General features: G+C 40.5%; 7 protein-coding genes across 10 annotated transcripts; 4 read left to right on the top strand and 3 right to left on the bottom strand.

The window, feature by feature from the left end:
* Positions 1–9: 9 nt before the first annotated feature.
* LOC139777078 (uncharacterized) lies at positions 10–7,592 on the bottom strand. 2 transcript variants are annotated; one of them, XR_011719256.1, is made up of 2 exons: positions 830–7,592; positions 10–737 (listed from the first exon to the last, which is right to left on the bottom strand). XR_011719256.1 is itself a non-coding variant. In XM_071714273.1 (2 exons), exon 2 carries the CDS (start codon positions 4,694–4,696, stop codon positions 1,439–1,441), a length of 3,258 nt encoding a protein of 1,085 aa, XP_071570374.1. In that variant the 5' UTR covers positions 4,697–6,924; positions 7,017–7,592; the 3' UTR covers positions 10–1,438. The 2 variants fall into 2 exon arrangements, 1 of the variants encoding a protein (XP_071570374.1); XM_071714273.1 differs by having other exon boundaries at positions 10–6,924; positions 7,017–7,592.
* A 15,597-nt stretch (positions 7,593–23,189) lies between these two features.
* LOC139777068 (uncharacterized) lies at positions 23,190–41,590 on the top strand. Its single transcript, XM_071714263.1, has 2 exons — positions 23,190–23,289; positions 36,061–41,590. Exon 2 carries the CDS (start codon positions 36,181–36,183, stop codon positions 38,614–38,616), a length of 2,436 nt encoding a protein of 811 aa, XP_071570364.1. The 5' UTR covers positions 23,190–23,289; positions 36,061–36,180; the 3' UTR covers positions 38,617–41,590.
* Positions 41,576–43,465, bottom strand: Mrm2 (Mitochondrial rRNA methyltransferase 2). The gene has a single exon (XM_071714269.1). It carries the CDS (start codon positions 42,420–42,422, stop codon positions 41,682–41,684), a length of 741 nt encoding a protein of 246 aa, XP_071570370.1. The 5' UTR covers positions 42,423–43,465; the 3' UTR covers positions 41,576–41,681.
* Positions 43,466–43,660: 195 nt separating this feature from the next.
* On the top strand, positions 43,661–46,786 carry LOC139777071 (WD repeat domain phosphoinositide-interacting protein 3). The gene is made up of 6 exons (XM_071714268.1): positions 43,661–43,861; positions 44,513–44,689; positions 44,764–45,021; positions 45,108–45,309; positions 45,381–45,604; positions 45,696–46,786. The coding sequence occupies exons 1-6, from the start codon at positions 43,795–43,797 to the stop codon at positions 45,800–45,802; spliced, it is 1,035 nt and encodes a 344-aa protein (XP_071570369.1). The 5' UTR covers positions 43,661–43,794; the 3' UTR covers positions 45,803–46,786.
* Positions 46,615–107,328, bottom strand: LOC139777074 (uncharacterized). Of its 2 annotated transcripts, none has more exons than XM_071714272.1 (6): positions 107,310–107,328; positions 48,665–48,797; positions 48,412–48,586; positions 48,212–48,297; positions 48,005–48,140; positions 46,615–47,743 (listed from the first exon to the last, which is right to left on the bottom strand). In XM_071714272.1, the coding sequence occupies exons 2-6, from the start codon at positions 48,743–48,745 to the stop codon at positions 47,547–47,549; spliced, it is 675 nt and encodes a 224-aa protein (XP_071570373.1). In that variant the 5' UTR covers positions 48,746–48,797; positions 107,310–107,328; the 3' UTR covers positions 46,615–47,546. The 2 variants fall into 2 exon arrangements, with proteins under 2 accessions (XP_071570373.1, XP_071570372.1); XM_071714271.1 differs by lacking the exon at positions 107,310–107,328 and adding an exon at positions 49,114–49,417.
* LOC139777073 (UPF0193 protein EVG1) lies at positions 49,758–51,936 on the top strand. The gene is made up of 5 exons (XM_071714270.1): positions 49,758–50,577; positions 50,703–50,833; positions 50,904–51,000; positions 51,091–51,234; positions 51,430–51,936. The coding sequence occupies exons 1-5, from the start codon at positions 50,481–50,483 to the stop codon at positions 51,654–51,656; spliced, it is 696 nt and encodes a 231-aa protein (XP_071570371.1). The 5' UTR covers positions 49,758–50,480; the 3' UTR covers positions 51,657–51,936.
* Positions 52,521–66,500, top strand: LOC139777069 (sorting nexin-8). Of its 2 annotated transcripts, none has more exons than XM_071714265.1 (9): positions 52,521–52,886; positions 54,245–54,372; positions 60,633–60,765; positions 62,972–63,162; positions 63,330–63,447; positions 63,628–64,087; positions 64,359–64,551; positions 64,841–65,029; positions 65,324–66,500. In XM_071714265.1, exons 1-9 carry the CDS (start codon positions 52,862–52,864, stop codon positions 65,405–65,407), a joined length of 1,521 nt encoding a protein of 506 aa, XP_071570366.1. In that variant the 5' UTR covers positions 52,521–52,861; the 3' UTR covers positions 65,408–66,500. The 2 variants fall into 2 exon arrangements, with proteins under 2 accessions (XP_071570366.1, XP_071570365.1); XM_071714264.1 differs by having other exon boundaries at positions 52,525–52,886; positions 64,335–64,551.
* Positions 107,329–142,261: the final 34,933 nt, after the last annotated feature.

The raw sequence follows: 142,261 nt of genomic DNA, 5'->3' as shown, positions 1-142,261 counted from the left end.
TTTCAGAAGACAAAATCATATGTACATACACACAATAAATCAGTGACGCAATAGATACATTAAAAGAACATAAATATTAGTTGGTGAATAATCCCTTTCTTTATCTGATTTCAATGTGGTAGTATTACTTAAGAACACTTCAGGGTTCTGTTCGTTTTCATCTTTTAACGTTAAGTCATTATAAGAAGACTTATCCAAGCATGTAAACCTTTAAATGTACCATGAAATGGTTACTATAAATATTCATAGAAAAGTATATCATGAAAAGGATCATTCATCTGAAATTATCACCCACAGAATACATACTAAATATCAGACAGTAAATTAAATCAAAGGTAAAGTATGAAATATTCAGTTTCCAGCGTTGGAAATTATGACTCAATAATTCTAAGCTAGAGATGGTAAACAAGATCACCACCGTAACGATTGTTATCTTTACAACGTAATAGATAGTCGTGACAAATCCTTAATATGTTTAAGAATAACTTAACGTATATGAACATAGAATACAGAGTTTCTTTTACATTTATGTGCACTTTTCACAAGAATCGTGTTTCTCGAACTATCAAAATGAATCGTAATGAAATTGACAAACTTGTTTGATTGCAATCAATTAAATGAAAAGGTATTTTGTACTGAGCTCAGCTTTTCGTAATAAAACCAGCAAGGTTTGTTATCATAAGAAGGACTTTCTTTCCGAAAGTTGACCTTCCTTGAGGTAACCAATTTAGTGGCCTCTGTAAAGAGAGATTGAATACAAGCCGACTGTAACGAACGTTACCTAAGGCTCTGTTCAACTAGCAAAACATCGATAGATTTCTTGGTTTACCTCACAAACAGCAGAATCGTCGCTTCTGGATAGGCACATCCTTGAAAGGATGGCGTGACTGGCTTGCGCCGTAATTGAATCCCTCTTATTAATGTTGATAATAATTAGCTACGAGGGAATGCTCGAAACAGTAACGGCAGTAGTCGTCCTTCCTTCTTTAGAAATATACTGGAATACTGGCCCTCCTTCCTTCGTGTAATTAACTGAGCGGCCAGCTCTCGTGCTTCGTGGAACTTCTCGTTCGGATGCAGGATAAATCAATGTCCCTTTCGATGAAGTGATTAACAAATCTCTTGGATGATGCAACATCCTTTTTACGGACTGATCGTATACACGTGCGACTCGATCCACGTTTCGGTAACGAATGGCCGTTCGCGCTGCGACGAGATCGAGCATGTTAGGCCCGCGCATGCGCCTACAGCCTCACTTTGTCCGGGCTCGCATCGCAACCGAGTCACGGTCGGCTCACGTGACCGACGTCCCCCGAACAATGCCGACTGCGCCGCGCGCTTCTATATATATGAATATACTTATGTGCTAGGACATATATATACAATCTCTCTCTCTAACATTTTCCGCCCGCCTTCGTTAACCTGATTAACGAATAATTCAGAATGATTCCGTTTGAACCGGAAGAGGACAGATTTTAGTAATTGGTCTTTGATAAGTCGATGCTTGAGTACGAACTGTGACTACACGAACGTGACCATCTTTACCTGGATGCGTTTTAGTGATACGACCCAATGGCCACTTTGAGGGTGGGTATCGTTCATCTACTAAAAGAACTACAGTACCTTCAGTTATCGAAGGATTGACTTTATTCCACTTGTAAATAGATAATTGTCTTTGTAAGTATTCTTTGGACCAAAGTGACCAAAAACTTTCTAGCTTTTGCTGTAAAAGTTGCCATCTGCTTAGACGCGAAGCTTGTATTATCGATAAAGATGGTTCAGGAATGGTACAGAGCGAGTGTCCTATAAGAAAATGTCCTGGTGTTAAGACTGACAGGTCATCAGGATCATCAGTTAATCGACACAATGGACGCGAGTTTAGAATAGCTTCGATCTGAGCAAGGAGAGTAGACATCTCTTCATAGGTTAACAATGAATCTCCTATGGTTCTCTTTAAATGGTGTTTTACTGATCGAACTCCTGCTTCCCATTTGCCACCGAAGTGCGGAGCGGAAGGAGGGTTAAATTTCCATTGCGTACCGTCATTTATTAAACAATCGGAAATTTGTTTCCATTCAGTAGACGCAGCAGAAAAAAGGCTTCTAAGTTCTTTATCCGCCCCTTGGAAATTAGTTCCACAATCGCTTGTCAATGTAGCACATATACCTCTTCTGGCTGTAAACCTTCTAAACGCGGCAATAAAGGCATCAGAAGTGTAAGCTGTCACAAACTCTAAGTGAATGGCTGAAGTAGGAAAACAAACAAACAGACAAATGTAACCCTTATAGGTTTTAGCGTTTCGTCCGTTCCAAGTTTTGACTGTGAAAGGACCAGCATAGTCCACCCCTGTGTGAAGAAAAGGGCGAGATGGAGTTATTCTCTCACTAGGTAACTGACCCATAAGTTGTTGAGCACGCTGTTGCCTATATCTAGCGCACTTTACGCATTTCAAAATAAATGATTTTACAGCCTGTCGACCTCCTACTATCCAATAGTTCTGACGTATAAACGACAACGTAATCTGTGTACCTCCGTGTAACGTGCGAGAGTGTGCGTCAGCTATCACTAAAGTGGTAAAAGCAGAAGTCTTAGGCAAAATAAGAGGATGTTTAGAGTTATCCGGCAATTGAGAGTGTTGTAGTCTACCACCTACTCGTAAAAGCCCATCTGAGTCAAGGTAAGGAGTAAGGATGGCTAATGAATTTGATTTAGGAAGTGATTGTCCCTTTTGTAGAACTTTAATTTCTGATGAGAATGACGCATTCTGAATTGACTTGACCCAAAACCGACGCTCGGCTTCTATTTCACTGACAGTAAGAAAAGTGGTTAACTCTAATTTCTTGATACCCTTTAACTTAAAAATAAATTTACGACATAGCGCGGTGATTCTAAGTAATTTTGTGAGATTTGAAAATTTAAAAAGAAGATCCCATAACTGGGGAACCTCGGATTTAAGAACGGTGGATACAAGACGAATTCTCTCCTCCATATTCTCATCGGGTGATATTGTGTGTGACTCTTCTGGCCACATGACTGGATTCAAAGACAGCCACTGAGGGCCTTGCCACCATTCCTTCGATTCTGATAACTGCAAAGGAGTTAAGCCTCTAGTAGCTAAGTCGGCAGGGTTCTCATTACCTGGAACAAACCTCCATATTGCCTGAGGTAAAGCCTGTTGTATGAAACTAACCCTGTTCTGGACGAAGTCCTTCCACTTAGAAGGATGACCTTCTATCCATTTTTTTGCAACTTCCGAATCTATTCCGAGAAAGATGAATACCTGTTTCAGATTCATAACTTTAAGTAAATGACAAACAAGTTTTACCAACAAGACTGCAGCGTTTAACTCAAGACGGGGAATAGTGAGCTTTTTCATAGGAGCTACCTTTGTTTTGGAAGCAATGAAACTAATCCTAATCTCACCATTAATGAATACAGAACGCAAGAATACAACAGCAGCCATGGCTTTCTGAGACGCATCACTGAAACCGTAGATCTCGAGCTGAGCGTCTGATTTTAACCCTATCCAGCGGGGAATTTCAAATTTGGGCATATCCTTTAATTGATTTGTAAAGGTAATCCATTTTTTAGCTAAGTTATCGGGTAGATCTTCATCCCAATCCAACTTAGATAACCATAACTCTTGGATAAATATTTTGCCAGCTACGGTAATTGGTGACAAGAACCCGAGAGGATCGAAAAACCTAGCTACAGCAGAAAGAACAGTACGTTTTGTTATCGATCCTACAATCGAAGGTTCTAATGAGACGTGAAAAGTATCGGTATTGATGTCCCAAGTCAATCCGAGAACGTTAACTAACTTGTCCTGATCGTTTTGAAGAAAAGTGATCTTCCTATCCGGCGGGATATCTTCAAGAATAGCCGGATTATTGCTAACCCATTTTTTCAAAATAAATCCGCCCGCCATTAGGAGCGCGTCTAACTGTGCAACTCTCTGTTTAGCTTTTATTATTGAATTAGCTCCTCCATGGAATTCATCGACATATCTACCTTTTTCCATGATAGATTTAGCAAGAGGGAAACGCTGTCCTTCATCTAACACCAACTGAACAAGAGCTCGAAGAGCTAAGAAAGGAGCACATGCTAATCCATACGTAACCGTGATAAGGACAAAGATAATTATTTTACCTAATTCGTCTAACCAAAATATGCGTTGGTAATCCCAATCTGCTGAATTTACTTTAATCTGACGGAACATTTTCTCAATGTCCGCAGTGAAAGCGTAAAGGTAGAATCTAAACCACAAAAGAACGTCAAAAAGATCGGTTTGAAGCTTAGCACCCGTGTGCAGTAAGTCATTCAGCGATATCCCGTTAGAAGTGGGACACGACCCATTGAAAACTACTCGTAATTTAGTTGTCAAGCTTTGTTCCCTTAATACGCCATGATGTGTAAGGTAATATGCAGAAGACGGCTCAGGCGTTGAGTCTGAAATTCTCTCCATATGATTGAGTTGCTTATATTCGTGCATGAATTTCCTATAAAGAGCCGCGTGATTGGAGTCCTTTTCAAATTTACTAGCTAGACTACGCATCATCCTTTCGGCTTTAATTTTCGAATTGCCAAGTTCTTCGGGTGAACCTTTAAAAGGCAGTCTTACCACGTATCTACCCGTTTCATCCCTCAAATGAGTGGAAAGAAAATGATCTTCACAAGCCTGTTCTAGATCTTTCATAAGATTGAAGAGAGAAAAGACGTGTCATTAAAAATTCGTCAAACTCGTCCCACGTGGGAGGGATCTTCGACGAACCCAGTTTATAATCCCAAGCTTTGACCGTGTCAGGGTCTAATTTCTCGACCGTCAAAAATATGAGAAAGTCCTCACACCCACCCATTGGGCGCTGTAACGTTTCTAATGTTCGGTGGATTTGAATGACAGTAGTGTGTATTAGTTCTAATTCGCTGGCTACTTCTTTCGTCATTGGCTTTAAACGAATGAGAGATCGTAAGGCAGTGTTAAGTTGAAGTCTAGGATTATCATAACGCGTCAACAAAGCTTCCCACGTTTTTGTAAAATTCTCCTCTGTAAGAGACGTATTTTTAATATAATGAGCAGCAGAATCAATCAGACTAGTTTTCAAATATTGTAGCTTTTCGACGGATGATAAATTTTTCTGTTTTAATACAAGTGACGCGAACAAATCCTTATAGTTAAGCCATTCGGAAGGCGTCCCGTCGAATTTGGGAATTTCGATTCGAGGGAGACGCGCATATGGATTATGAACACTATCATTCATGTGAGTCTCACTTTCAACCGAATGAGCCGAAGGAAGCACCACGTTAGTCACGGGATTTTCATCAATCATCGACCGAATTGATGAAGGTTCTAGCGACCTCTGTGTTTCCGAATAAATACCGGCTTTTACTTTTTCAACCGACGCTAAATAACATGTTCTTGTTTCAGGGAATATTTCGTCAGTAAAGTAGGAATGCGACTGAATTAATATCTTGTCTTCACGTGCAAGTTTAGTGATAGCGAGTATAATAACATCGTGATTCTGTTGAAACCTATCCCATTTCCCTTTGAGATATAAAAGATTAGCGTCTACACTTCTTCTCGCCATTCCTGACCTTTCCATTCTGACAAAATTATCGCAGGCGTTAGCCATGAAATTACTCAATGCGAGTTGTTGATGTATATGATCGATTATCGAATTCATTATGAATGAAGGAATAAATACTATAAACGTATTAAACCGAACGAGATAATAAATCCAATATTAATTCGAAAAAATATAATATCTGAATATCGTTCTGTTTCTACAGTAATAGAAAAGATTTCCTTGTTATTTTCAAGTTCGCAACGACTCAAGCGGAATGTCCTTCACGTGCTTCTATTTGTACATGAACGTTAATGTGTCGCTCCCCTTCTAGGGTATTGTAGAATGACAACAGGATTCAACCTTTGAAATTGTCTCTAACCACGATCTTTATTCGAATCTGTATACTAAACTTGAAAAGTTGAAAAGATTACAAATCCAAAGCGACTGATCCGGAATGACTGATCCGGCTCGAAGGACCAAAATGTTAGAAATATGTTGGATTGTGTAACTTCAGTTAAACAAAAGAATTATTGATCTTAAGGAGGGAACGGCACATTAATTTTAGATCTATTTTGTTCGAGAGAGGTTGCATATATTTTCTCTTATAAGCTAGATAATATTTGTTTCAGTAGATAAAAACATATGTACATATACACAATAAATCAGTGACGCAATAGATACATGAAAAGAATATAAATATTAGTTGGTGAATAATCCCTTTCTTTATCTGATTTCAATGTGGTAGTATTTCTTAAGAACACTTCAGGGTTCTGTTCGTTTTCATCTTTTAACGTTAAGTCATTATAAGAAGACTTATCCAAGCATGTAAACCTTTAAATGTACCATGAAATGGTTACTATAAATATTCATAGAAAAGTATATCATGAAAAGGATCATTCATCTGAAATTATCACCCACAGAATACATACTAAATATCAGACAGTAAATTAAATCAAAGGTAAAGTATGAAATATTCAGTTTCCAGCGTTGGAAATTATGACTCAATAATTCTAAGCTAGAGATGGTAAACAAGATCACCACCGTAACGATTGTTATCTTTACAACGTAATAGATAGTCGTGACAAATCCTTAATATGTTTAAGAATAACTTAACGTATATGAACATAGAATACAGAGTTTCTTTTACATCTATGTGCTCTTTTCACAAGAATCGTGTTTCTCGAACTATCAAAATGAATCGTAATGAAATTGACAAACTTGTTTGATTGCAATCAATTAAATGAAAAGGTATTTTGTACTGAGCTCAGCTTTTCGTAATAAAACCAGAAAGGTTTGTTATCATAAGAAGGACTTTCTTTCCGAAAGTTGACCTTCCTTGAGGTAACCAATTTAGTGGCCTCTGTAAAGAGAGATTGAATACAAGCCGACTGTAACGAACGTTACCTAAGGCTCTGTTCAACTAGCAAAACATCGATAGATTTCTTGGTTTACCTCACAAACAGCAGAATCGTCGCTTCTGGATAGGCACATCCTTGAAAGGATGGCGTGACTGGCTTGCGCCGTAATTGAATCCCTCTTATTAATGTTGATAATAATTAGCTACGAGGGAATGCTCGAAACAGTAACGGCAGTAGTCGTCCTTCCTTCTTTAGAAATATACTGGAATACTGGCCCTCCTTCCTTCGTGTAATTAACTGAGCGGCCAGCTCTCGTGCTTCGTGGAACTTCTCGTTCGGATGCGGGATGAATCAATGTCCCTTTCGATGAAGTGATTAACAAATCTCTTGGATGATGCAACATCCTTTTTACGTACTGATCGTATACACGTGCGACTCGATCCACGTTTCGGTAACGAATGGCCGTTCGCGCTGCGACGAGATCGAGCATGTTAGGCCCGCGCATGCGCCTACAGCCTCACTTTGTCCGGGCTCGCATCGCAACCGAGTCACGGTCGGCTCACGTGACCGACGTCCCCCGAACAATGCCGACTGCGCCGCGCGCTTCTATATATATGAATATACTTATGTGCTAGGACATATATATACAATCTCTCTCTCTAACAAATGAGATAAAAGAGCACGTTGGTCCTTAAAATTCCTAAAATTTTAAGGACCAACGCGCTCAGGAATAAATCTTACAATTAGCATCCAAACTTTACTTCGTATTTTTATTCCTTTAGTCTGCTTTGTAACAATTATGACACAATTATGTTTGTCTTCGTTTGTTTTGAGATTCACTATATCAAGATCGGCGCGATTATGCATATTAATAAATAATATTTAGCGTCCATCTTTTCCAACGAGTTGGTCAAATTTCCAGTGAGACGCTGCGACGAAACCCTTCTTTTCGACACCGATCTGAGCCATCTGAGGGGAGTCTGGGCAAAGTTTACGGTCGACCAGGCACCGAAGTAATTCGCCGGCGCGTTTACACGGACGATTTGGTCCTCCCGCTCGTGCGAAGTCACCCGTCACACGTTTTCATTCCATATTCGACGCGAGGCGAAATCAATTAGACGTGCTTAATTATAGGGGCGTGCGCGCGGTGCACGCGCACCATCTGGCGCGGTGATTAACGGGAGAACATTTTCTGTCGTTTACACGCGGTTTCCCGCGTGTAACGGTTCCCACGGGTACGGCCAGGAGAGTTCCCGCGAAACGGATGACGTTGTCGCTCATTCGCCCGGTAGAGGCGGCCCGTCTTCCTTTTGTCTTCGTGCCTCGACTCGAGCGGGCCGGCAGGAAGCGACCGAGTAACTTCCTTCGCGAAGTGATGATGCAGACGGTAGAAAATGCGTCTATTCAGGACTGAATCTGCAATGCCCGCATTGGACTAAAGAGTGCCTACTGTTAGTAAGATTACTCGGGAAGTCCGTTAAACTGGCCACTGTTGAAGCGGCAGTTCAGAGAGCCAGCTGTAACGCTGACTGCACAGATCCTCCCTCTTTAGAAAATGAGATTAGAGCTACGGAGCTCGAGTTTCGTCGAGCTTAGCACGAGATTGTGGAAAAGCGCGCGATCATCGGCAACGAACGCCAACCACGCACGCGTTGTCGCGATGGTGCGTAAGTGGGCCAGGCGGCGTGTGTGAGTCAGTATCGAACCCACATTGAAGGTGATCGTCGCCAGAGGGATGGGGCTTTCTCAGGGCCAGCGACCGCCGCGGCGCCGTTGGCGGACGAATCTCGGCACCGTATCGGTATCGAGATCGACGCGGTCGATCGCGTTACAGCGACGGATTGTAACGGATCGTCCGCAACCGCGGCCCGCGATGACCATTCTAATCGGATCGATTCTACATGCTTCAGACGGAGCGCGCGAGGCTTCGATTCAGCTTTATTCGGGTATTTATGCGAAGACCAAGTCTCGAACGGTAGCTAAATGTGCCTCATCTTCTCTCCTCCTCCTTATTATCACGTTAACACGTCCTCGAATTTGCATGTAACTCGCGAATGGTCTGTACGGTTCTATCAACGTGGTTACAATTGGATAAGAATATTTTCTTCAGGACGTGACGACGCGACGAAAGAAAGGACGAAAGCAAGAAATGGGCATTCTGTTCACGCAAAGGCGATACATAAGGTACCTATGTATTTATGCAATCGATATAGCGCGCAGGGAACGACACGGGATGAATCGATAAGACACGCCGAAGTAAAAGCGAGTCGAGTTTCAGGCATCGACGCGGTGGTTTTCGACGGCACGTAGTTCAAGCACCGATATATACGGCTCCGCGTCGAAACCGGCATAAATGTCGGCGCTCGGGGACTTATCGCTTTTTTTTCCTCGGTGTGAACGATACTTAAATCATTTTGAGACGATGCTCTCTGTGCAAGGCGGTCTGGTAGCCTTAGGCTGTCGGTCACTGACACTGTTTCACAACCCGCGCGACGGGCTTCGACGGCCCGGCTCGTGTCCTCACGTGATCGAACCCGCGCGGCAGAACCGAAAAGTGTTCGTAAATCCGAGCGGATGCTTATCTCGATTCCACGTGGGATCATCGCCCTTGAATTTTTCTCGAGCCACCCTAGGATATGATTCACCAAATCAGAAGTGAATCCCGACCGATCGCGACAAGAGTCCGTCATTAAAATTTCCTACATCAAATGTCCTATATAAATTTATCAAAATAAACTCTAACAATAAGATTCATAATTCTTCTCAATTTCTTGAATTTTATATTGAATGTGTTTTTAAATTACGTTTCTTGAAATGTGAGTAGAGGCCATCGTTTTCTCGTGCAGCGAGAATTTCAGGGAAATACGCGGTTAGAAGAGAAAGATTCTCTCACGAGGCGAGAAGCCAACGAGGCTACCTTCAGATGAAAGAGCACGAAATTTTTTCGCGACCTTGGGGAGCTTCGGCATAAATCGCGTCGGTGGAGCGTCGAGGAAGAGCGACGCCTCGCCACGCTCGACGAGCCTCCCCAAAGGGCATTCTAAAATCGGTCTTAAGGTCGTCCAGGAAACCGCAATACCATTTCTTTTTCCCCTCGGTCCTTCTCTCTCGCGAGATCGTTCTACCGTTGCCACGGGTTGCTCACAAATCCCGACGATATCTATCGCGCGTAATAAAAGGACCAGATTACGTCGAAAAATGAAATGTTCTCGGTAGAATGAGATTCGAGATTTTATGTAGATTCCAAGACGCGATTTAATCATACAGTTGATGGCGCGATTAGATTGACTTTGCCGGACGACAAATCACTTAAAATATTTCGGAGCAACGACCGTAGTGGTATGACCGGTATGGACCATACTCAATTTGCACTTCGAAGAAGAACGCAAATCGTCCTAAACCTTCGTATTAGGTCAAAGGCCATTGCGCGAGTTGCAACAGAAGAACTGAGCTTCTCGCGCAAGACTATAGGGTTAACAATCGGGTCAATTCGTCATCTAAACCAGTTAGTCGGAATACCAGATACGATCGGCAAGACCGACAGCTCGTCTAATTGAATTATCTCTGATCGATCCTGCGCATGAGACCCGCTTTTCACAGAACGCATTTAGAAATGGATGATGGCGTTAAATTTTATAATATAAATGCGAATTTAGAAATAAATTGAAAATGTTTTAACGTTAATTTTGGGTATAAATAAATAAATTTGGGTATAAATAAATAAATAAATAAATAAATTGGGTATAAATAAATAAATAATAAATTCGACTTATTAAAGAATTCTAATTTACATTATCCGCAGATTGTTATTAGAATTATATAAAAAAATAAAGAGAAGGAGAGAAAATCGATAAAATGCAATCTTTCCTTTTATATACACGTGATGGGAGGCATTCACGCTTTCATCCTTGCGCTCTTACATAGCTGTTACGTCGTTTTTTTATTACTTCGTAATTTCAGAATGTCGAGGTCAGAGAACGCGCAAAGTGCGTACGATAATGCGTATAATATCGCACTTCCTCGCGACTACGTGTGTCGCGGTTATGTCGTGTTATGTTTCAAATTCCTGCGTCGGCGGACTGTTATAATTGCGGTATGTAATATCGCGATTTGCGTAACGGTCCGTCTTTCTCTTTCCCCCCTCTCTTTCTTTCTCTCATCTCGTTTTCCCCTCGCGCCTGCAAGAATTTGCACAAACAATGACGCCGGCTACGCGCTTTCCGGGATGACGAGCGGTGATAAATCGCGATCGAGAGAGATCAAACCGTGGCTGTAATTATTTAAAACAACCACGGTGGAATGCTTGCACTTACTTATAGACGCGATTCACGCGGTTTACTTAAACTTCCGTTCACGACTACGATGCTTTCATTGGAAGTCTTAAATATAGTCATCGTGAATGAGTATTATGCCGCAAAGCGGATTATAGTTAGAGACTCGCCTTCTCTCTCTCCTTCGAAGAAAGTACAGTGATCGTAAAAGTAATTGCAGCTTTCTGAGAAAGGGATAAAATGAATTTTTAATTTAAAATGCGATTCACATTTCGATCCGCCATTGTTATACGCATGCCGAAGCATATTGCACGTCTATTCGAGCTGCACAAGAAATTTCATCGAAACTTCTGCTGTCATCGCCTCGATTTATGTTCGCGTCTATCGCGCTTTTAACGGAAAAAAGCATCTTGCCATCAGCTTGACGGCTCGTCAAAATTTTTATCTCTCCTAGGTTATAGGGTAATCCTCGGCCATACAGGCTGAGTTCACTTTGCGAACACTTCAAAACCATCCGAACGACTCTTCTTGAAAGCTCCAAGAATATAACCGCCAAGGGCTTTTACTCATGTATGAAAGCTTAAGTGTGTTACGTTCCGATCATAATTTTATGTTTATTGAATTTGCTCTTGGGGTACAGTAATATTATATAATTATTATTCCATAGCGAAATGGAGAGTAATATTTAATTATAATATCAATGTTACAGTATTTTTCATCATAGAGAATATATTTATAATATTTAGGCACACAAGAACCTTGTCACTTGCTCCAAAATTTCTAAACATCACGGACACACTTGCTATACATAATTTAAAAATGTTTTCTATCTATCGACGAGCACAAATATCCGTCGTTTAAAAGAGCGAATATTTTCGTGACAACCTGTAGGTCTTGCCGAAAACTCGCACGCTCGCATCTTTGCTTTTATCCGAAAGAGAGAACGAGGCAAAACGTAGAAACCGAAGCTTCTTTTAACACGCCGGTATCTTGGAGCTCGTCCAAAAACTTTCCAGACAGTTGGGCGCATAACTCGACATCGCGCTGAGAAGGTTATCGAAGAAGAAGCTCATCCCCGCGGATCTGAGAATAATATTTACGATAGCCGAGAGATGATGGTTAAGGTTGATTGAAATCGTGTGTCAGCATTGAGATAAACGGAAACAACGGAACCTGGGAATGCGAACCGTATGCGAACACTTGTCTGTCCCTTACCTCCGCATGAATTATGTGAAATCTTTTATTTGCCAACAAAAAAAAATTTCGACGCTAGGCAGCCACGATGTTTAATTCAACATGAGATGAGTGTAATTCGATGTCATCTAAATGAACTGTAGATTCGAGACGAAATTGGGGTCGACATTGAGTGTAACAGAACGCGTGTTACTTTGCAGCCTCGTCCTTGGCGCTCCTGATTATGTTAGCACTTCTCGTTATCAAACGTTGCGCAAAAGTTTTTGATTTATAACGGATCCACAGTGGTGCTTAGGAAGCAGATGTTCGACGAACGCAATAAATCTGGAAGCGAACGATTACGAGCGAGCTTACGGCCACATGATGGAGATTGAATTGGGATAAATTGCGATGAGAAAACATACGCTTCATGTACGTTAAATAAATAATCTAAAATCTAATCATGGAATGCAAATACAAAAACAATAATTGTAATTAATCCTCCTTCAAAATGCAATTAATTGATTTCACGCAAGTGATCCAAAGTTCGATTGTAACGTTAAATTTAATTAATCTCACTCTCTCGCTTAATACATATAGATATAAATATCTTTTGAGGATTTCGAATCTGAAACGAGATATCACACAGAAATTTTTTTCCGCAATTAGTTATGTATAATAAAAAAAAACATGTATCCATGTATGTAAAGATCGATGTGTAAAAGCCTTTTTTCTTTCGCTAAGAATATCAGAAAAATATCATTCCTCTTAAAAATATTATAAGAGCTCAAGCGTTCTTCAAGCAATAAATCCAGCCAAAACACATATTGCGCCAATCGTGAATAACGTTTATGAACAAATATATCATACCTGATAAATGTATCGTGCACACAGTTTGACATAAATAAACGATCGTGCTAGACTATATTCAGTCTTGATCCTCGCCTGGAAGCTTTTACTCGATTAGGCGATATATCAGCTACTTGACTCAACCCGTGAATTTCAGTATGCTCGTACATCTTTCTTTTTTTTTTACAAACATCTTTTTAACATTGAGATGTATATTCTGCCTCGCTTATTTTTCATGCTTTTGCATTATGGTGTGGGAGACTTTCTTATAACAAAATATATATATTTTAACAAATAATAACAAATATTTTTTTAATTTATAAATGTATAAATTTTGGTACAATAACATCTTATATCGGGATATTTAATACGTTCAGTACATCCGTTCTGCGCTTCTATTTTTTCCGCACTAGTCGGATGCAGGTCTCAATTCGCCACTAAAACCGCCGGTACACTTATTTACCAAGGTGTAGCCACCGAGTATCGGATATTCACGCCGCATAAGTCGCATTCGAAAAACCGCGCAACGTTCGAAGCCAGCGTCGGAATTGCATCGATCACGTGGCGCATCGCGGCTTCCCGTTTTTTTTTCCGCGCACCTCGCTGACCCTCTTTACCTGACCATGGCACTCCCTGAATTCCTGCGATAATTCCTCCTCGGCGCAGCACGAAAGTAAATACCGATCGCACTTCTCGCTTCTCACTCCGGCTGTCTCGCCGTGAATTTTCTTCGTTCTCGCCGCTGCTGGAAAAAACGCCGGGACCAGCCTTTCTGGACGGCCTTAACGAGACCGAGTAAAAAACGATTATTGAAAGCCGAGGGGTGTCCGGCGGCGCGCCGATCTCAAGGTGGACTCGAAATTAAACCGTCTACGATGGTACGATGCTGCGTTTGATACGCGAACCGGACCTACGTGACGGAGAAACAAATATCGCGGACACCAGAAAGACCGATGTCGTTCTCTACTTTGAAAGTAAAGGAAAAAGAAATTACATAAGAGTTCTTGCCATTCTTGCGATAAAAAATTATAGTCCGTCATGTTATTTTAATTCTACGTGTTTTGGCTATTAAACGCAAGATTTATAGACGGCACGCTGGATTTTATAGCGTTACGTTAAATTAGGGATAACACTTTCGCTCATGCAATTCGAGATAAATTCATCGCAAAAAGGAACGATTCGAGGATTCGCGTGGCCATCTCGGCAAGCAAAACGATCTTCGGTCCAATTAGAGAGAGATTGCTCTTCGTTTTATGGCCGATCACACACATCGAGAGAAAATCTTTGGTCACCATTATAGTTCCACGAAGTACGTTTGTTCTCACGGCCATTATTTTCTTTTCTGATCGAGCTGACGAAGGAACAAAGTTTCCTTTTGCCTTCTACGTGACTTTGAACGTGTTTCCCGAAGTGAAAGAGCACTAGAACTCTCCTCGAGCAGGTTACCTATTGTTGGAAGAATGGACACGTCCATTTGAAGGTCCAAAATTACGCAAAGCTCAAAAATAACTTTTATCCTGAGACTTTTTATGCGAAAAGGAAAGCTGATGAATGCTTTAGAGACTGTGACGCATATGAACGTCTGGCATATTTTCGACTTGTTTTTTTTTCTTATAATCTATAGTAATTTTTCGTTCGATGCTGATATATCAAAGGAGGACGGCCGGATCCGAGATCCGAGGTCTTTTTCTCTGACGTACTTGGCACGTATCTCGCGTCGCAGTCTCGTTCAGAAAATTCAGCTACTCTTCGATGAGCGAGATAAAGTGCAGGAGACTCGAGAATCGCGTTCCTGCGTGGTCAGCTTCCCCATCTGTAATCTCGTTCGCGCCATCGTGCGATTTGGCACGTTTTTCCAGTATTGTGGAGCACCCTGATTATATTTTGGCGCCAGCCATAGCTGTTAACTATATTTTAACCTTAAGTCGTACTTCTTGGTTTCGCCGATTAAGCTAAATAAAAATTTTTTAAACTTTCGGGAGGTATATTGTATCTAATATTGTCCCCGATGAATTAAGACTTTATTTTTATTGCTTGATTTAGAAACGTAAAAAAGAACATAGATAATAATTGATGCTTCTAAAAAAAACGATACATGATTTCGCCATAAAAAAGAAACGAGTATTATATTTTGTAAAAAAGAGAATTAAAAATTCGAAATCTCGCGTTTATTACGATCTGTTTATATTTCCTTTATTAATCTGTTTTATATTTTCTAATCGCATTTTCTCAGATATAATTTTCATTTATTATTCGAGTAGATATTTAAATAGGAATGATATAAATAGCAGAAAAGAAACATGATTAAGATAACTTATAATTGGCACGTTCGTGTCAAAAATTTGACCCCCGAGTAAAAAGTCTTTGCGATTACATCGTAACCACAAAGTCCGTCGGCTCGTGTGCGATTTGTATCTCTTCCTCAACCGGAAGTGGGTCGTATCACCGACACGATTATATTGACGCCTTTGCGACACGCTCATTGTGCTTTATTACAAACAGACGGGTGAAAAGCAGTTATCTACTTAGATTTTATAGCTCAGATTAGAGCAATAGATCACACTACTCGATGCAGAAGATATTCCAATATTCAAATGTGGAAACTATCCGGCCCGTATTGATGTACCAGTCATATATTTATGAATTAAAGTAAGTTTAAAAATGCATTCTAAATTTATTTTGAAAATAATTTACATTCGAATCCGTCATAAAATATGCTGGTAGACTGTTCTCTCTTCTCTTCCCGACGAATTTCCGGCTTTACGAAAGTCCGCTAGTGCTTCTAAAATGCAAATGGAAAAATAGTACCAGCGCGAAGGAAGATGGTCATTCCCACGTTCCATCCTAAATCTCCGGCGAGCTCCTGCCATCCAACCCCTTCCTTTCCGCCCTTCCCGCCGTTTCCGCTCGTCCGTTGAGCCTCGCCTCGCAAATCGTCACCGTCGATTTCCATAATTTCCGCGTGAATGCACGCGCGTGTCCATTAACGCTCCGGCCACGTCCGGCTTTTGAAAAAGCCGAAGAAACGACGTTTCACAACGCGCACCACTTTTGCCGTTCTCCACGCGAGTGCGAGCGCGAGTTCACTGTATCATGGTGAATTATGAACGCCGATATTACGACCCTGAATCCCACGGTGGTCCGAACGGTGTTACTTTACGGCGAATAAATGCCGTAATTAACACAATGTGTCGTATAGCTAATGAGGTGAGATTTGCCGCGAATTTTACAATTTTTCCAAAGCAATACGTGTTCTTGCGAAGGGGTGGATAATACAAGCAGCGATGCATAAAATGATCAAGACCTTTCAATGCCGTTACAGAATATCAAGACACATTACACCGCACCATCGTTTTTCTTTATTATTAATTTCTCTTTCACGTAAAATTGTTGAAATGAATAGATAATATGATAATGTGACGATTAATAATATGACATTTTACAATACGTAATATAACATTGTATATTACAATAAAACATACTTTTACCTTCTATTATTAAAATAATATTAATATTTTAACTATTGAATATATTTATGATTAAAAGTCAATCTTTTGTATTAGAAGTGACAGGAATTGAGGGTGAAAAAATTAGAGGTGGTTTATCGCTTCTTAAATCGTCATCCACAAGGCATCTAAACTAAGCCTGCACTTCAATTACCATCCTATCATCGGTATAAAATAAATAAAATTCTTCTTCTCAAAGAATCAACGCTCAATGAGAGTGCAAGCGCATTCAGGCCGCATTCCTCATCCTACCGCCGTATGCATCGTCATGCGCTGCGCACCTATAGTGACTTCCTATTTATCGTGATCTCCGTTTTCCTTGTCACATGACGACGATTTCGAAGTGCTTCGCTAACTTGAACTCGTGTAATACGAGACAACCTAAATTAGACGAGCCGCCTTGATGTTTAGAGCATATTAGAGCAATTATCAGAATTACTTATTAGAGCGAGAGGAACGGCGGGTGAGACTTTGTGGCGCTCATCAGCTCGCTAATTAAGCGATACCGCAACTGTTATCGTAGCCTGAGAGAGATCTATGCTGTGTGTTCGTATTGTTCATCTTTTTATCGCGCATATTTATTAAATTGGACCGAATCGCCCACCACCCAAATGCAAATTAAATAAAAACACATTAAATGTATAAAAGATATTAATATCATAGAAAATCGAATAAATAAGAAGAGAATATAAAATTGTTAAATGAGATCAAAAACGCTAAAAATTATTTTACGCGTTTCTCAAACACGATCGATTTGATTGTGAAAAACAATTCGAAATTCGCTTCACAGTTACATAAGATTTGTATGTTTTGAATGTAATCAGATATTGACTAATTTAATATATGAACGTAAATAACTACAATAATATTAACTAGGCATTATCAGTCAATTTTGGATTATCATGAAATTATATTACATAACTAGATTGCCTCAGGACACATCTAACGCGATAGCAAAAACTGGCATTCTTTCGAGCGCGTTGTGGTAGGTTCGGCACGCGACCAGATTCGCGACGAATGTCACGATGGTGGCTCGCGCCATGCCTCGGCCAAATGTTCACGCGAATGCCAGAAATGCCTCAAAAATACCCGAGCGAGCAGTCTGTATCTCGCGTCTCTGTCGGACGCGCGACAGCTTTCCTCTGCGCAAGCAGATGCGCTTCAAGAACGGAGGCTCTTCTGGGACAAACTTCTATTCCGTAATCGCACCTGCTTTCTAAAATCATCCGAGAAAAGCCGAGGTGACACACGTAATTTCTGATGTTGAAAATAATCCATTTTTATTGAAATTATAGACTTCCCGAAATTGTCATCCAGAGGACAAAATCTCGAAAAAAATTCTGTGCTCACCGTTAATCACGCAAGTCGCCAAATAATTCGCAAGTTATAAATTCGAAATGATTGTAGTATAATAGATGAAATTTTATAATAGATAAGTAAATAAATATAATAAATAAATAAGTATAATGAATATATAAATGTGGATATGTTTATTCAAGATAAGATAATGAAAAAATCGGAGAAAATAAAATTGTTATATAAAATAAAGTACGAAGATATATTCATTTGATCCAATTAGAATTGGCCAAAATCAACTTCGTAATCAAATTGTGCGAATCGCTTCTGAGGTGAAAGATCGTTTTTACTTTCGCCAAAGGCGGGCAGAGTCTTCGTTACGTATTCGACGTTACGAATCAAGCCAATCTTTCCCTTGACACTATTACCACTAATTGTTTCGCACTCGCGTCTCGCACTCGCGGACGCGAAACTGCATGCGATCGTAGGATCGTAGGATGGAGAAGTATCTTGTATTATTACTTCATCGGCATGGAGTAATCTCTGTCTGTCTCTCGGACATTCGATAGCGGCGAGAATTTCAGGAATTCGAGCGGAAAACTATTCGAAAACCGCGAGGTGATACCGATCGCGCGCGGACCGCGCGTGCGGGGCGCACACTTATTATCGCCTCCAATTTGATCGGTCGGCTACGCCGAGCTCGCCGGTGTAATTATCGCGCATGGATTGTTACCTCTCCGTCTGTCGCCCCGGAGGAAACGAAAGCGCTCTTGGCAGGAGAGCCGAGCGTGGCGCGAGCGCGAGCTCGGCCGTCGAATTGCGAGAGACTTTGCGAGTGTCGAAGTCTATCAGAGCGTGTCTGAGGGAGTTGCATTGATTTTTCATCGATTCCAGTTTCCAGCGACGGCTGGCATTAGCAGCAGCCAGCGGCCGCCGCGCGCCGCACAGCCGTCCTGACAGTCTCGATTAACTTTTATACGGCTCTTATGCAGGCCGTTCGGTAATAAGCGCGTTTGGCGAGCAGTATGTTCCTTATCGTATCAGCAATGTGTTCCCTATCGTAAACTTAAAGAATCTTTCTGCCTATTAGAACCGCTACTGGTTCCGGTATTAGGTATCTTCGTAGCTGTGCCGATTAGGGACATTAAAGCGAAAGACCACTTGATTCGTTGAGAATCAAGGTTGTTATTATCTATTACCTATTTTTTTATCCATATATTTAATTCGCTCGAGTCCTTCGAACCATTTATATCTGGACATTCTTGTTAAGGAGAAGTTATCTTGAGTTTATCTCGCCCATGGTACTCATATTTCACGGCAAATGTAACAGTAGGAGGTCTCTTAACTGCTTACATTAAGCATATCAACCTGCTCCGTTCCTACCCAAGCTGAGTCAATAAATCAAAAAGTCCACATTGTTCTTGTTACTTGCATTCTTTAGCATAATTATTCATTTCGAACCTATGATCTTGCAAGAATGTGCTCCAGATATCGAAACTCTCTTGTCATTGTAGCATTTACACGCTTAAGCAGAGTTTCTTTCCCCCCCCCCCCTCCCCTCTGCCCCATCAGATCGTATCTATTTTGTAAATGGCAGAATACGATGATGTTGAAAAAGATGGAAGACTTTTTAACGCTGACTCGCGCGCGCTCGCAGCTCGCGTGAATGCAGAGATAAAAATAGAAATAATACGCGTTGCAACCGGCATATAATTAGGGCGATATCGCGGCACTAGCCGGTTTATATTATACATTGGACATTTCACGTTATGGGATTGTGATTGTCCGCCGTTTTTCTTATTTTCAGTAATGAGCAACGACCGGCCGCGGCGCGGTAATACTCGACACGCGATTGGCCGCGCGCGCGCGAGGCGAAATATCGGAAGTGGACGATTTGCCGAACCAGTTTCCTGTGGATTTTAATGATTTTATACCGCGCTCTTTTAAGCTGATCGTTCTGCCACCGGGATCACGCGCGAACGCGGACGATAAACGCGATTTTACTGTCGCCGCTTCTCGTTTAAAATTTTCGTTCTCCCGCCTCGCGTCGCTTTTATTATCTCACGCGCCGGTCTTTAGCGCCGACCGGGCCGTAATAAATCCGAGGATCCCTCCCGACGTTGCCGCCTCGTATTGTCGCTCGTTCCCTCCAGTCGCTCGTTCTTCTTCCCGATCGAGACCGAATCGCATCGCGGATTGCCGTAATTTATCGCGAATAACGTATCCGAGACCGGGGAGATCGTTCCGCGCTCCTCCGCTCGCTCCGTCCGCTACAGGCGCCGCGACTCGCGGAAATATAACTCGCGATAAAGTCGGGCGATCGCGCGAACAGATAATATACGACTTTATTTTACGACGTGCTCAGCACCGCGCCGATTAATTAGTTTACACGAAACACTGCTGATGCTATCAAAGCGAGACAGTTGGCCTCAAGGTCCTCCCGCGTGCCGTGCTGCGTCTGCCGCCGACGATCCCTCGACAACGACGACGATGATGAAGTTACCGTCAAATAACATCGCGATCCGCGCGCGTTAACTCGCCGCGCCGCCCCGACTTCGTCGTTTTCTTTTTTTCTTTCTTTTTCATCTAAAGCTGGCGCTAGACTATGCACGATTCGTGGTTCGTGATACACTTTGGAGCGTGTTCGCGAACGTGTTGCACTATATTTTTCTAATTGGTCGACCGTGATAATTTATTAATCTTTCCCGGTTATGAAACGATTGTAATTTCGCGTGTTCCTAGAATAATGTCTCGCGACGCGACGTTACGCGGTACAGGCAGTATGAATTTAACGAATTAATTGTTAACCTCTTCATCGAAACTCGAGATGATTCATCTGACTTCATTAGAGACTCATATTATCATTGCTTTGCGATTTTTGAAATTTCAGCAATAAATATCTTGCGAGAAAGTTTTGTTGAAGTTTATTTGAAATTTTAATTAAATAAGGTTTTATCACATATTGTAACATATAAAGATCAATTAAAATCCTCGATTCCTTAATCGTTCGTAATTGAACGATTAATTCTAGCGACATCAAAATAAAGATTATAACGGAAAGATAGTCAAAAAGTGCATTCTATAAATATCCTGAATACTCCAAGTGCATTCTTTTAAACACACACACGTATATGGTTGAGAAAGAGAGATTAAGAAATATATTTTTTCACATGTTGGTGACGGAGAATCCGGCGGAGTAGAATACATTATTTCCCATAAAATGGGAACGTGCCTGCCTCGAAGGGGAGATCCTTCCCTTCGCTAAAGAATTCTAACATTACGAGGGTTAGGTAAAATTCCTAAGTCGCGTGTATGCAAAAAGATGTGCGACGCTCGTAATCGCTCGATGCCGACACCGATGCCGACATGAGACTCGATTTATCTGAGAAGGCAGGTTCACAGCTCAACGGGCAAGAATGTTTTGTCGAGCCTGAAGAAAGCGCCGATATTCGTCTCGTTTCTCACATTCTGCGGACCGTATTCTGAAACCCGAACTCGCGCTCCGAAGATTGTCGTTCGCACATTCATTTACGAACAAATGTGGATTTATCCATGTTGAAACGATTCTTGAATGCTTATTTTAACATTAAAATTATTATTTTAACAATTATATTAATGAATAATCAAGCACCAACTCGTGATTAACAATATATTAATCACAAGTTAGCGCTTAATTATTGGTCTTTGTCGAGCGATATTCTTATTTCATAATAGCCTCGTAATGGCACGGTGGTGTCGGTTTTCTGCGGAATCGCGCCGATACATGTACAAGGAGTCCTATACAAATGCAATTCGCTGCTCCAGGTCGACGTAGTAACGGAGTCTCATTTCTACTTTCAATTTGCCTTGAACTTCTTTGTCTTCATTGCTCGCCGCGGCCCGTTGAGCCCGATCACTTGTTCCAGAGCTTGCATAATCTGAATACCTGCCGCGAGATCTTTGCCATTCGCGGAATAATCGAGATATCGTTAAACCGCAAAGTGAAAAGTTTATCTGCTTCCCATAGACGGTAGAAAATGTTACTAAAAATCGCGGTACTCCTAACGGTATCATATGGAAAACACGTCTTCGGTGTTTATTTCAATTCCCGAAGAATCTCGCACAGAATCTCTCTAAATTCATTACTAATAATATATGTAGGAGAAACATTAAGTTAATGAATAATTAAGTTATCATTTTACTTTGCACCCACTATTTAACAACAGCTACATGAAGTGAAAGAGAAATTTTCGAGAATCTTTCTTTAGCAGTGAATGATGGGCTCGACGGATTAATAATTTTCACGGGACGAAAGTCATTTCGGTGCGTGTAAGCGGGTTTTTACAAGCCGCCGCGTCTCGATACCTCCTATCCTTTCGTTCGAACAAGCGGGCGTCGAGATAAAGCCGGGCGAGATGAGGACCCTGTCAGAAAGGCAGAAAAAAAAGCTGTGCCGCGGTCATGCCGAGAAAAAGACATTTGATTCTAAATATAGCCAGTTGTCGAACGGATTTAGAAATCCGGTTCGAGTCACGTTTTTAAGCAGCAAGCGTGATGGGATACAAAGGAATATAGACGCCGGGTTTCTCCCCCGGATTCCAAAACACACGTCATTTTCTACGCTTCGCCGTTCAACAAAACTGTTTTTACCCCCCGAACCGTAGTAAAAACGTTAACTTCAGTGAGAAATTAGCGCGGCTCTTGCAACAAAACGGCGGGAATGGCGGGATCCGTTATGGCAGGTTCATACAAAAATAAGGCGGCAAGTCAACAAAAAAGAATAAAGGGTAAAATAAGCATGTGTCGAGCTTCTTGTACCTGTCCTGAACATTGTCTTTTTATACAAATAAAATTATAGCGTTTTGCATCGAATAAGAAGACAAGTCGAATAGACAATTCGATAGAACAATGTAAAATTGCTTAAATTATCATCTCAATATATTCTTAATCGATTCTTTCGGTGATTTTTCAGCACATGTGTAAATCTCGATAATCTGTCGATTGCACCCGTGCAATTAATCTCTTTAGCGCCATCGACGCGACGCGCGTAATAAGAGTTGCCCTAAATACAATTTTATACTTCTTTCGTGCGCCGGAATCACGCCCGCTTCTCACCTTCTTCCACGAACGTTCCTTTCGTGCCGCGATGACTGACTTCCTGGAAGAAATGCAAACGTTGTGCTCGATTTTCCAGGAGTCAATCAAGCAACCGGTATCGCAGACCAGATGAGAGCACGAATGGATCCGGCCGATCGCCCAAAAAATGAGATACTAGCTCGAAAAGTATAACGAGGTATGGAATCGCTATTATATATCTGACATCGTTATACCATATTGCATTTTTTTGTCATCCCGTAACGGACATTGTTTTCTATGCAACGTCCCAGATATACGACGGAGAACGACGAACAAATAGAAATGACGAATAAAGATTGTAATTGACTGGCTGGCTTTTTCCGCCTATCAATATGATATATAAATTAAGACACTTATTGAGTTGCTTGTGAATTAGCACAGCTCATCAGGGATACTTATCAAGATTATGTTTTTACTAGACGCGTTTGTTAGCGTTTCTCCTACTTTTTATTTCCGATAGAAAACAAACGCGGTTTCTCGGTTAGGAAGAGCAGCGAGTGGTGCGGCGTGTAGAGGCAAGGTGTAAGCTTCTTATCTGCGGCTCGTATTGTTTCCTGTCAGTGAGAACCGTCTTCGTAATGCATTCTCCAAGCTGGAATAACGCTAGACTTTGCAGGATGCGCCGGCGCGGCGGCACGTCGTAAAACCAGCGTCGGCTGGGTACTTGGCGCAGAAATAGTACGACAGCAATAATACAAAGTTGTTGATTAACGGCGAATCCTCGATCCTTGGTATTATTACACTCGAAGCATTTAAGGAATATTAATATGTCACCTGCCGCGACGCGCTGGAAAAATCATTCACTCTCTCGTGTCGTTGCCAAGAGTAGAGACGAAATATAGATGTCCTGAAAATGTCATTGGGAAGATATCGATGCCTTTTTAAATGTGAGAGGTAATTGCTGACTCGCGCGTAGCGGAGATGATTGCAAAACGCGCATGATCGGCGATTTGCGCGGAGACCTCGGTTTTTCAAGAACGTTCAACCATCTGAAGAAGACACGTACGCTCGCAACCTTGAAGATGATGTATCTTCGCATGATGATGTAGTTTCTTATAATTCTCACTTGGAAATCTTCTGTTAAGAAAATGCTAAGGACTGTCGTTTTGAGAATGAATGAATCTGTCCTTCCAATTCTCAAGTATTACCTATAACAATCGAGATTTGCACGACTTCTCAAAGTTTTAATTGTTCGCTTCCAGTTATATCTTCGGGGAAGCGACTGGCATTTAAAGTTTTCAATAGGAACTAATATTCTTCTAGAAACTTGTAATATTCGCGTGCTGTAAGTCAGCTTTGTTACCTGCCCTAGGTTCGTGATAATGCGACGTGCGCTCAGCATAATTTCGAAAGACCCGATAGCGAGAGCGAAAGAGCTCGGGGGCTCGGTGGCTGGTGCTGAAGGCGAATTCGATCCGATCTCTACGAACCGACGAGAGATACGGCGACGTCGAGCCGTCGCGATAAATTTCGGCACGCTTTTTCTCTTCGCTTCATGTACTTCCAACACGAGCGATCGCGCGTCATATAAATATATTTTTACAGCATATCGGCGATGGCAAGGGACGCCGGACGCCCCGCGACGACGGCGACGCTCGGATTTAACATCTCCGCCGTCTGCAGAATTTAGCACCGAGAACAAATGTTGTCTCGAATTATTTATTGTGTGCGTTTTCGAGGAAAATCTAGTATCTTATTTTATGTTTTCTTTAGAAAGTGAATATACCGCCTAAGATTACACGATCATACCATATGAATTATTTGCTTACTCGATCGCTTTTAAGAATGAGACAAATAACAAAATATATATTAACTTTACTTTAATTATAATATTTATTACTGATAAATGAGAACTGAATAAGTTTTTATTACACTGCACTGCCGGATTTTGTTGTAAAAGAAGTCTTTGCAGTACGGAGTTGGTCGAAAGTTTTCCAGACAATTTTCCTCGAGTACTTCTAACTGGACTGGCGTTTATACTTTAAGCCGCGAGAGCCACGGAGAAAGAAGCCACATGATCCAGCAGTCCAGACTCATAAGTTAGCCTCGGGAGCAGGTGTCTACGATTAACGTTATCGGAGACAGCGTCGATTTCTGTGCGTAGTAGCGAGCTTGGCGGCATGCCAGAGCCTCAATTCTTATACGACTCGGACGAACTTTCGGCCGTGCCGATTATTACCGGTGCGTTTTCCAACCTCCTTGGACGGCAGCCAGACATGTTGCAAACGTGTACTGGAATTCCCGTTGCGGACCTTCGAGTCGCGCACGCGATATGTCACGGACTCCGCGACTCGTAGCTTCTACGCGGGCGGACTCCGACACGTTCCTCCGAACACGATTTCCGCGGCGAGCATGATAACGCAGGAAATATACAGGGTGTTTCGCTGCATTGACATAAAACGGTTATAATCGTTCCGCACCCCAAGTTCTAGGGTTTTATCGGTGATAAAATACTCGTAAATTTGTAAAAACTTAATAAGCGGAGTTTGAAATATTTAACATTTCGAGGGACATTTTTCTATCTTTTACAATGTAATTAATTTCTTTTACTGAGATATATTATCTCTTGCTTCTAATATCGACACCGGGAATCCCCTTTGAGGACGCACGAAACGACGCACGAGCGAGTTCGCAAGCATATGATTCCATCTCGGCGCGTCGGCGTCGGCGGGATGGTGCAGCGACGGCGGTGAGAAAAATAAGACGGTGAAGAAGAAGAAGACGAAGAAGAAGGGAGCAGAAGCCGCCGTCGCCACCGCCGCCGCCACCGCCGCCGCCACCGCCGCCGCCTCCGGGAGAGGAGGCCTCGAGGTCGCGGCTGCGTAGTTCCCTACGGCTGCGGCTCCCACGAGCTCAGCCACCGCGAGTGTATATATCGCCGCTTTCCAGATCAGATTCATTGACCCCGCTGAATCTCTCGGAGCGGAGACTCGGCCGCACGATGCTTTTTCCTCCGTGACACAAACGCAACCGGCCCGCGGCAGCGGCAAAGCGAGAGATCGGAACGAAAAATATATGTATATATGTATGGCTTGACTCGCGAACGAACGATACGTAACACGTACACAAGCCCAACGCTGCGTGTGCATTAACGCACTGAGTAAATCTAGCGCATACAAGATTAAATGAGTGCGCTGAAGAAAACGCGCGCGGGAATGAAAGGAGGCGATCCCCCGCAACGATGTGATACATTTCTGAGAAACGAGACGCCGAGTATAAAAGGAAGAATGAGAAGAGAACGGAAAGAATGGGAGATAATATGATGCTTTGTAGAAAAACTCAGTATTTTCCGCGCTGCGTTTGAATCTTAAATTTGAAAGTTTCCTGGAGATATTCGCGATTGTATGTGTATGTGAAATATTTTATGAAACGTCTCTTCGAGGTAGATATTTCTTCTCCCGAACACGATAGCGGCTTCAACTAATTAATAATGATTTTGGGTAATAAATACAAAAATTATTATCTCATGTTTATACGCTACACACGTGCGCGAGACGCCGAGACGATGCTCCCGGGGATTTTCGTCGTGATAGCCTAAATGAAGGTCAACGAGCAGAAATATATTATGACAGATAATAAATGATGCGATAAACAGGAAGAGCGCTCTATATTCCAGGCGCGAAGCCAACTTCGATCTTCGGATTCGAGGTGAACGCACCACCAGAAGACACAAGACGGTAACTGAAAGAAAAAAATTATTGTCTTATAATTCTGACGACGATCCATAAACAAAAGTGGCGTGCACATTGGACGTCTCGTATTACAAGTAGGTATATCAACGAGCGATTTGGTCACTTTTCGATGAACTGCCTCTGACCTTGCGACGAAATAATACCGAGCACAAGACATGCGCGAGAAAGATACTTTCATGAAATTATTGGAAGAGATATTACGTCCAGGTTGTGTGCCACATATAACTTTTTTTCTCTCAAAATCATTATATGTCCTACTTAAGTAGCATTCATTACTTCCATTAGTAATTTGAGCTGTAAAATTTCTTATTTATCCTTCGCAGCAGTATTCTTCTTTTTATGTATGAGTGTCCTCAAAATTACCCATTAAGCATAGCTACTGATTCCTTGATGCTACTTGCCATTATCCTGCAGCAGAGCACATAATTTAAATGCTCTCAATTCTAATCATCTTTGTTCATCATCAATGTTGAGATTCGCGTGATTATTGACTATCCCTATTAAATCAATGATCACTCATTGTCCCAGGACGGTTACACGAAGTCGAATATCGGGCCAAAAGTATGTCACATCTGCTCGTCGCTTCGAAGAAAATCCCGCTCGCGTCTTATTAAAAGCCTAACAGCGAAGAATCGCGGCGGGCGAGGCCGTCCTGTAACCGGCGAATTACGGTATCGCCTTCGCTTTAAGCAGCGTCGAGCTTAATTCCTCGTTTAATCGCGCGCCAATTACATTAGCTGGCCGCGCCTGCCAGGATACGATCCTCTCACTACTGACAAGCCGGTCAGCCTTCGCGGTGATATGACGAAATTTCGGATTCGTAGCAAAAAGTCGAATCGCTCGGCGAATTTTACATATATCAAGTTCCAAGAGATATTTTTTTCACAGTTGAATAAATACATAGTCCAATCTTTTCTTTTTGGCTTATTTGTTTCGACAGGTTGAGCCAGTCAACTTAGTTACTCCAGCTCTCTTGAGGCGTGATGTACTGACAACCAACAACCCGCCTCAGATAAAGGTCGGAAAGTTTTACACGTGTCAAGTGCAAAAGAGATGCTTTTGCATAACATTGAATAAATATGAATCTAAATATGAGTCTCTCTCTATTTTATTATCGGCGAGGTCTGACGGTCTACCCGTTTACCCCACTCTCGATGTCGTATATAAAAGACTTTAATAAAAACCTTTTAAATAAAATCACATATAATAAAACGGAAAAGGTTATTTATTTATAAATACACCTTTGGTCATTATTATTTATTTATTAATATGTAAGACTAAAATAACTGACTAATAGACATTGCTCTAACATTGAAGCCAACATTTATAGTATTTGTAGTTTGAGATAACGCGTGATCTAAGGCACCGATTACTCCGGCGTGGATATCCCGTATATAAGTCCGTCGTGAAAATTCAGTCGCGCGAGAAAAAGCGAAAGCTACTCGATTGAACAACACTCGTGCAACAAGTACGCAAGAAATGGTAGTTGTTCGGTCGGCGGAGTGCATCGGGTACGAGATGTATCGGAGCTAGGATACAGCTATGTAGCAGGACCGAAGCCAAGAGATACGCTCTGAAATACATATGTATGTACGGCCACGGTCAAACTGCACTCAGATAAACTCAGCCGGGACGCATCGGGCTCCGGGATACGTACGAGACCAGACAAAGTGCATGCCGTCGGAGATGTAGGGGAATCTTAGCGGAGATACACCTGCTGTGCGACTCTCGTACCCGAGAGTCTCGGCTACGGGGTGTCTCGGAAACGCTCGTGTCGCACTTTTAGAGTTCTATCGCGCGATTTATGACCTCGATACATGCTTCCCTCGACGAAATTTTAATCAGAGGACACTACATTCCCTGTCTGAAACTTGCCTGAGAGGTGGGAACGTAAACGCGAATGTGTGAATGTGAGTTTCTATTTGAAACTTTCAGTTGAACTTTTAGATTTTCGAAAATGTAAAGTTATGAATTTATATTCAGTTTGTAAACTATTACTGTAACTAAAGATTGCTTTGCTTGACTAAAGACTATTTTTGACAAGAAGTTCCAGTCCCTCTGTTTTTAAACGTATGTATATATACACAATATACCTGCGATATGCAACGAACCGATGAATGCAGACTGAATAGAATGCATAATATTAGATAAAGCGCGTCTGGAGCATCACTTAACTTTATCGCGAAAAGAGGATGAAATGTGAGACATACTTGCAAGTAGATCACGCATTCGTTGCTGATATTTGATACCAAGTCTTTAATAGTTGACTTATTCTTAATGCTCTCTGTCACCGAACGTGGTCGAGAACTGCTACGAGAGAAATCAAGAGAGACGCGGATTTACTAATCACCCGAGAAACGCCGAGATTACAATCCCGAGGAATGCGCTTAGAGCTGTCGTTTCGAAAAACCGCTACTCTCACATTCTAGCTACACCGTATTATATTCACGCGTGTACAGATTTGTGGTTTCTGCTAGTACCATTTATCTACCGCGAAGTCGAGCTTGATTTTAGTAATTTAATCGAGTACTCTTTTCATCTCGGCTTTTCATCTCGCAATCGAAATCGCATTGAGTTATAATAAAATACGATGGCTCCATTTAAAGTTTTATGAAAACGGATATCTACCTCTAAGAGAAAAAGAATTATTCGAGTTGTACGAGCGCGGCTATCGTACGCTGAAGTATTCAGCTACTGAAATGCGGCGTCTTGATTGTACCTCGAAATAATCTGAGCGTGAGGATTCATTGCTTCGCGTTATTGAATTCGTTCTGCCGGCGTTGCGTTATTTAGGGAGAGGTCAACTCGTAGTGAATCATCGTAGATTCGAGCATGGACGTCGTTCGCGAGAGGAACGACGAAAGCTGAAGAAGACGCGGTCACCATTGGTCATCTCGAGGCCATTTAAACCGACTGAGAATAGTAACTCGGGATAAACCCCTGCACTCTCCGGCTATATAATTTTCTACACGGTGTATCAGATTGATTATTCCTTTCAGCTACATATTTCTTAACATATTTGTGATCACGCGATTCAACTGTAACAAAAATATTAAATAGGCATTTTAGACTTGGCAACTTCTCGTTATATTAGTTACACACAGTACATTGAGTTAAAAATCAATGCTCGGGTTCTGCAAAAAATTCACAACAACTATCGAGATATGATAAATAATATGCGTAGTATTCTTCGAAGTGTGTACAATGCGGCGCAATCGCTATCCGCTTTGAGTAACCCGAATGCGAGGCGTGCAATTGATGCATTTGAAACATCACTCTGCAATTGTGCGCAGCCTCCAAGAGCAATTGCGTCACGACATAATGAACCATATTAAGAAAATACAGACACTTTATATATCTCTCCTTCTCGACGAAACATATACAAATAACACGAATCAAGTCGAGTAAACATGATCTGAGATTGGCTTAGGATTATTGTTTTTCACTGTATCTCTCTGTCATTACGCCATTTCGATAAGATTTATGAGTTAAAGAAATATAGTTTTAATTTGCCACAAATTTTAACGGATCTTCTTTATTTAATGATTAAATTGACATAATTGTATCGACTGTGTATCAATTGTGTTATATTACTTTTTAGATTAATTTGTAACATTCTTAAAAAGAAGAGAATCACTTTTACTTCAAGAATTTATTTATTGGCTACTCGATTATCTTTTATATCTCGGTAAATTATTCTGTCTTTTTAAAGATTGCCTAGGAAAAAAAATCCGAGTGTAATCGGACCGAGAGAAGTTCGGCACGAGTGATAATTAACGCATCTGGAGCGCCGGAGTGTAAATGTTAGTGTTATGGATTATGAGAGCAGACGCAAGACAAATATACGATGTTTTCTGTGTCGGTGGCGGCGGGAAGATTAAAGCTGATGGATCTTTATAGCCGGTTTGTCACAAGATACTAAAGTATGTCTTTAACCCTTCGCGCGGTTCTGTGTCAAGATAGATATTGCTTACAAACGTTTATCTTTATATCTTTTCGCATATAATACATATGTTATACATCTATTTTTCAATCTATTTTTTGTTTCACGTAGATTTTTATGAACGTTCCCGTAAAGCAATTGGTTATTATAATTCGTAGACTACTCTTCAGGTTTTCCGTATTAAAACACTAGAGGAAAATTGTAGTACTGAGCAACACCAATGACGTTCAAATAATTGCAGAATGCTTGATATCGACCTATTTCTCAACGTTATCTCGGATCGCGAAGGGTTAATCATTCTTTACTGCCAGCTGTGGCCAGATTCGCTAAAGCAACAGACGTTTTCGCGGATCGGAGAAATTTAATGGTCGTATTGACGCGGATAATTGTAGTGGATATGGTGCGAATTGTGCGATAATGCATGTTAGGAGAAATCTTTAATGCACCGCTTTTATTAGCCCTTTTTCACACGTAATGTATTTCAGATTTTGTTGCGTGCTAATTTCTTATTAATTATTCTTATTAATTATTAAACTTTAAAATACTTTTTACTTAATTGTATTTATGGAATATTTATATAATATTTTTTTAAATTAAAAAATGTAATATATAGTATCTCTTTCTTGTGCATAAAATATTTTTTCTTTCCTAAATGAAGAAAAGAATGCAGAATTTTTTGCTTTTAACTAGATCGCCATATTTGCTGAAAAAATTTATAAAAACCTAAAGAAAGTCTAAAGAAAAACTTAAAGAAAAATCTTAAAAAAAATTTTTAATGCCAGCATAATGAAGAGGGTTCGAAAACGCTTTTATATGAAAAGCGTAAATAATAAGAAATACCGCAGTTAGATGGCTCATAATTAATCTTCTTCAATTCAATCAGTATTTGATTGAATATCTATCTGGCTGCAATTAAGGCTTAAAAGATTTAAACAACGGAATTCATAAACGCTGAATAATTGAATCAATTTTCTACCGGTCAATAATCTTGTTGGCCAATCAACGTCACGTTGAAATTGACTATAGTGCCCACGTCGTTATCGTTTAATTATAATCTCCTAAACGTTGAAGCGTAATTAACGGATTCTCCGAGCATTCCTCCCTCTCCCTCGTTTTCTATCTCTCTTTGTTCTCCCTTTTCGTCGAAAGTACAACCCTATCGGAGAAAGCTTCCGATACAGAAACGCTTAGCGGTTGGTACATGAGCAATAAAAGTTGTTGGTCATTGACAAACGGATAACGAATTGCTTGCGTGCTCGCGTAGGAAATACTCTCGTCATCAGCTATCAGTGAAACGACCTAAGTACTCGTCGGAATGCATGAACAATCATCGCCGAACCATTCTTTGCTCGTGCCCCCGGTCTATAAAATATAAAAACTTTCTCCCGAGCCGGTATTTTTATTGCGCTACGCATTCGAATTCGAATGGCAGAACGGTTCACGAAAACACATCCAGGAAATTATCTCGAAAAACACGTGTAATATAACGAGTGATAAATTATATACTGCCATACAAACATACATATAGTATATGCAAAATAATCGACACGTCTAAAACGCATAAGATAAAAAGAATTAACTGTCAATAAATATAACCAGACCTATAATCATACTTTGCATGCATTATAAAATCAGATAGTGCTCTGTAAATAAATTTATTTTTAAGAGAAACTCTTGATTGGTCATAAATATCGCTCCGTTATTTCTTTACGCTTTTGATCTGACATTCCGTAAACATTTCCACTCGCATGCCGGAAGCTATTAATTAATATGCGCGCAAATTAAACGCCATAAAATTCTCATTAATTCCTCACTCGAGCTGTGCTCGATAACACGAATAATATCGAAGAGGCAGGGAGCGAAAATGTGACGGAATAGAGCTTTGGCGCATGGACGGCGAACAGTCGGAGCTGAATCTCGAAAAAGTCTCATCGACATCCGATCTCTTCTCTCGCGGCAGGCTTGAGTTCGACGTTATTAGGCTTAACGTTCTTTATATATAGAAGCACGTATTTTCGCGAGATAACGCACTCGGGATCCTTCGTGCCGTTACGACGGACGGTCGCTTAATAAAGTGTCGCTTCGCGTCCGTTAATTCTCTTTTGGTGACCTCGAGCAATATCGTGTCCGGTAAACAAGAACTTTGGACATACTATATTTTATTTCGCCCTATCCCGAATCACTGAATTTACAGCTGGATTACCGCGCTTGCGTTCGTACGCGCCACGCGGCATTAAACGTGATATACCTACTCGCTTCCATATTTTTTATTTTCCTCTTCGGCTACGCGCGTTGCACGTTTTGTTTAGCAAACGAACGCACACGCAACCTCGTCGGACGAAGCCGAAGATTCGGTCTTTTTATTCAAGTTTGCTTCGATCTTCCGCGAGATCGCCTGGAAATTATATTGCGTGAGTACGTTCATTATTCTTCCTTCCAATAATTGTCTGATATTATGACAAAATAATTTTTCTAAACAACGTTTCACTTATCTGTTTACTTAATTCGTTCTCACTCTGACATTCCGTTTTAATTTTCGCCAAAGAGCCAAAGAGTTCGCTAAAGAGATAATTCGGCAAGATTTTTCTGCTCGTATTAACATGTTCGTGCATGAGCGTCCACAGCGTGTCGCCTTTTATTAGCAAAATACGCTGGACCGATTTAGCGATTGTAGCTGAAATAGGCTATAGAGGATAAGTACTCTAGTTTAGTGATCTTACCGCGATCGGCTGCAATCGAGCGCCCTTACAGCTCGCTTAACAGAAACACTTCCACTTGCTTACGTTACGCGTCGCGGGATAGGATCGTTCCGAAAGAAGGTGCCGATATCTCGCAACGGCTATCTCGGGAGGCACGTACGTACGAGAGTACTTAATTCGTTCTCGCATAAATCATACCACCGGCGGTCTTTTTCCCCGTTATATCGACATGGTCCCGACGCGCGATAACGATTATCGGTGTTTCACGTTCAAAATATTCCGCGTCTCCATTCCGAACGTATATCGGCATCGGCGATACCGAGCGTTAATCCAACTCTCTGGGCTGTCAATATCGTGCCGCGCGCGGAAAATCGCGTTTTCCGTCGTCGTCGGTGAAATTATTGCGCGAGAGGCGGCGAGGTAACATCGTAAACGGGTAAAGCCAGACGATGGGCGCTTCCTACCGCTGTCTGCTGACATTTACCTCGATGTTAACGCATCGACTTTCGTTGATTGGAAAGGCTGATAAATATGGTCGCGCGAAAGACATTCAATCTTCCTACGGTCGTTACGCGCGTTTATATTTTATGGCGTCAATTTCAGTGCCCGGTGGGACGCGTTGAACTTTTTGGAATGCTAACGGGCACGCTCGCAGGAAACTGTATTTTACATCTTGCATCGGGACATGTTCATAAATTGAGTCGTTTAAGCCCTACCTTCGCCGCGTGATGTGGACACGTCGCGGTCGTGTCAATTTGTATATCTGCCTTTTCTCTAAATTTCTTCAGCGTTTCCCCGCGCTGGGATTCGCAACACTCTCGGGATAAGCTGCCCGAGTAATGCATTCGTTTCTCTCTCACCGGAAACGAATAATTTACGACGCTTGCGTTTCTTACGGTAAAAATTGATCTAGATTGCACGCACCGTCACATTTATTTTGTTAAGAACTATACCAGGCGGAAGAGAAGTTCCAAAGAACGCGCGCCTCTAACTACTACATATATTTCGCACAAATTTGTTCTGTTGTCCGATCTCGAGATAGTCAACGATAAGAATTACCCCCCGGTATGAATAACTAACAATAAGATATACGACATTTCGCGGCTTCTCATTCGCAACGCTATAAAGTATCCGCGTCGCTCCTGTTATTGCTACTGAAAATAGAAGGCGAGAAGAAGACCCCTGGAATAAGACCGGCGCGTATTCCCGCGAGGCGACGACACGTAAACGATCGGGAAGTCGATTCTCGTATTTGTACGTCTTATTCACGAAGCAGACATAATCCCGGCGTGCCTGCCTAACGGTAAAAACAGATCGGCGTGCATTCACTTTTCCTCGCTGTGTGTACGCACACTCGCAGGCGCATTATCCAGCCGGCATATGAGGCACGCACTTTGCAGCGCACGCCTTTTAAGGATATATGCGAACGGTAACGTGTCAGTGCCTAGTAACAAGCCGAAACACATTGTACTTCTCGAAACCTCCGAGAAATACAAACGGCGGTATCACGCGATGCAATTGCGTACGTTTAATTATCCTTTTATCCTTTTACGTACGCTTTATACGCGGAAGTCTCGGTTAAAAGCGAGATATAAAAGTAATTGAAGAGCGGAAATGGGGGACGTCAGATGAGCGCTGCGTTCTGATTTTTTTTCTCTACCGACGCATAGATTGTGCAATAAAACGTATGACAAGTTATAGTCTACAATTATCGCTTTACAATATAATATACTTATATTAAATATTTAAATAAAATTTAATTTAATTTGAATATTAAAATATCTTTAAAATTTTCTTTTATATGTTCTCTGAATTATGGTATAATTCTGCTATATGATTCGCGGCCAAGATTCGCTGTCGGTTTACACATGTTCCCGCAGACCATCATATTCGCCTGATGGACATATTTCAGCTGTATAGCTCTTCCTTTCTCGCTTATCGTTACTATCACAGTAAACTCGACGATTAATTGGACGTTCGTTCGGCGGTCGAGTAAGTTGATAAAATCGGCAATCGATTTGTGGCACGTATGTTATTGTGGCATAGTATGTCACTAAACGCGAGGAGATAGGAGTGTATCCCGTGATTTTTCCATTACGAGCATGCTCCAAGAGGATCGGAAACAACTTTCACTCGACAATAATAGTCGACTTATTCTTTTCCGCGTGTCACGCTGCGCCCTGGTCTATGGTTACCAGTCGTTTCGAAGTTCTCTTTCTAATTATTCAAATCATATGACTCGTAGAGACAGATGGAAGCATTTCTAGCGGCACTTTAGAGAGACGATCGAAGCAGATGCGCAACATTCTGAGAAATTCCTGTGGAAACTCGCGCGGTCCTAAATTGCCCCGGGGGAACGATGCGTTCGGTATATGCGCGTCGTCGGCTAAGTGGCGTCTATTAAGATTAGAAACTGGGTTAACATTGCTCCTTGGGATGAGCCGCTACTTAAGTGAAAGCCCTGGCGGCTGAAGTTAATTCATCGCCGCGTTGCGCAAACGTATTGCTAATTTCTCCGCTCGACCACTTAAACGCTCACCACACGTGTAAGCGCATAGAAAACATATTAATTTCATCTTCCTATCTGTTGGCAGACTGATCCGATGGTTCCAAGAACGAGGGACAGGTGACAAGCAAAATCCAGACGAGCGTTCCGAGATATATTTCCCGAATTCCGCGAAGAGGCTTCGATTAGAAGCAACGAGGACGAAACGATGCTGAGCCTACGGCGAAGGCATTCTCGGTGGAGAATGTTCCCCGTCTTACTGTTTCTCGGAATGATCTGCAGTGGCGAACTGGCGCCTATCCGTGTACCTGAAGAAACATCGTCAGCGACGTCGTCGACACCCAAAAAGAAGGACATTGGCTCTCTGATCGACCACTGGGAAGGGTGGTCGATCCTGATGGACGCACAGAATCTCCAACCCAGCATGGACCACCCTGCCCCTTTTTTACGAAGGATAACGCCGAAGAGCGTGTTCATCGCGCCGGTGTTACCCGCCTGCGCGGAGGGTTATCACGCGGACGAGATGGGCAGGTGCGTGAAGAGACAGATAAGCATTAACGCGACCGCGCACAAGAACTTTCTTCTAGAGCGACTTAAACTTATGTTCGGTAATGCGCAAGCCTCCAAGAATAACCAGAAAAAATCAACCGGTCCCCTGCAGCTTAATATCCCTCTGGTGCCCGACATTAATCGTCCATTGACGAACATCCGATTGGACGAAATATTCTCGACAAACGAGCCGGTCGCGGTACCAACTCGCAATGAAACTCACTTTACGGGAAGCGAAGAGAAGACAAAGCCGCACGAGACGACTCTGTACGAAGTGAAGAACGACACGACCCTGGACGAGGAGGAGTCGGCGTTTTTTCTTGAGAATTCCAGTGTTCACGATGTTGAAAAGATTGATCGTAAATCTCCAACGACAGTTTCAATCGCGGAATTGATCGAGGAGATAAACGATACCAATTCCTCGGAAGTAGTGGACTACAAGATCTCAATAAACCTGAAACCACTATTAAACTCTTCAAGCGTGAACAGGGTCAACGCGAGTGACGGTACGGAAGAAAGCATCCCGATGGCGGAGAAGCGGGAGAACTCCACTGAAACGCCGCCCGCACTAGTGCTGCTGATCTCGCCTACAAAATTGACAAACGTAGTGGACGATCTGTCGTTAACGCAAAACGATACCGCCGAACAAATCACGCAAATGTATGACGTCACCTCGAACACTACCACGAAGGACAGCATCATCGTCGAGGCACCGGACTCCACCGCGCTTCCACCTGCGAAACAACTGACGTCGAATCCGCTGGATGAGCAACGAGATAACGAGACATACGCGGAAGACGAATTAACACCGGAGACTTCCAAGCCGAACGAGTCGCAGGAAACGGATTTCATCTATGATCAGGAAGAGGACGACGGGGATTATCAATACAGCACGGACGTGCCGGACGATGAAGACTCGACTGAAGGTGAGGAGATCTTGAAGCATGGAGAGGCCGGCATGACGATTCCCACGCGAGACATCGAGCAATTAGATCGCGATCGCCATCAACGGCAGCGAAATCGAACCGCAGATCTACAGAAGAAGATGCTCGATATAGGCGATCGAGTCATGATCCGCTTTAACGATTCCGCACCTACGGAGGACAAGGACGAGGCGGGGAGCAATGTCTCCAGCGAAGTCAGCATCGACGGTGACTTCATTCTGGAGACAACGATCCTGGACGTGAACACCGAGAGACTGCAAGTCACCACTCAGTCGCCGCCGGACGTGACGGAAAAAGTCGTCAAGGATAGCGAGAACGGTTCCAAAGAATCGTTCGGCAAGAATCCCGATATCGTGCCGGAAGTCGTATTCTCTCAAGACGCTCACGGCGCGGCGTCCACCAATTCGAACGGACGCGAGCGAACCGAGCAGCTCTCTACGAGGATCGAGAATGAGAGGAACGAGGAACTGGAAGCTGCGCCTTCCTCGTCCGAGTCGCTGTTGTACGACTCACCGGAGGAAGACCCGATAACCGAGATCCACACGATCAACGAGAAACGATCGGACGCCAAAGAGAGCGTGCTGCAGGAAAGTTCGAAGGACTCCCAGTCAAACGTCCCGGTGAGCAGTTCTAAACAGACTACGATGAATCTCGACTCCACCGAGGATTTCGTGAGATTTCCCGATTACATAAGGCAGCCGCAACAAAGTAATTACGTGAGGTTCCCGTCTAACGAAGCCAACAGCATACACAGTCTGAGTTATAAGCAGAACTCGCGCTATCCCGCGGACGACGTCGTCCCTTACGGCGGCACCAGCACCAAGAGCAGCGTACCCACGCGTCAGAAACCAATTTACTATCTGACGGCGTCAAGTTGGAAGCTGGACCGATCGCAACCCGATCACATCCAAACGACGGCCAGCGAGAGGCAGAATCGGAGATCGGATTTGATGCGTTTCTGGAGTAAGATGCCGCTGATCAGGGATCCGGACATGTATCCCTATCAGGACGAGGCGACCGACGACGACCAGAAACAATTCCACGACCGATTTTTCCGGGGGCGATCGTCGCGGAGGTTGAGCCCCTTCACGGAGACGTCGCCGGGGAGCAGGGTGCCAACGCAGAAGCGAAGAACGCCAATCGGCATGTAATTGTCTTCACGTCGCTTTCCTTTGAAAGAAAGCTTTAATGAACTGTGTTTAAAACTGTGTCAAATGACTTGAGAAGAATTCCGAAATTACGTGTGAGATAGTTCGCGGATTGTTCGCCGCGTTTAGATCGCTATCGTACGAAGATTTCGAAGAAACAAGATCGATGAGGAGAATAGTTGACGGAAGATATTCCGCGACAATCTGTTGGAGAAGTTCGAGAGTCGGCGGTACTACGTGTATCGCGTCTAGTATTTTTTTTTGCTCAGCGAATATGTTGCAAATATGTTGGAAACTTCGACGATCTCAGGAGGGGTGATCCGGAATCTAAGTATCTTCCCTGGTATTGCCTTCCCGATTCTCGTGTGAGAAGAAAACTGGACTCGCTAAGAGCGGAAGGAAATTTAAGAAGCGTACTTAGACATGTATTACATTTGCGTCATATCGTGTTGGCGATTTTAAACTCGTATCTGGGAAGACCTTTTCGGTGAAAATCTCACGAAGAATGCGTATTAATATCTATGCCGCGCAATTAATAATGATAAGGATTGGACAAAGAAAATAGCAAGTAGCTGACGTAAAAGATTCGTGCAATCGACAACGAATTTTAATGAGACGTGCAGCTTTCTACGGAAAGTTCGAACTGCATCGTGCATTTCAAAATAAAGGCATCGAGTTGCTAAGCGTCGGATGTTTTTTGCGAACTCGTTACATCTAAGCGATAACGAATATTGAATTGCATGAAAAATATACGTCGCTCTTTCGAACGGTAAAGTCGATCGAGAGGATCGATTTGTTCGAACTAATATTAATTAGGCTAACATTTACGAAACAAGCAAGCGAAAGCTGAGATTTTCTACGGTACCAGAATACGCTAAAATAAAGTAGAAGAAACACTGCCCGAAATAACTTTTAAAATTTTTTTATGAGTAATTTTTTTACATTTTTTCGACTGTAGAAATTAATAATGATCCACACTTTCGTCACATATTTGATTTCACGTACGATATCCGGATCTCTATATTTTTAACTATCAATGTTTATTATTGTAATAATATAATAATTATTTTGTAATAAAATTTTATTTATAATGACTCTATTTTATTTTTCGTAATTCTATTATTTTAATATGAAAGATATATTTAATGGAAACATAAGTCCTGGTCTACAATAAGTGCTTTAAGCCCTAAGCCGTAAGAAATTGATAAATCACAGTAGAATGTGAGGAGAATACTCGACTGTGATTGGTCAATTTCTTACGGCTTAGAGCTTAAATGCCCTTAAAGCAAGGTTGTAGACCAGCACTAACGAAACAATCGTATTGAATACTAAATATGCGACGAAAATGCGGGAAAATGCGAATAAATCCTTAATATAAAATATATCGCTGATTAGGCTATCGCATGGTGAAATAGTCATTAATTCAGCCAAGTTTCGTGCGAAATATCGTTGATGAATCTTTATTCTCTGTGCAGCAGAGAGATAGTTATTAGACTCGTCAGTGTTAACACTAATTTCGAGATAAGGGTACATGAGCGGCGTTTACGAGCTCGCGAGCGATACGTCGAGCTCATTTACTAACGGAAGTGTTATTGAAGCACAGACTGATCTTTATAGTTATTATAGAGTAGTCGATTTTTGGTCGTACGAAATTTTGAGAATCGTGTTGCTCAGTAAAAAATATATCGTGCAGCATCAATTTCGTGCTCGTCGTTGTAATATCTGTAGAGAAAGACCAGCGAATCACTTCGAATTACACGACCTTTTGCAGATTCTTAAATCACTCGATTTTATAAACGACAAGCGTGCGCGAACGTGTTAGATCTTTTTACAAATCAATCACGAATTACATCTATATTAGCAAACCTACAGCGTAGAATAAGTGTTTTTGGTGTGACCTAATCGATCGTTGTTTCACGTCGATAGCTTCAAAGGTGATTTCGCTCGAGACAGGCAAAATTAGTGGTCGAAAAGTTTCGATGAAACTTCTTTGCCGTATTCGGCCTTGCCTTTCATCCACAAGGCAAGATAATTGCATTTTGACGGCAACATTATCGTCACCGATACCGCTATAATAAACGCTCCGGTTATAACGTGACACGCAGTAAGCAAGAATACTTAAAACTCTCTATTATTTGAATAATATTAATAATAAATCGACGTAGAATACTTTCAATGATTTTTATTGATGCGTAAATCGTAAAAGTCTTCTCTTAAAAGTAAATTAATTTTCATTAAACCTAGACGTATATTGGGCAATTAATTTAGAATAATATGCTATTACTTGTCATTATATGACACTCCCGGAATTTGTCACAGCTTTCTTTCCCTTAAAATCGAAAAGCTTAAAAAATATGGGAAATGTTTACATCAAATATAATACTAATTAAGCATTCTATTCAAATAATATTTACTAAATCCTGTTAACACTCGTATATTAAAATTGTCTAACGGTTTGCTTCTTTCATTTTAATCTGTTGCACACGGTGTTGCTAAAACCGCGGCTTTTATTATAACGGACGCTACCGGGACTCCATCCCAAGCATCGAGACATTTCGAATCAGCTTTTGTTATTCCTGCTAACGAACGCGATAACGAAGCCGAAAGATTTTTACGATACTTGACATTGTGCGGCCAGTAAGTCTACTGATCTACGTGCGTCTCAATGTGGTGTGTAATGTCTCTCGTACTATTTGAATGTCGATTCGTGTACATATTAATTTTTATCATTGAGAAATGTATATACGCATAGAGGCATAATGTAGGCATAATATAAATGAATAAGTGTTAACAGCAGAGCACAGTCCCCGATTGCGTATTAATCGTGTATTAAATCTTATTGTATTATTTATAGCGAAATATATCGATGTATATTGCATTTGTCGTGTTGTGCAAGGCCGCCTGTTAGATAAACGGAGTGAAAGGAGTTGTGGAAAAAAAAATGAATCGCATACGACGCCCGTATGATACCAAATTATCGTGCTCTTTTATTTGTACAACCTGTCCACCCATCCTCCACGCATATCCTACAATTGAAATATCGTACCTACAAAAACTAATCAACTGTATCAGCTCGTCTTGAGACCCTTAAACCCTCTAGCCAGGAAGAATTTCTCGGACGACTCGTCTCTCGTCGCGTCAGGCCTGATCACTTTCACGCTACTGTAAAACTTGGACAGATTCTCTTCAAACTGCTGCGCCTTACCACCGTCCCAGACTTTCACCACGAGCGTACCCTGCGCCTTACTGAACTGCACCGCGAATCTCAGGACGGCGTACGCGAGTAACATTATATTGTCGTGATCCATCTCCCTGACGCCGGACGCGTTCGGTGCCATGTCGGACAGGACAACGTCGGCCTTGTCCCCGCGCAGCATTTCGCTCAGAGCCTCTTGCGTCTTGGCGCTCGTGAAATCCATGTTCCCCAGAATGGTCGCGCCTTCCACGGGATAGAACGGCAGCCTGTCGACGGCGTACACCCTGCCGACGGGGTCCTCTCTCTTGCTGTGCGCGTTGGTCAGATTGGTGGCGACCTGCGTCCAGCTGCCGGGCGCCGCCCCGCAATCTATGACCGTCAGACCCGGGCTGAGGATCTTGAATCTCTCGTTGATCTCGAGGAGCTTGAACGCGCTCCTGCACCTGTAGCTCTCCTGCTTCGCCATCTCCACGTACGGATCGCGCAGCTGCCTCACCAGCCACTGCTGCGAGCTGTGCTTCTTGCCCTTCAGATTCCGCGGGCTCTCCCTGAGCAATGCGCAACCGGTGTGCACGCACCTCGTCCGCGAGACGCTCCTGTAGAGAGAATTCATCTCGGGACATGTACAATACAAAATGTGATCTAACCTGACCGAGCGTAGTTCAGGGTAAACGCTCGATGTCGAGAGACTTTTTGCAAATATCCAATGTCTATCCGTCACCAGATTGAGCGTCGTACATTGCCAGCGAATCGTTAGTGCGTACAAATCACGAGCTAACTAATCTCCAAGTAATTAATTGGAGGATAAACGTGTATGGAAAACAAACTGGACTCTGGGCGCGGCCATGTTGCCTACCATTGCCTACCGCGACGTTGGTTGTTGGTTATCAGCTGATCAACATCTGGTCAGTCGTTACTTCAGAAACTTGACGTATCGGCATCAAATGTATTGATCATCAAGAAGGATCAGTTCGGGTCTTTTTAATGAAATACGCAGATATTCAGATGCGTTACAAAAGATGTTATAAAAGAAAGTATCTCACTTCAAAAATGAAAATTCAAGTCTGCTCCTAGAATTGCTCGATACTGCACTTTCTGCACTCAAAACGAAAGAGATGCATATACAGACGTTGACGAGAAAAGGGAAAAAAATAAAAGGTGTAAAACAATCCTATAATAAACCTCGAATGAGAAACCACCGACGAGATATTATTAAAGAATATCAATATTATTGACTGTCGACATTTTTCGATCGCCGACATGAATACCTGAACAACTAACTTATTATTAAATTTGTGATTTATGTGACGAGATTTAATTAAGTTCCTCTCTTCATTATCGACCACATCATATTTCAGCGATTAAATCGATAAGTCAGCGACCGCGAGGAGGCACGAGGACGAGGCACCAAATTAAAGAGTCTGTTGTCTGTTTTCTATTGTTGAACTAGTTCAGAGTTTATCTCTTTTACTCCAGGTTGAAAAGAAAAAGATAAACCCTGAACTAGTGCAGCCAGTTCAGCAATAGAAAACAGACCCTCATTGCACGTGTTGGTGAAACGTCAGAATAACAATAAATCATAAAATATTACGTAACGAGTTAATCATCCAAATTTTGACACATGAAGTCTCATGAACTTCTAATCTAACAATAAGATCGTCAGCCTTTAATAACACTCATGCCTCGATGCCTCGAATAACGAGTGCACAGTGCATATATACTTAATATACAACACACATATATCAGAGAAAATACTCAGGGCACACATACCATTAACCATATACGCGACGCACACATGCGCGTGCAGCGTGCACGTTCGCGGCACGCTCGTAGCGGCAGGGAAGAGGGAAGAGTGTCGCGGACCGGCGGCGAGCGGCGAGCGGCGAGCGGCGAGCGGCGATCGGCGATGTGACCGAGGAGCCGCGGCGCGAGCGCGAGACGGACGTCTGGGGACCCGGATGTTTTCGTCGACGTAGTGATCCACGATGAACCTCACCGCGGGCAACGCGCACGGCAACGGCCTGCTCTACGCCGGCTTCAATCAGGACCAAGGTACGTGCGTTTTGCCTGACAGCCGCGCTGATAACGGAACATCGCGCCGCGCGTATCTGTCAAGAGGTCCGTCTCGCTTCCGCGTTCTAACCTAGCCGAGCCGTCCGCGGCTCGTTCGCGGCAGACGGTACCGCGACGACGACGATGACGCGATCCGCGTCGCGGCGAGAGCAATTCAGCCTCGGCGTTCCTAACCTCGCCGTGGCCGTTAATCCGGAACGCCGGAGGACCCGAGGACCCTCGCGATCTCGCCGATCGATCGACCGAGAGCCTCTTCGCCGAGGAACGTCGGCGACCCGCCGCGCGATTCGCGGCAGATTCGTAGATCCGCTCTCTCTCTCTCTCTCTCTCGGATCAATGAGAGATTCTCTCTCGATTTAGAAAGCTGCGGCAAAAGAACGACACGATTCGGTACATTCGTTTGCATCTCCTTTTCCTTCCATCTCATCTCGAAGCGATACCGATGTACGGTTGAAGCAAGTCGGCGCGATATCGCGTTTCTGTGTGAGTTTATCTGGTCCAGTCATCTTCTGCGCTCGTGTCGGCGCGTGCATGTATCGTAAATATACGCGATAGTCGATTAATATTGCTAAGGAAAGGGATGTACGTGTAGCAGATAAAGCTGTATCACCGCCGTTCACGCATTTGCAGGATGCTTCGCCTGTGGCATGGAGAACGGGTTCCGTGTGTACAACTGTGATCCGCTGAAGGAGAAAGAGAGGCACGACTTCAGCGACGGGGGTCTCGGATATGTGGAGATGCTTTTCAGATGTAATTATCTGGCGCTGGTTGGCGGTGGAGCCAAGCCGATGTACCCGACAAACAAAGGTTCCTTTTACTTTTCTATATATACGGTACAAATATTGCTACAAATTGAGGCCACTTATACTTTGTGATTGCAGTCATGATATGGGACGATATAAAGAAATTGCCAGCAATTACCCTAGAATTCAATGCACCCGTGAAGGGGGTCAAGTTGCGGAGAGACAGGATAGTGGTAGTGCTGGAGGGTGTTATTAAGGTTTATACGTTTACACAAAATCCCCAACAGTTGCACGTATTTGAGACTAATCCTAATCCGCGAGGGTTGTGCGTTCTGTGCCCGAACAGCAACAACTCCTTACTCGCCTTTCCCGGACGAAAGAACGGTCACGTTCAAGGTAAGATCTGTCAAAAAAAACGGGATCGATGCGTCTTGCACGTCAAATATATATTGATTACGTAACACCGACGACTTGTATTTCAGTTATAGATCTGGCTAATACAGAGAAGCAACCCTTAAATATAGAAGCACACGAAACGCCTTTATCTTGCATAGCTTTAAATCTGCAGGGCACCAGATTGGCCACTGCCTCGGAGAAAGGTACTTTGATAAGAGTGTTTGATACGCAAAACGGTAACATGATTAACGAATTAAGAAGAGGAGCGAATCACGCAAATATCTATTGGTAAGCGCTATAAAAAGAAATGTGACGAAACGTGGTGCACGAAATGTTGACTGATGTATGTTTTATTTCAGCATAAACTTCAATCACGATTCTACGTGGCTGTGCGTTGCCAGCGATCACGGTACCGTACACGTATTCGCCGTCGAAGATCAAAAATTAAATCGCCAATCTAGTTTAGCGTCCGCCACTTTCCTGCCAAAGTACTTCAGTTCGAATTGGAGTTTCTGCAAATTTCAAGTGCCGGGCGGTCCCCAGTGCATGTGCGCGTTTGGTCAAGATAACAATAGCATCATAGGTAAGCGATACCATGTGAATTAAAGAAATGTCAAACAAAAACCGTTTTACATGCTCCGTTCAATCTTTCACGTTTACGATCCTTTATGCAGTGATATGCGCAGACGGTAGTTATTACAAGTTCGTATTCAACAACAAGGGTGAGTGCACGAGAGACTTTTACGCGCAGTTTCTCGAGTTGACCGATGACAAAGCGTGATCGGAGGATACATAACCGGCGGTGGACTCCTAACCGCGAGAGATGACCTTCGTGTTCCTTCATTGTTTTCACTCATTTCGGCCGAGTAAAAGAACGAGCGGGTACGGCTCGCAGGTACATCGCATTCATGGATTACAACACTCGAGCTATTTGTATAGGGGAAATAACGTTTGTACGATAGAGGACCAAATGAAGAGTTCTATTAATTGTTGGTGATATCGTTGGTGTGTTGTGCGCGGATTTTTTTCCGAAAAAAGAAAAGAAAAGAAATATTGACAAATAGAAGAGAAAGGGAAAAATACCTTAACAGAGATTGTGTCATAAACTTGTTACACGAGCCTATTCGCTGACGCCTATTGATAGAAGAGCAAATTTTTAAATATAACAAAAAAAACAGAAGGAATATTTCCCCAGGTGATAACGGGGGACATCGCAAGTTACTTGTTGGCGTGATACTCACGTTTTCTTACATTTTAGATAAGAACGCTGCTGCAGCTAACTAAAGCGAATGTTGGCCATAAATTATCCTTGTGGCAAAAAGCAAATAATCGTTTTCCGTAGCTTCGCGGTAAGCGCTTTGCAATGCAATCGTGTATCCCTATCGATCATGTATTTTGTAGCTCCGCAAATCTTTTCGTTATATATAAATACATTACTATAAAATTGATATATACATCCCTACTCTTCGACGATTTTAAATAGATTGTTGTTATAATCGCATCCGTTTTTGGCGATTTGTTGAACACGTCTTTGTTTCATATGTCGAATCATATCATATATATATATATATATATACACGTCATATACATATATATCGTACTGAAGTATTGTAATTTTTATTTTTACGTTTTTCCATACATCTAATATACATATACACAAGAGATTCTACACTTTATATCACACGGTTATTACCGCAGATAACGAGGTTGTAATTTCACAAACAAGTTGAGTTTAAGTACGAAATAAAAACTGATTATGCCACGATTCGGAGTCCTGCCCCGCTATTTCTCTCTAATAAATTAGTCTACAATTCATATATAGCGTTTTCGATGTTGTCAATCTACCGAGCGTAAATTATTCGAGATCTCACTCGCTTACGCTAAAAAATTAAATTCAGTCTTGCGCGTGAAAGGAAGTGCGCACTCGCAGAGAGAGAGAGAGAGAGAGAGAGAGAGAGAGATTACTTTTGGAATCGTGATATTTTCACCCGTCAGAATTCCGACGAATGGAAATCCGAAACGCATGTGTGTCGCATGTGAGCGTACGGTGGATATACAGTTTTTTGATTGAATGACCTAAACACTAGTATCTGTGCGTTACATTAAAAAGAGCCATCTCAACGCACGAACGTAAAAGAACATGCATGAACTTTAACAAGACAGAACAAGGAGAAACATTTAAATATGAGAAGCGCGTTTCTTGCAAGTTCTCTTGAACTTTACACAGTAAAATCTTATAAACAAAAAGATCCCATCCTATGTGCGATACACTTTTTATTACGAAAAACTTCCGTCAGTTTGCAATCATTTTTCCGAGATAATGCACTTTTATTTCACGATTTTGCAACCATCTCTAATTGCCATCCCAATTTTCGGACTTGTCCGAAAGCACATGTATTTTTGTCAAAATGCATCTACGCCACGGAGAGCTCGTCACGATCGAATCTTGCGATTTTTGCGATATTACGAGGATTTTCTCCATCCTCATCGACGAATCAATTCTCCATTGTTATCTCATAATATCTTTAAAGTTCGTAAGGTTTGTTCACCGGCATCTGAATCGCCGCCTTTGGTACCTCCAGCGATACGGGCACTGCGTACTTTTTTTTCATACTATGTACCTCGTGCATAAGTCCTTTCTTCGTCTCGAGGCTCTTATAAGTACTGTACACCACGAACCAGACGTAAAAGCTCATGATTATCAGGAAGAAGGCGATTAGGCCTGAAAATATTACATCACTTCTCAGTAAAAATCACGATAAATATTTCATGTGATAAAATAAAGTTAATATAAAATTCTTCAGTAAGTAAAATGATATATCGATCGCTCTAAATTTCTCGTTTCACGGTTATGATGTTCTCTAAATTGTGAAAGAATAAGGGCCCAGTTGAATTTTCTTTGAGACATATAATAGATAGAAAATTTAACTGAAGAAATTCGTAGCATTACGGGCGTTTTATATACTTGAAAATTTCAACATACGTTCGCAAATACCAGCTCTTCCGCCTAGAGTAGCGAGGAAAGGGCAATCCTCCTCTACCAGGAATAGTGAGATTGCTAAGGCTGATATAATAGTGATCTTGACCATCATCCAAGGCGCCATAAAATGACGATTATTCTGAAAATCAAGTACATCGTAAATAAAAAAGACCTCGACCTCTGACTATTCTCTCAAGCGATTTCGATTACCGTTAGAGCTCCATAGAGAAGTAACATAGTAGAGATGAAGTGGATAACCGTGATGACGAGGCCGCAGTACATCGCATATACCATTTCTACAAATATAAAATCATCTTTTTATAAATTATACGTGACAAGAGGGATAACGATGGTTTCTTTTTTTTTCGTGCATGATTTTTGTGCCTCGCGTGAATGTAAGTGTTAATAACCGGTTGCGTTGTGATGCGCCAGGTCCATTTTTTTTGTGTTGAGATGATTCGACGATATCTCCTCCAAGGCCTCCCTCTCGAGGGCGTCTTCGGTGTCTCTCACCACCATTTCTTGAATCCCCATTGCGTGCGCCAGAGCCAGGATGAAGAATATCATACTGAATCCGGACGAAAACTGCGACATTTATTAAAATTATATACTCAATGAAGGAGATTAATTGCTCGAGATAAATCTCATAGAGGTTGTTGTTACCAATTGGAATATGGCAATTAGTATTGTGCCCTGCCTCAGGTTGAAAATAGTGCAAAAGTTCTTCAACAGCCCGATCTTCATCTTGGCTTTTGAGAGTTAACGTAGATTACACACTAGCTCTTCAAACACACCCCTGAAAGTTCATTAATTATTTTCTATGTAATTCATAAATATCTACGCGCATTATTATATTTTAGTTTATTAAATCACTCAAATCTTCTAAGAAATATATTTCGCTATTATAATAAAGTAGGTTTACGAACTTTACGCGCAGCGAGTTTGTATTGTACTAACAAACGCGGAGATTATTTTTTAATAAATAAATTACAGCGAGTAACAATAACATATCAGATCACATTCCCATGCTTATCTCGATAATTTTACTGATTATCAGTCCATCATGAGCCTGTTACCCCTTGGCAGCCTCCGTGCAACGCGTCGAGACGTACCTTAAAGCAATCGAAGTCGCAGCAGTGACGAAAGTAGGTGAAACGCACGTCGCCGTTTACCTTCGCGGCAGGTGTGCTCCGAAACACGACCGTAGGTGTGCTCGACGAACCACCACCGTCTGCTCGCGATGGGAATCAATAACTTTCGCAGACACACCGTGACAGGGGGAAGGGCGATCCGTGGCGCCGGCAGCTTCGTATCGCGGGGTATCGGCGACGAATTCTCGCTCGCGACACTCGTCAGATCGCGGACGAGCGACAAATAATGTAACGGGAAAAAATAGCGCGTCTCGGGGTCGATCTCGCCGGGGTGCTTGCGACGCGCAGAACGCGAGAGTGGCTTCGTGGTTCGAGGGGGGTTGAAAACGACTGCTCGACGGGCGCGCACGCGCTGTAACACACGCTATCATGCATCCCTTCGGGTGCGTCTGCTCCGGATTGACTATTGTTTATTTATACGCGTCGGTCTCAATTAATCGCATGATTTATCGAATAAATTTTTTTTAAATCAAATCTGCTGCAGATTTAATTAAGTCTGATTAGCACGAAGCTTCGATGATAGGGAATGTTTTATTTTTCATTTCTATTCTTTGTGATGGATAATTAATTGAATGTGAGCGCGTCTAATTTAAGGATTAATCATTGTAAAAAGAGTAATTCGAAAAACATTATTTGAGTGTAATTTGAATGTAATTGATTATATTTTCTGAAATAGAGTTGGAAAAACAGATAGTGTAACTTGAATTACGATGAAATAAATGTTAATCAGGATTTTTATCTGATATTTAATATTCTAGACATTTTTAAATCCTAGAAATTTTTAAATTAAAAAAGACACTAATATATCAAAGAAATTCAACATGCAAGAGAATTCTAGATTTCGAAATATAAATTCCCTAAAATATCCAGATCCAGATATCAAATTTTTAAATCTGGAATCTCAAAATACAAAGATTTATCTTAAAAATCTAAATGTTTAAAAGTGTGGCGATTAACTGCGTTATTCCAATTCTTTTTGAATTTCAAGATTTGTACGAACTCGAGTGAAATTTTGATTGCGGACGAGTGGATTTGCGAACCGCTGCAGAAATTATTAGATCCACTCGTGAGTAATAGCTCGCGCTTTCGAATTCTAATCTGGAAAGTTAGTTCGATCGGGTTGAGTCATCTTTCCAAGTAGTCATAGAAACGCGACGTGCGCCCCGAAATGGTAGATTACGCGGTCGAGGGGGATGAATGCGTGATTGTCGCTTTGACGAGCCGCAAGGGCCGCAAACGCCGCAACTGCCACAAGCTCGTGACAGTTTATTTCGTAATAGCGTGCGATTGCACACGTCGCTCTCGGGAATTCGCGAATTTTGAAACCGATGGAGCGAAAGTATCAGAGGGTGGGTTTGGGGGTGGGCGCGTTTCACAATCCCCCAAGAGCGAAATACAGCGAGGAAACGAAAAATCTTATTAAGCGTAAGTAAACAATAATAACCAATATTCGACGCGTGTTAAATATATTGAGCTTTACGCAAAGAATCCTGTTTTTTTACACGATTTTTAACGCGTCTCTAACTAATCTAATAAATATTAAATATTAGTGTTAATGGAGGAATCCAAGCTAACAATGTTGCAAAGGAAAACGATCCAGGAAGCGGTAGACAAGGGTGAGTCTTTACCACCTTCCATCGACAGAACGAAAAAAGCGAAAGATAAAGCCGAAGATTATCAAGTAAATATCGCAATAAAAAAAATCTCTAGAAAATGATTTCAAGATAATATTCTGTAGCGTTTTTCGCTAGGTTAAATTCCCTAGTGCTTGGAGGAGGCGTTCACAGGATACGATTATAAGCAGCGGTGCTTACGAGAGAGAACAATACAGGAGGACAGCGCCCTTACGTAATAATTAGAAATAATATTACTTTATTCAAGATAGTAGCCGAAAATTATAAAACGCGCATTGAACGATATGAATTTTACGCCAATTAGCCAACAAGGAGAAACAAAAACGTCACTTGGCGTGTATGATGGCTTATGGGAAGGACATGCCGGAGACTCCCCATGGTCCCAAAATCCTTCACAGGGCTAAACGAGAGCCGGAAATACCTGAGAACGCGGATTTTCTGAATGACTGTAAGTTACCACAGTCTGTCGCGTACCTATGTGGTATTATACGAAATTTTAAAGAGTCTTTTCTTCTCCAAGTTATTTACGACAATCGTACAAACAGTAGAGCACACTCAAATTTAATAAAATAGATTTTTGTAATGCGCGTGGAAACCGATGGTGATGTCGTAACGACAAATCACGTCGTTCTGCTTCTCATAGTGGCTCAAGGGATCCGCGAGAGAATGGATTTCTTGCGCGATATGGAGAACCTCGGAATGGGGAAGAAGTATCGGCCCATAATGCAGCAGGAGATAGCGCAGAAAATACGGCTGATCGAGTCGCTGGACAGTCAAACGTCCAACGAGCTGCGAAAAGAGATTTGTGAACTCAAACATGAAAAACCGTCGCCGAAACTGTTTCCGCTGACTGAACCAGGGGAAAATTGATTGATGTAATCTACACGTAATGCGCAAATTACATGGGCTAGATCGGATTGTGTGTCAAATATAGTCGACCATATTTTTTATCATGTTTCAATCGTCTGATAAGCCACAAGTGAATTTTACAGATAAGAACGTAATAATGTCAAGTATTATGATTCAACTGTCTAAAATCGTAAATAGATAAATTATTTGTAAGATTAGATTTATAAATTTTATTCTGCAAAATTATTTTCATATTTGATGTGGACCTTTTAAAAAAATAGATGTCAATTTCGTCAAAATATTTATCTTTCTCTTCTCTTTTCTTATTTTTTATCATATTTTTACATGTATTGTTATCATTGTATACTCTTGTTTGACCCACACACATTAATTTTATTCATGGTACCAATAGTTTCCATGCTCTTATCTTCTTTCGGAATAAAATTCGATCAATTATTAATTTTATTCATGTGCTATTGATAATTAATTTTTAGACTCTTAGAGAATCCTCCCCAAAATTCTGGAATGGAAATAATCTTTTATATCTCGACAGATTTATTAATTTTATTCATACCAATAATTTTTATACTTTTAAAGAATTTTTCGACTTAAGAAAATAAAAATAAACGCATCTGTTGAATTACTGTCATCATCGTCGTAAAAAATTGCCGCTTCCTGATTAAAAGAGCAAAAGAAAAATAAGGAAGATTTGCAAATTGAACGTATGCTGATGTACGCATTTCTTTCGCGACTCCGATGCATAAACATCGCAGCGTGCTCCAGCGAGAGTCCAGCTCGGTAATCACCACTTCACGCGGACTCCGCGGCGAGACGCCGCGATCGCCCGAGCACGAGAGCACGAGGACGAGGATCGGCGTTCCGCGGCGCGGCGTCCCGTGTCCCGTCCCGTCGTCAGTCTTCCGCCGCGCGGCGACAGCGTGTGTTGTCTGGGTATTTTACGCGCGCCGTCACCGTTGTCGTTGACGTGTCGCAACGTCGTACGTTCGCGAGTGCCGCGAGTGCGCGAAAGATCGTTCGCGCTCGTGCGACCGGAACGGGAACTCCAATTTCAACGCTCGCGCCGCGGTGCCGTCAACCGTCGATCGACTCACCGACGACGGCTGACTATCTTTTTTTCTCTCTCTCTCTCTCTCTCTCTCTCTCTCCTTCTCTCTTTCTCTCTGCATCGCCGATCCGCCGCACGAATGATCCACGGATGATCCAACATGGCGTCGACCGATCTGTCGTTCGGTAAATGATGAGCCTCTTCGAGAACTCCGTAACAGTCTCCGTGACAAGGTCTCCCGCGAGGTCAACCGGTTCTCTCGTCGGCCGATCCGTCGTCGGCCGTCGCGTCGTCGCGCTGCCTCGCGAAAACGCGGTCGCTCCCTTCTCTCTCTGTCCTTCCCCCCCGGATGTCCCGATCTCCTTATCAATGCGAGCGCAATGAGAATACGGGACGTCGGGCGGACGTCTCTCGTTTGCCTTCCGCTCGCCCGCGAACGAGCCCCGCGACCCGCGACCCGCGACCCGCGACCGGGAGATGCAGCTTCCTCTCTTTTTCCTTCGCCCGCTTTTTTTTTTCGCTCGTAGGCTCGCGTGTCCGGGACGATAATCAGCTGATCGCGTATGCGTGGCCGGCGGCCACGACGACGATAACGGTAACGACCGTCGCGATGTTTGGTACCGTCTGATTTCCGTGCCGTTAATAAACTTCACGCGGGCAAGATTCGCCGAGTTTGGATTTCGCGTGCACGCGTTTCCCCCGCGCGAACGCGAATCGATTAAATCGGAATATTATCGAAACGCGCTCAGGCGTTAAAAGGAAACTAAGGTACGATTTTAGCGTGCCTGTGTTAACGCGGAGCTAATGACGCATATAAGATGTTTCATAATCGCTCTGGAGATGACTTCACCTTGGGTCTTTATTGGATGCTCTTCGTTTTTGCATGACATGAAACTTGGTTGGAAAACATAGCAAATTTATTGAATAGCATTTCACTATACTTGACGTTGGATTTATCAAAATCGTTGCCCTCAAAATTCTAACAATTCTATATATTATAATTATATATCGAATTATACGAAGATCGATTCGACGATGAATCGGCCTGCAAAGTTTCGCGCGAGTCTTGCAAAAGATTTCGCGCGGTTGCGCAGGTTTTAACGTAATCCGAGCGCGAATTTGGCGCGATAGAGAACGACGTTGGGACACCCTGAGGAAAATCCAGCGCGGTAGATTTCCGTAAGGAGCGATTTCTCGTAAGAAACTCGGAGAAAGTCACTCGGGTTCCCTTTAACAAAAGCACGCTCGTTCGCGGGACGGCCGACCGGGCCGACCCGATACGAACGCATGCACGTACTCCGGCATTTCGTCACGCGCGACCGACGAGAGCGGTCGCGGATAGAGCGCGAGCGTACGCCGCGCGCTAGGAACGCCGCTCTCGAAGGCCTCGTTATAGCCGTCGAGCGAGCCGAGCCGAGCGAGCGAACGACGCCGACGGTAGGATTCCGTCCGGGGAGACCTGTCTGTCTCTTTTTCTCTTTATCTCTCTCTTTCGTTTCTCTCTGTTTTTTTCTCTCACGTTTCTCTCCCGCACGAATCCCAGGCTCTATACCGGCGTTCTACAGAGAAGTCTACGAGAAGGTCTGCTCGCCCACCAGCGGAAACGTGAAGCTCGAGGTGTTCAGGTCCCTGCTCGTCAAGTCGCAGCTAAGCGGTTCCATCGTCAATCAGGTACGGCCCTTCCGCGTCTCGTTTCCGAATAATTTATCTATTTATCCTACTTCATTTTGTTAAGGGTTATTTTTAATTGGTCGGATAATGAAAATTCTTTCGCGCTTCCGATTGTTGTCAGTTTGAAATATTGGAACATAACACTAATACAATCTGGATGATGATGCAAAGAATGATCGTCGATTACATTTAGTGTAATTTATAAATCATGAATATATAATTCTCTTAGACGCAAAGTAAACTCCACTTCTCACAAACTTCTTAATCTTACACACGAAGCACGCGATTAGTTTGTAATTTCACCAATTACTCCGCTTTTTATTTTATGGAGTTAATCAATTTGGCTTCCGAGAAGCTCGTACAAGGCTTGGTTCTTTACCAATCACGAGATGAAGATGTCATTTATTTCCTTATCTCGCGAATCCATCGAGAAGTAAATGGCGAAGAGAGAGCTGAATAAGGGAGGAAGGAGGCGTTCCGTTGGACTGTTACAAAGAAATGCCTTTACACTGTGGAGTAAATCCGATAGCGAGTTTAAAACGCGGCGGGCGTACTCTCACGGGTTTCAGTTTCTAATGTGTCGCACGACCTTTCCCAAGAGGAATTTACTTGTGTTATGTTTGTATTTCTATTGCGACCGCAAAACATTTGTACATACCGAGATTTATATTTTGCATATACCGAGAGATGATACTCTGTGAAGCCTTCATATCTGTACTTTGATGCCCTATGTTGATTTTGATTGTCATATCAAATAAACGAAAAGTCTTAATTAATTCAAGAGGATATTACTTAAATCTCTTAACACGTTTTCAACTGCAGGCCTAATATAATTAATAGGGTTTCTGCTGCTACTATCGATTGGAGCTATCACTATTGGAGTCTATTAATTGGCAATAAATATTTTCGTTATTCTTATCATTCTACTATTTATCAGAATATATGTATATTTCCTCATTTCCTGATTTTGTTCGAAAAACATTCGCAATAATACGTCGGTCAGCAAATACGAGTTTATTGTATGCGAACAATAAATAAAATATCAGCTGTCGAAAATCAGCCTTTGATTAACAATTGCCATATTAAATAAACAAACAGTCTTAATTTGAGATGGATATTATTTTAATTCCTTAACACACCAGAACTATCAAAATAATCGACGATTGATCGCAAACGCGATCAGGCTCGCTCTCGCATGACGAAGATTTTCTCCGGCGACTTTTCATCGTTCTCATCGCGCACGACGAACAAGAAAATTTAATCCGACCATCTTTACGCGACTTTCTATTCGGAGATAATCAGCCAATTTGGCTAAATATATGCCAGAGTTCGCGAGCATAATAATGCAAACCGAGCACTTATCAGGCAGGGATAAGGTAATCGCAAAATGGAAAACGTCATTTGTATCACAATTATGTACGTATCAGGAAACGCGATGCTTATACATCAGCTTTGAATGTGACGTCGGGAGCGATGAAGAAATTCGCGCGAACGAATCGTCGCTTATTCGAGCGACGCCGGCTCGGAAATGATAGTTTGAGTCGATCTGCATAATCCGGCTCTCTGTAATCCCGTTAAAGCGCCTAACGTTTTCCTTCTCACCTTTTTTCTTTTCGTGATTTACGTCGCGGAGAAAATCGACGTGTCCAAGAACGCGTGGACCTCATTGCGACTGACAGGATAATTTGCTGGATCAACGACGAAGCGCTTCTCGTGTTACCGATGCCGTGTTATGCGTTTCGGTCGCGGCGCGTTCATTCTTTCGAGGAAAATCTCCATGACCGTGCGTGTCATTTAATGGAGATAACGCCGATGATGCCAATTGCTATTTCTAAGCATTACTGGTGTTGATGGTATTTCACTCTTATCTAATATATGCGCGCATATTATTAAATCTGAAATCGCGTCTCTCAAGGCGGCAGGAAATTCCAATAAACTGACTGATTTCTTCTAAGTATTTTTCTTTCATATTTATTACTCATTCGTATCGTTTCACGCAATGTTACCGCTACTTGCGGTTTCGTTCCAGTGCGTCATCCAGTTTCACTAAACTAATATATTTTCAGATTCGAAGCATCTGAAGCGTACGAACGATTGTATTTAATATTTTCGCGGCGATCGAAAGAAATATATCCTTCAGGCAGTTATTTTTCTAATTCTTACGTTACGTAATTTCGCCCTGATGATGCGAACCGGTTGTACCGGTGCGTCCACATCGTTATCTCACGTCGCAATTCGGGAGGTTCATCCTGTTCCGTCTCCGTTCATTTTTTACAAAAGTCGTTGTTGACGGTGCCAATTATGTGGCGAGTGTACCCCTAAAAACCGATTAAAATATTCCAGGCGCCGCGCCGTATCGGCGGAGTCTTATCATCTTTAACAACACACCCGTCGATGATAGCGCGCATGGACGCCCCTTCATAATGATGCAAGATTATGTGACAGGGTCAATTGTACCGTCGTGTGCACTCTGCCGCTCGCAACAACGTCACAGACGCGTTCCAGCATGTTCGCGAATGGCCTACTCACCTTTTATTCATCCGTCTGCATAGTGCACTCAGAATTCCGGCGTGCAGATTTCACGGAAAGTTCCTGAGTCTTGGAAAGTTACCGTGTTAACAACATTAGTTCTCGGAAGAACACCGGCTTCGCGCGAAACGAAAATACGGACGTCTAGTTTCTATCGTATAAAGCGTTAGTGATAAATTTCTGATGAACTTGAAAAATGAATAATTCATTCAATTTAAGAATAAGTTTAGGTCGTTTTTATGCCATGCAAATGTGTAACGGAGCAATATTTTTTAATCCACCAGCATTGCATAATTTTCTGAATTTAAGTCGCATTTTAAACTTTCATTAACATAACTTGCTTGAAACTGCGTAAAAAAGATTTAATTATATTTGTATCATCCACTTATATCTTTCCGGAGTTTATATATTTACTCATCTGAATGTAAAATTGCTGCGCTAAATTTCATCGAATTAAAATTTCACGATATATAAATATTTTGCCGAAATGTTAGCTCACTAATATTTTTAGATGTATATGGTAGCCTCGAGAAATTTTATAACGCGTTTTGAGAACCTGTTTTGTAAAGGTTCTCGCGAAAAAGTCAGTATAGCTATGCGACACCCAGAAATGTCACGTCGCATCACGACGTCACTCGCCGTGTCCGTCTCTCATTCATTGTGCTAACAACACAATCAAAATAGCATTACGCAGGGCCGCGCCGAGGTGTTCCGTTATCGCACAAGTAGAATAATAATCCTTCCTACAGCTACAGCTACAGGTTGTCTCAAAAGTTATAACGCAAATTTTTAAGGCAATGATATGTTATTAAAATTAAAATCATAAATATCAATGCTGTCGGCCTAATAAACTCGGCAGATTAACGCTTTAGAAGAGAGACAAATGTATACCAATCTCTTTTTACGATAATAATTTGAAACCGTTATCATCGTAAAATTTGTGAAACTTTTTATATAATTTATGTTTATAGAACAGATGTAATATTTTATCTTTTTATTATTCTGCGATTTTCAACGTAATGCAATTTTTTATTATTGTATGGATTATTTTATTACTTAAATATTGTTGGCCACTGTAAGATCTTAGAATAAATTTCTTAGAATAGAGTACATTATTATGCGTTTGTATCGAAAAAGACAGACTGAATTATTCCGTAATATTGCTAAAAAATGTCAAAATAGCGCAGAATGTATGAAGAATTTCTACGATACTTTTCCCATTTTACATGGAAAGTTCCAGGCTTTTGCGAAGATGATTTACTCCGAAGCTGTATAATTTTACGCTGCCTCTCAATTAAGTGCGGATGAATTAACGTACTTACACCTGATACTTCCGCACGTACCTATACTTTAATATCCAATTCCCTATGTTGATGCACGCTGAAAACAAGTGCGGCGCGCAACAGCAGCCGGTACGTTTTAACGCGGATCGTCTTCCTGCTAGGTGAAATCGTTTGATTGCCGTCTTCCGCATTGGCACGCAATGTATGGTGCTCTTATATTGAAAACCGCTCGCCGTTAAAACCGCCGAAACGAACGTCTTCCGTTTCTCCACAATACACGTTATTTCGGTTAACGTGTCTCTCGTGTTTTCCACGACTGACAATCTCACAATTTCCGATTGATCGCTAATCAATAAACAATTTTTCACTTATCAGTCGAACATACGGATAATTGTCTCCCTCGCGTCGAGCAGTTTTGCGAGCATAAATGTCTAAACGAGACGCGTGTCGGACATGTGTGATGGTTTCGATTGTGTTGCCGTCGTATTACAACTCGCGACGGGATGTTTGAGCATCGTCTTTACAGATTACATGCCTCGGGTACGCAAATGGGAGATGATGATGAGTTGCGCCGGTCGATTCAGTGGCTGCGCATAATTATCTCGCGTAGAGATGTTGCGTGACGGCGAGCACACACGATCTCTCGTTACACAGAGCCTCGTTCACGTGCGTTCCTTTCATAGATGTCACATTCGCCGTTGTATTCGTGCGGTTGCATCGAACTGTTATTGACACGAATGTCAGCGCACTCCCACGTCCTCGAGAGCACCCTCGTCTCCCTTCTAAAAATATCCCCTGCGGAACGCGCAAAGTGTTTTTTTTTTTTAATCAATATATCACATTGTAGTGGCATTAACCGACGCTGATTAGATATGATTCGCGAACGCCTGTCGGACACTTGTAACGGGTTACGCAATCTGGTGATTTATTACGCAAAAAAATTCGTTCGACGATATACGAGCGTTGTTATTCTTTCTTTCTCCTGGATCTTATCATATCGCTATTACGATAACAATGAAATCGTTCTTGCGCTTAGCATTCCAAAGCGTCTCGCACACGAGATAAGACCCTGCGATATCGCTCCTCTCTCACCTGTCTCCATCTCTTTCCGCCATATAAACCTGTTTACGTGGCGTATTAAAACGAATTTGCGTACATTCCGCACACCTGTACGCACGTTGAAGATCAAATACGTGATCTTCTTTCCTCGTTCTCTCGCTCTCTCTCCTTCGCATCTCTCCATGAATGTATACTCTTGTCCTTTCTCTTCGCCGAGGCTCCTCCCGGTGAATGCCTTCGCTCGTGCCTCTTCTCACCGATGTCCCTGTCTCTCCCGATCTTCTTCCTCGTTATTTACGAGTTCTGTCATATTCTTCCGGTGAGCGCAACACGCACTAGTGCGTGCATGACTCTTGCGCCCGTGCGACGCGAAACGATTCGTGTCTTCGCCAATTCCCGTTGTTTACTCGCGATTCGCACACGTATCCAGAATAGGGAATCTATTATTGTCTCAGGCTTTCCTCCCGGCTTGAACTTGATTGGCGATTAAGGTTTAACGACACTCGAGAGAGCAGCGAGAAAGCGAGGGTGCCCGCAGTGGCGTAGACAACGGTTTGCCCTTTTCGAAAACAATTATATATATACTTTCTATCTCGTATCTTTTTTTCCTCTCGCAAAGCGCCAGTCGTTTCACGGTAAATATATTTCTCGTTGAAAGTATGAGCGATATAAAGTCACGTATATTAAATTTTATTGTTATTTATTATTTATGAAAGATCTACAATAATTTTTATTATTTTATTATAATTTATTATTAAAAGACGTTTATAGCTCTAGAGATATAAAAACTAACTGTGAGCATTGCCGCGTCTCTTCAAATTACAAGAGAAGGGAGTGGGGCACGGTGCTTTTCTTTCTTTACATTTACGCCTCTGAATGCACTTTTGTATTCAGCGTGAGTTCACGTGCACTCGTGTCCTCCGTTCGTTGCGGTTTCTTTGAGTACAGACGAGCGAGGGACCGAGGGGGGAGAAGCCAGGGTTTTATGCTGGTGATAAAGGGAGAAGGGGCAACACAGGGGACATCGTGGAGGAGAGACGCGTGAGCGAGGATGGAAGTAGAAGCGAAATGGCGCGGTAAGGTAGAAAAATCCTCGGAATGCAGTTACTTTCATTTACGGCCTAATCCTTAGGCTTCCCTCACAGAGTTCGCCGTTGTGTCGTTACTCAGACACGAAGTCCATTGTGTATATACGATCGCTGACGCTTTCTCGGGAGCCGTGTATCTTCCTTTTTTATCGCTATACTTTTTATCACTTGCCTGTAAATTTTGAGAGGACACTCGCTCGTATTTCTACTAAATGTTTTGTTTATTTATCTCTAACAATAAGAGTCAGGTATATGTGCTCGAAGCGATCTTTTAAAAAATTCTTCCTCTATTCTTCCTTAGATATGGAAGCTGGTGGACAGCAAGACGGGTTATCTTACGAGAAGCGGACTGTACAAGGGTCTCGCTCTCGTCGCCTTCGCTCAACAAGGAAAGCAACCGAGCGACAAGCTACTGGAAAACTCCGAATCCCAAGGTTAGTCAAATTTAAATTACTACCCTTTTCGATTTGTTAACAGTTAAAATATTAGGCATGTAAGTCCCTAAATAAAGAATGTCAAAATGTTTAGTTAGGTGAGTACACTATTTTGTCAATAATCTGCCAAAAAAGTTTTATGAACAAGAATAGCCTTAAATAATGTTTTATGAAACGAAAGCGGATGTAAATTTTGGAATTTCAAAAAAATTTTATTTTTAAGAATGCGTTTTTATCAAAAAGTCTTTTTTTTTTAATAATAAAGTAGAGGCTTTACTTGATTATTTTCGCTACAGTTTTGTGTAATAAAAAATTTGAACGACGATAATTATAATTGATGAAATTATCAAATCGCACAAAGGCATCAAACTCGACGTAAAGCGCGGATAATAAAGCATTCGCGTTGAACTCGCCTCGGTATTTTTTTACAGCGGCTCTCTTACGGTATCTATTTTATCTCTTTTAGCTTAAGTAATTTGCTTCACAAACAAGAGAAGCTATATACACACAACAAGACTTCCGTTAACACAGTCCGTATATAGATTGCGATGAAAGTAGGTCTTGAATAAGTCTATTATCGGACAGGTGTTTGGATAATGCGCGTATGTGCTTCGGCAGCATATCAAGAAACCTGTAGGCGTTACCGGAGTCGTTGACCAGCAAAATCATTGCCGTTTTGCTTATCGCTAGAAAGCTACATGTTGTCGCGACTCAAAGAAAATTGCGCTGCAACTTTGAAATACTATTGTATTTACCATTTTGCTACGTAACGTGTATATTGTGTTTTTTATCTCTCAATTTACTTATCAATAATTGTTTATTTGTTAAAGTAATGATTTTTATCACTCTCTATACACTTGTTATGTGTAAGTTAATATTACATTGTTTTCGCATGTTCCTCTGTATCAATGTAATATTAGATTAATTCTCACTAACATTCGTCCCCCAACATTTATTTAAAAAAGGATTGTTTTATAAGAATTAACGTTATCATAGATTAGATTTTTGCTGGAATCGCGTATTCAGATCTTTCGAGGAATTCTTACATTTTTCACGCTCGACAAAGGATTATAATAACATAATAACATGTAACGGCTTAGTGCGAAAATAACTTTGTGACCTTAATAACTTCTTGTTTTGAAGCCGCACGACGTGATCATTCTCATTATACAACGTTGAATTATAAATGCACGGAACGAAGACGGCTTTATGAAAGTCGAGTCGTGAATGGTAAAACTGTGGGAACATAAGCGCGTAGTCAAGGTATCGCGAGGTCAGGAGACTCGTTCGTTATCGAGGTTGCGTCGACGATGATTATTTGCCATAATAACGCCGCGAGATCTCGCTCGTCTCAGAATAATATCGGCGAAATAGAAAACATCGGAAAGAATACGAAGAGAAAACGCGCTCTTCTCTTCTTTCTTTTTTGGACGATTGACGAATTCATTGCCGCAACTTCGTTTTTATTTGTCAACCGAAATAGTGTAACGGAACCGCAAAAATAGACGGATCTGACTCGACGGTATCGAGGGCGAAAGAATTGTTGAATTACCGGATCTAGCGTTTTATTCTATTCGTGCACGACAATGACAGGAACAACGAAAGAAACTAGGACACTTGCAGTATTTAAAAAAGAGCATTTAAAACGAAATGAACGAAAATATTGATAAGACGAAATACATGCTTCTGATGAAAGCGTATATGCTTTTCGATTCGTTTTATATATTGAACTTTTGCTTAATTAAATCTTTAACGAATTTCATTTTCACAAAAAGCGCAATTAACGAGAGGAATAAAGATATTAACATTAAGACAAAAATAAATACTCCTGAGAAAATATGACTTTCGATTTGTTTCATATATATCAAACTTTTCCTTAATTAAGTTACTTTTAATCAATTTTTCTTAAATTATAAGCATATAAAGTGAAATATATTTCAATTATATATTTATCGTGAATTATGAAAATTAGGAAAGATTTGAAAAATACGCGGAGAGATTAATTTGAAAAAGGGGCCATGTCCTCGAAGCTCAGAAACGTTTCGTACTGTCGTACTGGAGAGGAGCTTAATTTGAATTTAATGTATGTCAATCAAATTCTATTGCTACTAAGTAATTGTACTGTCGTCTCCGCTAAATACGGCTGGTCAGCAGCTGTCAGAAAACACTGTGTGTCCTTCACTCGAGAGGATCTTCTTATTCGCAGAATTACCCGTCCCCGCTCTGGGAGATCTGTCGGAAGTGACGCTTCTGGCGCAGAGGCTGCACCGGGGCAATCCCGCAAAGCTGAGTCACACTTACTCGGACATCTGTAATCTGGACACTATCGAGGTCAACCTCGTTCCCGAGAAGAAGGGCATTTTCCTGAAGCACGTGGAGTACCAAGTCGCCAGCAAGGTATTACCGGAGCTCGCGTTTCCGTTCGTAGAAGCATGAAACGACGTAGCGCTATTATTTAGATTGCTTTAATAAAAGCTTATCTAGATTCTATCGTAGCGAATAAGAGAATTACACCGTAACGAAGAGAACGAGAGCTCATATGGATAAATTTCATATTTTTTCAGAGGTTTAATTCCGTGGTCTACAGGCGTTACAATGATTTCGTATCGTTATACGACCTCCTTCTAGCTCGGTTTCCCTACAGATTGATCCCCAAGTTACCACCGAAGAAAATCGTAGGAGGTAAACACGCATGCATATACATACATAATTGTTAATCGAGAAGAGTTACATAATTTCGTAGTTAATTAGAAAATAAACAATCGTATGTATTATCAATTGTAACATTATCGCAATGCTATAACGTTACAATTGACAATGAACGAGAAATTCATTTTTTTGTTTCATTTCGTCCCGTTGCAGCGGACTCACAATTTCTCGAAGAGAGGCGGCGCTCTCTCCTGCGGTTTCTCACGCTGATCGCTCGCCACCCGGTGGTAAGCGACGATCCGATCGTACAATTTTTCTTCACGTACACCGGCGACGAGACGCAGCATAAGATCCGCGAGGTATTCAGGCGCGTGCCCGATGAATTTGCCACGTCCGAGCTGTCATCGAAGGCGAAAGAGCTGATGCCGCCCGAGACGCTGACCGAGTTCGCGAACAGCCGCGATCAGATACGCGTGATACTCCTCGGGATCTCCCGGCTGAAGCACATCGCCGACAGCCTGGCGATCAGGTCGCATAATTACGCGGTGGATATGGCTGAGCTCGGCAATCAGCTGAGCACTTTGGCCGCGGAACAGCACGGCACCGGCACCTGGCTCACCGGCTGTTCCAGCCTTTGGCAAGACATGAAGAAGGGCTTTCACGTAATCTCGAAGTAAGGGTCCAATATCGATAAGGAAAGTGCGATTGAGATTTCGCATTGTTGTCGTATTACGTAATCGTTGTTTTTTCTTCGCTCTAAGAATTAGGTATCGATAACGAAGGTGCTTGAGATCTCACGTTGTCGCCGTGTGATACACGATACAATCGTTCCCTACATTCTCGGCTTTTATACTTTAGAGGAATTTAATTTTTAAGCTTTCGCGATTGCTTTTAAATATATGATAAACGGAAAATTTTAGAGAGTTCAACCTGCTGTCGACCAGAGCCCTTCAACAAGCGGTCAGAGAGGAGACCATGGTCTGCGAGAGGCTGAATCTCCTGCTCGACATTTTAGTCGCGCACAGGATGCTGTGCGAGAGACACGAGCGAGGCGTCAGCACCGATCATCAACGCGCCCTGTCTACGATGCTGTCTCTCAAGAAGCGGCAAATGCAAGGCGTTATTCGCGGCACCGACGTACGTGCCTACTTAAGATTTATTAGCCAGTAAACCATGACTCTCCCGCGCTCATCGCGCAGGCTATAATCGACGCGGTAATGTAATTGGCAATCGCGTTGTCGCAATTGTATAATTACTCGTTGAGTTTGAGGCAGTATAATCTGAGAAATCGCGGAGACTCGCCGTTGTAAAGAGTAAGCGTAACTTCCTGCGGCCTTACGCAATCCGTCATAGTTTGCGAACACGCGGCGCACGCACGCTCATTTCGAGAAGAGTGCACGCGATTTTATCGTATACATATGTCCAGGCCGACACCGTCGAGTACCTCGAGAATAAGATGGTCTCCCAGGAATCCGTGATCGCCAACGTCGAACTGAGGAACTGTTTCTCGCTGCTCTGTCTGCACATGGAGACCCAGCTCGTTCACGCGCATCTAGAGATACTCGCCACCGTGCTGCAGAGTCTCGTGAGCGTGCAGATTCGCGGGCATTCCGAGGTAAATATCCACCAGTCGTCGACAACTCAAATATTATATTATTTGCTAATTAACAAGTGTGTTCATTTTGCAAACGAACCGAAGAGGTCTCGGTGAGTTGTCACACAATATTTTTTAATATTTATATCCGAGAACTTTCTTCTTTATTTTCTTTTTATACAGCTCTACTATGTTTATTGCGCTGTATTGTTTCCAGCTACATACGTGTTAAGCAATTATCTTTAGTATCAGAGCACACACACATACATTATCGGATTTGCGATGGAAATTGCTGATGCAAACGTTTGTTTACAGTTGGCTGAAGTGTGGAAGCTAATCGAACCGACGATTACAAAGTGTTTGCCCGAGAAGTTAGCAAGCGGGTCCAATGGAGGATAGCACCGGAGTAGCGAAGTTTCGTATATGCCCCGACAGATCATAGCGTTGCCAAATAATTGATAACCGAAACTTGTACACAATTCCCGGTAAACATGACAATACGGTTGTCGAAGACAGGAAGAAGAAAGACGTGCAAAATCTCGAGTCGTTCCACATTAACTACATAGATTCTATATTTATCTACATATAGATTCTATATCTGTCTGATTATATAGATTCTTGCAACATTTGTATATCCTTTGATTATCAAATGATTAAAATATCACGTATAGTATTTAACCGGAGATATTCATCTTTTATTATATGATGATAAGAATCTCGAATATGTATAGCGCGTTCAAGTTTTAAACATTCCCTGTTGTGTACTTAATATATTTTATGGACCAGCGAACGTAATTTCTAATTCCCTAATAATTGTTAAATCGCTATGTACATAAGAATTTATAGGTTGTATATACGCGTGTCGTATCGATGCGTGAAGAGTGCCTAAGCGATTGTAAATATATACATATATAACTCGAATATTTTTCAAGAGAATTTATATTCATTTTGTGTGTACACGTGAATAATCTGAGAAGTTTTTATGTGTGCCACGTTGATCGTGGATACTCTCCATGCATTACGTATATTAGACTGTCTCAGGATTATCATTATTTCAGTGATTCGAGTGAATTTTATTTTAAGGTAAATGTACCAATGCCTGGACACGTACCTATGTCTGGACATTTTTATCATTTTAGCCCTTAAATAAGTTATAACACGAATCAAAGATAAACATATTTTTCTTGTATTATATTTTTATCTTTGATTTTAATTCGAGATATACTTATTTAAAAATTAAAATAATAAAGGTGTCCAAACATAGGTCTTAAGTGTCCCGGCATTGGTACATTTACTTTAATTTACGTTTATGATCTAATTACCGAGACATTTGACATAAAAATTCTCAAGTCCAATGTCCAATCAAGTTTTCTAAAGAAGGAGAACTTAAAGTTATCAAGTATTCATAAATCGACGATAGTTCCGAGACGTCTTGCATGATACTCATGTTTATAACATAACGGTGATGAAATATATTGTTATTATAAAAACACGTTTTTATTTTTCTTCTATAAATGAAAATCTATAGATCAAATTTTAGCGTAGTGATTATCTCGACGAATATTTCATATGTAAATATTTATTGGCGACAAAAGATCGGAAGTAATGCGCTTTTATCGACGAAGTCATGTTATCATATAGCGGTGCCTTATAATAAATTCATATTGCCCAAAATGCTGAAGGCAAACACAGTATATTTTTCCATAGTTTATTTATACGAATACGCGATTGCCACAACGTTACATGGCTTGAATTCAAAACAGTGGATTTGCGAGATGCGTTTCGTTTTCGGAGGTAACGTAGCCCGCTGTAGTAACTTGAAGCGCAACGTCACAGATGTCGGCACGAGGATCTCATCTCAAGATTTTGGTGAACATTATTTAAAGATTTCGATGAATGCGCATTTTATGTTAATTGATGCGCTTGATCTCATATAAAATCTTACAATTAAAGAAAAAAACCAGCATAAAATTTCATGCAATTTTACTCGACGTAGCTCTTGTTCTTCGCGCTCGATTTATATTACGGAAGGGCACGTGTTACGTTAAGGCACCGCGAAACGTTAATTATTGCTAGATCGTCAGAGTGGCAATTTGTAAGGACTGACGACACACGGAACTAGCGGCGCCGTTCCTCGTAAACGGGGCCGACCAAATGAGTCGTATCCGCATGCACATCAATTCGAAATAAGGTCCTTAAAAGCTTCATCGAGCATCCTCGCTCGTTGTCTAGCGCGACGGACAGCGGCCGTGTAATGCTCTTTGAACGTCCAGCATTTTAGATTAAAGGCGGTTAACCGACCCTTTCTCTTCCACGTATCCCGGACCGTCGAGAGAATAACGTGTTCGAGTTTCACCCGGGTGGAAGTAACGTTCGTCCCCGACATTTCTTCGCGAAACGACTTGTGTGTCAGAGGCTTCGCGTAACACAAGTTGATTCACATCGAACGGATATCCAAGTACCTCAAATTGTCTCCTACAAAAAAAAAAAAAAAAAAATAAAAGATGCGTCGAATTAAAATATTTCCTTACAAGCAGCCTTGTAAATCCTTTTTTCCCTTTATAATAGATATATGTTTAAAATTCCAAAATTATGTAACACGAATGAAATTAATATTATTACATAATGACGATTTGTGTAATTCTTTGATAGTAACTCTATTTACCCACAAAATTTTCGCCGAGCGTAATTACCAAATCTTTTTTCCCTTCAAGATATAAGCATCTTTTTAAAATTTCAAAATGACACGACGTTAATAAATAATTAATATTATTATATAGCGACGATCCGTGTAATATTTCAATAATAACTCTATTAGTCCGCAAAAATCACTCGTTTTGACAGAACGTAATTAGCGTTGCGATTCGACATTGATTGGCAGCCGCAACGCGATCCTCGACCGGTTCTCCGTCGCGCTCAGAAAAACCCTCCGACCGTCGCGGGAGAGCTCTTCCCGTCGCACTTGAATCAACATCATCGGATAACGTTCCGTCCTCGGCAAGCAATTGAGAATTCGAGAGTAAACGAGTTCCCTTTCCCCGTGCGAGCGTTCGCGTCGTCGCCGATGAGGAATTGTCGAGGGCGGAAGGGTACGCGCACGGATAGAAAGGACGGGCTACTGAACATTGCAGAGGCAATTTTGCCCGACAATACCGGGGCTACTTTGTTTCGGTCCCCCGTGCGTGCGTGCTTTGTGAATCACGCGTGACTCGGGTGCATTCCGTTTCTTCCGCCGGCGCCGAAGGAGTTCCGGCGACGGAAGAGCGCCGGCGCGGCGCATCGCGCGGCGCAGATTTCAGGAAGGACGAAGGAGGAACGCGGAGGAACCGTGGTGAAACGCGCCGCGTTAATTAGATGCCTTAGGCCATACCGACTAATTCGCTTCCTTTGTGCGCTCCAAGTGCTCCACCGTTCTCGACGGCGCTGTCTGTCCACATTACTCCTCGCGCTACTCCCTCGTTTGCGCGTCGCTTTTAATTCGGCTGCCTAAACAGAATACTCTTTCCGAAGATCCCAGAGAGGGTAGCCCTGTCATTTTTGTTTGGCGACTCGCGTCTGCTTGGATTTATTATCCTGCCCCGCGCGGAAACGCATGCTAGATTAAAAATTAAAATTTCATTAGAAATATAGCCGCATTCGAGCTCTGTGCACATGTCGTAACCCCGATCCTCGTTCTTACTAATCTATTTATCCTCATATCGTTATTCCAGTTTGTGGACAAAGCGACATGGATATGAAAAGTTAATATATAACAATTCTGCTCGTTCTCTCTCTAATTATAAATGTTTATTCCCCTTTCTAATTATGATAGTTGTTTTCCTTGACAGTTTCATACATGAAATATATAGAAACATATAAGCATTAAATGTGACAATGCATTTTTCTAAATTGTGACACAGAATAAAATGGAATTTTGCAACTGACGTAGATGCGTTACGTGCCGCAGCGCGGCACAAAATTGTCAAAAAAGTGTTTCGTAATTAAAAGAGTAAAATTTTCTTCTAAAAACCATCTTTTCTCCGCTCGTCTCTCAGTTGCGTTTTTTGCGTTTTAAAAAGCGACTTCTGCGGTCCCGACTATACTCGCTGAATTACAGGCTCGCGCGCTGTGATGCTACACCGAAATGCAACAAGATATAGAATCGTCTCGTTATCTATGACCGGCCAGGCAAGTGCGGCTCGTTAAGAGGATTCTCTTTGACGAGCTCTTTTTTTTCTCTCTCGCTGCTCCTACTCGCGCATCTCGTTTGCAGGATTTCACGCTGTTGCATAAGGAGATGATACGATTAAAGTTGCGCATTTACAATTGGACGTATGTACGTAGCGAGGAGGAGCGCAATTAGATGTAAGCCTGTTTATCCGGAACAGAGAGATGTTTTGTCTGTTGAAAACGGTAACATTACGGTTGTCGGCACGCGCACGATTAAACTCGATCAGAATTCTCTATTCGTTGAAATTGACTTAGCAGGTTTCTTGCTTCCGGTGGAACGGGGTAGAACGGGTCGGTGGATGAAATCGCGTTAACGCGGCACAATGGTTGTTCCACTCGCGCGATTAGGCGCGACTTGTTGTCAACCGAATACCATCAATTCCAATTCGATAAATTTCCTTTCTCCATTCGGGGCGAATCGACGGGCGTTAAATAAAGTTTGCAAATTGAGATTGCCGGCGCGATAACGGCCGCGGAAAAATTAGCTTAATCCCGTGCAGCCGTATTCGACAACGGATTCCGTAACCGAGGCTCCGACTCGAAGGAAACTCACGCGTGTCAAAGTACCGCGGATACGCGCCGCGGATAAGTCGCTTATCCATTCGTTTCATTTTGCCGGATTTTACGGACGGACGAATCGGCAACGACGGCAGAATTTTGCTGGCTGCACTCTCGTATACTTTCGTATATTGCGCGCGTGAAATTTGCTGGCGAGAGTCACGACGATGGCTAGCGCGTTGGGAAAGAGCGGCTGTGGAGGTTTTGCAAAACGGTGAGCGATAATTTAAGCTAAATTTGCTTGTCACAGAGATATTCGAAGAGAGATAGAGAGAGCGGATCGCATAAGCAATGGTTACATTCGACAAAGACAATTATAAAATCATTGGATGATGATAGAATTTCATTCTTCATATCCGATCGTCAGCTCGCGAATTTCCTGATTTAACGTGCTTTATATTGTCGCAATAATAACTATTCGTATGCTTTGTGTTGGCGACGAAAGAAATAGATCCTGTCGTTTTCCTAATCGATTGCTATCTCATCAGAGATGCTGAGTCAGGACATCTTTTACATCATTCGTTATGCGATAATCTCATCCAATACTTAAGTGTGAAAAAGCTTTGCCTCGAGTATTAAGAGTCTAACAAGATTTATGTAGAATTGTAGATTATAATATGGGATACCTATTATACGTTATATGCGCAGCAATTAATGCAATTATTTATATTAGCATGCGGATAGCTGTGGATTCCATAATCCATCTCATATATCTTCATTTCGAAATGTTTAAACGATATCTCTAACACAGTATTAATATCGCGGTGGAATATCTGCGTTGCGTTGAATAAATTCATCCCCGACAATGTGTCCGAACGAGAAAGCTCGTTTGATGCAGCTCGCGTATAATTCGTCCGGAATGATCGTCAGGGGCGAATCGTGCGAAACTTCACTTTTGAGAGAGGGTCCGGTGAAGGTCCGCGAAAGGAGGGAAGAAAGAGAGGGAGGGTTATGCTCTTTTGCCGGAGCTCTGACGATCCCCGCCCGGTTTTACATTCGGTGCACCGGATTTTTATTGTCGACCTGTTTCACCGGAAGGATGTTGCTGCCTCCGGAGGATTTAAAGCGCCATCCCGGCATTCTCTATTCTGTGTTGCGCCGCGGGAATAAACCCCGCTGGCCGCGCGTCGCTCGTGAAATCGGTTTTTCGGCGGTTAGGTTACTTTCCGCCACGCCGGAGACGAGGTTGCTCCACGTGCCTTGGTACATGATTCTGGAGACAATGACGGAAACGGACAGTAAGGAATGCAACAAGTATTAACAAAAATTAAAATTAAATTCTCGAATTAAATCAATTTCTCAGTATTCATACTTTATTACCACTTTAATCGCCAATATAAAAATAATACACTAGATTGATTAAAAACCAAATTATTCATTTTTTTTACTTATGTCTGTTTCGATCACGAGAAAATCTATTATTTCGATTTGTGACAGTTTTATATTTATTCCACCTAAAATTATATTGTTAAATATATAATAATATAAATAATATATATAATGCATAATATATATTTTTTGTATTTATTTCTTTTTGATACGGTTTATTTTGTAATCTGAGTTTCTGCATATTTTGTAAATAGTTGCATTTTTTTATTTTGGGCCTTTCAGAGCTCAGCGAGTCTCTCCTCGAACACCGGCTTAGACGGTCGTACTTTGTTAACGCGATTCGCGCGTTCTTTCTACAGTTCCGTGCAATGGACTGTTCTTTTGTATCGTAGTATAAATACATTTAACGGTTGTTGAGAATACTGTGTTCTATTCCCGTCCCTTTACAGTAGCCTTCTTCTATTCGATTCCATCCTGCATAAACTATTATACGTATCGGAAGGTCAACCCGGACGTTATATTAAATTGGGATTCTTGTGAAGGCGAGAATCTTACAGTAAATTCAGCTTACTAAGGCAGTTAAGGTGTTAATTAATTAGAAGAAATATAATTTGTGTTAAATGTATGTAACGTTTAATATTTCATGAAAAAAAGCTGAAAAGCGCAGATATCCGTGTAAAGGGAAGCCTATGAAATATGACACACCACCGCGCCTAAGGGCTAAATAAAACACGCTGTCAACGGGTTACAAAGGCCATAATCTAAATATCATAGCCCCTAAAAATACCTCCACACGGTTTTACGTGTCAAAAGGTTACTATCCACGTAATACACAGTATAAAAGGCATGCACGTCAGAGCTGTGAATTTGCTTGATTCCCAAACGATTAATCAGGCTATTCCTGAGATTTCGATTTCGATTCGGGGCTGACTCATGCGAGTGATTTGAATGTGAAGGCCTTAGAAATATAAGCGCCTTAGAAATATACCGTACGAATCATTTTTCATGGGTGCACAATATATCGTGTATCGGCTTAAAGGAAGTACGTACGATCGCGAAACTGGAGACAGTAAATTCTGAATGCAAAAATAAATGGGGAAAGCGCGTGTCTCTCAACGTCGAAAGCCAATGTGGCATATTTATCATCATACCCCACTTCGCTCTTAGTTAAACAGACGTATATCCGATATTATTGAATAATCTACCTGCGCTATCAGGGTGACAGCACACTTCAAGTTTACCGTAATCGCTTGTTAAAGGACGCTTCTTGAACAGAAGCGAAGGGCATAGGGTATAGATTGCGATAAATATAGATTGTAGCCAACATGCTGACAATATTATCGAAAAGTAATGTTATAAAATGTAACTGAACAGAGCTGCATCTCCAAAATGTAATAAATGCTTCGAGTAATTTGGTTTTATTTCGTAATCCACAAAACCTATATAAATACGTATATTTATAACTGACATAAACTCCATAAACCTCAGAATATCAGATAAATTCTAGACCGACTTTCATTTAATCACACAATAATTTTCCTAGAAATGGAGTTTTTTTAATACACACATTATATGTTTTTAAATATTCCTTATAAAAGAATCATGTGTTGTTTAATCAAGTGAGTTCCAAGATGTATATATTTTCCAAGATCACATGTAATACTTTATGTAGAAATTGTCTACGTTGCGTCTCTATCTCCGACCTCTGTTGTGTCTTTCGTTAGAATACGCAATTGAATAATCCCTCACAGCTGACAGCGTTTAAAATTTTCTTCAGCTCGACACAGTTCGAGCAGACACGAGAGATAAAGGGCATAGTTTTCTGCACACGCAGCAGATCGCAATTAATACAATATATTAAAAACAAAAACCAGATTTTTAGGAAAATAGAAAACGAAAACGGAGAAGAGCAAGGAGAGAAAACTGCATCTCGGATATGATTATTGATACGTACGGAAAGCGTCGTAAGGGATGCGTAGGTATGGATGAAAGAACGATTGGCATAATCGCCCCGCGGCTCGGCTCATAAATTACTCAGACATCGATCATTATTATACGGCTTGTAGCGTCATTACCGCCGGATATCTCGTGATTCTTGTGTTATCGAGTAACTGCGGATTTGCATATTAGATTTCCGTAGCCGTCTTAGCCGATGCACTCGACATTGATTCCCGCAACAAATTCCTCCGAGACGTAGCGGGAGCAAGAATAGCAATGAGCTCTCCGAGTGGTTTGAGATGTTTCTTTAAATCCTCTTTTTCCGCAAATCCTTTCTTTTCTTTTTCAATAATGCGAGGCAAACGAGTTTTCTAATGATATCCCGCGCACTCAAATTATATCGCTCTAAAGTGAACGTAATCACACGCAAAACGATCACAAAATAAATTGAATAATAAAAGTACGAAGGAAAGAAAATATCTATCCCGTGAAAGGAAAAATTGAAAAAGGAAGAAAGAAGAGAAGATGGTCTCGCTTCCTCTTCCCTCCCTCCCTATCCCTCTCTCCTTCGCTTTTCATTGCTTTGCATGCATGCGGAGGGGAAAAAGATGGACGAGCGTACAGAAAAACGGCGAAGGCGAGAGGGAAACGCGACGGCTGGCGGGAGAAAGACAGCGGGTGCCGGGATCGATAAGCATTAGCGACTATTTCACAAGCACAGAATCCACCCCGGCGTGGACCATGCACAGCTCCTATCCTCTTTTTCGTGCTTTCCATCACTCTCTCTCCCCTCGGCTCTCTGACTTCGTCTTCTCCACTCCGCTGCGTCCGCATCAGCATTGTGCCGAGAGAACACCCTGTTGCAAAACACGACGCCCTCCCTCGTCTTCGTGGCGAGAAACGGAAGGGCGGAGGTAAAGAGAAAGAAACAGAGAGAATGCACGCATCTAAAGCGCACGGTTGTAAGTCGTGTAGCGTTGCATCGGCAACGCAAAGGTGTATATAAACCCGCGGCGGCGGCGGCGGCGGCGGCGGCGGCGGCGGCGGCGCGGCGGAAAGCGCGAGTCACGTCCCGTAGACGCGAGTACGCCAGACCGACCTACCTATCTCGCCCTCGCGCAAACCTTTCAGTCGCAGACTGAAGTGGAATTTGAACTAAGACAAATAGCTGTTGTTCCGAAGTCAATGCGTCGATAGTTTTTCGTTACGCTTGACGGAAAATTACAATTCGGACGAACGAGAGCTTCTCAAAGCTGCGAATAAATAACAAGACCCCGTTTCCCGAGCCTTCAATCTCGCGTTACTTTAACAGATGCTTTGACGTAAGTTTAGTTTAACGGGACGTTTTATGTCAAGAACGAGGAGACCGTGCAGAAAGTTGCGTCTGAATTTGCGATTGGAAAAAATCGGACGCAAACTTTCCGAAGAATCTGTAGACAGTTCGCAATTTGACGCGCATCGCATTCCAGTGTCTAAACTAAATAAGTTTACCTTTAGAATTCGCCCGGTAAGTGACAGTGCAGATAACGTGTCTCGATGTAATAACGTTTCGACGTTACTCGATTCTCGAATCCCGAATTGACACTCATTTAAAATAAATACGGTAGATTCCGCTGTTTAACTCCTGCAAATTCAATCGAAGGCAGAGCCAATGGAGTTCAACCAGTTTGATCACTTCGATATGTTCGCCCTTGGCGTGTGGAACCACCCTCATGACCTGATTTCGGGAAGCTGCGAGGAACTAGTTCATCCGTAACTTTCACGCTGAAAACCCGTGCGGCCGATACACCTTTGTTCAACTCATCAGGATATTTTATTATTCTCTCTATCGATAACTCGCCTATGAGACTTATCGCTCGTGAAAAGCATATCAATGAGAGGGATAATAGAGAGGCATGTGTTGTATGCAAATAAAATTACGTATGCAAACATGTACTTTTTAACACTAGAACTACAACGATTAATTTCTATTAAAGTATAGTATATATTTTTGAAAAAAGGGATGAAGGCAGAAAATAAATTGATTAATTTAATCATTTACGTATTGCAACAAAAGTCATGGAAAATCTCAGAAAATGCACTGCCATAAATTTGAGTAGTAAACCTACCTAATTTTTGAAAAAATTATAAATCAGTTATTGTGACTACTTTGGTAGTTCTAATGTTAAGGACATTTAAAAACTGGAATGTAGATAATTTATAAACAAACATAATATTTACAGAAACCAATGCAACACAATCGATGCACTGGTGTACATACATACTTAACGTATACATATTTGTAAAAGATTGATAAAGGGAAAAGTAATTAAGGTAATAATCCGAGATTTAGTACATACACATTAAATTTTCGCCAGATTGCAGCTGCAGCATGCGCAAAAGTCAGGAGGGATGATATCTCTTCCCTCGTCGCACGAAGGACAGGCAGGCGGTTGGTCAGATGTTCTGCATAATTTAATACGGTAGCGAATAAACTCGTTTGTAATATGTACGATGCGATGCATTCTTTAAAACCGTGCGAATCGTTTTGCAGCAGCGGCACGCGCAGTAAGAAATTGAGGTGATATGCCCTTCATATTAATGCACAAGCGCGGCCGGCACAAGCGCGGCGTTAGTGCGACCTGATTTCGCGGCGCCCGCCGCAGTCCGGTAAGAAGCCGGTTAATCAAAAGTAATATTCCGTCGTTATATGTGCGCGCAAACTCGAACACCCGGCCGGCGATAGGAACAGCATAATACGCAACGCTTAATTGCGGTACATTTATCGTCAACCGTATTTCGTGAATTACGACGTTCTAAGTCCACTGCTAAGGCCATCGTGCAAATTAACGCTAGGCATTACCGACCCGCCTCCTCTTGGCCTCCTTGGGAGAGAAAACGTACGATATACCACGTACACGTATATAGAAACGCACACGTGTTTACGCGCATCTAGTGGCACGGGCCCGTGCAAGAGGGTAGATATTATGTTATCTCGAGAGCGTCTTGCGCAGCCGCGTGTAAAATGTTCGACTAGTGAACTCCTTTACATCACCCGTATACCGCTGTAAAGGCGAAGGAGCACGACGTGCGATCCATTCAGACCGTAATTAGTTTCGTTCAACGGAATATTCGAGTGAAATTTCAGAGTACGAAAATTTCAATGAATAATTCAAATGTAAAATACGTGAATTTACGGATTAAAAAATGCGCCAATCAGTATCCGAGACTCCCAAGAAAAATGTCCGAGTCAGAGGATTCAAGGATGATTAATTTAAAGATTCAAGAATTGAGGAATTATTCGAACATTTCAGATCTTGTGAGAAAAATAATTATTCGTGTGTTTAACGAAGCGCTCGAGTTTCCAAAGCACGACAAAGAAAATGTTATATTAAAAAATTGGAGAATCTTAAACCAAAACTTTATAAAAATAACGTTGAGACGTAAAAATTATAATAAAAGAAGATATAACAGAGGGCTGAAATTTTGTGATTGTGCAAAGTTGACATAAATCTTGTTCCGCTCTGTCCTCAGTTCTTTCTGTCTTAAGATTCTTTACCGAAGTAATTATACTTGCAATTTCTCTCGCAGTTAATGAAGGCGCTGAACGGACAAAGTATGCAAAGGGCAAAGTACTAATTTACCATATTCCTGTCCGCTATGCGGGGATTATGCGAATAATGCGCGAAAGTTACGAGCAGTTAAGAAGGAGGTTAAACGTCTTTGAGCTTTTATACCATTTAAATGTAATCTGTAAGCCTTAATTCGTATACCATTAATTAAATGCAAAAATTGTTGCGCGAATTACATCGAATTATATCGCATTATATCGAACAATTTATATAGAGAATAATAAACTGTATTTATTGATGAGAATATTTGATCAATAGCGTGCTTTAAGCGCGATAACATCCTCTATTACCGTAAATCCATATTGTACGATGCTTCTATTACATTGTCACAATTTATGTGCTTGATTAAGCACTGCGTGAAAATTTTCCTAGGGCAACGTGAACGTCTATACTTCGTGTCCCAACTTTTCCATTTACGCGGAGAACGCGACAGCAAACTGCATATTACGGCTAACTACAACGAAACGAAATGAAGCCTTTATTATTAACGTTTCCCGCTTTAAATGTTCGCGTTTGACGAGTTTATCCTCCAGAGCCAGCGAAAAACTTGAAACAGGATTAGCGATTTCTCTCTAACAAGAGTTTATTTAAATATTTCACGTTTAACACAGTGTATTGTCATTAACTGCCGGATTGAATTTAGCAGAAGTTTCATCGGACGTCATCTCCCTTCACTTCCACTTTAATACTTAACGTGCAACGTCTTATAAATTAAGCTCCGAATTAAAACGTAAATTTAACGGAAACTGAAGTTTCCCGTTTTCGTCATTTACGCAAAATTTTATTCGCGAAAAAATCTTTTTCGATTTTTCCGAAAACTTTTATTTCTCGCGAATAAATACGAAGATCATTCGCGCTTTGTGCTGGCATCGAAACAACAAGTAATTTTAGTTTTCTATCGTCCGCGGTTCGCAGGCAGGTAGCGCGCAACTTCTGAGGTACTCTACATGACATTTTACTTTATCGCTTTGCATTTGCAAGCGACACGTTCGGTTTTGTGCGCCGCTGCGCCGCGCGATTCTAAACGCATTCTGGGAACAGGGGAGTTTCTAGTTTCGCGAAAAGCGAATGGAAATATCTAAATTCCCACGCGAGGCGTCGTTAACGAAAGTAATGTGTCCTCGTGGCGCAATGGCGCGTTAAATACCACAACTTTCAGTTAGATACCGTATAGGCGACAATAGCGGTAACAACCTATCCCAAATGCGTCGAGCTTCTATCCAGCCTACACAATCTCGCGATTCATCGAAATTTCCAATTTATCTGAATTGTTAATCATCAATTGTTAATGTGCAACTAGCTCGACATAATCACGGAAGCGCATCAAGTTTGGTACAATGAATAGCATCATATATATATATATATATATATATATATATATATATATATATATATATATATATATACATATATATATATATATATGCGGTAATCTTTGTCATCTCTATCGAAATGGATTTGAAACAGCGAATAGGAAATTCTACATATATTTTAAAAAATATACATGGCGAATATGTATGTACGTGGTAATCTTTGTCATCTCTATCAAAATGGATTTGTAACAACGAATAGGAAATTCTACGTATATTCTGAAAATAGAGAGATATGACAAAGATTACCACGTACATACATATATATATATTTTTTTGTTCTTTTAAAAAAATGTATAGATTTTTTAAATGCATGTAGAATTTAATCAATAAGACCTTTTTTAAATATGCATAAAATTTCCTATGCGCTGTTTCAGGTCCACTTCGATAGAGATGACAAAGATTATCGCACATTTTTAAAATTTAGGTGTGCGAATAATAGATAATTACCACGTATATGAATCTTTATAGAATATTATACGAAATTAATTATCACTGTATTTCACAATTTTATTTTGATTATATGAGTTAAGATATTATATATTAAATATTTTTTAAGATGGATAGCCGAGTGGATAACTATTAGTCGAATTTAAACAAATGGGAACTCTATTTCAGACATTTCGGAAAAATCGCTCGCGAATGTCAGCCGACCGATTCAGCGGCATTCTGTTTCATCCACCGCGTGTAAATAATTATCTCGGACGCAACGATTCTGAAAAATGAGTGGCGCGAAAAACGGGCCGTCAAAACTGTAGACGCGCGAGCGTCGCGGATCGTAAAAACGCGACAGCACGGTCGTTTCGGCGCATCAATGCTTTTTTCCTTTTTTTATTTACGAAGTTTCATACCGTAAAAAAGCGCATATACGCAAGAGCGCATCGATTTTCGGTACCCATCGTCGATCGCGATCGGCGGAAGTCGTTTCACGGCGTACGACCGTGTAATATCGAATAACGCACGCTCGTTCGCGGTATCCGGCGTAAGAATGTGACGAGTTATTCGAGTTGTATCGAACGAGCTTCTATCGGCTTGTACATAGCTGCGAAACCAGATGCGGCAGCGACACAGCCCTAGAACCCGATCCTCGCCGCGCCACGATAAGATAAGCCTCCGCGTATAAATGCTTCCGACGACCTGGCTGCATACGAAAGAAAACGGCGCGCGAGAAAAAGCGGAGTGGCTATTTCGTAGCCATCGTCCGCCCATTTCGCCGTAATGGCGAGGGAAGAAGAAAGGCACGCTTTTGAAAGCGCGAGACAGGCGAATTCCATCGGACAGCAATAGGCTTGTGTCTCTTTTTCTAATTACGGGAACGCATGCGTGCACGTCGGTTTTGAGATTTTTCCTTATTACCGTGCCGCACCGCGCCACCGCGATTATCCTGATAATCGATATCCTGATAATCCCCGGCGTATCGGCCGGAATTGAAGCAGAGGATGGTTCACAATAATAATGATCGCATAAATGTAAGTAGTAGTAAAACAATAATTTCGTGAGCAATCAAATTTGTTATTAGTCTATGGAGGCTTTAATAATAAACGTAGAATATATTTTTGATATCTGCGTTATCCGACATTACGAGCTTAGATTATCACTAATATAGATATCGTAGATGTGAACTTTTGGTCAACAAAATAGAAGAGATCTCGCCATATGCAATATATTAACCTATTGGCTTATAAGCAGGATATAATATACCCCTTACGGTTATTTATGTCAGACAAAAATCGTACGCTTACCTCGGGCAACAGGACTTATTTATATGTTCACATTCCTGCCGTGTACATCGTTAACCTTTACTCCTGGACACTAATTCCGAGTACGCGTGATCTACGAAAGGTCACTTCTAAAAGGGAGCCTCGTGTCACCTCGCACAGGTTGGACAAAGATTTCTTTTATCCCTTCTTTAATCCGAGGGGGGCATTTGTTTGCCATTTGTCTGGCGAGAGTTCGATAAACACCGTCGCAATTTTCGACAAGAAAGCAATACAAGTAAGCGCTGAGTTTCTTCGTTTAGAATCCACTGTATATTCCAATAGTGCCGAGTTGAAGTTCAGAGAGCCGTAGACGCGCGCTACCAACGTAAATTTAATGTATGCGAGATATGTTCAATATAATATTTAATATACGTGTGAGACTGACAAAAATGCGAGGAATGCAGAGAGAGAGAGAGATCGCTCGGCTCGCGATGATGTTAGTTTCTCAATACGGCGTTATCCCGAGTGTACCGAGAGCACGGGCGGATAACGCGGCATGTGATTCGTGAATCACGGACTCGCGCGCATTCGTGCCTATCCATCAGAATTAACGGCGGCGCACGCATTATTCCCGCGGTCAAATCTATCCATCTGCTCACAGCTCAGAGCATATTGGAAGCCGAGCGCAGAAATGCGCGCGACTGCATTATCGAAATCATTTTGACACGTTGCGTCGACCATCGACTGCATAACGTATACGAGTGTTTTGCGTTAAAATCCTTCTCTCTCCTGCGATTCTAATAACATAGATTGAGAATCCTATGGCAACCAACATTTTTAGCAGTAGATGAAATCTTGAAAAAAAGATCATAAGACGCGGAATGTGTATCTGTCAGAAAATATATAAAACAGAATTCAGGGGGAAGAAAATCTCCTTGACAACCACAAAATTCGTATTCTGGTTATGATAATTCCTTAAATTCGTTTCGTTTCAAATAAAAAAGGCTTTTCAAATTTGTCCGATAATAATTAGCCTTTCTTTATTACCAAAAGATATTAAAAATCTCTAGAGAAGATCATAAAATCTGTACCGTAAGATTCTCATATTTACACCTAAACTAGTTTCCCCGTCTCATTTTACGTTGATATTAAACATGATATCTTTGCGTTAGGAAAGTTAAATATTCATTTTGCTCCAGCTTTAATATTACGGAATTTTTATTTCAGACTTAATTCTCTGAAAAATAATAAAAATTAAATGCTCGTAAGAGAGACACGCGTGAAATTTTCCTTAAAATCAAAGATTGATTTTAACATTTACCAAAAAATTTTAGTTATCTCGTAGCTTAGTATATAAAAAAAATAGATGATTTCAGAATACATTATAGTTTTAGGATATGTTATTGTTAAACTGTACTAGCTTATTGTTATTGTTAACGTTATGTTATTGTTAAACTGTTAACCTTTACTAGCTTCTCTCGATTTGCAAGTGTATATACCGAGTATAATAATACTGATATAAGTTTTGCAGTTTTGTGCATCTCGAGTACATATTACGTATCTATATCCAGACCCAATTGTTGTATCGACAACGATCTCGGACCCGGTGCAAAACCGACCGCGGCCCGCTGTTGTTGTCGCCGGTGAGGACGGGAGGGCAATCGGGAGTACGCCGTAAATGGTTTTTGCACGCAAAACAGCGCGTATAATGCCGATATAAATTGCGCGGAGGCTTAATTAATTGCGGCGTTCTGCTCGCTCGCGCAAGCCCGACAAAACGACTTGGCCGAGAGGGATGTATACACACGGAGAGGTTGCATGTGCAACTGCATACGGGCAAAATCAATGGCCGCAGACCGGTACCGGACGGTTCTCTCTGCCATTCTACCTTCCCATCTGTCGCTCCTCGTTCCCTTCCCCCCCTCCCCCTCCCCCCTCCCCCGCCCGCCCGCGGCCACGTCTCCACTGTCCCGCAACCTCTGTCTTTCTCTCGCGAACGACGGACATATCGCGAAACGTATGTCACCCATTCAACGGCTGACAGCCGAGCGGCGCACTCCAATTAAGGCTAATGACTTTACGCGCCCGTGCACGTCCCCTTACCTTTAATTGTCACCTCTTGTCCGCGTTCCTGCTTTACTCTTCCGGTCTTTCGCACCTTCCCTCCCGCACCCTCATTTTTCTCTCCACCCTCTACCACTCTTTCTCTGTTTTTTTTTATCTCTCGTCGATTGCGTCGCATCGAATGTTTCGTCGGCGTACGGCGGCCAAGTCGTCGATAGAGGCGTCTGGGGAGTTGGTGGGCGGAAACGCGGGAGTGAATTAGCTCGAACCAATGAGGTCCATCGCGACGAAATGAAATTGGGTACGTGAGCGTAATACGATGGGCAATACCGAAAGTAGCTCCTTTGGCGTGTGCTCGCAGCGGGTGAGAAAGCCAAAATTATCGCGACGCGTCGAGGGCAGCGAGACTCGGATTCGAATGTCGTACTATACGATTCCTCAACGGGGAATAAAAATCCGCAAAAAATTCGATTAAGTGCCAGCAAAGTTTTACGAAATAATCTATTATTACTGTCTATTACAGGAGTAACATAAATCTATGAATAATATATGAAGTCTATTCTAAATGCACGACCTGAACGAAGCGACCTGAACGAAGCGTCCTGAAAGAACGCTTAGGACGTTAGGAAAAGCCGCCTACGCGGTGACGAGATCGGAATTTAGTATGATTGCGCGTCGTAATGACACGAAAAGGCGAACGGTATAGACTAAACATTCCTTTTCGGATTTCCCAAAAGAGCGACTACAACGAAGATATGGGATAACGGGCGGCCCCTGCTGGTATTCGTCAGACACACGTGAGGCGTTTGCGAGATTTACAAGGGACCCAAAACGCAATTACCATCACCCGGCGCGAGGCCTACATCCTGATGGTCAATAAATGTTGTTTCTCACGCCAGGCACATATATTCGATACGGTGGTTTTTACTTATTACCGCGAAACGGGAAGTATTCGTTACCTACCACTACGTGAGAGTTGCAGCATGCATGACCCCCCTTCTCTCCCCCCCTCTCTCTCTCTCTCTCTCTCTCTCTCTCTCTGCTTCTATTTATCTATCTATCTATCTATCTGTATATCTCACGCTATTAATAATTCCGCTTGCGGTCGTTCCCTTTGATTACGAAACGAAGAGAGGACCGTGGCGTCCGCTCTCGCGCGCGTTTGTATGCCTGCTCGACCTCCGATGTGTTGTACGACACCCAACGGCATTGCTCCATCTCGCCGCGGTAGGATTGCGCGGTACAATGGCCCATTACATAATGGAATACGGACGTGCGATATACCAGGGGGCCGTCGCGTCGCCGCGATGCTGCGCACGACACGGGGGCCGCAAAGGAGGGCCCCTTTCTCTCCCAAGGACCTTTGGGGACTGCATCACGCGGAATTTCTCATGTGATACGATTCTCGTGCATTAAGGCTTCCGTTTCCCCTCTCGTCGCAACCGCATTGAATTACGGTATCGAAAAACGAGAAATTACGTGAATTCTTTTCTTGCGATATACGCTGTAGCGAATTAACTTTTTCGTACACTACCAACTCGTGTTCGATAGTCGGGCTGATAAAATACATCGAGGAGAGTTGCGTGAAATGGTAGGTATAAATAAAAAGCGTTGTTCTTCTTGCCTGCAAATTTTATCATTTCTCTCGTTCTAAAATAATTCTGAGCTCGCTTTTTTACTCTTCGCAAAGTTTAGTTTTGAGAGAGGCAATAGAAAGTTTATAAAGTTTCACATCGATGCTAATACCAATCGTCTGTTGCTCGCACGTGGACTATTCATCGCTTTGAACTGACTAAAGGAAAGTTTGCGTGCGCCGTTTTATTCAACCCGGCGAGAAAGTTTGGAAGCCTTCAGATGATGCAAAGAATACAGTAGATTTATTTTCAAATGTACACGCGTGCGAAAACATTAACGATGTTATATTATACCGCGATATATGTGTATTGTCTTCCCTTTTGTCGTTACTGATCACTGTGGGTTTTTAACAAAAATCTGAGAATAACGTCTCTTATACAATTAACCTGAAAGGAGTTCGTTGAAGACAAAAATAGACCACCATCAATTTTTTATTCTACTAGGGTACCATGGTATCCTAGAATAAGAATAATCAATGTTATTTTCAAGATAGAAACGTTATATATAAAATGATTTCTGGATATGGATTTGAATAAAATTAATGGCGTAATCTGCGCATCGAGTATTAAATTATATGTGTGTATAGTATTTATGTATAATTTTTATGTACAAAAATAGCAATGCTAAGACTGTTACCAATAGTCGTTGAAATTACTAAAAGTCAATGACTCATCTTTTGATTAATAAATATATGTCGCAACGGCACAATTATTTCAATTAAGTTTATTTTTCTCAGAGATTTCTCATTCCCCGATACTCGGAGTATCCTTCTCGCGGTTTTCCGAAGTAAATCTTAACTAACCAGTTCCTGAGCTCGAGTTGATCTGCGGATACTCTGCAAACCAGCTGCCAGCTAACTCCGGAATTTAATGTATCCAGCGCATTCCGGAGGTTGCGCGGTATACGAGCGAATCCGCATTGAAATTACAAGGTGTTGCAGTTAATGTCCGGGTGCGGCGCGAGGATATAACGCGTGCAAACAAGACTTTGTTGAATATTCGATGCCCCTCTGCCGTAACTCGATACAGTTACAATTCGAACTACGTGCACTTATCATTTGACTTCCTCTCGCTCGACATTAGGCTGCTTTTCTATTTGTTCGCGTGCTTCCTCGTAAAGACGAATATATTCGAACTCCATGTGACTCATGATAGATTTGGATATGTCAAATCTCAGGTTTTTTAGTAAATAAAAAAAATTGTGTAGATATTACATGTACATATATTATTCCGGCTACTTATAATTATTCGGTTATTATCCTAATTACGTTTATAACTTCTCTTCACATTTTGTATTATGACTGAAGGTCCTAAGTCCTAATATATTTAGACCCTAATAGAGGATTGTTCTACTTCTTTTGCCAGTCATAAATTTTCACGTCTGATAAACTTTTTTCGAAAATACTATATACCTGACTTATCCATCCTTTATTGCATATAATTTACCCGACGATCAAATGAACTGTGTAAATTTACTTTAAGCACCACCCGATGTGGGCAGCGATCCGGCAAACCGGTATGATCTCGGATTATTGTTTGCGATGCAAGCTTTACATCCAACGCTTGGTATGTGTTCTTGCATGCGAGTTCGTAGTAAGAACCATATAATGGATATCGGAACGTATATATCTCATGATATTCTCTCGTACCATTCTCTATCGGGGCACTTAATAAAAGCGTATTGTATTTTCTGTACGATAATGCAATATTACTCAATCGGGTTATCGGCAAACATGACATCGTAATATCTTCCAGTAGCAGAATTAATCATAAATAATTCTCAAATACATACATTATTCTTAACCGTATGATTTTATAATAATTGTCAAATGAACTCTCGTCCTATTAATCTTCGAGTTAATATTGTAATGTACATTGAAAGTTTTGCGGTGTTATAATTACGTTGATTGATCCGAAAGTTTCTCACGTGAAAATTGTCACCGCGCACTGCGTCTCGAATACTCGACGTCGCATTGTCTGCAGTCAGCTGTAGACCAGTAAAGGTAAAAACAGTGGAGGAGCAGGGTGCTCATCGAGTGTGCAAAGGGAGAAAAGGGAGGAGTGCAGCGCGGCCCTCGAGCTTTCGTCGGTGTCTATCGCGAGAGCTGCTCTCGCCCTCTCGAAGCGCGACAGGATCTCGGGGAAAAAAGCACTCGGTCGTGCGGTTGACAAATTGGAGTATCTCCCCGTCGACGTCTTGAGGAGTGCGGAATGTCGACGCGGGTCGATGGTTTTCCCGCAGGTAAACACTGGTGGACGGGGTGTGCGGGGTGCGCGCATACTCGCGAGGGGACCGACCAGACAGTCGGCAAAGGCGTCCCCGAAAAAAAAATAGAAGACGACGCGGCGAAGAGGGCGGACGCTTTATTTATACGTGTCTCTTTTCCCCACAACGGAAAGGAAAAACACGCCACACCCGTGGCGAGATTAATTTCTCTAATTCTGGCGTCTGGTGCGAGGAGGTCTGAAAGTACGACCTCGGAACGTGTCGCGGAAATGGAGATCGCAATTCAAGGGTATTCTCTGAAAGAAGAAATTAACTTCAGTTTCTCGATGCGTTTCTCCGACGTTTCTGCGTTCGTTGGTTGCACTCTTATGAAATATTAGTTTTCATTATTACATTTGTAGAGAGTATGGTAAAGAGAGTACAGTATCTTGATATCCCCTTCTTTTTTCGAGCAAATTCTATTTTCAGTAAAAATAAAATGGTATCAAAGTAATTGAACTTTTTTTGCATTTTGAAATGTTACACGTGCAATATAATCCTTGCCTTTCGTTCGCTTATCGAATCACTTATCGTACCTTTTATTTTGTTCTTTTTTAATGAATCGAAAAGTGGCAGAAACGCCTTGGGGATTTGATTATCGACGGATTTAACGAACGGAGTAACGAAACGTATCGAGAATAGACCGGTGGGACTAAACGCCTTAATTATTAATGATCATAAGCAAAGTACCGTTTCGTTGCTTATAATCTCTAATTAAACCTATCTCCCGAGAGATATCTTACTTACGACCCTCTTGCAACATAGACGAGTCGTGGTTGTATATTGGAACGTGATGGGAACGTTTAACCGCGTCAAGAGACGTAAGCTTTAAGAGCCCCAGCCGAATTCGGTAACCCTCCAAAGTCGCTACGGACCCCACCGAAACGAGTATTCCGTCGAAACTATAACGCGATACATCCGACGAATAACAAGTGAGCTCAAGCTCACCGTCTCTAATTGAACCTGACATTCGGCGATATCAAATGTCGTCAAGATCTCCGAAGGTTCTCAAAGAAGACCTCGAAACTGTGACGTGACGTCTGCCCTTTCGTTAGATGCGAGTTATATGTGGCAATTAGTAAAACCGAATCGGTGTCATAAATCGATTCCCAATTTAGCGATCGCTCGTATTACAGTCAAGAACATACGGAAATATCTCAAAATACTTTACTCTCTCATGTCATGTATTCTCGTTATTACCTACATAATATTTATTTCGGGGGAGGTGTAGCGAGAGAAAAGGCAATTAATCTTGGAAAAGTTTTAGTTAGCCATTGCACATATGAGACCATCGAGATACGACGTTACGGGAAAACGGGCATGGCATTTAAAGAGACGACCGCTCCGTTTCCGGCAGGAAAATTCACGCGCCGACATTATCTCGTCGCGATCAAATTTATTCGACGTAGTGTCCGTGCGGAATTTATATTCGATGCGGAGCCAGGGGCCGTGCATCATCGGCTTAAGTCAACGAGGCGATCGCAAACACAAGCCGACTAGCACAGCGCGCTTTGAGTCTATGCACGCGTGCGTACATACGTAGTTACATCTGTGTGTATTTATGTGAGTGCATGCGATGCAGATGCTTGAAATGCCTGTCGAGGGTGTGTGAATTGCGAATCGCGAACAGAATCGTCCTTCATACGAGTCAATTTTTAGAAGCTGCTAGCAGCAATTAAACGTTTTCTTTTTGTCATATTTATTGATCTTTGTGGAACTTTGCGTATATACGTAACCATTATAAATGGGGAGAGCGAAAGAGAAAGAGAGAGATTTTTATGCAGCCGTTCATTTACGATATGCAAAAGGTTGTAATGTGAAAAAAATGCGGCAGAACTTGAATTAATATTACGGGGAAAAATGTGAAAAATGTTGTCGCAGGAAATTTAAATTCATTAACAATTCATTATCCTAATTATACCGGATAGATAATGCACTGTCGAGCTTTTGCTAAAATAAAGTGAAGCTCTCTCTCTCTCTCTCTCTCTCTCTCTCTCTCTCTCTCTCGTCTTATCTTTTATTAGAAACGACATTTTTCACACACATTTCTCGTAAATGGACGAACTTACCCGTCCATAAAAAGTTAAACGAAATTTTTTTAGTGAAACTTGGATCGTAAAGTGTATATATACCTAAAATATATATGTAGAATTTGATAGCAGTTGCTGAGTGTATAGGGTGTTCAAGACTTTCATTGTATCATCTTTCAGATAGAAAAAGAAGTATATGTATATAGCAACTTGTACAGTTAAATATTAAATACTTTAAATGAATTAAATGCGTAATGTGACGTCGTTTTTAAATAATTTTCACTAAACTTCACTATAGAGATTTAATCCTTAACAACGTGTAGAATTTCACAAACTGCAGAGCTTGAATATTGCCTTTTAGCTCTCGTTGCGAGAATGTTTTAACAATATTAATAATAAGTTTAATAATTTTTTTCCCGTTTACTTTGTAGAAATTTGAAATAACCAATAAAAGCATTAACATTATTTTCGAAAAACACAAAATATCTCCTTATCAATGCGATCTTTTCCACGTCAATAGTTAAGAGTTAACGAAAGATATAGTAGATATTCACCATTAAAACATAAATTGTTAACAAATAATAGTTATATCGTTAAAAAATTGTAAAAAAATCAAGCTCGAAGTAAATGAATGGACGTATATATACGGTTAGTAAATGTAATCAGGGACACCCAGCATGCGCAGGGGTATGTATTAAATACATATAACGCGCCAGACCACACGTGGCCTTTTCTACTCGCCGTACTCGCTCTCGAGAGTCTCGCGTGTCACAGTCTCATGTACCGCGTATTATTGTATTGTGTAGCCAGTGGAAAACCTTATGGAAGCTCCATGGGAATCGGCCAAATGCTTTCCACTTCGAACACCGCGTTCCACAAAGGAATAATACCTCGCGCGGCAACGGTAAAAGGTCGACTCCGTTAATTTTCCTTCCCTACATAAAAAGTGCAGTAATTTCTGTGGAAATATTCTACGAGACGAAAAAAAAAAACATATCTCGGACGAACGTCGACGGCGCACTTTGTAATCCGCCACTCTCACAGTAACATTTCGCGGTTTGTGTTGGAGCGTGTTATATAATTATGTCGTTCCGCATTAACATTAACACGTTGAATAAAAAATTCTCTAATATCCTAGCAAATCCATGAGATACTATGAACTGCGATGAACTGCGTAATTTTATTTAACGCTTTTAAATGTTTAAACATTACTGCTTAAATTAGTTTGTTTCTAATGTCTCCTCTTTTTGTGTAATTTATATATATTTTATATTTCTATACAACATTACATTTCATGTTTTTATTAATGTAAAACAATATGAGATTTCATATAAAATAAAATTCGAGATAAGTCCAATAATTTATTTCATAGCTAAATGCTTTGGAAATTATTTAATTAATATTGTTTTTATTTTATAACCTGTTTCTGCAATTTTCTTATAACATAAGTTAAACGATTATTAAGATAATTTATTTACGCAAAAGATGGTTAAGATTTAATCCTACTTTTTTAAAACTGTTAATTGATCGTTTGGAACTAACTTGCTCCATTGATGTTCTTGTGTTCCTGTCGAATTGTCGATACCATCAAAGTATTATGAGCGCATCTAGTCTAAGCAAGTCAACGAGCCGATCTGGTCGCAGCGTGAAACGAGCCAATCGCATGTCCGGCGCATTCTCTCGAAGCATTGCTGAATAGGTTGCTTGACTCACGTGCACTATATTGTGTTGAATTACGCAAGAAAAAACCCTCGTGAGAATGGAGTTCAATCGCGTATTCTTAATTGTCTTCGTTTTCTTCGGCACGCGACGCCGATGAGAATCTAACGTTTCCACAGGAGAATCAAACTTATCGCCCCATATTTCGCGTTGCGCATCGAAACGAATTACTTCGCCTTTCTGCATTTTGCAAGAAATTTATAATCGATTAAGTTAACTGCATTGTCAAAGTGAGCACGATATGATTAATAGCGATACGATTAACATTTTTCAGTTGATGAATATTGGTTTAATATACTCAAGATAATATCATTAAATAACGATGACTATTAATTTTATTGGTGCGTAAATATCGAAGTGTCACATACAGTTCACTATTATACGATTATTCCGATTGACCCTAATGCTCGTTTATTAATCTGCAAATAACATTCTGCGAGGACCAATTGTTACGAATCACTGGTCATTTTAATTTAGCGGGAATAAACAAATGTCATATAAATTTATATATATAAAATTACGTATGTACTTGTTAAATTTTGCAGGAAAAAGATATTACATATGTATACATCCTCGTTCAAATATCTCGAAAAATGTAAAATTGAAGGAGAGAAGAGACTTGGTAATATCACTTCGCAGTGTTTGCATCAATTATTCTTTCATTAATAAAGTTAATAGAAAAATTGCTACCAATGTATACCGAGATTGTTCCTTTAATAAATTTCGTGACGAAGTAAGTAATTCGCTCGACAATTCTCAAAATTGCTGCGAGTCATTTAGAAACAATCTATTTTGTTAATTCAAAAACTTTTGTTTGATAATAAGCGCATGAGTATCGGGTCTTTATTGCATCGATGATTATGATTGCATGGAGTGAGATCGATAAATAACCCTTATCTCTAATGAGAAACGGACGAGAGAGCTGAACTTTCATTCTTAACGATGTACTTCAAACAGTTGGCTATTACTTCCGCTCTTCTATATTCAGAATAAACTTACTTCATTTAATTTTACACGGATAATGGAATATTTCCACAATTGTGCAACTAAATTTTGGAGGCTCAAAGGAAAAATGTAAATTTGCGAAGATGTATTACGCATCTCGCGCTGTATTTCGACCTCGTCGACCGTATTTCGCATCCATCAATTTTCAGTCTATCATTTACAAATTACAGAACGCCGGTCATTCATTTATGCACAGTCAACTTTTTGAAATTATTAAAATAAATCCAGAAATTGTGTATTCTTTCGTCTTTAAGTAAACGTACATCATGATCGCGTAATAAAGATCTTCTTAATCAGGCTCATATGATGTTTAAAAGTGTGTAAATTGATACACACATGATAATTATATAACAAGTAATAAAGAAGAAAAATTCATGTTTATAGATCTGATATATCTAAATTTAATTTTATACAGGCACAAAATGAACTTTTTCTGCATGCTCACGATATCTTCTCGAATTAATAAACTCTATTATTGTATACTATTGTATGTCGTTGTACGCCACATGCGTGGCGACGTCGATTTTCTTCCCTTCCTCCTTCTCTCGAATCGAAAACACCGGTAGCGTCGCGACACCATTTGCCGAGTCTCACCGTTCGCGTTTGTGTGTTCGGACTTTTTTAGGATCGCATAATTGAATTTCACCGGGAAAGTCCGAGCCCGGGGTTCGCTATCAATGATATACGACGAATGCAGTCGTTTCCTCCCACCTTTCCTGCCACCCTTGTCCGCTCCCGCTCCTCCCTTCCCGCCTCACGCGAACCAGGGTCTCGACGCAGGAGCCTATTTTCCGTCGCCATTGTTTAGTCGGTTACACGGCCTCGCGAGACTTTCCTTTTTTCCCTCGCTTGTCCGTGTCCCTACCCGCCTTTTTGTTAAGCCACCTCCACCCTCCTAACTATTGCTTCCTCTTTCGTCGGCTTGTGCTCCCCCGTCGTCGTCGTCGTCGTTGTGTCGTTACATCTCGTCTGCATCTCTCCCTCTTATTTTGTTCGCTCTACACACCGTCTACATCATGCATCGCGATATTCGCATGCTGTTTTATTGGCTTAACGCCAACTTCCTTCCCGTTTATCCCTCAAATAGAGCGACACGAACCACCCCCGGCCTTCTCGCAGTTTTGGGCGCTATCCTTGACTTTTCCGCACGAAGGCGTATAAATTGTAAAAACAAGTACGAATAACCGCTTGGATTTCCACTAGGTTAAACCTGTAATAGCCGACTAAAGATGTATAACAATGTAATAACAATGTAATGCTGTTATTCTGTGACGCGAAAACAATTTATTTATTACACGAATTTATTCTGAAAAAACTTAGAAACATGGTATTTTTAAATATAAATTTTTACGGATAAGAGAGAGAGAGAGAGAGAGAGAGAGAGAGAGATGTGTATATTACTGTAAATGTCTTTTTGTTTAAGTAAATTTTAATTTTGTTTTAATTTTACATCATCTAATTGTATTGTAAAATTTAGGGCTATTTCTCGTTTAAAAATACTCATATAAAACTTAGATTTTACAATGGTTTTGTAATTATTTGATATAAATTTTAAGTTCCATGATAAATATTCGTATTAAATTATGCGTAATATTAATATATAATTTCAATTTAATATCATATTAAAAATTAAAATTACATGTAATATTCAGCTGTCCGTCGTATCAAAAACCGTGCAAGTCACGTGAATTAATCCAATTGACGTGATTGTTAGCGAAATAAATTAATTAATCTCGGTCAGAGTAGTTGCGGTGCATACAATGTAGCCACAAATTCACGTACACGCACTAAAATTTACGCGATAAAATACTTTCATCAGTTTAGTGTCTACCTGTGTTTAACAAAATTTTGATTGGATGCCAACATTTTTTTCAACAATATTTCGATATTAATATTTAGATAACTGATCCCCAAATTAAAATCCAAATTGAAATCGAATTTTTTATGAAAATATTAGCAGAACAATGGTTTTTTTTTGTTACATATAGAAGATTAAATCACAACAAACCCCCTGTATTTTAATTGATTGAGTACAATTTTACAACTATGGTTTGAAAAGTCATCGATACCTGCATTGGAAAAAAAAACAGTTTTCGAATTACTGAAAGATTTTTACGTCAATCATATCCTGTCATATTTACGGACACCCTGTAGGCGCACGCGTTGTGTTTACAGATTTCCGGACGTTTGAGATTTTCGCGGAAAGCCGTGGTTTTTCGATGAATCACCCGGCGTATTTATTCGCCAATTAAACGCCCATGCAATCTGCATATTTATTTTGCACGGCCACGACAGCTAGCCCGAATCGCGAGGTCAGATCCATGAAAGTGACAACAAAACGTTATAAATCCGATGAATTCAAATCGCGGTAATTGCGCGATGAGTGTGCTTGAGGCTCGTTTCCAAATAAAAAAAAAGGATTACTCTCGACGCATTGTTATCAACAAGTTAACTAACACCCTGCTACACCCTGCTTGGCTGACTGTCATAGCGCGAACAGTACGAAAACGTAGCGTCGCGTCGTAAAGATAAATAAACCGACTATTAAATCAAACGGACGTGTGCGTGCGCATTCGGAATTGCCATTTACGAGGTAAAGTCGACTTACTTACAAATTAAAGTTCGTATCTCCGACAGAGCTGAAGAACATGAGATTTTGTTAAAAAGCTCCCTCGGCGATGTACTTTTTTAATTCTGAAAAGTTGAATTGCCGTGGCGTATCCATTAAATCTGGTTTATTATTAATATCGGTCTATTTTTAATTTTATAATTAGAATTTTAGTTACAATGTTTTTAATAATTAATAAAATATTAAAGATAAAATTATACAAGGTTAAAATAAAAATTATATTACATACAAAAATACATTATAATTAGACGTATCTGTACAACAAATTTTATAATTTCTGTCTCATGATACTTTAGTTCATCTTTTTTAATATTAAAAGCCATATAATTAATCTAGTTAACTTGATAAATTTTCGGCAGACCTTTTAGCAAATTTGTACATCTTTCTGTAAAATAATATTAAAAGATATTTTTAATGTTCTTCATATTTTATATGACAATAATGTTTGGTATTTAAAAGAATTAAATTTTCATTTACTTTCCACTTTTAGAGACACAATTTTATGGGATAATGCAATGTATCATAGTGTGTGTGTAGAACGTTGCAAATTATATTGCGTTACTTTTTGGGCTCGCATTTACCTTAAAGAACTCGTAATTTTACCACCGCGAAACCACGCAACATCGTTTATGTGATCATGAATACGATAAATACTTCCTTGCACGCTGCCCGATACTTTTATGTGTCGCCCATTTAACGACGTGTTTACGATGTAGTATGAATTAATGCGAAAATGCGAGATCGGCATTAGTCGCATTTCACTATTACGGACATTTGACAGATAAACCATCTCTGCTATTCAAAATTACGACAGAATGGGTTTTATTATTTCAAATACGCTACTAAAAGGAGGAAATTAGGATAATTACAGCTATAATGTTGCGATTAAAAAGCGTTTCTAACTAACATAAAGTCAAAACCGAATAAACCACTACTGAACAATATAAAGTCTAAAGAATACAGCAAATACTTAACCAAGATATATATATAACGTATCTTAATCCCGCGCTCGATGAAAATACCAAAAATAGGAAAACTAAAATATTTAATCTATATCGATATTTACTTATTAAAGTATAAATTATCTTAATTTATATAAATATGTTATTAAACTATACATTATTATCCTATTTTATATATAAAACATGATATAAATTATTAAGTATTTCTTCTTATAGAGAGATTAAAAGCGCTAATTTCTCTTCATTTTATTTAAAGAACCGTTTACTTCTTCATCTACGCTAATTCTCTTCTTTATCGGATGGATTCTATCACGTTATACGTCACAGCTTGCCAAAGGCTGGACTAAGAGATAGCATTTTAATTCGCGAGATGTTTCCTAACTTTGCGGGGTGGGTTTGTTCAGTAATCTCTTAATCTAGTGTTACGCCCGACGTTAAAGAACGAAAAGAAGCAATATAAAGATCTTTAGATAAACCCGTGCCCGTTCCGCGAGGTCATTAAACGCCGACGATAAAGACCTTAAAACCGTTTCCGTTTCTCTCGCTCGCTCTGCCCATCCTTATTCTCCCTTTCTACAACATATTCCAATGTCCTAAGTACACTTCCCATTTAGGTATATGTTACACGTGCGTCACACCGCTGCGTGGGCAGCCCCTGAGTATGTGCCGCTCAGATATTTACCGTATAATAAATTGTGACGAAAAGATCGTGCGGAGGTGGATTTTTACCGCAAAAAAAAGATCAATATGGTCGGTTCCTTAGTCATAGGCATGACAAACCACCGAGAAATTTCGGAGTACAAGGTAGGCGTAAACGGTCCCTCTCGTCGTCCATTTCTCTCTGCGGACATAAACGTGAGAAAAGAGTTTTTCAAATCTAAGGATAAGTGAAATTTATAGCGCACTAACATACAGGCTCAGAGCTCCGTTCTTTCGACTTACGACAGTTTCGTTTGTACTGATATTGGAAACGGTATGGTGGCCGTTTGCTACGATATTTTATCCGTAGTGCTATATTAGGAGCGGGATAGTACGCTCTCGCGAAGAGAGAGGAAGAGAGAGAGAGAGAGAGAGAGAGAGAGAGAGAGAGAGAGAGAGAGAGAGAGAGAGAGAGAGAGAAAGGAAACATCATCACGAATCTCTAACCGCGTTACTAACCAACCAGTTCGCGCTGAATTGCACGGGCATAATTCTGCGGCCGCGAAACGGTCGAACTTGCGCGGCGCGAGATTAATATTAAGAAAAACAATGCCGCGTTCATGCATCACACAACCGAGGCAATATAAATTTAAACTTCGCACGGAATCCCGCGGGTAGCGGTGAATCGGAGATCGCGTAAAACGGTGATCAAGCGCGGTCGATCCTTTCCCTTATTCGATACGATACAATTTAGTTTTAACCGATTCGGCAATGAGCGCGATAAAGACGCAAATGCGTATCAGGAAAAATCTGCAAATTGGTATGAATCGACAATAAATTTAATGCAATCCCCGCGAAGCGAAACAGCGATATATAAACGGCTCTTTTAGGAAGAGGTATAACGCGCGCTTGAAATATCGGCGAGTAACTATCGGCTCTTTAAAACGGCGTACATCTCGCGCACCTCCCCTTCGCGCGATATATCTTTATATTAAAATATAGTGCGTGGTTTATTACCGAGACCGATGTAATATCCTTATCCTCGGCGCGGAGCGTATTCGTTACCACCAAGGTGCGTTTCGTATTACCTTACACGTATGTGCACGCGCTCGTATATACAATATAAGTCGACACCGGATATTATTCAATTTGCTGCTGCAGAAAGAATATGCACCTCGCGGAAAAGGTAAAGAGCGTAACGAATGCTCGAGATATCGGCCGTTGGCTCTCAAACATTCGTTACGCGAGAAACCTCCGAGAGAAGCCTCCGACATTCTTTATTCGCAACGACTTTATTTGTATGTTTTACGCCGTATTTATGTTGCGGAATTTCTCTCTCTCTCTTTCCGTTTCTCGCTTGTAGAGAAAGGTCCATTTTCCACCGCTGCGACACGACCGTCTATGGTCGACGCGCTGGCGAGATATGAATTTTTAAATTCTAATCGCGAAGCGGCGCAAAACCGCGAGTTTGAACCCCGAATTAACGCGGTCTCGTCACGGCATCGCTGTGCCGTTGATGGGACAAGTGATTGTCGATTTGCATGATTATCTCATGTATGAGCAATCCGATTTAACCGCGGCGAGGAGAGCTAAAATAAATCGGCAAAAACATTTAATGAAAGGCGGTATCTGTGAAACCCTGCATGCGAAAAAAAATTAATTTTTATCTCAAATTAATTGAGTTAAATTAAATTAACTAAACGGTGATTGAATAGTAATTAATAACTACTAAGTGATAATTGCGCAATACGAGTGGAATCAATATTTCAAATATATTTCCCACACAATTTGAAAATTAACTTCAAAATTAATATAACTAATATTAATAATCACGTAATGATACAAAATAGCTTCCTATTAATTACTTTGCGTGGTCAAGTTGCGCTGTAATATACAATAACAATGATATTAACGCTAACAATTTGCGAAAGACGACATTCGAATCCTGTTCGATTTCATTGAGCAAATATGGAACTTCGCAAATAAACTAATAAACCAAAGAGGGATGAAAAAGATATTTGTGTTTCCGAGACACCGGATACGTGAGGCCGTCTTCGGAAAACAATAACGTTATTTACGCCTCTTGAAGAATAGGCGAACGTCACTTGCGATAGCGCGGCCCTCGGGTACAGAAATAGGAATACATATGTTTGCGGGTCGCGGTGAAATATGCTTGGGAGCGCGCGCCGAGTAGAAACGGCCGGCGCGCTGGTCAGACGCGGGCGGTCCGTATCGTCGGGACGTGCGCGGGACGGGAAATACCGCGGACGTGAGGACATCGCGCCTCTCTTAATGTACGAGCACGTACCTATCTACTAAGGGAAGAGGGAGAATGGGGGAAACGGTATATATCGCTCTTTCGTCCCTCCACCGTCCTTTCTCGAGAACGCGGTCCTTAAACGAACGCAACGAGAAGTACCGGGTCATGAGCCAGGCTTCTCCCGCAATGAACGAGCGGCATGCTTCGTCGAGACAATTCGCGGCCGCGTACAACGGCGAAAAGATTTCAAAGACACGGTACGGAGAAAGTGCGCCCGTTACCATTCCCGAGACGTGGAGTACGCACTTTCCTCGTAATCGCCCGAATGACGTCGTTTCCTCGCGCGAGCCGGGAACGTCACGTTTTATTCGACGGAGCTCTCGCCGGTACGTGAGCGCTCCTATAAGCATTTGTCGCCCGCGATGATTATTCGATGATTTATCGATTGCTAAATGTAGGGGCATCCTAAACCGATTTTCGTATCTTGCGTTATCGAGAAATAATCTTTTTCTGATGCTATAAACAATTCCTTTTTAACTTTTCGTACGTTATTATTTTCTATACTCGTATATGAATCCAACATGAAAGAACGAAATCAAACCTAGATATTTTTAAGAATTTGCAAACTCCAGAAATTCAAAAATTGAAATCCAAGTTTCGAAAGCTCGATGAGTTTAGAGCGGAAATCGCGAAATAGGTAGGTATAACAAACTTGAAAGCGGCGAAGTCGACTAACGTCGCGCGAAATCTTGATAAAAAATGGATATAATTTGTTTCACGTCGCATTCCTCGACGATGGAGGCGAATTCTTCGTCAGGATCACGTCGATGATATGGCGAGTGTCGGTGATCAGCGTCCGAATTTGATCGAAGCAGCAAAAGCTCATCAGCCGTTTTGCTTTGTGACGCGAGAGAAAAGGGTCCTGCCTTTCTTCTCAACCGTTCCGTCGAGGATATTTCGATCCTCGCTTCTTCCCGGTCCGTAAATTCGCCACCTGCCATAAACTTCAGCTATCAAATTTGTGACCAAAGTCAAGCGTGGGATACGGCAAAACATGGATATAGTAAATCTATTTTTTATTATTATACATAAATATTTAAATAAACATACCTAAATAAATATATCTGAATAAATACACCTAACAAATAAATATACCCTATAACAAGATTTGGATAAACTTCTCTCTCTAAAAATTTTTAAGAGTTTAAAAATATTTGATTATTTATGATTTAACGATTATCAGGAGAACAAACAGGAGAAAGTATCTAACATGGTCTGGTTATATACACATCGTTTGTGAAAATGGCACATTAAAGGTTCACAGAGTATTTCTTAGAAACGCCGTTTCAGACGCGGTATTGAACATTTTATATCCAATCCACAATAACTACCCGAATTGTGCGATAATTTCCAATATTGGACGCGACTGGTCCATAAAACGAAAATCTTTTCGCGCAATATCACGATTGTTTTCTCCAATTCCGCAGAATGGTGCGAAAAACAATGCACTAATTTTAGAGTTTCGCGTAATTTTATTGAATCGTGCAATATCGTCGTTGTAAACTTTGCTAAGCACAATTAAATTCAAACAAATTAAAGAATCTCTCAAACGAAAGAAAAATGATAGTGAATTAAAAATATTCTGCGTGTTCATTTACGGTTATTTCCGCTAAATTTTTATCCGTCGGAAGTAAGAACGTCATTCGAAAACATTTTTCAAGTCGCCGCTTGCCAATTATTAATTTACAACCAAATGGACTTATTGATTTTTCAAAATGTTGGAAAAAAACGCGTTGATTTCACCGACCATCGGCGACGCATCGCGGCGCAATGCTCGCAAGCAAACTCGAGGCAATTAATTAATCAGGCAATTTAAATGCGCGTACTTTACTGTAACGCAGCCTCGATGCATACTTGTTGCGTTCCCCATTGTATGTCGACGGCATTGTATCCGTCGACTGGAAAATATTGATTTAATGCAGCTTCTGCGTGGCCGAGCCGATGAACGTCATTAGCTGCCTTCACGCGACGAAAAATCGCAAGATATTAATTTTAAAGTCATTATACATGCCTGTCAAATAGAATAAACAGGAATAAATCCGCTTTGCACAAAACATGAAACCATTTATTTCTACAGCTTCCATAAAAATCCATCTAGATAGATATAGGTATAATTGAATTAAATACCCGAATATCCTTTTGTTTCGATTATTTTTACGTTATTTTTACCAATTGAATACCAGGAATAGTAAAAGGCTCTCCGCCATTTCAAGTACTATGAGATAATTTGAATGTCATGCTTAGCCATTTAATTGGAGATTAGTACGTCGGTATTTGACTGCGTATAGAGAATAAATGAGAATTTATTATTACATTACATTACATTACTGGCATGAATACTATGAGAATATAATTCTAGCATTGCGCGATTATCACACATAATCGTGAATAAATTACGGAGGATCGAATAATGAAATTTAATTTAAATTATCTCTTTCTTTTTCTTCGTTATATATCAGTAATTTGAATCTAAAATAATGCTTTTTGACAAGTTTCTGTATTTATCTCTTTTTATTTTCTGTATAAATTAGTACGATCGTATTTACAAATCGCATTTATTACTGTCTCTTTATTTCATAATCCAATTTCCACGAATGCATTACAGTTTACACAATTAAAGGTCACAGATTGTTATTGATCATTCATTCTCCGCAAAACCACTGGATTTGCATAACGGATTTATAGAGAAATAATATACGCGCCAGAATTGGCGCACATCATCTGGAAGCGCATAGACTGTCCTGGATCTGATCCTGCGTACAATATCGCGACGTCAATTAATTAAAATTAAAATTTCACGCATGTCGCGGCCGGAGATTTTGGCGGTATAAAATTCTAATTTCAATTATTCAAAATTGCCCGTCACCCATTGCCAGGTTCGTTGAAAGACGTCGTTGTGCTCCCTTTTGAATGTGTCTTTAGAGACACTCTCTCTTAATATTTAGTTATATTTAATATTTAATATTTTAACTCGAAGTGGGTAAAAAAAGTACATTTTTCTTAAAACGCGAAAACGAAAAGAATAACGAAAATACAGAAGAAATATTATAATATTTAAATGTAATAAATATTTAAGTATTATAACTATATTATATACAATTGAAGGAAAATGTTTAATGTCAATCATAATAATAAATTTCTGCGAGCGAGAAGAAATTAAATATAAATTTAAGTAATTAATATTTAATATTCTTATTAAATCAATCACAGAAAGATGTTCCTCCAAGAGTATTATGAGCGAAATTTATTTTAAATTTACAGCGATTAAAACGATAATCCTGCTTTATCTCTCTATTTCGACAATACGACATATACTTTCTTTCAACTAACTCGATCAGGTCGACGTGCCAGACGAAGCTTCATTATTCATCTTCAACTTCGGGCTAATCTTAGCCGATTCATTTCCCATCCGCGCGACATGACGGAAAAGAGCGTTTTCGCGCCTGGGCCAACCGCAAATATAGCCCAATGTAATTTTCGCGCTGGCCTCGATTTCAATCCGTCCGCCACGCGCGAATTTGGTCGGCGAACGTCATTGCAACGTACGTCGTCAAAACGACGGATCATCGAGCGGGCAAGTGGATTATTTCAAGGCGAGTTCAACGCGAGATCGGCTGTGATGCAAGTGATATTGAAGCGTCGAAGCTACGAAATTTCCTGCGGAATATACACAACAAATATACACAACAAATAATCCGTGCGATTTATTATCAGGCTGTGATTACCTGCAGTTGTATATATATTATACTTTCCTTATTCCGAAAAACTGTTTGTGGAAATGCTTAATGTAAAACATTAGCTATCCTGTTACGACATCTTTTTTATAATTATGTAAAACAAATTAAAAATTTTAGTATCAAGTGTCAAAATGCAACAACAAATCTATGTGAATATAAAGACTTTACTTCCAAAACAGCTTAAGCTGTTTTAACAGCTATTTGTTTAGAGATATACGATATCATATCTGTGTAATGATGTAATTTATTTACGCTATAATTTACGCCACAAAAAAACACGTAGAGATCAAATCAATCGCCATCGTAAAAAGGGGGCAATAATATAAAATTTAATAACTTTGAGTTACAATCAGATTCGCGTATAATATATCACGCTTGTCTCACACACACGCACAATCATTATAATTAAAATATTTTAAGGTTGTTTATCATTTACATCTATTCCGTTTGAATACCGCACGATCGAAATTCTATTCACGTAAACTTGGCGAAATTCGTTTATCGCGAGCGAACATCGTAGACAGATCTCGTTCAAACCGCTTAAAAGCGCATGGAGAATATGAATAGTTTTTAAAGGAATAACCCCGATACGCGCGTCTGTCTCTCATCACTGTCAGACGCACGTTCGGAGTTCGGAGTTCGGAATTCGAAGGAACGCGTATCGTGACGGCCTTTGAAGTGGAGAACGGGAAGGAGGCGGATCGAGGGAGAGAAGACGAAAGGACGCGAGAGAGCGCGAGAGACGCCCGACGTCTGCATCTCAATGGCGCGTCTCGTCTCCTCTTAGACGGGACTCCGAGACGGATGCACATGGAAACCGCGATGCAACGTCCGCTTCCCTGTGTGTATGTGCGCGCGTCGACGATGCATTTGTACGCAGCGTGTAAATACGCCGTCGCGCGCTTGTAAACAGCATATTTTCTGACTCACTAGCGCAGACGTAACACGATGCGCATACTTAGAATTCAGTATAGCACGCGCGCCTCTCGCTCCTGTTGTCACCCGTCTCCGTCCCGGGTCCCGGGCTTCGTGCAGGCCGCCCTTTCGATCTCCGATCGACTCGATGCATCCGTATGACGTATCGAGTTACAATGCGCCCGAGTATTCGGACGTTACTTTCGCGAGAATGTATCGCGTTTCTGGAATGGCAAGAATATAGCTCGAAATGGATGTTTGCCCGTCCTCAGAGAATCAAATTTAATCAATTTCTCTGGCGGAAGGTAACGTAAAGCACGATTTAGAAGAAGCTATGCATTGAAAATATAAAGAACGGTTATAAAGGAACTGGAATTGTCACAGTCGATGGCAATTGTTAACAAGAATTCTTGTAATTCTGTAAATTTCAGAGTTGCAGCTATACTTTAAATTAAGATACTGCTATAAAATAAAATTTTTATTTAATATTAAATAGAAAATATATAAGACATTACGAATTTAAGTATATAAAATAAAATAGAATTGAATAAAAGAAAATTCCTAGACAATCTAGACATTCAATTACTTTCATTTCAAAACTATTATTAACGTGGAAATAAACGACGATCTTTTCTAAACGTCAAGAATAAAAAGAAAAGTGCAATTTTAAATTGTAGATTTATATCTTATATATGAAAAAGAATCGCATATGAAATCATTTTTATTCCGAGACGTATCTTTGTATTTTTGGTTACTGCAAGATTAATCATGCTTGAGAGTCCAACACATTATAAAAAATTACAAGTACATCATATCACGCGTCATAAATTACGAATACCAAACACGCTGTAGCAATAAGAGTAACTCGCAAATATGTTGTGGCAAATAGCGTAGCAGAGCTTGGCCCGCTGAGAATTGCTGACGTTTAAATATATTATTTGACGCGTGACGTAGAACGCTCGCACTCTCTATGCGTCTTCCTTGGTGTATCCGGCAGAATAGAATTTTATATGGCGAGGAAAGCAGGCGAAGACGACTGCGCGAGAGTGCGATATCGTGCAGATGAAAATAGCACGGCAACGGCATATTGCGTACTTCCAAGAAAACGTCTTGCTCGTAGAGCGGCCGAAAATGCATCCAATTACTCGTCTTGCACACATACTCTCGGAAAAATACCGTCTGCGTTATTAACCTCTGATTGCGCGTTGAACGATCATTATTTCCCGATCTCGTCGAATGATATTGCATGCTTCTATTTGTTGCACACATAATGTGCGGGAAATAATTTGACGGACAATACAGCTGGAAAATGGGTACTTCTTCGAGAAAAAGTAAATTAAAATTGAAGACTAAAGTTCTTTATATATCTGTCTATTAAGTCATGTCTATTAAGTCAGTGTCTATTAAGTCAGATTCAGGCTAGGTAAGAGAGTATGAACAAACGCGAATGAACAACATTCTTTAATAAGTAATCGCAATACCGTTCGCACTCGTCGACTTATTCACGCGATGATTTCATACGTTCAGCATTAATTTTAAAATAATCAGTATTTTAATTAATAAGCTACAAACGTCGAATCAATTATTTTAAAGGACGTCGAATTTTGTTAAATTTTCAATAATCGTATCGTCGATCAATTACGCCGATAATTTACCGGAAAATAGCGAAAAAAATGCACTGATATTGTCACGCAAAATATCATCGCAGACTTCCACATTCTGGGACAAGGGTGTCGAAAAAGAGAGAGGTCGATGTCGAAAACTCGGAGAAAAGTCCTTATTTATTTGCAGACGAGAGGCAACGCGCGAGGATCAGACGACATGCGAGGAATTTCGAATAGAGAACAACCGTAAGCCCGCATCCGGGCCAAACTTTGACCCGCACGCAGGCATGTAGACACACGCGTGTACGCTAGCTCGGAAGTAAAACTTGAGCAAAGTAACACATTTACAATTGTAACTTTATAATCCGGAATTTTAACAAATAAAATAACACGTTGGAGCTTTAAAAAAGATACTAGATCTGTCGGAATAATGCGTGCATTAGGACAGCAGGCGGTTCTTCAATCTTGCTAATTTACTGTTTTTCGAATTTACATGCTTTCGATGTTATCAATTTGAGTAATTTCTACTTTCGCGTCGAACCAATAGGTCGTGTTTAACTTCACCCTGCCACTTGCCTCGCCTTTACGTTTCTCAGTACCACACGCGTACTCAGCATTCATAAAAAGGGAACCACATTCGTGTCTACCGAACGATCGTACGGCACTGCGCGGCAGCATGCGTTCGCAAACGGGTTTCGAGCGTATGTATGCACGACTGCCTTTGTGTTAGCGAGACGCGAGGCGTATACGCCGGATCAAAGGGAGTTTCCCCCGCGACTTTGCAATTCGTACCTTGCTCGTACTTTACTGCCGCGACCGGGGGCCGCGAGCCGAAGATCCTCTCAAAGGAGGCCGCTACTTGAGCCTTCGCCGCGTTCGTAATCTCCCGGTACTCTCTTTTTGGGATAGGCAGAGATAAAGAGAAACGCTTCGAAAATATAGTTTCTCGATATGCGTGCTCTCTCTCCCTCTCTCTCCCTCTCTTCTTCTCTATGACCGGAAATACGTCTCGACGGCGCAAACAGCGAACTTTCGTCGCCGCAGGCTGTACAGAGTCCTTTTCCTTCTGTCTGTTACTTTCTGTCTGTCGCGGATCGATGGCCAGTAATCGTAAAATACTTTTCACTCGAATGAAATTAGCGAAACAATGTATTTGCATAACGATGTATTTTTAATACTAAACTGTGAATTTTTATGTTAAATTTTTTAATAAAATGATATAACAAATAAACACAGAGAAATATTATAAAAGATTTAAAAGTACGTTGTATAGGCTAAAAAAAAAGAAAAAAAATAAAATATGTTATCAGTGATAAAAGAAGAAAATTATAATTTTGGAGAACATATACAATAATAACAATTTTAATCTGCATGTATTCGTCAGTATTATGTGTATAGAAAAACAGTGGAAAATGTCATTTACAAAAATTTACCTGGCCAATTCGAAAAAATTGTAAATAACAATTATACTTCTCATACAAGGTATGCAAATTTGAATAGATGGGAAAATTTCAACGTCCCGCATACATATTTAATTTTCATGTACATAATATCACGTATAAACTTGTTATTTATCGTTACACGTTTTATATGGTAGTCATGAATAACTTGTTACCGTGTACCGCGCGTACGGATTATTTACGCTTTTCTATTCACAACGTGGATACGTTATACCCAATCTTTCCTCGTTTTATAAAAAGCTTCGGTCAATCCTTTTTATTCGCGCATTCGTGAGTATTAAACGCGGGCAAAGTTAAACGAGTCGGCGCTTTCTTTCATTCCGCGTTAATTGCCGCGTTGATTATCGCGTAGGATCGTTGTAATTCTACGTTCCTTGAAGCACAGAGCGCGCTATTAGCTCGCGACGATCGTCTGATCACGGCGATGAGTATCTACTCTGCATCTCTAATGCTTTGAGCTGGCGGGCCGACTAAAGCCGCACGCTTCCACTGCGTGCGTGGTACTAAATCGCTGATAACCAGCTTACGGCCAGGCTGCAGTGCATATTCTAAAGAGAATGTATGATGGCTGAGTGAATATAATCGCGTGCACTTACTATCAATTAGATGTGCATTAGGCGAACCCAACAGCCTACGCTTATTTTTCAACGCAAGGATGAAAAATAAGCGATGTTGATTAAACGGTACACAAATCAAGGAAGACATATACGTGATATATATCGCACATTACAATAGCCACAGTTGTGCCTTTGAAGAATTTCTACTTTGTTATCTTTAATAAGGTTAAATAATATGTTTTTAATGTGTGATTAAGGTCTCAATTTATATTTACGACAATTAATCCGATATTCTCCTGATCGAACTCTCGGATGTGCGAGTCGGTATTATCGGAAACAATACATTGCTAAGAGTGATCAAGCCGCATTATGGAATATGGATAATTAATGATAAAATTAATATTAAATATTGCGTATACATTCGCAGCCATTCATTAAGGTCAAATTCATTCGTATCTGTATTGATATTTCAGTTCTCTTTCAGAAATAAATAATGACAATATATCACAAGCAGAATTAATTATACTTTCGTAATAGGACGGGCGCAATAATAAAAATTACGTCTCGTATCGTTGGCGAAATACAATCGACGTAATTACGTATTAAACAAAAGGTAAGGCAAAATTTCGCGTACGCGAAACCCGACTAATTAGACGTTCAAAAATCCACGTCCGCGATGCGAAATTTATTTACAACGTTGCCGAAAGGTATACGCGACTTTAAATCAGAACGTAAATATGTAAATACGATAAATTATTCGGGTAGAGGATGGCACGAAGAGAGAGAGAGAGAGAGAGAGAGAGAGTGGTACGAATGAAGAGCAAACCAATTTGGCGCGCGTGTCTGTCGTCATATTTTTAGTGACCCATTATAGTGTCACGTACCGATGTTTACCAGGTACATTAATGTCCGTAGAAATTTGCATGAACAAACCTAAGGACAGTGAAAAATTTTTTGAAACAATGTCGTAAACGTTTAAACTAGACGAATATGTACATCTTTTTAACTAATGACTCAAAAGAAGAAATTAAATATTTGTAATTTGTACCATGTCAATATTTTCATAGAGTATATTTATTTATTTTATTTTATTCGAAATGTTTAATTTTGACGTGACGGCATCACAAATTTTGTTAAAGCCTTCCTTATAATTATCCATGAAAAAGATTGTGCCGAAAGATTTTTTTAACTCAAAAAAAGATTTCTCTTTAAATTCATATAACGTGGAAGGTAAGTATTTATATCGATACACGGCTTAGAGAATAGAGCCTCTATTGAAACGTGGAAGAAATGCGCCGCGACAGTTCTGAGACGCTGTTTATGTGTGTATGTATTGTCTCGGGATAGATATATTAAAGTCTAAATTAAGGTGTGACACAAAACCGCCCTTATACCTGCATATTTACAAGATCGAAGTGTCCGCGTTCATTTACATGCTCTGCGTGAGCTGATCGAATTTTATGAAAGTTTCAGCACGGGGCAACCCTATACGCGCATAAAGCTAGCTGTCGGATACCTTCTGTTGTAATATGCGCGCTGTAGGGCCTCGATACCTGATATTAAAAGTGCTTCGGCGAACCATCCCACATTTAAAGCAGCACGATGTCGCGCGAACTTCGATGCAAAGAAGTCCCATAAAGTTCGCGCACCATCACGCGCTTTTACAGACGACAACGGTTCTCCCTTTTCTTCTTCTTTTTTTCTCTTTTTTTAAAGTTTATTATTTGCGAACTTTGTCTCTCGGTTCTTCTTCGTGCTTACGATATTACGCGACGATCGCGAAACTGTGTATCCGCCGCGTAACGCTACTTTTATGAGCTACAAGAAATATCACGACTTCGGAATGAGACTCGAAAATGTATCTCGTATTTTGCGATTGTAGGTACTTCTAAATAAATGACATTAAGATTTGATTACAGCGAGCAATTGTTAATGCAGAATAATTATACACTGACAAGACTAAAATCCCATCTATCCAACTAAAGTACATTAAATGATAGCATCAATTGCGTTTCTGTGGAACTCATAATCCTTTCGGTACTTACCGATACCACACGCAACAGCGCCAGCGGAGTAATTATGTTGTGACTGCATTAATCTGTAAATTATAAACACAGGTTCTAAATTATAGCACCTAAAATAATTTTAATATTCCAAAAATAATTTTAATATTTCAAAAAATAATTATCCGCATCTTCCTACTCGGATGTTTTATTCATTTATATTTTAAATATTTGTATAAGATGATTATTTATCAAATACCTATTTAATAAATGACCATATATATATATATATATATATATACATACAGGGTGTTTCGTAAAAGCCGTAATAACGCTTAAAAGCAGATGCCTGAGATTATTTTGAGATGAAAATCTTCATCAAAATCAAAATATCGAGACAATAATAGTTATTATTTATTTATTAATTTTATTTTTATCTTAAAATAATCTTAGAAATATACCTTTAAACGTTGTTATTTACAGTCTTAAACCCTGTGTATAACAGTCGCAAAAGAATTTTCTTACATATAAACTTTTATAACATTTTATAAATAAAAATTATCTAGTTTTTATTTCAATTGTCTCACTGTACAGGAATAAACAATTCCGCAAGTATACACATAAATAATAAATTATTCATTCTGCTGCTTTGCTGTTACCTGGTGCCTCTCCCAGCCCATCTCTTCTTCCTCTCTCTCTCTCAGATTCTCTCATTATATTCTCAGTTCTCACAACACACTCCCTCACTTATTCACTCGAGAAACCGCAGTTAATTACAATCGTGTGTGAATTAATCGTCAGAGTACGACGATTGCGCAACGCTTTGCGGCGCTTCTCTTAAAATTAATTAAGATACCCGATAAACCGCCACACGCTGTGGTGAAAGACTCAAGAACTGGATCGTACAATAAAGGGGAGGATTGTAAGGGTCGTCATATGATTCTGCCCATGTGTCTTTCACAACAAGCGAACAATCTGTTCTATTTTGGGTACATTAGCTTCTCCTTTCGAATAAACCGTCCAGGTACTGAATCCACTCATCTACATCAAAATCATACCCATGGAAGAATATCATCGTCAAACGCACCATCGGCAAAAAAAATTATCGCTGAAAATTATATGCCGTATGCCAATTCATCACTGCCATGAAATATATTAATGTCAAATAAACGCTGAATTCTATTTCTAGCATTTAAAATTAATTTTCATGAATTACTATTGTTTCATTTGATGATCTCGTTAGCTCCTAAAATAATTATTAATTATTAATTATTAATTGTTAATAATTAGTAATTATTAATTTAGCTCGATTAAGCGATTGTTTAAAAAATCGAATAAATTTAATAAAAATATTTTAATCCGAATTTGGTGAATATGCTGCAAATTTATTGGTATGATTTTTAATAATATTTTTTATTTTTAATAATATTTTTTATTTAATATGAATTTCAGAATATGCGTAATATGGTATAATTGTCAGAAGAGTATGTAATTTCAGAATATACTATATATAAACATAACTTTTGATAACAGATTTATAATCTATATTATCTATAATAATAGAAAAGATATCTCTTATGTGAGACACTCAGTCATGTGTGACATGTGATATATGAATGGCAGTTACATTTTTTCCTTGATTCCTGAAATATATGACGCAAAGGATGTGTCTCTTGCGTTGGGAATATAACTACTTCAGCTCCTGTCGGAAGTTTTGTGGAGCGACGTAAACTTGTGGCGTGCGCGAGACAGATGTGAGAGAGAGAGAGAGAGAGAGAGCGGCGCGACAGATATCTCCCGAGGACAGCAGATATCAAATGAATATGACGACGATGTGCGGCACGTTGTCGTGTTGCCATTTCCGAAAGGACATTGGCAAAGGATATTGCGATGCGTTGAAGATGTTTCTAACCGGGCTGATCTCGAAACCCCGGTGGAACATTAACGACGCGCGGCCACGATGCACCTTTCGCAGGATAAACGTTGCCGGTGGAATTGTCGGGCGCAAACACACGCTTGTATAAACAGAATGAGTATTTCGATCTACCGCCGCTGCCACGCCGCGAACGTTAAGCCATTATCAGAACGAGAATGAGACAAGAGAAAGAGCAAAAGTGTTTCAAGAGACTGCGCGCCGCGTTTCTGTAAACATCGTTCTAGTGTAAATTCTGGAGCAATATTGCGTTTCAAAAACTGTAATCTTTTAAATTACACGAATGAATATATTTGTCGCAATTAATTCTCGCGTTTTTATTGTCATGAAAAAAAGTATTCGTTATTTAGCATCCAAAAATTGTATTAGTGCGTATTTATTGTAATTTCAATTTTTAATTTTTTCATCTTATTACTTTCAAATTCACGAATTAAAATTTCGCAAACGTCTTTAGCGAGAACTCTTTGCGGGAGAGAGCCTTAAAAGTCTATCAATTACACTGAAATTCTGAGGACAGAATATTAACTTGAAGCAAACGGTGCATTATACCGGCATCTAAATTGCTCATCCTGTCTGTGACACGTAATCGCCGGAAGTCGCCACTTAGAGATAAGATCCCAATCTCTATCCTTGAACGCGGTAGCCGCCTAGTCGATCTATCGATTGATATCAAACGGCCCGTCAAGGGCGACCGCGCGATGACGACGACAGCGACGCGGAGCGACGGCGACGGACCAGTCGTTTTCTCGATAATGAACCTTTATTTAAAATATCGAGGTCGCCACTTCAGAGGTGAGTCGACAGGCAGAACAAAGCCGCGGCAAGCCGCTGAAATAGTTCGATCGACCTGAGGATATCGGCGATATCGAAAAAGGGTGTCCCCTAGTTCCCGATGTTGCTCGTTTTGGAGAGACGTTAGGAACATACGAAAATCGATAACGTGCTCCCGAAACGTCGAACAACATCGCGATAATAAACGCGGGGCAAATGCGATCGGATGAGCGGAAGAAATTACGTTGGTCGATCGAATTGTTTCCAGGAGAAATTAACAAACGTTTTTTTTTTCTTTTTAAATTATTAACGATGAAAACTCTAAAGCGAGTAATTCGCACCAGTAAAAGGATTGTGAGATCTATTTGCTTGCGAGAATTAATTTAGAATTAATTTACTTTATGGTGATACGAAGCATAAAATATCTCGTGCTGTTTCACCGATATCATCTAGAATAAACCCGTAGCTAATTGGTTTTTAGCCCAGTATACAGGATATTCAAAACAAGAGTTTGATAGTATTCACCAAAATAATGAAAAAACTTCTAACAAACGTGAGTCCAAAAATCTACGGAGTTACAAAGTCTTGATTGTCGTTTCTATTGCAAGTGCGCTCTATGACGGCCAGCCATTCTTGTATAGCGTGTTCGCTCTTGTGCAGCGTGCGAGCTTCTTTGCAGCTCCTCGACGCAAAGAAGCACGTGTTTGAATGCCTGTCAGCAGATTCGTGAGAACCCAGGAATTTTCGCAAGAACATGTGCTTCTGTCCGTCGAAGGGCGGTACACTGTGTAGAAATAGCTGGCCACCAGCTGAGTACTTGTGTAGAGTACTTCCAATAGAAATACACATAACACTCAAGACTTTGTAACGCCATAAGTATTTATTTTTGGACCTATGCTTATTAGAAGCTTTTTCATTATTTTTTTTTTAACACTACCGTCTCAAGGCCTGTAACTTCTTTTTTGACATCTTGTACACAGCGTGACGTGAGACAGGAAGTGAAAAAGAGATTGAAAAAGATTTGAGAACCATTCAACATCCGAGATATTTTTTGTTTTTCACGTTTTCTCGCGATCGTCATTCGCACCTGCGAACGTTTCTTTCGGCAAGGTTGAAGGCAATCCTGATTACGGAAACGTCGCATTCGCGAGTATACATCTATGCTGATTTTCTTCGCCGCGCTCTTCGTGAACGACCGACATGACGTTTCGATTGAAACTGAAGGGGGAAAAAGGCGGGACGAGTACGGCGAGGGAGGTGACGGGAAAAGCGGCGGGGTAGTGATCGCGTGACAGGGTAGTAGACAAGAATGAAACAGGGCAATCCTCGAGGGCGGGAAGCCGAGGGGAACGTACCAGTGACCCGAATACGTCGCGCTCGAGGGCACAATCTCTGAACATCTTCTCCTAGTAATACTCTTGATGCGCGAATTCTCGTACTACGATCGGCCTAGCGCCCTCCCCTCTCTCTCTCTCTCTCTCTCTCTCTCTTCTTTCTTTCGTACTTCAGCCACTCTTTTCTTCGGATCTTTCAGTCTTCGCTCTTTTTGCGACTCTCGTGTGTAGCGAAAATACGTGTATCGAGGACGTGCATTTTACCCATTTCCCTTAAACAACGGAGTGATTTGTTGAGAAAGTGAGTTGTTCCATGATAAAGTTTAATGGAAAAAAGAATTATTTTTTTCTCTTTTTAAATATCAATTTACAGCACAAATTGCTTGTATTGCCAATAATTGATTTTTATTACAATGCTTACTTAGCAATGCTTACTTGCTCGCTCTTTCACTGGATTCACTCAATTTGAAATATTGGTAATTCGAATTCAAATTTATCTCCTTTATCTCTGTTTTTTAATCTTTTTGTGTATGGTTGTATTATCGCTGCAATTTCCATCAGCTTTTTACACGTAATTGCATATTGCTAACTCACTCTCGACAATTGCATTATTTTCGTTTAGTTCTGTTAACATGCGTGTTCTTATTCTGACTGGGCTTGACCCAGAATATAATAAACCGATTTCTATCTCATTTTCTCTACACGCGTATGTGTGAAGACCTTCTCCGCTAATGTACCTCTCTCGCTAATTCACAGCTCGTGCAGGCATACAAACGCGTTCCGTGAGTACACGAGTATAGTGAAGAGGGATGCAAACGACATCCATGAATTTCCGCGGTAATGGAAACATCCCGACTGCGCAAAGAAGAAGAAATGCACTTATACCTCTTTGAGATTTCAAGAGAGCGAAGAAAGCTCGATTATAACCTGTTTCATCTACTTCCACGACCGTTTGTGTAGAATTAGAAATCAGCGATTTTTCGCGAAATTTCGCTGCGCTGTATGATATTCTGCAATTATTCTGCTTATAAATATTTTTATGAAAGCACGCAGAAATATGCGCTTAGCATTATAATTTAAGACTTTAAAGCCAGGCATGGATAACTTAATTTTTGGCCAATTTATACATAGTAAATTTATAATATTTATAATAAATAGTAGAGAAAGACTTTAAATTTTAATAGAATCTAAAAGAAAATATTCGTGTAGCTTTCTGTGCGAGAAATTCTGCTGGTGTCCACGTGGCTACATCAGTGTAACGTCAACCGCGACACAAGTCGTATATGTTACTTAGGCCCGGTCTACAATGAGTCGTATGTCGGAGTCGGATGTCGGAACGTTCTCCGATTCTACGCACGTGCATGCGCGGGTATAATCGTAAATGTTCGTACGTACTGTTATAGATGGGAGCTCGAATGTGTTCAATGACTGCGTTACGTCGCTTATACGCGCGCGCGCGATAAAGCGCAAACTCGAATGTACATAATTGTTTATATGGGATGATGTTTATTTGTACGAATTGTTCCGCCGTTCGCTCGGTCCGTTCAGGTAGCCGTGAAACTTAATGCAATAAAGAAGCGGTGCTTTTTACTCCATCTCCAAAGTTACCAGCTGCAGCGCGAGTCTGATAACAAATATTTGCTAAGTGCCCCAAGCGTAGCTTACGGGTCGAAGTTCGAAACTGGGAGGGCTTGCCATTTAGGATAAAGGAAAGTCGAATTCGCCCGTCTGCCAAAACCATCGGCGAACACTTGAATGCGCTACGTGCTTTTGCGCACGTGTCTCGAACAATATGTAACTAGTCGCTCTTATAAAGGACACTTTCTAATGGCGGGAAAGCTTCGCTTCGCGTAAGCAGCTCCAGAGAGATCCAGCCGAAACGTCACGAAAGTTACGTGGCGAATTATGTCGACGTGCGCCGGCGCGCGCGGTTATGTCTTTCGCTGGAATGATTAAACGGTTTTATAACTTTCAAGACCAATTATGAAGTTTCTGTCGCTCTTCGACATCCACACTGTACGGGAATTTCTTCTTCGATCAACTACCTGTACACGAATCAAACGGGTATTGCAATTTCTTGATATGTAAATAATAAAAAAATAACTTTTATTCACAAACTTTAGTCGCGCATTAAATCGTCGCGCTTAACCGAATAACAGAATTTGCATGGCTTTAAATTAAACGGTATAACTCAGTTAACTGTTTCGTAAATATGAAACACTTGATAAATAGCACTTTATCAATAGCGCTGTTCGAAATTGCAATCAGAATTTTAGCATAAAATGATGTTATATATATATATTTTGTTCTACCTCTTAAATATCGTTGTCATTACATCGCACGTATGTTAGTATTAGCACGAAATTAATCGGCACACCGCTTATGAATCGCATGAATATTAGGATCCTACACATACGCGGTCAATTGGTCGATCAAGAATTAACAGAACGAAGTACCATTAATAGCCCGATCAATTCTTTCATCCACAGTAAGTCAATTTTATCGCTTGAATTGAGCTCTGCTTTTTCCCTCTCGCAACTCCCCCAACGCGTCGCACACAAAACGTCCCGCCGTGACAGGCCGCAGCACGTAGCATTTTTTTGGTCAATAGAGAAATTATTTTTCTATTCCGTTGAAAAAAAGCCGTGTGCAAAAGCACACGGTATTTTTTTGTTATTTCTGCCGCACGTGTTTCGACCTGGGAGTTTTATGGCGTTCATCCTCGGATACTCTCGGATACATATAGGTAATTTAAGCTGCTACATACGTCTACGTGTACGCGCGCGTAGACAAAGCGCTGGACGTGATTAAAAATTTTTTTCCGAGTTTAACCGTAGTCGGATAATTAAAAGATCATATTCTTATTATCGTTTAATTTTCGCTGCGCGGCATTGCACGAAAAAATCTTATCTTTCATCTTGCGGTGTGGGATTAAACTTCACGTTCGTAATTACTTGTAAAAATGACAGCTGCCGGTATTCGCACTGAGAATTAAATCAGACGTCGCTCGCCTCTCGTCTCGGAGAATATCTCCGTTGAAATTATACGCGAAGAGCGCTCTCCTCGCGGTATTAAACATTTTTACGCGGAAAATGGTATTGCACTCCGCCGCATTCCCAGGAGCATTGTACGGCCGTAATATCTATTTAAAATTGGAAACCGTATATTGGCACTTGCGCCAAAGCAAGTTATTTTGAGCTAAAGCCAGTTTCAAAAGACACTGCCATATGCACACATTAATGTTGGCGAATATAGTGGAGCATATGTAAACATGTTGATACAAAAGCTATTCATCTAATATATCAAATATTTACGAATTATATAAATTATATAAACAATTATATAAATATAAATTAATATTTAGCAGACCAATCTTAGGAAAGATGATCAGCAAAGAGAAAGCATTTATCGCAGGTACAGCTACAATTATTTTCTTTGATTAGTTCTATTAAATTACGTAGTAATTACTTAATTATTTATCTGTCCATTAATTTTTTTATAGAAATAAGAATGCTTCGGACTGATAACGTATCTTTTACAAGAAAATCAATGTACTATTGAATATTGACTTTTTTACGAAATCACTATGAACATAAACGACGCACCGCAAATTGTTTATCTGTACCCAGTTATCCAAACAACTGGATGCAAATACCAATGTGTTGACAATAGCAGGCTAATGTTATTCCCTTCGGTTTTTTCAAAAATCCACCCATCACGGCAGATACTAGAAATGCATTGATGCAAATTAGCTATATGAAATTGCACACAATGCAGCCAATGTCGCATTGACAAACGTTAGAGTATATTTACTATATCTGTATCTCGCTTAATGATCATGTGCGCACTTTAGTTCTAAATGTGTGCACCTAAATGTGGAAACTTATATCGACGAACATACGGAGATGTATGCGTCTGTAAATGTTACACTGCAATAGTAACGAGGCGTGTAAACTTGAAGTTTCCGAGGAAGAGAATCGTTGACACACTGCCAAGCAGAGTTGCACTCATAACTGTCAATAAAATTTTGTTTAAGGCTATATTAAAATAAAATTCTTCTCTCTCTCTCTCTCTCTCTCTCCTCTCCCTTTTTACAAATATTTTATTTGTGACATGTAAATTACTTCATGTAATATAAAAGTTTTTCATATAATGTAAAAGTTCTTACAAAAATCTCGTGTTTTGATTAATTACAAGTGGCATTTGTTCCTCCAAATTTTTTATTCAATTTTTACCAAATAATGAATTCTTTCTGTTAAAATTCGAAGTAGTGGTTCTTAGTTAGCCCGTTTTCCATATTCGTGTCTTCTGCTAAGTTTTTGCTAAGGAATAGTTGATTGGGAATTTGTCAGGAGAATCTGCTATTAAAGCTTCATCTATAGCTATGATAGGGTACCAATCACGGAACTGATCGAACATTGCAGAGAGAGAGAGAGAGAGAGAGAGAGAGAGAGAGAGAGAGAGAGGGGGGGGGAGAGAGAGAGAGAGAGACAGAGAGGATCCATTTTCGCCTGTGAAATTAAATGCCTCACTCTGATGTGAAATTGAATACTCTTGTTTCGACATCCGTCGTCACATGGACACGGTCTAATTGGATAAATTTTACAAAACAAGACCCGTCACGTGTTATTTTCACGATGGAGCGGCCAGATCAGTCTCGGCCACATTAATGCCAAGAGATAAACGCGCGAAATTACGGATTTAATTTATGTCGCGCGAAAAATCGCGAGAAACGCGCATTATAGCGTGACGAACGATTTCCTCTATCGGAACGAAACGACGCGAAAGCGCGACGGGGATCATGCGAGTTAGATTCACGGGGGCGAATTAATTGGACCAGACGCGGAAAATGCAATTCACGACGCTATCGCAGTCGGAAGCGTGTACAGCGCCCTGTATAGCGTGGTGCATTGCGTGTTGCGACGCCTTAATTGCCGCGATAAAGCGGATATGAACCATAAAACGTGACATAGAGATTGACTTATTATTTTATCACCGCAATAATAAATCCGCGACGCTGTAAAGAAAGTTAATCCTCGATTATATCATATTATAGATTATAAAAAGAAGTAATTAAATCTATACAATATATAATAGCGACAAAAATAAAAAGATATATGATACGTCCATCTGCCATTATTCTGTCAAGATAATATGTTTAATTGTTTTAAATGTCAGCGTACTTTTCCCTTGTTGTTATTAGATTAGCTTGAATAACGTAAAATATACCTTCTACTATGTATTCAATTAAATTATTTAATTAAATTAATTAGTTTAAATATGGATAATAATATATGGGTTTATTAGAGATTGCAACGCGATTTATTAGGTTAATAAAATTTGCCGGACGCATAAGGATTTTGCAGAATCGCATTTTGTCAGAGCGCGATATTTGTAGCGCGGTTATTGTCACGAATAAAGTTTCGGCGGTGAATTTAGCGACTCGGCGACCGCGCGATTCGTGTCGTGCGGAATACCGCCGCAATCGCGAAACATGAGTCCGGCAGTTAGTCACTGTTAGCGGTTAACAATCGGATCGCGAAGTTCCCACGGTACTGCGGCGTGTCATGGCAGGGCGAGACGCAAAGCCATCGCGGATTAACCATTCGTTCGCGGCGGTGTCGAATAAAATTTCTTCACGCTCGCTGCCGCGCTCGTTTATCGAGTCGGCGCGAACGTGCGGATTGACGATGCTGTGGTTATATATTTTTACGAGTTTATCCTCCCAATTATCTCGTGAAACTTAGGAAATTAATTTTTTTATATATTTTATTTATTTATTAATTTTTATATATTTTTCATTAGACGACGAAAAGATATATCACGTGCAATGTAGGTAACGCAGTTCTCAATGCATATTATAGATATGCATCAAGAATTACATATTGTAACAATTTAATTGTCAAATAAATTTTTTTTCCATACACATGTTATTACGAGATTTAGAATTGTGATTTTTATCGAGTAAAAGATGTGTAAAGACGAGTATATAACAGCAGAAGTTCCAGCGAAAGAAACTCGATAAACTTGTATTTATCGCGGAATTATTCGCTAATTAGCCGGTTATATAATTAAATATAATTAAATATCGAACTATTCATTAAGAGAAAATATGATAATTACAGCGTTGAAAGGCACATTGTGTACATTTTCTGCCAGAGAATGTTTAAAAAATTCCTGGTATTTCGCTCCCAATCTCTTTATTAATGCACGAGTACATCAATCAGAATTTCTTGTTAATTTATCACGTAATATAATTTTGAATCTTGTTTCAACAGTGCGAAATCACACGTGAATGCACAACGCAGATGCCAAGGGTATCGAGCCATCGTATTGTACCAAATAAAATTATGAAAGTTGTCTCGTAAATCGTTGCTTCGTAATTCTATCAGACAACTTTGCTGCCGAGTTTTGACATAACGCTAATCCAATCGGATGTCATATATTTTTTACCGTTATTTATTTCTTTTATTAAGTATATCTGATGGACAATACACATATTTTTTTTGTTAAATATCTGTAACAGGATTTCTAGTTAAGATACTACAAAAACGAAATATTCGAATATCTAAAATTTGTTCGAAATGAAATAGAATACATCGTTTATCCGAATCCTTAAAGATTTGACTATCTCTCTTGCTGTTTATTTTTCGATAGCAAATAGTCCAAGAGTATTATCACCACGAGGAGATCGTCGTTTTTTCTAATTCTACCTTCCGTGTCAAGGTTTTGAGCAAGTGCGCTTCTTTTGTACAGGATCCATTCCGTGTCTCGTTTAAGACCGCCACCACAATACGGAGGTGAGAGGCAAAGCGGTCACTGGAAATCGGATGGCAAAGTTCTCGCGGCGCGCAGTGTCGCGTCAAACCCCCAGGCGGATTAATTTAAGGGACAGATAAATCATGGCGCTATCTCGGCAGCTACAGCAAAAACATTTATCTTCCGGCGAACGCGGCTGGAAGCGCGAACGCTCCGCTCGGTCGCAAACCAGCCGCTACAATGACGTGAATTGCGTGCGGGCTAATTCAGTGGTGTGCAGAGTACACATTTAGAAATTAATCCTTCTCGGCAAATGTGGCTTAATGTCTCATCTTTTTTTTCTAGAATAAAAATAGCAAAGAAAAATACTTTGTTACGGAGAATTTTACAACTTGTTTGCGGCAAATCAAATCGAAAGAAGGAATTTAGAAGCACAATTTTATCCGAGGAAGAAAAAATCCAGGTTGTTTGTGTGCGCATAAACAGATTCGTTATCACTCCTTAAAATATCGACTTCCTCTTAAACATTCTTCTCTTAAGCTTCATTGTGCCGAAATGGGTTAAAATAAATCTATTTACGTTTTAAGCACAAGTGTGTATCTATATTTTCAGTAGACAGACTGAAGATATAGACGACGCGTTTAATGCCATAAATAATAATGAATAAAGTGGACGCAAATAAACCGGACAAACCGCTTCAACGTCACCATCGACCTTTCGACCCTTAACACTTCAGTGTCACTTCTGGACACCGCGCGAGCACTTGGTTTCTCTCCTCGCAAGAACCAACGATTCTATCGTTTAAAATAGTCGCCGGCAGGCGACCGGAAATAAATGCGACGAGCGCAAGAAGAAACACTTTGCGCGACCGCCGTCCGCCGGTCGGTCGCGGAAAAGCTGCGACCATTAGGGGATTAACGACGATAAAGTGACGTAATAAGGAGAGACGGGGCATCGTTTCAACGGGACAATGTGCAATCCTCCGGGATCGTAATGAATTACGGCCCGCTTTAAAGAGCCTTTTATTGTCGGCGCTCCGCGCGACGAGCGGTATATTAAATTTATCAGAATCCTCGGCAACGCGAACTATCAGCGGAAACACCCTTGGCTTACACACGCTCCGCGCGTCGAAAAAAGTCCCGCCGTTCCATCATCTCTTTATCTTCGCGAGACGTCGGTTGTCGTTGAATTTTCCCCTCCGGACAACACCGTTTGGTAAGTTACCGAAACGAAAACCTCCTCGGTACGTTTCCCCGCTTTCCATTCAGCGTTTTTCACTCGGCGTTTTTCTTAGATGCCTTCCTATTTTATATCTTGAATATTAATTTGTGTAAAGCAAAAGCATCCCCTTTAAGAATAATTGTAATTACGGTAGGATTTTACAATATATTTTTATAGGATGTATCAATGTTTGATTGAGCGTTACAAAACATTTTTCATCTTGGAAAAGCAAAGAAATGTAGACCAATTATTCTTCACACTATTGTGTCATACTGCGCAATTATAATCAAAATGTCTCGAATGAAATTCGACTGCAACTTTTTTACATGTAGCTCATATGTATCACATAAGTGATTTTTTACCGAATCATCTTGATTCATACAGGTTACCGAAGCTGGTTACATATCAAGCTACCTTTTCTACATGCAGCATAATTCTATATAAAATCTCAGTGCAGCATAATTCTATATAAAATCTTCTCTCGAATGTTGTTTCAAGATTTCTCGACAGTCGGTCTCATGTGACTTGTCTATCTTGTTCTTTCAAGCGTGGGATAGATAAATACATAATAGTTTTTCGTGCATATACATCTTTGCAATACATTTATTGACATTTATCGTTTATTGAAAAGGAAAAAAGAACTAATATTTTAAAAACTAGCAGCAGAAATTAGTGAATCGTGAGATTAAGACGCCGAGAATGAAATGTCTAAGCTCTCATGACGAAACAACGAATTCGTAATAAAAACTAACAAATAATATTTTGACTCCGGCAGTTTCTGTATTTGTAATGTGCGATTTCGGAATTTCAGTAGTCACTATGTAGACGACGACGCACATAATGTTCACGAACTTATGCGCATGTCAATATCTCCTCGTGATACGCTCATGCGGATGCACATGAAAAATGAACTGCGCACCGCCGCATACGAAACTCCATTTGGCATCCTTATCTGCCATGTATTATTAAAGGTTCTACGCAAGGACGCGAATAAATGCATGAACACCTTATGTAAACTGAGGAGCATTCTCAGGCCTCGATTGCGCGAATTCCATTTCTCCTAGAAGAATTCGAAGCTGGGGCAAAGCCGCGCAACGACCGGAAACCATCTCTGTCTATAACTGGCGTGTTTATCGTTACCGATACGACGTGCAGAGCACTAAATCCTCTAGTTTTCTCTTGCGCGCAACTTTGTATGCACGCAAGAGAAATCAATGTTATTTTCCTATCTATATCAATGCGAGTTTGCATCATTATAAAACCTTTCTGTATAAATCTCTCAATGAGCAAGTCGATTCAACTAAAAAATAATTAGGATTAACACAAACGGAATGAAAGGGATATAAATATATGATATTAAAATCAATGATTAATTAACAAATTAACTAAAAACTTTTGATATTAAAATTAACGAGTAACAAGGAAAAGCAGACTTTGAGGGTCAAACGCGGTTATTGTACGTGAGTTAACGCTGTGTAAAATTTAATTAATAAATTAATACAAATTAACATATAACTAACCGCGTTTGACTATCAAAGTCCACTTTTTCCTGTTACTCATTAATTTTGATATTTAAATACTTGCTTTGGAAATGTGAATTGCACTTTCCGTAACTTTATATGGCGGCATTCATCGAATTCACACAACTGCTAATATTTTAGGTGGCGTTTAAATTATCGGGATAATTATATTTTTTCACGTGAAAGTATCAAGAACCGTGCACATGCACGCTATTAAAATCGGCTCGCAGGTACGATAGAACCGTATTCCTTACGATGATTAGAGAGAACGTCAGCGTTATTGATGTTATAGGCCATCGACATGTCGCGAACACTAAAGTACCCTAATAGCACGACTGGCAGCGAGTGTTTCAGGTGGTTTTAAAAATTGATCGTCACATCGATCGACAGTAAACGCCATGGCACATACGGAGAAGAACTCGCCCCTCGAGCGTCCTTCCATCGTTTCGCCATAAATGGTGTCTTCGACCGTTTCTCTTCGGGGGTCTGTCGCCATCCGCCGCGCCGGTCACACCGGAAAGTCTTGATCCATTCGTCACGACCGCGACGATACCACGGACGTTCAATCATTAATCCACGCGTCCGCGCGCGCGCGCATGTGAATATATCATCCGCGTGTGTGTACGAAATTTGTATTCAACATCACCACCTTAATTAATCCAGAAGCGTGATTGTTAATGAAAGCGATAATAAACATACTGTTAGACTGTTTCGAAAATCTCTGTTTAATTTGTCTTCGTGTTCAACATTATCAAAAAATTAGCACTATAATAGTAAAGCGTCAATTCGTAAAGTAGATTAGTAATTAAACAGCTGAAATTTGATATTCATCATGTCGGAGCACAATGAAAATTTTTCGAGCTCCGAATTGACCTAGCTCTCCGAATTCTATTATTTATCCACGATTTTATTCAGCACCTGAATAAAAATCTTTTTAATTATAAAAAATGTTCCATACAATTTTGTATAATTTTAGGTTTTTGTAGCTTAGGAAGCACTATCTCCGTTCATCGTTGAATAATTTTTAATACATTAATATTCATTATTTCTTCCAAGAATATTAGACGTTGCTTCGTATAATATGATACAAAAGCGAGATACGTGAAATAATAATAATTATTGGAGGCAAAATTTTCTGGCAATTTCAGTATTGACGGCTGTTTGGAGATTTTCCAGATCCCTCCACCGATTTGAGATTGCATCGAGGATTCTGTCGACGCAGCCAGCCAGCGTCAGCGGCGCGGCGGGATAACATCGGCCGAGCATTCGGGCGTGTCGGATGAATTTAGAATGAATAAACGAGCGAATTTTCGGCGTAGACGTGCGGCGCGATGCGGACTCCGGGACTAAGCGTAAACCCGATTGCGCGAGATCCGAACTTCCAGCCGGCTTTATCGCTTTTCTAGCCCGGTATCTACGGCCGAGAGGCAAGGTATCCCGTTTCGATTTTATACCCGCGGGAAGAGAAATGGTGTGCAACGCGCGCGTGTTCGACGCGCGTTCACCGCGAGAGCGAGAGCGAGCTGTCCGGTGCGGCGTGCGCCCGAGATTTTTATTCGATTGCCGCGGGGCCGAGAGAGAGAATATACATTTTTTTTTTATCGGCATCCAGTGCGCCGTTTGCGGCAGCCATCGTCCTCGACGGGTATCACCGCATATTACAGTGCGTGGAAAAAAAATCGTTTATTCGTTTGCCTCTCTCGCGGCGGGCGTGTGGAAGCGATTTTAAAAGCGACGAACACCGTAATGCGAAACAAAGTAAGCATTTTCTCAGAAAATTTCTTTCAATCCCGGCTATTATATCCTTATTTTTCCGAATATAATGTAAAAAAAATTACATACATATATATATTCTGTATAGTTATTTTATAACAATTATTTTATTCATTGTGTGATACGGTTTCCCGAATCGTGCAAGGAACCCTACCGATTTCTGGGTGACACGCGTGAGAGACAGCCAGTAAATCGCCGTCTCGATCGATTCTTTCGCAAACGGGTAAACTCGCAGCTTGACATCCGTGGTTTATCACGGCTAATCAACGCGGACCTCGGGTGCGCGAAGTGATTTATGTGGTTTACCGCGGCCGCCTGCCAATAATAGCTAACGGTTCTCGCTTCCTCCGTTCGCTCCTTCGTCTTCACGTGCGAGGTAAACGTAAAGTTTTCCGCATAACGAGCAGCGAGCTGCCGCCGCGTTAAAACAATACGTGAGTGCAAAGAGCGATTAACACTGTTCACCTGCAAGTGTTTGCGCTACGCATCTGTAAACGGAATGAGTTCTTCGTTACGTTATCAGGATGTTATCGATTTTTCTGTGCACTTAACCGCAAACGCGACAGGAGAGATAGATATAGGTAGAGATTTATATTATACCTTTCCTTAACCAAAGTTTAAAATGCTATTAATATTTTCCAAAATTTTACGATATTTAATATAAAAAATTTATGTAATAGAAAGATTAATCAAACAGCGACTGTCTATTAAGTTAATACATTAATATACAATGGCTTAGCAAATGAAATATAAAAACCAAATTAGTAAAATAAGAATTTCAAATAAGAAAAATTAATATATTAATACTTTGAATACCAAGCTGGTTTCGGCATTGAACTTAATAAATCTAATATATTATTTTAATATTTTATTGCTTCTTTTAATGTCTTAATACATATTACTTCTTTAATGTCTTAAGTATTTAGTAAAATTATTCTTAATCGGGTAAATAAGACCGCGTCATTTAGATATGGGAGACATAACACTCAAAGTGTAAGAGAAATACTTATTAAATTTTCAGTACGATTTGTCATTTCTTTTACGATTACGCGGCGTTTTTTCAATTATGTAGAAGCGTCCTGACGATACATCTCGGTTTAAAACGATGGTGAAGAAAGATAAATATCAGAAACACGTTTCATCGATAGCTCCGCGTTGAGTTTCGGATCCCAGACTATTTCTCTCCTCCGGACTCCACGCTGCGCAAATAAATACTTATGGCTACGCGAACCCAGTAGTTTTATCGTCCCTAAGCTCGGCCGCGCCTATATACATACGTTTCACTTAGAGACCGGGGGCTATACCCGCTCGAAAAAGACGACAAGACTTCCCTGGACCGTGAGGCTATCCCGAAATGTATAGCCGGAAATGTTCAGTAATCTCACTCACTTTTAGAAGCTGATAGAGAGCAGGCTGGATTCAACAACCGATAGAAAATATTGCTCGTGAAGATTTATGAAGTATTTCTATTGCTTCTAAAAAAATCCTTAGGCAATCGAAATTTATTACCAATTAAAATACCGTATATATTATCAAAGCAAATTTTGTCCCAATAAAATACATAATTATTAATGATTGTCTGTTGATATATCTCAATTGTTAACATCAAAGCACTCCCCATCAATATTAACAATATGAAAACTGCATTATTTCATTTCCTGTCGCTTTTACTTTATTTCTACATTAAATTTTTATTCTATTCTATTCTATTCTATTCTATTCTATTCTATTCTGTCTGTCGAGTCTCTACGATAACAATCTTTTTCCTGACACTTCCTTAAATTATCGTGCCCTTAGCTTTTTATTACTTCCAAGGGCTCTCTCCTGTGTTCCTAAAATAATCTTTGCACAGGCGACGTCACAAATGCGCGCTCACAAAGGGCAGCTCGGGCTATCTGACGCAACGAGTGTCGATCTTTATCGACGTCACGCGATATCAGGGCTGAGACTCCGTAGCAGGTTGCTGCTGCGATAATAAAACGGAAACGTCGGGCGATTATTTAATTAACTCGAAGCCGAGCGGGCGAAAGTAAGTACGTGCGGCACGATAAATCGTGCCGCGGACTTATTAGCCTTTCATGCGGATCCACCTCGTGCCTCCGTTCTTGCTCCGTTGACCCGAGAGATTCTCAATTTCCTGAAGACGCAGCTCGACGCCGACAACGTCTACGGCGTCGTCGGCGGCTAGGGCGGTTATCTGTGTACACTGCTATATAGGGCATTGCGCCTGCTCGTCGGTGCTGCATTATTAACCGAGACTTGTTAACGTCGTTTCTTCCCCGTCTTCCGTAGGAGCGACCACTCCGCGCCGCAGTGTACACTTTCCTCCGTGTCCCGCGACCATTGTGTCCCCTCGCGGCTCGCAGACATTGCGGTCTACCTTCGGTACACTTCGCCCTTACGTAACCGCGGCATTCCGCTACGTTCTTCTTCTTAAATGCAAAGAGAAAGAATGAAGAGAAAGAGAGAAAGAGGAGGTTAAATATTTGATGAAATTTGATGGAATCATTACAGAAAGCAACAGTATATGGGACATTCCATGCCAAATCACCGAGGATTTTCCTCGACCATTTTTGATTTGGCGGAAATTAGCTGCTTCCATGATTAAAAAATCATTTGAAAAAATCCATAACTTAAGTATGGGTAGAGATAAAAATCTAAAAAAAATCATGGAAGCTACTTTCATTTAGTATAAAAATACAAAAAAATTTCCGCCAAATCAAAAATGGTCGAAAAAAATGTTCGGTGATTTGGCATGGAATGCCCCATACATAAATTAATAAAAAGATGATTGATGAAAGTTATTTTGCATCTTTCAATAGAGATGTCTTGATTCCCGAGAGTCAAACCCTATGTTAAATAATTAATTTTAATTCAATTTAATTTTAGGAAAATTTCAGGTCAATGAACTATCGATTAATGTACTTTGATGTACACGTTTAATATGTTTAAGTTCTCGTCTATATGCATAGATTTATGTATGTTCATGCGCATTATGATAAATATAATTCCTAGTATGTATATAAAATGTACAAATTACTCTATGTCCATTGGATTAATTTATTCGATGCTCGCGAATATGGTCGGTTTATAATTAATCGCAATGCCACATAGAAATAGATCGCTTGGTGATGTAAAAGGGAAATAATTCATGATATATATATCAGAGATATGCATATGCAACATATATAAAATGTTGTCACTTTGATGTATCACGCTGAATAACATTCGAATATATTTCCCAACATATTTCCCAAAAATACTTATTTCTTATAAAAAATATTCTTAAAAATATTTATTTCTTTTAAAAATAAAAATCTTGAAGAATTTACTTTAAAGTAAATCACTTTATGAGTTAAGGAATTTGTTATTAAACTTCAATCAGCTAATTCTCGAGAGTTTACATACTTGGTTTCGTAACTGTTATTTGATGGCGGAATAAAAAAGTAAAAGCTTTCTCGCACGAAAAGAATTGTTGCGCTTGCTCTTAGTGACGACGTCTACGCGGAGTGCGAGACAAGCAGATTTGAAAGCTCCCGCAGATTGCAAAACGCCGCGAAAAACCATATTTAATTACGCTCGACCTGCGCGCCACGCTTCACCCCGCTCTCGATTTTAATAAGGATTCCGACGGAGACATAAAATTTCACGACTATCTGCTCATTGAAATTCTACTCGTTCCAACCCGATCGGTAGACACACGTGACGGGGCTTACAACCCCTTTCCTTGGCGTAGTAACCGCCACCGAGAAGAACGAGACGAATGTTTCATAAAAACGTTCACGGATGAAAATCCAATCAAGATGGAGCTCGGCTCTTCGAGTTCGGAAGTCGTGAAGGGTGAAAGGGCAATGATTCTTTCAGAGAATAGAAAAAGCGACACGAAGTGTATGCTTTATTAATATTTCGCGATCCTTTAACAGTCTACTTAAATAGTTTGAAATATTATATACAATTTTCCAAGATAAATGCGCTTGTGTACAGCTTCTATAACTTCCATCTCGCGAACACTTAATTTGCAATTTGTAATCACGATTGATGTAAATAGCCATGAAGACATAAATAAAGAAAGAACAGGCATTTTATTATTACCATTATATTTCGCAATAGTACGTAACGACTGATTGTTATCATATTACGTAACGAGTAATTACGACGAAATGTTGTAATATAAAAGTAATAAAATATTTAAACGTTTTGTGTGCAACAAGTTAATGTATGATTAGTACCTGTCCATTTCTACTTTCGTTAAGATTGAACTAGTTTCTTGCGAGCCTGAGAGATTACGATTTAAACTTCGAGCCAAGAACTAATAAGTAATACCATGAAATTATACGAGAGCTTATTCAATATACCAATGGCAAAGTCCTTAAACGATACATCCCAAAGAATTTGAGGGAGCTAATATTTTAATATATATCTTGCACACTTGTGTAAAAGACGTACAGTTTATTTTTAAATGGTATAGGAATGAGAATCCTTCTTTGGATAAGGTAAGTTCAAGAAGCTGTCGCACGAAGGAGAGTAGAAAGACTTGGCGTGGGAGGAGACTTCGAGGAATGGGGGCGAGGACGAAGCGATGGAAAAGGATTGAAATATATTCCCCTGTACCGCCGCCGCCGGAGGCGGTACGCTCGCAGTTGCAGTTATACCGAGCGCTCACGCCGCTCGTTTCCACCCCCCTCTCGTCCTGTCCATTCTCGACTCCTAGTCTTTCCGTAGGCAAAACCTCTCTGCGCGGCAGTTGTCTTCTACTGAGATGAGCGCAAGTAAAAGTAAAGAAAAAAAAATGTAGAAAGAAGGAGCAAGCGGGAGAAATTCGATTTACTCATCGTGATATAAATAAAGATAAATCCTCGCCGATAGAAAAAAAATTTGTAATATATTAAGAATATAAATTAATTAATAATTAATGCACTTTGAAAATTCGTGTATCATACTGGTCAACGATGGCTCATATCCCTTTTCACACAAAGTTCATATGTAACGCCAACACGATCACTTCCGATCATCTTCAACATCGCTTGCTTTACCGTTTGCTCACTTTTTTTCTATCCGGGGATAGGACTGAGAAAAATCGAGGGTAAAGAAAATCGCTGCAGAATTCGCAGTTTGAAACTCGCTCTGAAATCAGATGCAAATCAGATTTCACGATTTGTGGTCTATTCCTCTTTTCCCTCAAGTAAATGTTCTTCACCCTAAGTTACATATCATGCGTTTTTAGATCTTTCACTTTTGAACCTGCGGGAGTAACCCTAACGCGCATAATTTCATCTTCTTTTGCATTAATAGATTTTTTCAGCATATCAGCATTCGTATACGTAGTTTTGCAAAAAAGTTATCGGTTTTATATAGAGAGAATTCTTCAAACATAACTTAATAAGTTCACTCTTCCCAAATATATTTATAGATTTACATATTATCAGCTTAATTAAGGCGTAATCACCAATATCAATCTATATATCTACAAAAATGTATAATGTGCATATAAGTATATGTATATAAGTTCAGTGGTTATTTACCGATGGGCATCGATTGGTACACCTACCTATAAATGGAGATAAGGTCTATAATTGGAGACGCTGAGAGCAAAGAGGTTAAACCCGACTTTAGGGTAATTTCCCGGGTTCTTAATGAGACGGGCTTCTGCAACAGAAATAATAATCCCCCGGCCCGGTCTAACAACGGCGATGAGATTGCTCCTGAAGGCGCCGGCTGGACCGAGAAGGAAGTTCAGGCCATAACTTCCGCGGCGAAAGACGAGCGGCAGTAAAGGCTCAAACGATAGCTCATTAAAGTAGTCTTCCGCGACAGCTGCGATCGGTTTCGCGGCTTGAGTCTTCTTATCCGTCAGTTTTACGTCAGTGTGTAATTAAGTTCTTACTGGTCCCTGCGGCCTGCGATACGAAGTCACGAATTCTGCGCGGACAAACGCGAACATTCGTTTGCTTTTATGGCCTAATCAAGTTTTCAATTCTACGAGAGCTGTTCTCGCGTTAGAGATATAGTTCTCGACAAACTTGGAGTCGGATTTTTTCTGCTTTATACCATAGTATCCATCGGTTGCATAGTCGTATTAAATTCTATTTTGACGTGGCAGAATACTCTAATATCAAAACGGTTCTGTGCACTCTTAAACGTGTAATACGAAACATTTTGATGTACATTATTTCGCATATTTTGTCATGTGACAATTAATCAACAGCCCAATTCGATAGGACTGATCGCGATATTGAAAATGACGCGACGCGACGCTGGAAATTATTCCATATTCGATAATTTCATTATTGCATCCAATAAATAAGTTAAGTTTAATCTGTTTAAGAGGGACTGTATGCATTTCACCGAAATACTCTGTAGTGTCGAAACGAGGCATGATATGATTATCGGTTGCATATTGCATCGCCTGACTTTCAGTGGTCCAGTTCAATCGGGAAAATCGAAACAAAACGAAAATAACACAACGGCAGGAATTATTATTGATCATCGCTAAACGTCGTGAGCGGCTATATAATATTAAAACGACGTTTCTCTCTCTTTCTCTCCCTCTCTCTCTCTCTCTTTCTCGTTTTAAAATTTAGACAATAAATTCCCTACACAATTTTTCAAGCAGATAACACAACATGCTCTTACGAAAGATGAGTTAGCCTCATGCATGAGACATAATTTCCCATTGTGTCAAACGGAGTATCTTATAATAAACAGCAATTCAAGAAAACTTCGTTGGCATTCGCAATGTTTTATGACGTTGTAACCGAGTAAAGCGTACTTTGTACATCGGAATGTGAATTGAGTGCTGCAAAACTAGACTGGTCGTTAGAATCTCTGTAATTATCTCGACGAGAGAAATTATCGGGATATCTATGTGCATGCTTCGATAATTTCTCAACGTGTCGTATACATTATTAACTCGACAATAATAATTAAGCAATGATATTCGCATCCGTAATTCCGGTTTTAAAGTGAACAATTCAAAAATACGATAAACGCGACACATTCCTCATGTCCATTCATTAACTTCGCTATTTTCCTAACCGAAGTGAAGCGAAACGAGCGCGAATGCGATTCACATAGGAGAATATATCGCCAGCGAAAACGGTCGGACAGAGGGCTCGTTTCTCATTATCATTCACTTTGGACAACGTTAAATCTTCGCGCAGATCATATCTCGCGATTTATGGGAGGAAAATTAAAACCCGCGCGCTTTGTTCGCGCTTCTGGTCGAAGTTTAGCGCTCGTGCCCACCTATTTTGCTCCAACGAATAATGCGCTCGCGATTCGGCAGTTCCACTGGGACTCGATGAATAAACGATGGTGACGCGTTTCCCGTCATTTCCCGCTGAATAGTCTTCAATAAACAATATACCACGCCGAACTGCGCGAGCGAGAAGACTGAAAAAAAAACATAACTTCCGACATCTATTAATCGCAAAGTAATTAAATTCAATTTTTACAGCGTTATTGAAAAATAAACGTAAAATAAATTGTAAAAATCTCTCTTTTAATTCTCCGCTTTTTTTATTTTAGTATTTTATTTTTAAATATTTTAACCATCGTCAAGGCAAAAGCAAGAACTTCAAGAATTTGGTGAAATAAATATAAGTATATATGCAAAAGCAAAATAAGTATTATGATATACTCGATAAATATATGTGTGTGTATATACAATATATATATATATATATATATATATATATATATATATATATATATATATGCACGTATTTGTACAATTCTATCTCGAATAATACTGTCCCTCTTTCGACGATGTCGTCGCTATTCGCGCGATCAATGTAAGACGCAAATCCGATACACGCCATACAAACAGTAAACAACGACACTGCAGACTATTTTGATTGGCAGAATGCAGCAGAATTATAAGTGAATGCAAATTTCCACATAATTCCGATTTATCAAGAATGAGCCGGATTTTGGTTTATTCGAGCACTTTTTGTTTTATACGTGAATATTTGTAAAATTTCGCGCTCGTTTTGCGTCCATACATAATTAACATTTGTAAAAATAAAAATTATATTCTCACATGCGCAAGTCTCGAACTGTATTACATCTCTTAATATTATCTCTTAACATTATTTTTTATACCTTTATCATTTTATTATTATTTTGCAAGTTAAACTATTTATATATTTATTCACGATCGGCTCTATCTATAAGCACCTCGTTACCGCAAACACCCTCCTTTTCGATCTTCAGCCTTTAATCGCTAATATATTCTTTAGAAAATCAAGCCTATTTAATCGAGCGATATAATAAATGGCATTCGTCGTTTTTAAAACCATGTCACGCGAGCGAATAGCTTGTTCCGGTTTTTAGCACGTTCTTCAGATTTCGTGGTTTTTCTCAGACCGTGAAACACGTCGGATAGACGGTCAATTTGCAAAACGTTTGCGAGACCATTTAAAAAGAAAGGTGAGACGCGTGAGAAATTCAGAGGGAAACGGAAAAAAACGGAGGTGAAAGGGTTGAGACTCGATAAAGACGATCGTCTCGGTGGTTAAGATCCTTATGTCGCGCTGATATTCCCGACAGTGCTGGGAAATTAGATTAAATTACGTGTGAGTGCGAGGAAACTGTCCGCGCAGGTCAGTCTCGCTTTTATAATGCTGAGCATCAAAATTATGCGATGCAGAGTTATTATATGTATATACATGTCAAATAACTTAAATTAATTAAAGAGGAATGTTATTCCTGCCGATAGCTAAAGCAATTTTACATTGCAATGATTAAAATATAACCGTTTTACTTTTTATACTTTTTAATAACGCTATATTAAGCGAAAGTATATCACGAGATGTATGCAACGAGGTTTGTCCAATTTAGAGAACATCGCTGCCGTATAGACCGCCAAGCGAAATTTTCCCTAGAACGTTTCATCCCTCGTCCTTTCGTGCCCGAGGCGCCGGTCTCGGATCCATTACCATCGTCGAGAACTTTACTCGAGGGGAAATTCCGCGATTCCGAGATGTCGAGCGTGCTCTAATCTTCGCGATCTGCGCGATTGTCACGCGCGTATATGAGGACCGTTTAAATTTTAAATAAGAAACGGACGCGATCGCTATTATACAAAGAGCGATTCGTTTAGAAAGACTATCGAAGATACGGGCAGAAATTTATATCGACGCAAAGAGTTTCGAGCGAAAAATACATTGGTGAATAAATAAAGAAGAACTGTCATCGTTTTTGATACTTTGATATCGTAAAGATGTAAATTAGTTTAATAAAAGATAGTGGAATAATCGTAAATAACTTCATACGCCATATATTGAATATTCTATCATTTATCACATTGCCCGATTTTCTCCCTTCATTAATAATGGATTCTTTAATAAATTCAAAATCGATATTTTACTCTGAATTTTTTTAACACAAATTCGATAAGTTTGATAAATGCGACGGATGTGAGACAAAAACATTTTTATATCCTACGTTTATTTAAAGGAATAAAATTATATCATTATATTATTAATATAAATTATTATATCAATTATATCATTAATCTAAAATCGGACAAGTTTTTCTTCATTACTAGTTGTCGGGTGAAAAATTCTAACAGGTGTCTTGAACTCTGAGTATAGTCGAGTGGTTGCGTTTTTAAGATATTGCCGCCGCGGCAATATAACCGTGGCAATGAAAGAAATAAAGAAGTTGGATAGAAAGAGTCAAAAGACGAGGGAGTCGTCATTTCTCATAGAACTAAAGGTAGGTGAGAGGAACGGAAGATAGACACATTGCTACTTCAACCGCAGCATAAAAGCTCATCCTGCTTTCTCGATCTCGAGCCACCCGGTATAAACCGACGGCGGTAAAGACGTAACTTCTCCCGTTCACATCTATCTGCCGCGTCCGAAGTGAGAAAAATTCTCCGCGACGCAGTGTTCTTTCACTGACTGCATGCTCTGCCGGTGCGACAAGTCTTCCTTGGAGTCAGAGGACAACGATGTTAGACTCTCAGACCGAAAAGAGAAGGTGATCCAGTAATTACTTAGCTCTTAGATTAATGAAAAGTATCAGCGAGTGCGATTTTTTAGTTCCACAGTGCTCGCCACGCGCAGACTGGTCCATTAGAGGCAGGATATGCAAATGTATGCCTCTCGTTAATTATTTGGCGGAGTTAATTATTTATTGAATGATCTTCAGAATGTCTATTCTACTCGAAAAATAAAAATTTATCGAACACGAAACTCTACGAGATTCACTGCCGGCATTCCCGAGAATGATTGGGTTTTATTGTTAGTTAACGACGATTATCGACGATATCGCGATATTTTTCACACGGTAACACTTTGAGGAGAAAAAACAAAGGCACAGTTTGCCGCTCACGGCAATTCATCTTTGCCCACAGAGAGCACGGCAAAGGACGTTAACAGAGAATAGAGTTGCGAGAGGGGGTCGTTGCGAGCAACGCTATTCTCGAGTCGCTCGAGAGGAGAGAAAACGAGGAGCCGGCGGCTGAGGTCCGAGACTCTAAGTGAATACTGAACAAACACTAGAGCGAACGAAGAGACTTTCGCGGACCGTCTGAGGGACATCTCCTCGTCGAGAATACAGTGTAAGATTATGCGAGAGCAGAAACTGAAAGGGAGAAAGAGAGAGAGGGGTAATTATAATCTTATCCGAGCAGGTCTTCTTATACAATGATTTCAACGAATAAGTCTGAATTTCGATACCGATATAAACGGAAAAGTAATCTTTGCGTTTGTTCGAGATAATGGAAATGCGATACTTTGCATAAAATCATATATTTCTTTTTAAAGAAATTTTTTATATTTTATAAATTCTTTTAGAGCGTAAGTCCTTTTATATCTCTCTATGCGGCGAGATAACACCGCTGATAATTTCAACGGTAGATTCTGTCCTCTATCTATTTGATGTTCTTTAAACTGTAATTGAAACTACATCGTTACCAATTCGCGATTAAATATCAAGACCTCGGTCGTTTATTCAAATTCGATATAATTTTAATCCGCCTATTCGTTTATACCGTGTGATTGCAAGATTAAATTCTTGCAGGTCGATTTGTAAAATATCCAATTAAGATAGTATCAGTCGTTTCGCGGAATAACACGGCTCCCAATATCTTTCGCGATCGATACCGACCCCGAAATGCAAATACCAGCGACATTTGTCAATGGTGTTTCCGCCGAACGGTGCTTAATGAAGCGAATTAGCAGCCAACCTGATTTCCACGTTACAATCTCGCAACGGTCGTTAAAATCGTGTAACAAGCATGTACTTGCTTCAAAAGAATGCATTAATTAACATCCAAAGAGTTTCAACGTGGTTGTTTAGTCTCTCTAATTTCTACGTACATACGTAATATATAAGGGTTTAATACGTGAATACTGTAATGATATAAAAGACACATAGATATCTGATTTAAATTCAAAAAAAAAAAATAAAAGATAGCGATCGCGCACAAAAACATTTATCGCGCGGGAATAGAGTATAGAGTCGATCAAATATTGATAATGAGACGTTCCCCATCTCGATCTAGATTCTACGAGTGGAGAGAGTGAGAAGAAGAAAGATACGCGCGATACACAAATAAAAGGTAGAGATAATGCGAAACGACGGCGTTGTTTCATTACTGCGAGCGTCTGCCGTTCGACGTTATATCGGCCGACTTTATCTGCGCGGCGCACTCGAAGACGATAATTACCTTCCTTTTTCGTGAATCCCTTCGAATCTCGCGCGAGCCGCATCGAACACGTTCGAGAGAGAGTTCAATTATTTCTTCGCTCTCCGCGCGCACTTCGGTCTGCGTCTTAAAGGAAGTTTAACATCGCCCGTTTTGGCACGGACTAACCGAGATCAGCGAATAGCTTTCTTTTATTCTTTAAAATAAGAAGGATGGTATAAAGTAAGGAAATAAAGAATTTACTTGTTGCGAAAATATTTTGAAACACAAAGTAACTGGTTGTTAAAAGAAGACTTGGTCTCCGAAATTGCACAATTAATTGTTAATGAAGAAGTAATAACAACGATTCTGTCTCGATATATATCCCTGTCATTTAATCATTTTCAGAACGCTGCGCGACGCTGCGTCACTAACGTCGCCAAAACAAATCACGCGTCGATTGATATGCAGCGCACGGGATTGATACAATTGAAACGCTAGTTGTCGAACAATCAGTTTAAGCCTGGTGAAGAAAGGTAAACAGTGATGTTAAAACCGCGTCCAGCCGCGTCGGTCAAGCGGCCTATCGTTTCAATATCGGCAGAAGCGCGTCGATGATGTATTTTTAGTCGATGAATATTGTACGGCCGCTCTTTCGCTGTCTCTCTCTTTCTCTCTCTCTCTCTCTCTCTCTCTCTCTCTCTCTCTCTCTCTCTCTCTCTCTCTCTCTCTCTCTTTCTCTTACTGGACCGTCGTTGTCGAAGCTGCAACTGCCATCGTCCTTCTCGGCTTCCCGCCCACCCTCCGCTTCGGTCCTCTTCGGGCCGCGGCAACCGCGCGGTCGAGTGGACTTTAATGAAGACACAACGCGGTTCCGGCCGCGTCTCTAACAAGATAATCAAACAAAAATCGATGCGCCGATGGGTCGAGCTCGTCGTCGGGACAAATGACGCCCCTTCGTCAGTTTTAGCTCTTCGGGCACTAATCGCTTCTTTCCAAGTGGGTAAAAGGTGGGAGGGGGTTAGCCAGGCGAACTAACGTGCATTTAATCGCGATGAGTTTCTTGCCGATGATTTCGGAGTTAGCGTTACCGAGGGAGAGCCAGGAATCTCAAAGTTCTCGAGCGGTGGTTTTCTTAGAACGTTAAATAAATACGTATTTTTAGCATGCCTTCATTATTGTACTTCCATGATATCTGCGCAAAAAATTAATATCATAAATCGCGTTAAAACTTGGCTACCGAATTATTGTTTTTCATGTCATTATGATTGCGACATATCTAATAATAGCTTGGGGAGGAACAAACGAAGATTTCACAACCTCAAATGCCATCGATGAAACGATTGTTACAATGATGGCGAACAAATTTTATTGTTGTACATACATATAAAAGCTGGTGTATTTTTACTAAATATTCTCGGAAAGGAAAAAAAAGAGAAACAATAAAAGTATCATGTTCGAATATGTTATAGTTATACTATTAAAATAGTGATTCATCTAACGTGTCAAACAGCATTTCTTTGCCCGATCAAAGGGAACAAATAAAATAAAGGATGTGTTTAGTATTTCGCGATTCTCTCGAATTTATTGCTGACAGCAAATAAATCCGAGACGGATTTACACTGGCCTGGTCACTCGGTATTTCACGAAATAGTGATCGATGGGCAAATACGTCTTTGCCAATATCACCGGATGCAGCGGCGCGCGGCGCGTAAAGTACAGGCAACGGCCAATAACAAAAGGGTTACGATTTTTTTTTCCGCCACGGTTAGACTTTACGGGCGGCAACGGCGGCGCTGCCATAATTCGTGAGCGATAGGCATAGTTTTAATTAAAAACAGAAATTCGCCGCTGCTGGCGGAAATAACGAGGACGGAAATATTATGTGTCTCGCGGCCGAGAAGAGAAACAAAACTTTAATTGGTACGAACGCGCGTATATGCGAGCTACACGTGGATAAGAATCTGCGCGCGTGTGATACGATTGGCTTAATTAATTAAAGCCGGGGGGCCGCGGCTATAAAATATGCGAGCGCACATTGGTCGGATATGCTTCAGGAAGCCTCGTATTATTTAATATTTGCATATTAATGCTATAATAACACTCACATAGTACCTTGGATGCCCGAAGGGTATATCGATAACTTCCATATTCCTTCGCGCCGGAGAAGTTGTCTCGCAACTGCAACACAGAAATACAGTTGCCATCTTTAGCAATTCTTGCGTGAATCTGAATTCGAGTTTCATTTAGCGGACGCTTATTACTCGTTGTTTAATTCCAAGTATCTTCGCTACTGTCTCTGCGCACTCGGTTAGACTAAAAAGAAATTAATTTTACTTTTATTTTATCCAATTCCATATTAAATTATTCTATAATTAAATAATTCATAAAATTATGATATCACAGAATTATAGTCTACTGCTAAAGAGAGGTTGCGAAGTTACCGAGATGAATTAAGAAGATAAAAAGAAAATTCATACTTTTTTTTTACTTTTGTCATACGGCGAGTTCGTATGCGGAGTGTTCTACAGTTTCGCGTGAATTCGATGACCCAAAAAGCATTTATAGCCTAAAAGAAGCGTAAACAAAGCCACTGTCGACGCCGGCGGAAAACCCGCTTTTCCGAATTGCGCGTCGATAGACGAACCGCTCTCTGATAACGCTCTCGACGTTTATTTTTGTTTGGTTTCTCCGTTACACCGTTGCGCCAACGCGTAGAGAGAGCGCAGCCGTTCCCAGAATAATTTTCTTTTTCATGAACATCCGTCGGTGACAGATCGGCTGAAGTGAACATAAGCGGCGATCATAACGCTGGTCGGTTGGCGTGGGTTTACACGTTCTTTCATTAATGCGTTAGAGCCTATAGTATCGAAAAGTGCTATGCTATTAAACGCGCGTTCGCGAAAAATGTACACCGACGACTCGCACTGAGAAAGACGCGACCGCTTTTATAAGCTGCGGAATAGAGCCGTATTCTTTTGGCGCATGAGCGACTGATTCATCGCGATGTCGCAACATAATTTCTCAGTGGCTCGCGGAAGTCACGCGCACGGCGAAAAGCCGAGCGATTGACACTCCGACAAGTTTTTCGCGCCCCGATGCGACTCACGTAGCGTCCCACTGGATGAAAAATCTCGACCATAATTCATCTCAAGCTGTACTCCGTACTTTTCTTCCTAACCGGCACAGAAGTCCCCGCATACGTGCATGTGTGCCCAGGTACAGGGCGGAGAGATTGCTCGGGAATATAAAATCACGTAATGGAAAACGGCGCGCGAGAAGACGACATCGCGATGCGCGCGGTGTTCACGGTACAACGTAAGTCTTTTCTATTTTAGATCTGATACCGTCTACGCGGAATGATCGTAACCACGTTAATCATCGTCGTACCGAGCGATCTGTATGAATTTACTATTAAACTCGCGGGAAGATATAGCAATCTTTGCACTTAACTTAATTACGAAAGAGAGATTATGAATTAATTTTCCTCGATTTATATACACACATAAGAGAATTTTCTTAAACATGAAAATATAATTCACTTTTTATTGTTTGGACTTTAATTTCTTACATCTTTCTCTTTCCCTCTTATAATATTTTTAGATTCTCTAGATTTGTATAATTGATTTTACATATCTATCATAAAATATAATATTTTATTTAATTTTTTGATTACGTAAAAATTCATGAAAAAAAACATTTTTCTTTTTTATTTTATATTATTAAATTCGCTTTATTATTTGATTTGCTCATTTTATAGTTAATCTCGTTTATATATCACTTTTTGCATATATTATTAACTCCAGTAGGTACTCACACGGTAGTAGATCCGCCCAATTGCAAGTAACTAGAATTCCAAACGACAATTGCAAAAGAGCAATTAACTAGTTCTACTGTAAAAATTCAAATGGGCTCTTTTATCTTCGTAGAGCGCTTCACACGTTTTAATTTGCTTGATCCCATGAATGTTTGCTCAAAGCGGCCGTGCGGGCCGTGTATAAAGTAACGTTAATTCCTTCATCGTTTAACATAGATGATTTGTTTCGCGAGGAATTAATTAGAATTTAATGGGAATTGAGATCTTTGAGTAAACGGGAGTTTTAATTAAAATTAAGATACGATTATTTTCTCGAATAATAAGATTAACGATACTCTCTTTATATAACTTTCTCCTTGATAATTCTATTAAATAAGTACTCAGAACATTTTACTTGTATAATAATATGTCAATTATGTAACAACGATAAGCCTAATATATATATATATATATATATATATCTACCATTTAATATTTAATCAATATATGATGTTTCAATTAGGTACTCGAGAAATTATATTATTATATTTTGGCTTTTCGGGGTATCACACAATATATTTTGATATTATATCCTTTAAAAGTGAAACTCGATTTGGCATGTCATTTTAAATTAAATATAATTGATGAAGCAATGTTTCTTGTAAAATTATGAGATGGCTGCTATTAATACGATCCACTCTGGAAGACATAAAAACTAAGTTAAGTTTCGTATAACATCTTTTCCTACCCTTTCTTTCCACTTTGAATAATTCAATCGTCGTCGGAAGTAAACCTCGTAAATTGGCATTAAATACGCCCATCTTTCGTCTCTCGCTTTCCCTGCGCGCGAGCGCTTCGCGATTGAAATTATTTCAGCCCCTTCAAGGCGCGTATACGTCAACGTCGCTCAAACGTCGACACCTTTTATATCTCCCTAAAGTTACTATCGCTCGTCGAGATAAAAAAGGAAACGCGGAAATCAATATTCATCACATGCGTTTTTAACAATTTAACAAAAAATAACAAAAAAATAACAAAAGAACCGTTTACTCCATGTTTATTTATTTTTTACTAATTTCTAATTCACAATGTTTAATTTTTATGAAATCCGAAACGTGATATTCATTATTTTACTAAAAAAAATATATGGTATATTTTTCTACCATATTTTGAAGTTTACAAATATTATCAATAAAATAATTGGGTATTAATGTCATTTCTGTAACAGAGTAGATACTGAATTGAAATATGTTGCATTATTATCGCGACACGAGTCTTGTTTTCTCTTCTAGACATTTATATTTTCTGACAAACAGCTGACCGACTTTCGCCAATCGCTATACTCGCTGACAAATCATTCTACCGATTCTTTGGTGCGTAAGTGAAAATATCATTGTATTCCATTTTCCCTCCTTAAGTATACACATAGGAATTTTTCAACATGACGGAAACATCTACATACAGCGAATAACAGAAATTTATTTTAAATCTCGTTGTTTACGGCACCGTGAATATTTATATATATTATATGACGCATTGTTACAGCGCACTTTTTCCGTCGCGCTGCAAACCTGACAAACTCGCCAACTTCCCTATTTTTTATGTACGTTTTACGTACGTTTAATATATTACCATTATTTCGATGTCCAGAATTATTTTATGTGTCTGTAGCTTTGAGGAAAAAGGACTATTTTATCTATTGAACGTTATCACAGACGTTATCACATTTATTTCAATTTAATCTTCAATTTAATCCTCGTATCTGAGAACGTTTCAACGAAATGCAGCAGTACGATTCATCATTATTTCCCATTTAAAAATCTATCGAGATCTAATTGAATCTTTTTATCTTTTATATTTTATTATATTCGATTTGCATTACTGTAATGTAAAAAATAAAATTCCACGTTCACCAAAGAATATATTTGATAAAGAACACGTCGTATCTGTTTGTTTCTAAAGCTTGAGCCGAGGAAATCTCGGGCAGATCTCTAATTTGGCCTAAGAAACCGTAGAACAAAAGGTAAGGGAATCGGGAACCCTTTGAGGAGCTGCCGCGTGTCGCGAAGAATTAATATCCGAAAAGCGGGTATCCGCGAGCAGTTTCGTAGTTCTGCGAATCGCGGGACGCGCGCAGAACAATCGTGAATATCATTTGTGCCTTCCGAGATGGGGAAGAAGGTATTCTCGCTCTTTTAATCTCACGACATTCGCTCCGGCTGTCTCCGCGCGAAACAAATCACTCTGGTATACGTTCGCTTATAACTCGATATCTGGGTACACATACAATACAGAGCACGGTCTCATTGCGAATGAAATATAGCGAGTAGAAACGTAAGAGGAGCGCATACACATTCGAGTGATAAGACCCGGCATGGTTAATCCGTAAAATACGTTTCCGTATCCCGACAGACGTCGAGTACTAATCTAGAAATTATGTTCCGCTATCCAACAAACCGGCATCAAATTTTGTCAAATGAATTCTATGTTAACGTTTGTGCAACAATAAATTTAAAAAAAGGCACTTATTTTATTGCTTACATAGTCTACTTATATTTTTTTTCTATGAAAAAAATTAGGCGTGGCAGTCGAGTTGTAGCGTCAATTTGTAACATTTCTAATAACGTCTCGTTAGAAACTCAGCGTTTTGGCTAGGTAATGTGTCGCAATAATTTTCTAAGTATTAAGTTAATAATTGTTCAAGTTAGATGAATGAGAGAACAAAAGTTGAATATTAATCCGCATTATCTACCGACTATGTATGTCGAAGCTAATGGCCGAGAGTTTTGTACCTAGTATTATCTGCCAGCCTAACACTATACCGACTCGCCGTAAGTAAAACGAGATCAATTATTCCAGTTTCCAGTTGCATGGAGTTATCGGCCGAACTTGATGCACGCAACACAATCGCATGGGTATACGATTAGGGAAATCGAATTATTATTTCCGGATGCAAAGAGCGCCGCGCGCGAGAAACTAAACATCGACGAGCATCGAGCCAAGATGAAATCAGTAGTAAACTAGTTCGACAGTTTGGCTATATTAATCCATGATTGTTCGAATGGTTTTGTAAAGGGTGAAAACCTTAGTTCCTAGCTAATTCAAGCTAATTCAAGGCGATACACAATGCGAATAATAGCGATATCGCGGGTGACGTGTTTAAATAACGTTCGATCGCGGAGTGGAACAATAACGGGTAACATTTTGTGTTCCCCCGCACATATGTATATGTTAAGCTCGCCTAAAATATTTCGCAGGGATTCGATGTGTGCGGTACACGGAGGTTAAATGGCACTCAATCCAGGGAGAACCAAGAACCCAGGCCAGCTATAGCCGTGCTTCTCCCACGACAAGTCCACGCGGCATTCCGGCGCGTTACAAATGACCAGTGCGCCGGCTTATAATTGGTACGTGTCGAACCAATACCTGGATACTCGGGATACCGTGACTCTAGGAATGTTTGCTTTTGGCTGGCATCGCCGCCGCCTGCCGCCCGCCGCCCGCCGCCCGCCGCCCGCCGCCCAGCCGGCTGGTCCCGCAGCTTCTTGGTTCGCTGCAGCGCTGCAGCGGCATTAATTACTACCCGCGCATCCTTCCTCCCCTGGTCGCGCACCCGCGCCCACCCCCTTAGCGGCCGCCCGCCCGCCCAACTATGTCTCCCGATGCGGCTACCGCTGACAAGGTGGCATTCTGAGCAAACGCCTCTCGTTGGAGAATCATGCAGTTATGAGCGTAGTGCGAGGATATAGTTACGGATTTGATTATACGCTTCGTGATAATAATGTTTTTGCGCAAATGGACGGACGTGCATATTTATATCACGTTTAAAGTATCCATAAAAATCTGACAAAAAATTGTAAAAAGTCGATAGAATGCATAGCAGCTTAATTTTTGACGATAGAAATCATGGATGCTGTAAAAAGTTTGCGATCGGACGTAATGGACATGGACAGAATCCATTCATGTTTTTATAAGAGGAAAAAACTTTGTATTTTTCAGTAAAATTTGATAGACAATTTATCGCTATGTTCAATATAGATTCCACCACCGGCACCACCAAGTTGTCACGTAAGGCAAGAAAGTTCGCTAAGCTTTTGCTCCGATACTTATTAAAATGTACTTCCTCGAGGAAACGCCTGTCGGCGTCCATGATAGAGTCCTAAAGTCGCACGGTTCAATAATTATGGCACCGAAGTGGGTTCCAACAATGTAGAAAAAAATCGGTCGTGTCACATAGCGAGGCGATACA

Source organism: Temnothorax nylanderi, unplaced genomic scaffold, assembly GCF_030848795.1.
Source record: "Temnothorax nylanderi isolate EJ_2023f unplaced genomic scaffold, tnyl_v1.0 TNYL_tig0137_pilon, whole genome shotgun sequence".
NCBI lineage: Eukaryota > Metazoa > Arthropoda > Insecta > Hymenoptera > Formicidae > Temnothorax > Temnothorax nylanderi.
This window is presented reverse-complemented; position numbering and strand designations above follow the sequence as displayed.

Bases quoted from the DNA above. Each gene is read 5' to 3' on its own strand.
- LOC139777078 (XM_071714273.1), bottom strand. From the start codon at position 4,696: ATGAAAGATCTAGAACAGGCTTGTGAAGATCATTTTCTTTCCACTCAT.
- LOC139777068 (XM_071714263.1), top strand. From the start codon at position 36,181: ATGCTGAGCCTACGGCGAAGGCATTCTCGGTGGAGAATGTTCCCCGTC.
- Mrm2 (XM_071714269.1), bottom strand. From the start codon at position 42,422: ATGAATTCTCTCTACAGGAGCGTCTCGCGGACGAGGTGCGTGCACACC.
- LOC139777071 (XM_071714268.1), top strand. From the start codon at position 43,795: ATGAACCTCACCGCGGGCAACGCGCACGGCAACGGCCTGCTCTACGCC. The intron at 45,310-45,380 runs GTAAGCGCTATA...GTTTTATTTCAG, and splicing joins AATCACGCAAATATCTATTG to CATAAACTTCAATCACGATT. The intron at 45,605-45,695 runs GTAAGCGATACC...TCCTTTATGCAG, and splicing joins AGATAACAATAGCATCATAG to TGATATGCGCAGACGGTAGT.
- LOC139777074 (XM_071714272.1), bottom strand. From the start codon at position 48,745: ATGAAGATCGGGCTGTTGAAGAACTTTTGCACTATTTTCAACCTGAGG. The intron at 48,298-48,411 runs GTTATTAACACT...TTATATTTGTAG, and splicing joins GGCGCATCACAACGCAACCG to AAATGGTATATGCGATGTAC. The intron at 48,141-48,211 runs GTAATCGAAATC...CTTGATTTTCAG, and splicing joins TTCTCTATGGAGCTCTAACG to AATAATCGTCATTTTATGGC.
- LOC139777073 (XM_071714270.1), top strand. From the start codon at position 50,481: ATGGAGCGAAAGTATCAGAGGGTGGGTTTGGGGGTGGGCGCGTTTCAC. The intron at 50,578-50,702 runs GTAAGTAAACAA...ATTAAATATTAG, and splicing joins AACGAAAAATCTTATTAAGC to TGTTAATGGAGGAATCCAAG. The intron at 51,001-51,090 runs GTAATAATTAGA...TACGCCAATTAG, and splicing joins CAGGAGGACAGCGCCCTTAC to CCAACAAGGAGAAACAAAAA.
- LOC139777069 (XM_071714264.1), top strand. From the start codon at position 52,862: ATGGCGTCGACCGATCTGTCGTTCG. The intron at 64,552-64,840 runs GTACGTGCCTAC...ACATATGTCCAG, and splicing joins GCGTTATTCGCGGCACCGAC to GCCGACACCGTCGAGTACCT. The intron at 65,030-65,323 runs GTAAATATCCAC...GTTTGTTTACAG, and splicing joins AGATTCGCGGGCATTCCGAG to TTGGCTGAAGTGTGGAAGCT.